This window comes from Oreochromis aureus, linkage group 7, assembly GCF_013358895.1.
Source record: "Oreochromis aureus strain Israel breed Guangdong linkage group 7, ZZ_aureus, whole genome shotgun sequence".
Taxonomy (NCBI): Eukaryota; Metazoa; Chordata; class Actinopteri; order Cichliformes; family Cichlidae; genus Oreochromis; species Oreochromis aureus.
The window spans coordinates 54,274,550-54,376,106 of record NC_052948.1 but is presented as its reverse complement, the minus strand read 5'-3'; the positions used below and the strand labels follow the sequence as shown (position 1 = coordinate 54,376,106).

Here is a 101,557-nt window from a genome sequence, read left to right as displayed (position 1 = left end):
CTAATAAGTTGCTTATTCCATTCTGTAATGTAACTGAAAGGAAATATAAGTGTTTCTTATTCTAGTGTCCTCTGGGCATAGTGGGCATGAAGAGGTACAAGAGCATAAAACAAAGTTTATTATGAAATATGTCTTCATACCAGCAGTTATAATATAATAACATTTACACATTAATTAACATTTACAATAATTATGTACCTTAATAGAACTACACTGCAATATTACGGGTCATTTATGAAATTAAGTATACTGCTTACACAGGGTGAAGTGTCAACACATACTTTCGATATTGTTCTATAATTCAACTTCCAGTTAATCTTGATACGTTTCACAGCCTCAAATATAGCTAAATAGCTCCCAAACCTTTAACCTGTACCACAGTATATGAACTAAAAATGTAAACACCGATACACATAACAAAATACATATTTTAAAATGTTAATGAATTAAATTAAACTTGATAATTAATGTCAGTAATGATTTTTAGTGGGCTCACTTGGCTTTAATGGCTTATAAGCACATGAAGGCAAAGCCAAAGATTAAATGGTAAAAGTTGAAGAAGGAAGAATGTTATACAGAGTTTGGGGAGGAGTTGAAGTATGTGAAGGAAGAGACTATTAAAGAAAAAGTGGAATAGTCAGGGAAATGAAGAACACAGACAGGAGTACTGGGAGGCTAGGTGTATGGCAAAAAGAGAGGTGTCAAAGCCAAAGGCTGAAAGCTCATTGTGTGTCATGTGTGAGGCTGGACACTAACAGCCTCACAATGAGCTAAGGATAAGGGAACTTGTGAGGATAAGGGAACTTGTGAGAGAGACTGAGCTGGAAAGGATGTGCAGCAGTGATTTGTCACATAGAAGGAAAGATGTGCTAACAAGTGATGAGAGTATGGTGAGAAGATAAATAAGATTAGTTTGAGGAGCTGATGAAAGAAGAAAATAATAGAGAAGGTGAAGGATGGGGGAATGATATCAGGAAGTCCAGAGGATTAGTAAGGAGGACATGAGGACAGCTATGGAGAGAATGAAGAGTGAAAAGGCAGTTTGTTCAGATCTAATGCAAAAAATCAGAAGTTTTAAACATCTTCACAATGGGCAGTGCACAAGAGAGGTGACAAAAAGAGTGGCGACATAATTGAAGATTCACCCTTGTTGGGTGTGATTAGGAGGGGCAGGATCAGAAATGAGAACATCGGAGGGACAGCTCAGGAGTTTGGAGACAAAGTTCAAGAGGAAAGCCTGGGATGGTTTGGAAGTGTGTAAATGAGGCATAATGGATATATTGGACAAAGAATGTTAAATATGGAGCCACCAGGCAGGAGTATTAGGGAAAGATCACACAGAGGTTTTTTTCAATGTAGTGAAAGAAGACATGCTGAGGCCTGGTGTGAGTGGAGAGGATGCCAGGGATAGGATGTGATAGAGGTAGGCAATACACTTTAATGACTTCTAAAATGAAAATAGAAGAATACTTGTTTTTGCTGTTAGTATTATTATTATTATAAAACTTAACAAACTGAAAAAAAAAGTTTGACAGTAAGTCTTTGTCCATTTCTTCAGGCCAAGCCCTTCTGCAGTTTTGAATTACAACTGCAGAGGGCCACATGGTTCTTTTCTAACAACCACCAACTTTGTCATTAATTATAGTTTTTCTTCAGTTGCTTTGGCACAATTCTCACACCAGAAACACCATTCTCACTTCTTAATGCAGTTCTAAAATCAGTAACACGTTTCCCCTGCCACACTAGCGTTTTTATCACCACACGTTTTTATCTCAGTGTTTTTATACACACTGCTATTGTTTCTACACATACTAGACTACATACACTTCTAGAGATATTTGTTATGGTGTTGATGCACTTCTCACAATGACATTTTAAAATTCATGAAAACAGTTTATATGTTTCTTAGTCAGAACCTTAGATCTGTCCCTTTCCTGAATACTGTCCAGCACTGCATTAGTGTTTTCAATCAAGTTACTTCAAACTGTTTTCAAATATGTTAAAATGAGCAAATCCAGTCACACACTCTTGGTGTTAGCAGTGAAAATGTATTTTGGGTGGAAGCGCATTCTCAGAAGTTTAGTTGAAAGAGATAGAAATACATACAGTCCTGTGTGAAGGCACTGCTAATTACATGCATGCATACTATACATATACGCCCAACGGCCACTTTGTAAGATGCAACATATAAAATCTCAGCTTGGACTGCCTTTTGCCTTGAGAACTGCTTTAATTTTGTGTGTTATAGACTCAACAAAGTGCTGGAAACATTCATCAGCAATTTGAGTTTCCTGTTCTTAGCTGACAGGAGTTGCACCTGGTGTGGTCTTCTGCTGTTGTAGCCCATCTGCATCAAGATCTGATGTGTTGTGCATTCATAGATGCTGTTCTGCATGTCTTGTTTGTAACACAAGTCCTCGAGTGAGTTATTTTTGCCTTCATTTCAAAATATCCAGGCCATTCTCCTCTTGCAATAAGGTATTTTCACCCAGAGAAATGTCGCTCACTGGATAGTTTCTCTTTCTCAGACCACTCTCTGTAAACCCCGGGTATGGTTATGTCAGTAGGTACCAGTAGGTAGTAGGTTCTCAAATACTTTCCAAAGTGTGTAAGGTTTTAATGAAGATAAAAGCCATTTAAATGTTACAAAAAGTGGTGAAAGTGTTTTATTCATTCATCACAGAGTTGAAGTGATTGTCTGACTTTGTGGGTTGTGACAAATGTGAACAACGTTTTGATTGTTTTAGTGTCTTTTGCACAGTTGAGCTTTGAACTGCATGAAAAGTGGTGAGGACAGTGGAGGAAGGTATTCACAATGACAACAAACAGCCGAAACTAAGAAGAAAGAGTCAAAATGACCCCAAAGAAATAAAGTGAGGACAAACAGTTTGAAAAACATGCAAAATGAGCACCAAGAGGCACTGAAGTGTCACACAATAAACAAAATAACAAGAAAGAAGCAAAAATTGGAGAAAAATTACCAGAAAAAACTTAAATAAAGATAACTGAAGGGAAACAAAGAAACAAGAAGTGAGGAAAAAAAATTTTAAATGACAATAAAATAACAAAAAGCGAACAAAAACTGAAAGTGAAAACAAAGAAAGACTGAATAAAAAGATTCAAAATTACGACAAAGGAGAGTCAAAAATTGTCAGAGTAAAAAATAAAAAATGTAAAGGCAGAAGGGGACACTGAAAAGTCAAAAAGGGGACATAATATGCACAAAAGACACAATAAAAGCAATACAATACACATTATATACATTATGAGGGCATACAAAACAAGGCCAAGGAGGCACTAAATAAGAAACACTAAATAAGAAACAGAAAAGTGACATCAAAGATATGCAAAACAAGTCCAAATAGACTCCACAGAGGCACAATACAACTATAAAGAGATTTAAAATCTGTGACAGAAAGAGATGAAACCAAGGACAGAACAGGAGACACAAAATGACAATATCAGGCAAGAAGAAAAGAACACAAAGCTCCTGAGACATGCTCAAAATGACTGACGGATGCAAGACAAGGCCAAAATACACATAATGACTAAAGACATGTCAGATGTTTGAAGGAGACGCAAAGTGACAAATAGAGACACGGGACAGAAGCTGCCAGAATGAAAGTGGTGTAATTTTGCTGTTGTTTTTCAGTCTTGTGTTAAGACGTGGGGGACATTTATACTCTTACTTGAGGCCAGTCTATTCAAAGTATCAAAAAACAATAATGAATCAAACAGAGTAAAAATATGAATCATCTTCTTCGTCTTTTCCTCGCACACTCTCTAGTTTTAGCGTTAAGTTTTCTGGCTGGACTGAAGTACAGAACATCAGGCAGCTTGCAGCCTCTTTGTTCTCCTCCTGGCTCAGCAGGGAGACGGCTCTTCTGAGTGCAGCTGCAGCCTTCCGCCCCCCCCTCCTCTCGCTGCTCTATCAACCCGCGCAGGCGCAATTGGCTCCTCTGTGCGCTCTACTGTTTGCATTGTGTCTGAGCTGCCGGCGAGCTTTAAAAATATTATACCCACCGCGGCAATGTCGGGCAGGTCGGTCCGAGCTGAAACCCGGAGCAGGGCGAAAGATGACATCAAGAGGGTTATGGCCGCTATTGAGAAAGTACGAAAATGGTAAGAGGAAAAGTAGAAAAAAGCAGGTTCGTTATCTAACACGAGAAAGGCTTGCTTGTTGGGGGAGGAGAGGGAAGGAGCGAGACAGAGCGAGGGATGAAATTGAAAGAAAAGGACATTTTCTGAAGTGGATTTCACGGCAGATGTACTTGCAGCTCAGGTGCACCGGGGCGCACTAGTGCGATGCACCACCCCGTCCATCGTCGGGCTAGCACGTTTAGACTACATGTAGCCGGCGTATTTTTCCACTGATTTTAACGGCAAGGGTTGAACCCAGAAGCCATATTTCGATGCAGTCACATGAAGCCATTGCTACCCGCTGTTGAGCTCGTAGCACAGGCGGCGGTTTTTAGGATCGAAACGTCTAATAAGTCCGGACTTGGAAACAATTTGACGACGGCGCTCTTGAGTCGGAGCAGTTTAGTCCGTCTGGAGTTTTAAATTAAGCGCTTTGAGTCGCCCTTTAGGTCTGATAGAGACTGAGGCACGGTGGGGGTTGGGAGAGGGAAGTAGGCTACTGTAGTGCATGGCTGAACACGTAGTGACTCAGTCTTAACGTTTAACACAAGAAAAAAGCCTTTTATACACATTTGAAGGCTCCGATACGCCGATGTTTGTTATGATAGTATACACAATTTAGGTGTGAAAGCTTACTCAGGGGCCGAATTTATTTATTTATTTATATACATACATTATATATAATTCCCTGGTCGGCGTAGAGTTTTCGTGGTTTAACAATGTCCCTGATGTAATTAATATTTGTGAAATTAAACTTAAATATGATTTAGGGCAGGAAAACTCATTTTACTTCATACAGACCGGTTTGATTTTATTGTATTTTACATTCCTACATGTTCATTTGTGAAAAACAAAAAAATCCAAATTGTGCCCCTCGCGTGTTTGGTAGCGCTTCACTTTAGCATAATCACTTTGGTATAATTTTACAACTTTTAAATTGACCAGAATTTAAGTTTCAGTACCTAAAATCACAAAAAGATGATAAAAATCAGAAGGTCGAAGTACTGAAGAATCAGAATTGAAGTATTTTTAAGTAATCGGCATTGAGTTATTTTTGAAAGAGTCAATAAAAACATCTTACTGGTTGGTAGTTTAGAGGAAAAGAAGAGACAGTAAGATGTTTACCCCTCTCACTTTATAATTACCCAATATTATTGGGTTACTGGACGGATTACAGAGTATGCTGACCTCTCCTTCGATTGATTAATCGGTAATGGATCCATAGAAAATGATTTAACATACCACATTCCTCCCATATTATCTTATTGCTAATATGAGTTCCCTGTTAAATTCATAATTGAATTGAACTGAAAATCGTTCTCCCCACACAGAAGATATTCAGGCTCGGTAATTTCTGATAGACCTCACTGAACCTTATTGTCCTACCAGAGCACTTCACTTCACTTGGCTGCTGGCTTATTTGTGGTTCCTAGAATTTTAGACAGTAGAATTCAGAGGCTTCAGTTTCCATCAGTCCTCTCTCCTTTTAAGATTTTAAAGTTCAAAACCTTTCTTTTTTCTTTAAAGTTTTTATTTAGGACTGGATCAGGTGACCCTGAACCATCCCTTAGTTATGCTGCAATTGGCTTAGGCTGCTGGGGGTTTCCCGTGATGCATTGAGTGTTTCTTCAACATTCGTCTCTTTTTGTGTTTATACAGCCGGACTGTATTCAGTCATTAGTAAATATTCAACTCTGGTTCTTTCTCCCATAGTATGTCTTTTGTCATGTCTCTCTCTCTCTCTATGCTCTTCACTTTCCTCTCAACCCCAACTGCTCAAGGCGGACTCCTGTCCCTCCCTGAGCCTGGCACTGCTGGAGGTTTCTTCCTATTAAGAGAGTTTTTCCTTCTACTGTAACCAAGTGTTTGTTCATAAGCGATTGTCTGATTGTTGGGCTTTCTAATATTGTAGCATCTTTACTATACAGTACAAAGTGCCTTAAGGTGACTGTTGTTGTGAATTGGTGTTACATCTCTTAGTAGAGATGGCACGATACCACTTTTTTATGTCCGATACCGATATCATAAATTTGGATATCTGCCGATACCGCTATGAATCCGATATAGTGTGTTTTTTAATCAATAAAACTGTTTTTTAATATATTGCTGCATTTTGTATAAGTTCATACTCAGGTTTAAATAAACAACAACACTAAAGCTATTCTGTTATACCTGTATGTAAAAAATACACTGCGCCCAAAATATTTCATAGTTCAGCAATACTGATCAATCTAATAAACTTAAACCTACTCTATCCCTCCTATTCTGGTATTTTAAAGAGTACTTAGCAGAAATATTAAGCAACCTAACTAATAGGGTTGCAAACTCCCAGCAAAAATAAATAGGGAACCACCCCCCACCTTCCACCTCACGATGCTTAATCGACGTAATGAACTTTAATTTGATGCAGTGTGAAAAAAATGCACAGAATTAAATTATTTTTCAAGAATAATTAAATAGATTCAACATCTTTCTTCAACAGAATTGCAGACTGCACAGATGGTACCTTCCCAAAGGAAAAAGTACTATAGCTTACTAGGGTATATTAGACTTAACAGTTACTATATACAGTAATGGACTTCTACACATTTTACATCAGATTAAAGCTTTGGGTGTAAGATTCGGATAATTATTTATTAAAAGCTAGACATTTTAAATGAGAATAAGAAAGAAAAGTATGTCTTTGTTTGCCCCCCTTTCCCTTTTAATGCCCTATCGGCCCCCCTGGCTAAACTTTGCTAGATCCGCCCCTGCACAGTTACCAGCCGTCAGCTGCATAGAAAAGGATCCTGGTGTAGAAAGTAATATTAAATAAATTCTAACAACAGCTTATCAAGCGTAAACGTGCTGCTGTTGTTCAGCCGCTGGTTTCCTCTTTCTGGGGCCAAAAAGTGGGCCAAAAACAAAGAAGAGTGACGGACTCGCGACAGAAAAGCCGATCAGCTGATCATTGATCAGTTTCATGATTGAAGTAGCAGCAGGAGGGGGAGAGAGAAGAGGCATCTGTTGTGTTAAGGTTAACGTGCGAATGCTTTACAAACATTCAGAGATGAACTTACACACTTGCTTTACTTCTCTCTGGGATAACTTCCTCGGAGATGAAATGCTGGTTTGCTAGCGAGGCTACAAATACACACAGCCACTCTATCACCTGATGCATAATGCTCTGACGTGCTACGGTTATGAGCCCAGTTACGCCTTGTCGCAAGTTTTGTGAGGTGCTTTTTTGATATTTAATGGATCGGATTACATTTTTTATTTCTCTCCGATATCCGATCCAGTAATTTACGTCAGTATCGGACCGATACCGATACGTAATATCGGATCGGTCCATCTCTATCTCTTAGTATCCTACTGAGAGTTTTTTCTTTCTTATCTTTTTTTTTTCTCAAAACTACAACTAAAATGTAAAATTTCTCTGCATTAATCAAAACAATAATGAACTAATTTACGGTTTCATTAATTTTCAAAGTCATTTTTAAAAGGCACCAATAATCGTGGTATCAACTTCACAACTCTTATTTATAGTACTTTTTTGTGCCTATTTTTGGTGCCCAATTACTTCATCGCTTGTTTTGTCAGATCAACAATCCCAAAGTATTAATTTCAATAGTATGAAGGGGAGAATACTGGCAAAGTATCTCATCTGAGAGGCTGAAAGTTACAGTGAGTAATGTGAGCAGATAAAAGGCATTAAAAAACAGAGATCGTGATTATTATTTATTTTTACCCTTCTGCATTTTAAAGACCAGAGAAATGAGTAACTGAGAATACGAGTGTTCAGTATATGAGTGACTAAGCAAACCAATCACAAGCTTTAACCTTTGGTGTTCAAAATGTCAGGTAACATAGGATTTCTTATTTTGTAGCTTCAGGTTACTATCAGAAATGTTCAAGACTTTCAAATATTCAATGGAGAAGGATCATTTTTACTTAATTGAAACAGTGGTACTCTACCAACAACAGCTGGTACACTCTGTACTTTAAGAACATAACTACTATACTACTATCCAATACTTTTTTTAAATTGTATTTTACATTCCTACAGCATCATTTATAGAGTGGCTACAGTTATATCTACACTGCTTTCACATTGGCCCCACATTGGCCCAGAGCCCTTGAGTCAGCTTGGTTTTTCTGTGCCTTACAGGGAGAAGAAATGGGTGACTGTTGGAGACACGTCCCTTCGTATCTACAAGTGGGTGCCAGTTACAGAGCCCAAATCAGATGATGTGAGTTCATTATCCTCATCACCACCATCATCATCATCACCAAAAGCTGTATACTAATTTATTCAAGCTCCATGCTGTGTTTGTCCATCTTCCTGTCACTTTATTGCATGTTGGAACCAGTTTTACTAACTAACATTGCGCGTATTCTTCTGCTTCAGAAGAACAAGAACAAGAAGAAGGGCAAAGATGAGAAATATGGCTCAGAGGTGACGACTCCAGAGAACAGCTCTTCTCCAGGGATGATGGACATGCATGGTGGGTGTTGAAAGCTATCATGTACTTTCATTTAATCAAACATTGCCAACATGCCAACCTTAGAGATTGTTTATATTAAATGAAACTCAGAACCAAACTCAGTTTGGTTGATTTCAGTGTATATATTTTTTGCCCTTGTCTTTTTGACTCTGTCAGTGTGTCCACATGACTTAAAAATCTTCAATCTTTAGCAAAACATTTGTTTATGCCATGCTCCAAAAGCCTATCATATTCTGTCATAAACTGTGCCACTACAATCCGAAATATAAAATGTATTTATAGTTGTATGATACAGCTTCACTTTACAGAAAATGGCAAAAAAAAAAAAGGAGAAAAGTAAGTGAAGCTGTAGGACTTCCAGACAAGCTCGGGAAAGTGAGATAATGTATTCCAGGCATTTTTGGAAGGAAGTAGTTCTTCCATTGCCTGAAACACTCCAGTAACTATACTTGCGTGAGTAACAACAGGCAAAACTTTGTCCAGTCTTTGGTCTGAACACGCCACCTATCATCTCAAGGCAAAAAAACAGAAAACAAAAAGAAAACCAGCCAGGCCCTGTGCTTTTTAATCAAAGGTTTCTAAACTGGAGGAAATGGTGGATTTGTTAGCGACTACTTTTGAGTAACAGATTAAGTTGATTTGTTTTTGCAGTGAGCATTCCCTGCAAAACCTACAGTGTGTGTGTGTTCATGCTGATGAAGAAGCATGTCACCCAGTGTGTCTGTGTGGCTCATTGATGCGTTTTTTTTTTTGTTTTTTTTTTTTTTTCAAAGACAGCAGTGGTGCTATGACACAATAATTTGCTATATTTTAACACAGAGATTACACCCTGATAATGATAAGCGGAAGAGAATGGATGGATGGATTTTTTTTTTCCTGTTTTTCCTTTGCATATTTTTTCTTTTATTGCATTATTATGGCGTGAAATTTGACTCTGTAGACCCTTTAAGTAGCCTATAATGCTCTTTGGAGTCATTCATTTGAATTTTTCATTATGAATCAAGTATTTATAAAAAAAATGAGCATGACACTTAATGCTGCAAAACAAAGTCTGTTTGCCTTTAAAGTGACTGTGCAATACTTTCAATCTGTGTCTTTGCTAGATGACAACAGCAACCAGAGCTCCATCGCTGACTCGTCCCCAGTGAAACAGGAAAACAGTTGTAGCACCAGCCCTGCCCCAGAGCCCACCTCCACATCACACCGTGACAATGGTGAAGCCAAGACTGACCAGAGCCCAGACAGCAAGAGGGGTTAGGCACTTGCAAACACACTTCCAAATAAACAGACAGACACACACACTTTAAATGACAGTCTTATCCAAAGCTCCTCTAGCAGGTGGTGGAGTTGCATTGTCAGATGGGTGAGGAGCCCCTTCCTGTTTTTGTTTTTATCCTCAGAACAAATAGCATCACACTGTGAGAAGATTAAAATGACTGCTTCTAAATAGTTACACACTCATATGGGGACCACAGACACAGTGCAGCTGTCGTGCTGTTCCCCCCGGGACTTTAACCATCAACCATCTTTTGCCCCTGCCCTCAATTCATCTTAATGCCAAAACCCCCTCTCACACATTCACATTCTAACTTACATATTATATTATATTTTTGCATATCTCAATATACTCCACAGCAGCAGTCTTGTGGGGATTGAAGCTAGAAATATTGCACCACAAATTTGAACTGAATGCACAATAAGCAAAGATTAAACATGTTGTACTTCTTTTTAAAGAATAGTGTAATACATTCATCATTCAATTATGGACCAGAGAAGTAAAAACATTACAATAAATAAATCCTAGAATGTGGTAAACAGGCCAATGAGTGTGTCAGTGTGTGTCTATAGTCTAGTTTTTTCACACTTTAGTGTAGCAATACCTCTTACAACCATAACATTAATCAAACCAATTGTTTCTGAATTGATCATAAATAGTTTTCAAGAAAAAATGCCAAACACACACTTATTCAGGCTACTTATTGCAAGGCTTTGCTGGTTTTTGTTGTCCTTTATGGTAGTTACTTAGATATTTTAAATTTAAAATTGTCTTTATTAAACAAGTTAAAAGCAGAATCTATTTACTCATGACAATAATTCAGAGCTTTGTTGTGCTTTTAAAGAAAACCCCAGCATTTTTTTTTAAATGCTTCCGGAATTCGTTGAACACCAGTATTTAGGATCGCAAATAATGATCAACTTTAAAAATCAGTAAGTATTGTATCTTGTCAGCAGAAGAACCTTTTTTCTTCCTGATACGATTGAACCAGTCTAAACCACTGTCCTGAAAGCAAAATGCCATCACTTTAACAGAACAAGAACATCTGAAAAGAATGGGTTTAACTCAGAATTATCAAAAGTGAAAACTGTAGATAAATTTGAGGGTGTTTTTTGCAGTTCCCATCCTGTGCAGTTCATCTCTGCGACCACACTGTCATTAAAGTATAAAGTATAAGACAACAGGTATGTGTGCTCTTGTGCTGATCTATCATTGTCTTAACAATCTCCAGGTAAGAGCATCCCTTCATCAGAGACCTCAGAGAGAGCACAAAGTGCCAAGAGAGACAGCTTGTCCTCAGGGGAGAAGGACTCTTCAGACAGCAAAGCCACTCAGGTATGAACACATCTGTCTATAAAATTCGAATCGGTCTTGTATGATCTGCTGTTGTAACCCCTAGAGGGAGCAGCTAAAAGAAGAAGAAAGTACATCCACGTTAGCTTCGCTTCTCAGGCCCAGAAGATATCCTTTATATACAGTATATCATATTACTATTTATTAGTCCAGAAAAATCCTCAATATTTTCTTTTCTTCTTGCCTGTAGGACCTAGAGGATGAAGCCCCGCCCAGCAAGAAAAGCAAACTGGAGTCCTCATCTCAGGACTTTGAGGAGAGTTAAATGTTTGGGGCTGAGTCATTACTCTTCTTCAGCCTCCTGTCTCTTTCCCTTTGTACCTTCCTCCATTAACTCTAGATAATTTAGGGCTAATGGACATACTGGCTCTCCTCTCACTCCTGTTTTTCTTCCCTCACCTTCCCCTCTCTACCTAAACTAAAAGGGATAATGGACGTCTCCCACCCTTCCTCTCTCACTTTCACCCTAATGGCTGCTTCCCCTCCAGTTTGTCACCTTTGCCCCTGACACTCCCCTGTCACAGAGGGAGAATGGATATTACCTCTGTTCACTGGTCCCCCTCCGTGCTTCCTTCCAGTCCTCCACACTTTTCACTAATGCCAAGAGACACGCCGAACCTGGGCTGCAACCCCCTCTGTGAACAGGGGCAGCGCTGTCAGCCAAGCCACCACCAGGCCAGATGACAAACACTGACCTGCTTCTGTGACTAAAAGAGTTAACACTGGGATTAGGATGAGGTCAATCGCAGACACTGCTCTGAGACCGTTTTTTTAAACGTTTCACTGCTAAGGGTTTAGCTCAGGATAACTGAAGAGGCTAACCTGGTCTCAGATCAGCGGCTGCGGGGGGGAACCTCCACCCTAGGACCACGTCACTTCAATCCTCCCGATGCGCCTCCTGTTAGACTAATGTTCTATATTTGTTTAGGAAGTGTTTAGGGTTTTTTTCTCAGGAGGGTCAATGCACTGTTATGGTATGTCACAATCGATCACAGATAGATTTGCTGCTGTAGTGGATGTCTTTTTTCTCTATCCATGAAAAGTTCACCATTGACATACGTTTTTGTTTTTTGTTTTTTCAAAGAGAGTTCGTTTATGGTTCATAGAGGAAGAATATGACAACGGTACTGGTTGAGATACACTCTTGGTTAAGTAGTAAAGACAGGCATAGCTAGCGTAGGTCCTGGAGGTGTGCCTTGAGTTGCTACGATTAAATACACGTTTTAGGTCAAGCAGGTTTTGAATTACAATTTTGGTGCCATGTTTTGTTTTTTGCCTTACAATTATCACTAAATAGTTTTAGCTGATATTTATTTTTTACCTACAACTGTTTTTCATTTAAAGGAAGAGATGAACATTTTGGGAAATATTTGCTTTCTTGCAGAGAGTCAAACAAAAATATGGCATTGTCACAGCCAGGCATTAGTTAGCTTAGCTTGGTATAAAAGCTGGAAAGAAAGGGAAATGGCTGGCCTGGGTTGGTCTAAAATCAGTCAAATAAGAACTAGGAACACCTGTAATGTTGCAGCAACACACAAATCCACCAGGTTAAATTTCCTTGATGGATGTCGCCCAGAGTAGGACGGGAGAGGAAGTGGCAGAGGGAGAAGCTAGCCTAGCAGAAATAGTATTTGATTTTGGTTATTTTACTTTTGTGAATTTTTCTCTAGGGGGTCACAGCTTCTGTCAAAGACAGTCTGGCCCATAACTCCCTGTGAATGACACGACTTAAGTTTTAGACTTGTTTTTTTTTTTTGTTTTTTTTTCGAAAAGCTTTGGAGATGAAACTAGCTTACATGTTAACATGCTATTTATTATTTATTTACAATTATTATTTTTTACTTTTATACTAGAATGACAAGAGACGACATCCCTCATTACTTCTTGGCACATAAGAAAGTGAGTTTTTAGCAGTGCTGTTAGTTGTAACCTGTTTTTACGCTAGGCTAACTGTCTCCTGCCATGTAATAGCGTTATATCGCATTATCATAAAACTCTGCAAGGAAGCAAATTGGCGTGTTATTCCTTTAAACAGTTGGAGACTGGAATTTGAACACTACCCAGAAGTTAATTTAGTTTTGTCTTGTGAAAATGTTACAATTTGTAAACTTCAGTCAGATCACCAGTTGTTGGTCTTTGTCTACTTCAGGTGTTTTTGTTTTTCTTTTAGCACCTTTAAGTAGAAATTGACCAATTTCCAGGACTGGTTTTCCCACCTGCTCCACCATTTAATCACTTCTCCTCCGTGTAAGTCTTCTGTGTATCACTACTTCTCTATGACCTACTAAAGTCTTTTAGCTCAAACATTGGTTCTAATCCTCCTTCAAGGTGCTGTCTGTTGGCTGAATCCATACACAGGTGGCATCAAGCTCTTGGTTTTGTGCAAATTTGTGCAATTTACTTGAACTTTGTTGTGTGGATTCAGGCCTGTGACCTCTAATGTACAACCTCACACATGTAAGATTTACTTTCATTAATTGAGATTTCCTTGTCAATTTGGATTGAAATGAATTGACTCACCACAAATCAATGATTTCATAACATAACAGGGGCTTTATGATGCAGAATTACTTGATCAGATTTCAGCAAATCAGCATTCACATGGATGGAGAGAAAAGAAATTAAAAAAAATGTCTTGGTATAGAGGACGGATTAGCATATACCTCATTCCCAGTCCAGCAGCGCTGGAACTTAAAATGCTATTGTATTGACATTAACAGTTATAAACAGCATTATGTACACTCAGTTTAAGAAAAAAAAAATCTCACTTATGTTGTAGCTTTCACCTGATTGAGCCAATTGCTTATAGTTTGCTCATAACTGTAAAAAAAGAAAAATGGAAAAAAAGAGCTGTGAGATATAAGATCTTGTATGTTTTGGGGTTGTTTTTTTTTTTTCTTTTCTTGGGACCATATTGTTTTTCTTTAGATCTTGTACAGATTTATGGTTTGGTTTGACTTATTTATTCCATCAGTAGTGCTTGGTTTTTATCATGTCCAATGGTTTTGTTTTCTTAATAAAAGTCACAAAATTTTCTGGGTGTTGATGTTCAGTGTTTGGTGAGAAGAAAAAGGGCACGAATAATGAGGACATCTGAAATAGCAGCCTTATCAAAGTATGCGTTTTGCTTTTGAGTGGCTTGTTTCAGCTTGCTTTCTAGCTGATTTTTGCCAGTATGTGAAAGCTACATATTCAGACACTCATACCTTTGTTACAGTGGAACAAAGACATGAAAAAATTAATAGTAGGACTGACTGCCCAAGGCCCCAATAGGGGCCCTTGGAAGCCTCAAATGAACAGTTGTCCATTCACAATTTTTACTTCTACTTAATGTCATCATTAAATTACCTGAATAATTAAAAAAAAAATAGTGGAAGCTTGGAGGCCACTTTGACAAATGACAAAATGCTTTAGTCCACTCAACTCTTACAGTACAATGCTCAACTCTTACAGTACAGCTAATGTATTTTATTAAGTTGACTGCTAATGAAGACTGAGTCATATCTATAATCAAGAAAGCAAAACTGGGTTATCAAACAAGAAAGACAAAACGCAAACTTGGGGGAATTCAGCTGTTAGCAAAACATTTTTGCAACCACAACTACCACCATCTGGTGGTCTTCAGATAGGTAGGTTTAACGCACGTACGCACTGCCTGAATTTCTTTTACCCAAAAGCTACATCCACGTTTTAGAGTGGTTTTAGCTATTCTCTTTCATGTGTGAATTACACTGCCAAGTTTCAAATTTCTCCTTTTTTCATGCACTCTCACAATATCTGAGGTACTGAAGACCTGGTTCGTTTTTATTTCGATTAATGTACCCAAGACAACAGGAAAATGAGTATATCAATTTCACAACAGAGATGTTTTTATGTATATACTTTCCTTATTTTTCTTGTCAGACAACTATTGAAATGTGAAGAAAATGCATCTGGGAAAGAAACGAGCAGTGCCACAGCTGTTCCATATCTTTGTGCATGTCTTAAAATCAGCTATAATGCAGGTTGAAAGGTATCTTGGAGAAATGCAAAAGTGGCTGACTGGTAAGAGGAAACAAAGGACAAGAGAGTAGCTTTTCTTTTCTTAGCATTTCTATTGGACTGTTCAGGAGTATACAGCACATAGAAAACAGTGACATTTTCCACCACATCAACATCTGTAAAACGGTTTGAAACCATTTATAGATGGTGCCTGAAATTGTTACATATAAAACATTACACTAATAATTAGACTCATCACTTATAACAATGTTTTAAAGTCTATACAAATATCTTTCCCCTTGAGTGAAAACCTTATAGAATGTCAGCCTTGTCAACAGGGCAAAAAAAAAAGATGTACACACAAAAGCTATCTTTTTGTTCCATGGCACTGTGTACACATTTAGCAAAAGGAAACTTCTCATTAGTATTTACAAAAACTAGGGTCAGTGGTTAGTCATGTATTATACACTGTTACACTGGAAGATTCAATATGATCCAAAATTGTGCTTTAGTATAAGATACATCAAATAAAAACTGCTATACAGGGTTAATTTAAAGAAATAGTTTGGCAATTTAGGTAATTCACTTAGTCGCTTTCTGCCAGCTTTAAAGGATACAGCTGGTTATGAAAGAATTTAACCAGCTAACATTCTTGTAGTAGCACCGCTAAAGCTCACAAGCAGTTATATGATCATGTTGCTTTAAATAGTACAAAATTATTTTATTTTTTTTAAAAAGGCAATTTGTTTTATTTTCAACAGATTATTTATAATGCTTCCCAATATTTCTTCAATATTCTTCAATATGTGCTAAGCTAAGGGAAGGGATAGCTCAGTAGGTAGAGTGGTGGCCCCATGATCGGAAGGTCGGGGGTTCGATTCCCCTGAACAGCTACCCTGAGGTACCCCTGAGTAAGGTACCATCCCTACTGCTCCCCGGGCGCCCAAAGGCTGACCACTGCTTCACTGTGTGAATTTCCCCACGGGGATCAATAAAGTACACTTTCTAAGCTAACCTGGTGTAGCTTTAAGCTGACCGCACTTTAGCAATACATTGAAATCCATACAGTACTACCATATCACTTTGTTTATTGTGCTTATAATTACAAAATCCACCAGATGTTAGGATTACTTTTAATTTCTATATATGTGCCAACATGTGCTTTAATTATGTATTTTGAGGTTATTATTATTTTGTAAGAAACCAGGTTATACAGGAGTTACACATGCTCTGTGATAACCATGTTCACAGTAAATGTTTTTAGTGTATAATAAGGTGGCATTCATAAGGTAACTTTAAATAATGATATATATTCATTTGACAAACTCCAGTTGTATTGTGACTTTTAACATGGAATAGACTTTAGTAGTCAGTGTCATTAAACTCTCGAAGCGAAAAAGCAAAATTACTAAAATGTCAAACTTTTGCTTTAAAGGTACTTGTTGCAAATTCCTTTTTAAAAATCATTCTCATCTTCAAGAGACAACTAAAGTTTAAGCAGGGCTGGACTACACTATGTGTAATACCAATTTCCACAACAAGGTGGTGTAGCAAGTCAGTGTAACCTACAACTCTATTTTGGGCATTTTCAGCCTATTAGATAGTACACTATAGAGAATAGACAGGAAAGCAGACTCAAACCCAGGCCTCAGTATATGGTCCCCTGCTCAAAAATGCTATTTGTAGGGGTACCCAGTGTAACCTACATTTAACCAAGCAAGTAACTAAGAGCACATTCTTATTTTCAACACACCTCCTGATCAAACGCTGCACCTTGGTGCTGTAAGTTTTCCTTAAATGGTGGAGAGGGAGATTGCAAAAAGTACCTTTAAAGAGGTCGGCATGAAAATTAGTGCTCAATGATCGGCACTGTCCTCCTTGAAAAAATAACTATTAAATACTTTGAGAAGAAAACGTACATTTACTGAATCTTTAAAGTGGATAGTGCAAAGCTATCAAAGTTAGTAGAGGCTTCTGGAGTTTCATTTGGGCAGTTTTCTGTAACATGAGGCAGATGCATTTCAAAAGCCCACCTATACTACAGTAGTCCTAGTACAGACTATACACCTTCAATCAGTGCTAGCTTATTTTCCCTTAAGGGTGTCACTGGCTAATAAAAGATCATACAATAAATAACAAAATGCAACTTCATTATTAACCCTCAGTAACCTTCTACTGGATTGTTTGAAACATATCAACCTGTGGGAGACTAAACAGGAAAATGTGTTTGTTCCTGATGTTGGAAAAAGCTGTTGAAACCTAACCATGAGATCTGGTTAGTTGGTGTTTAGTAACTTTTGATTAAGTTCCCCATTCGTCACAATATTGCAGGCAACTTTTAAATCGTAAACTTTTATGCATCTCAGGAAATGGTCCTTAAGAAGCTCTTAGAAATAAGAACAATGTGAGATCATAATGAAAAGCTCAGAAGCAGTTACTAAACAAACAGAATTGTGTTATTTAGTTAAGCAAAGAAACTTTATACTGAAAAAACGTAAGTGTGAAGGTAAACCCATGCTTTGAAAAAAGGACCTGAAATTATTATTTTTTGGAAAGTACCATTTCCAAGGTCAAGATTGAACTATATCCATATCAGAAAATATTTACATTTTCAGCATTTAGGTTATTACTAGAACTTAGGTTGCTAAATTTGTTTAAACAAATTAAGTCAAAAATATTTTAAATATTAAATTGAACTATTTTAATTGGAAATCTGTGACAAATTTAAGAAAAAATATGAAATATTACAAGAAATAAGTCATAACATTTTATGATAAAAGTGATCATGTTTTGAGAATAAGGGGTCGTGTGAGAATGAGAATAAAGTTAAGAAAAAATATCTTACTATTATAATATAATATTAATTTGATAAAATAAATGCAGCAGTCTAAGAAAAAAACGTGCCGTAACATTTGGAAAATACACGCAATATTATGAAAATAAATTATTTAAGAAAAAAGAAATCCCTTCATTAAAAATGTCTGTAGAACATTTTAAATAATAAAGCCAAATGTTTTATTGAAAAAGTTGTAATATTCTGAGAACAAACAAATTAGGTTTTACAGTGATGCAGTATTTTTAGAATACTAACTATGATAATTACCATTATAAGAATTTAGTAATAATATTCCAAATGTCTATTTTAATATGTGCAGTTGAAACAAAGTGTTGAGGAAAATTTGTCTGCTTTTCCTTGTCAAAGTAGGAATGTGGATTTCACTCATATGCAGCTTAACGGCAAAGTCTTAATATTGAAAAAAAATGAATCCAGCTCATACACACTTCAGAAATGGACATTCTTACTTTTTCACAATTCCTTGCATTACCATGTTCGATCATTTTGAACTATTTTTCAAGGATTCATGTGTTGTTGTGCTTTGAGCTTTGGGCCATTTAATAACAATTACATTTATTGCATCTAATTATGAAGAGAGCCACGTTAAAAGTTTGCTTATACTTGATGATGGCAAAGTAACCTGATGGCAGCATAATCACAGGTGATTTAAGATGGCACTGAACTGTTTCACTGTGTGATGAAGAGCATGTATGCTAAAAAGCACACACTATTAATATGCAATAAATAAATAAAACTGGAGTTCTGCAGTACGCCAGCTGTTAATCCTTTTTTGTATTTATGTATTTCTTCAGCTGGGCACCTGCCCCATATAGTGGTGAGGATGTGCATGGTTTTTTTTTTTTTCTTGTTTTACCTATATTTCCACCAAAATATTACAACTTCTTCAGTTTTATTATTATAATTACTTTTCCCAAAATATTTTTCCCTTTTTTATTAAAAGGGCTTTACAAAATATTGCATTAAAACATAAAAAAAATGTTATGGCAGCATCAGTCTGATTGGTTTCTAGCTTCACACTGAGCGATGTGAAACAGAGTGGAGAGGTGCTTCATCTTCCCTTCATTCAACTGTGCTTCCCTTTGCTGACCATCAACAAATTCAGTTATTTTAGAGAAACTGAAATGCAAAATAAACATTAAAAATGACAAGTGCAGAGGACAGATTCCTTTTGTTATAAACATCAATATTGCACCAAAGCAGCATACAGTATTTGGACGAGCATTCCTCATGACACAGAATGGAGCTGCAGAGTAAAGGATTCAGACCAGGACAGTGGCTACTTGTGATATGCATAAATACGGTATAAAAATACATTATGGAAAAATTTGCAGTGGCTATATTCAGACATGTTGGGTTGGACTGTGGGAAAAAGAACAGGAGAGGAAAAGGTGGTCACTGCAGTTTTTATGGGGAGGAAGCAAAAGGAAGGGGAAGGAGAATAAAACACCTGGAGCCTCTAGAAGGTCTGATCATCATTGCAGGACTCTGTGGCATGTCCGAAGGCCTCGCAGATATCACAGTAGGGCCTTTCAACGGCAGGGTTGCCATGGTAGGTGGTGTGAGGTACAGAGTCGGGGCTCTGAGCCTGAGTGGGGCAGTCCTCTGTGTCGTGGAGGTCAAAGCAGTCACAGATGTCACAGAAGAGACGCGGGGTCGCCTTCTTCTCTCGCTTTGATATGCCTTCATCAAACCTACGTTAAAGAGAAAAGCGAAAACACACAAGCTGTGGCCATGGGTTTTTATCTGAATATGTTGTATGTAAATCATTGTATACTACACTTGTGTTTTCCTAGTCTTTTTCCTTGAAAGTGTTAGACAACAATGTGATGAGTAAAGTGCACTGGTGGTCCAGGAGCGGTTTTAATTGTTATAACACAGAAACAGCACTAACACAGAGATATCTGATCGTCCACTTAACTCTGTGGTCTGCCATGAATGGAGTGAAGCCTGCAAGCTGATTCAGGGAGCCAAATACAAACTACATTCATTCTTCTCACCTCTTATGCCAAACACACCTTCATATTTAGTGGTTTATAAGAAGAAAAATTCCCATCTCCAGGGGATTTTTTTAAACACTCTCCAGTCTTCTTACATAAAACATTTGCAAGGAGTGATGAGCTTAGATGCCCAAATTCTAACTTTTTTATGCTGCACTAATGAATCATTTCAAATGTCAGTTGTCTGTCTGAACTAAAAGCTTTGCTCAATTATAATAAGAGAGAGCAGCAGAAAACTGACTACACAAGCAAGAGAGATTGACTGGCACCTTTGATTGAAAAACTAGTTAATTAGTCTAGCTAATCAATTCTAGACGATTTGTTTGTGCTCATTAGTTACATGTTTTTAACAGTATTTCTTACCCATCAGTCCCGTCGTTACCATTGAACTCAGACAAAGCAAGCTTCTTCAATTTGATCTTCAGCTCCTCGTTCTTCCGCTGCAGGTCCACAATCACACTATTCAAGAAGTTGATCTGATGGAGAAAATCACACATATCTCCTCTTAAAGGACGCTGGGGTCATGTGTGCAAACATTAACTGGAAACCGAGAATGAGATCAGTTCTGTTAGTGGCAAGTCTTACCTGTCCCTCTGCAAACTCCTTCTCTTCCCTCAGCTGCTCCAGAGCTGCATCACCTGCAAAAGTATGTCAAAGACAAGAAAATAAGTCAACAAACAATTTTTTGTATCTCTTGTCAGATACAAGACTGAAGTATTTTCTCACCAGAGGGTGGGAGTTCCTTGTCTCCTTCCTCCAAGGCTTGTGCTCCCATAAGCCTTTGCTCTAGACTGTGAACGCGGCTCTGCAGCTGAGCTTTGTCTCTCTCTAGCGTTTCCACGGCCGACTGCAGGGTCTTGGCCATGGCGTTTTCTCCTCGCAGCACCGCGATCTGCCGATAGAGACAGACAAATACCTTACATATTTGGCATTACACAGGACAAATGTAGAGTGTCCAAGATACTGTAAGCTGAGCGTGAGTACCTCATTCCTCAGAGTTTCTAATTCCCGGTCTTTGTCTGAGATTAAGGCTCCAGTGGATTTCTGGAAGTTTGTGTCCCCCTCTGATTCCACATTTGAGACAGTTTCTCTGCAGAAAAATGTGTACAAGGAGTAAACAGTGAGAGGACTTTTTATTTCCAGTTTCTTGCCAGTGGTATTTGCTAATTTATGAGTGTCCTTCCAAAAATACTGGACCTTAAGATGTTAAAGATGTCGATTTATTCATGAAAGTTACCTTTCTTTAAGTTTTCTGTCATTTTGACCAAGATTTGACCTCTTGAGCTACATATAAACTGTTGTCCCACTTTTTACAGGGTCACAGTTCAAAATAATCTACATCCTACACTAAAGCTTTGTGCGTCCACTCAGTTCACCCTTTGTCTGAAACGAGATGTATTTGCTCTCCATTGAGAGCCATAGCACTAAAAGTATCCTGAATAGAAATCTAAAGGAGAAATGGTGGAAACCCCTCCCCTCAAAGACTAAAATCAGGGAAATTGTTGTTGCATTTATTTGGTAGTTTCAGCAGCCATGTGGTTGCAGACATCTCCTTCTCCCCATTATTGTTTAAAGAATTTATGTAAGGTTACTAAAAAAAACTCCCTCTTTCCACATTGCCTTAATATTCTAAATTAAACTTTGCAGGTAATTCTTGGTTTCTACTATCTATGTTATTCCTCACATTTAGTCTTTCCTTGCGTATGACCTTTTGTATTTGTTTTAGATTTTTTTCCTGCCCCTTTGCTGGAATTGGTTATTATTGCTGATGTCCTCTTTCAGTTTTTCTGTGTCATTCATTGGATCCCTTCTCTGTGATAACTTATACATAACGTGCATTATCATGGGGTTTGTTCAGTGCTGTGTTGAGTAGGGGATGGGTCGACTGAGCCGATAACAAAACTATAATATTTTATTATCAATAATAACGTGAACGTGTGTAGTATAAGTTTTGGTTTATACTTTGGTTTAAAAACAACTTTGAAGCAAAATCAGATTGGTGCATAAAAATCCTACAGATGTATTTTTGGATGGATTTTTTATGTCCCACTGACCACCGACAGTTAGAGAGAGAAACACTGTGTTGTTGTAAGGATGCGTGAGCACAGCTGAGATCTGTGGCAGTTTCAACAGTATTTGAAGTCCTCTTCATGTCTGCTTATGTGTCTTCCAGAACAGAAATTTGTCTGTTTGATGAAACAGACAAAACCACCACTTAAGACCTTCACTACTTTACTTAAAAGTAAACCATTCATTCGACCCCAGAAAGTAGTAAAAGCATTCAAACAACCATGTGAAAAAAAACATTCACTGTGTAAAAAGACCCTGTGGCTCAGTGGCTTGTAGAAGCAGCTTTACCAGCAATAACTTCAAGTGATGGTTATGACTTTATTAGTCTCTCACATTATGGAGGAATCTGTTTCAACATCGCTTCACCTCATTGAGGTTTATGGACTTTCATTTATTTCATTTTCTTAAAGTCCCAACACAGTATTGAAAGAGTTGATAAAGCTAACAAATGAACTCTGGGTTTTTAAAACGTCTTGATTCTTTTTATTGTCGGTGATTCTGTTGTCATCATCATCATTGTCCTGTTGCATGACTCAGTCTTATCCGAGCTTTAGCTGTGGAACAGATGGCCTCATATCACTCCAGAATACTTGAATCATCCCAACAATTTCTCACAATGCCTCTTCCTGCCTAAAGACTAAAGGTGAGCAGGCCTTTGCAGTTACTGTCAATTGACAATCGGCAAATTTAAATCCTTAAAATTGCCAATTGTCGATTCAACCTATTTTTAGTTTCTTTTAATTAAGTCTGAGATCCCTATTGGTTTGGTCACACTTTCTACTGCTCTTTCATTTGATTATCATTGTTTTACCATTGAAATGAGTTATTATCCTTATCATGTTGCCCTGTGAGGTCTGTGTTTTGTAATGGTTTTTACCAATTTTAGAACTTAGTACTTGGAGACCTGGATTGCAAATAAGTGTTTCAGCAAAGCACTGGTTCAACTTCTCCATCCATTCGCTTCCGCTTATCCTTTTCAGGGTCGCGGGGGGCGCTGGAGCCTATCCCAGCTGTCATAGGGCGAGAGGCGGGGTACACCCTGGACAGGTCGCCAGTCTGTCACAGGGCCAACACACAAGGACAGACAACCATTCACACTAACATTCACTCGCACATTCACACCTAGTGACAATTTCGATTATCCAATTAACCTATCCCCACAAGCTGCATGTCTTTGGACGGTGGGAGGAAGCCGGAGTACCCGGAGGGAACCCACGCAAACACGGGGAGAACATGCAAACTCCACACAGAAAGACCCCGGCCTGATGGTGGAATTGAACTCAGGACCTTCTTGCTGTGCGGCAACAGTGCTAACCACCGTGCCACCGTGCTGCCTACTGTTCAACTTCTGTTGTTTGAAAAATGTGATATATAGGTAAAAATGACTTGACTTGGCTTGACTATGCTCACATCTGTCCAAAGGACATTGTTCCAGATGTTTTGCAGTTTGTTCATATGCAACTTTGCAAAGCTGTGCTGCCATATTCTTTATAGAGAGAAGCTTTCTTCTGGCAACCCCTCCAAACAAGTGCAGTAATCGTGCTGTCATGAACTTTAATATTTCCCATGTAAACTGAGGCCTTCAGATTCTGAAAGATGTAGCACCTGAATAATCATCTTAGCTGTATTTCAGCAGATTTTATCGCCGATTGCCAAAAACAATTACGACAGAATAGTGGCAACCAGCTGACACTCCGGCAACATATCCGTTCCAGCAGTCTTGACAAACCAAAGAGAAGGAGAGCAGTTTGTTTCACTGAATCATTTCTCATGTCTCTTAACGTTTACTTGAAAACAATCTCTCCCACCACATCTATTATTTCTGCTCTAATTGTATGCAACTTTGCCATTCCCCTCAAGCCAAAACTGCGGAGCTGCCAGTTCATCTTTACATCTTACATCTTTTTGACTTCACTTCACTCTGATCTTACACCACATATTTGTCTTTGATGTTAGACTGTCCCTTTCACTCAGAACTTAAGTCACTGCTCTACATAAGTGGTGAGATGTTTTAATATCCTGATCACTAAAAACACAGTGTTTCTGTTTATGACTGGCACAGGCCCACAGAAGTGATATTCACAGCTTCTTTTGTTTCAAGACTTAGAAAAGGCTTAAAATAAGACCAAACAACGTCACAGTGAATAGATGAAGGAACTAAAATTACATTTTAAAAAAATCAAATGTTATCCAACTTAGAGCAAATCTGGGAATACTAAAAGAAAAAACACAGCTCTAATGCAACGTGGCCTGGAACTAAATCCAATAGTGACATATTCATATTGCTTGGTTTACCTGACTATAAGTCTAATATCCAAAGATATTCAGTTGAGTTTCTTTTTTTTAATTTAAACGAGAGTGCCCTTATGTCTTATGATTTTAAAGATTCAGAGGTTGCTTTTCTGCTTTTGTAATACGTGAAGAGCTTTGAGGGTCATATCTTGGTCCATTTATTTATTTTTTATACTCTATGCTGTACAATCCATCCATTTTCTTAACGGTTTATCCACTTCAGGGTTGTGGGTTGGTTGGAGCCTATCCTAGTTTTCATGGGACAAAAGGGATGTTACACCCTGGACAGATCACCAGGTTCCTCACAGGACTAATGCAGATACATAGATATCCTTTCACACCTAGAGCCGTTTATGGTGAGTTCATGTGCATGTTTTTGTACTGAACACCTGGAGAGAACCCATGCAGTCACATGCAGATCGTGCATACTCCACTGGACAGCCAAACTGGGTGGTGATTTCAAACCCAGGGCATTTTTGCTGTGAGGCACAGTGCCAAGGATCCCAGCATTATGCTGCCCCTGGTCGTTTGACCAGAACATTAATATGAAAGATAATAACTGGAGGAGGACTTTGTTCATAGTGAGTCTCTCAAATAGATAGCAATGAAGTCTTTCTAGACGCAAGTCTGTCTCCTCAGGAGTCATCTTAAAACCTCTCCTCTCAGTTATGTGGGGAGTTGTTTGAAGCACTTTTTAAAACTAATCTCTAATAATCTCAATTTCAGTGGTGAACAGGACATAAAAACTGCAAGTATAAAATCACCAGTTGACTCTGATAAAAACTTCTTAAAGCTAGTTGTTTTCTGAAGAAAACATCCAGATGTGCAAAAATGACATTGGTTATATAGCCTCTTATATCCTGGTGATCAGAGATCAATCCTGCACTCATAGCTGTTGACCAAGTATGAAGCTGGAGCCAACAATCAGTTAGTCAGCAAGTTACTTGGTTACAATCTCTTATTATACTTCTTTTTTTCCAGTCTTTAATTAAACCTTCAGCAACAAACCAGCAAATTACAACCAGAGAGGTTTTGATTTTTATCTATGGACTTTCACACCAAGTTTCACACTTTAGCTCTTCATCAACTCTGTTACCAGTCCAGCAGTCAACAGAGGGATGTGTGTAAGTACAGCAGGGGGTCCCATTAGAGGAACCACGTCACATTAAGGCTACCCTCCAAATCTCCAAAAGAATGAATCTCCTAATGTCAATATTTGAATAATCAACCAGGAATTAAGGAATTAAAACATTATAATACTGTGGTATTATTTCTGGTCATTCCTGATAATGACTTCAGAAGCTGTTTAGTGTTGTTTTAATGGCTTTGTGTGTATCTTTGTTTAGCTGCTTTTAGTTGTTATAGCTACTGTGTTGTGCTAGTTTATAGTTGAAGAGTTAAAGGGGACCAAGTGTGTTCATTTTCAAATTGATATTTGTATTCTTGAACTCTACTAAAGTAGGGTTGCATGAGTCATACTTTCATACATATTCATACCAAATAATGATTGTTTATGTTATAGAGGAATTTGGTGCTGCCCAAACAACTAATTTTTCACTTTTTAAAAATGAGTTAAATGGTTATTTGCTAAAAAATGAAAGATATGATATCATTATTGTTGTTGGCTGTAGTCTTTTATAGTTTGTTACATCAGTTTTAGATGCATCAGCAGAGGAATTACTGAGAGATGCAGTGACGAACACTACAACATTCTATGTTCAATGTTTAAAAACTAAACAGGAAAATATATTAAAAAGTCAGAAAATCAACATTCAAAATTTGAAGCACATATTTCATAGTATCTAACCTGGTCTTCATGTCTGGCTGTTGACTGCTGCGATCCTCGTTGTGCTGAGGCGTAAACACACACAGACAATATATAGCAGAATTTAAATAGAAGCTAAACCCGTCTTAGCTTCAACAATTTAGTCACAGCAGGAGATAAAACCTCACTAGGCCAAAACCCTGAGCTCTAACAGGATAAGGGAAAAGCATTTACATAATAAGAAAGTTAAAAAGGCCAATACCTCATCAGGATGCTGAGACTTGTGGGATGCCAGCTTCAGCTCCTCACTAGGGAAGGAAAAGACAATTCACATGTTTGAGGGCTGCTCTAAAGGCAGTGTAGTGAGGTCCCAGTGATGTCTGTGTCACCAACACTGCTATATGCTTAAATCTGGTGATTCCCAGATATTCACATCTGTTAACATCTCACCTATACAAACCTAAGTAAGCATATCCAACACACATCTGGCTAAATATTCTAATGGTTAATGAATTTTGTACTGTTACAAGAATCATTACTGATATACACAGCAAATATATTAGAGGCTATTTTTTGTAAATGATGAATACATTTCAATGATGAAATGTTCATGTTGAGCACCCATTAGTTCTCTTCTACTCTCAAAAGACACAGATGTCCTTGCCAGCTGACACTCCCTAATCTAAAGACTATAATATGATCACACAATATGTAACGTAAATAAAAGCACACAGGGGTTATTAGGAGACATTGATATTGCTGTTTGTTTTATAAGCTGTACATGTTCTCCCATTAAAACGCATCTCTCTACAGGAGATGCACTGACCAAGCAGCCAACCCAAATGGTGATTGAGATCTACATATGGTATCAACCAGAGGCAACAGGCTTGATTCTGAGGCTAATGTGATAGTACATTAAAGTGCAAAGCCACTGATGGATCTTGACCTAAAAATAATAAAGCCAATGTGAAATTGCTAAAAGCTGATTTTATGCTAGCAGTCAAAAATCAACACCTTCCATCATAACAACTGTATGACTCACCAGTCAGGATTGTTAACAATTAACAACACAGGCAGTTGTAGCTGATTACCATTTGAAATTTCCAGATACTGAGTGAGCCAAAAGTTTGACAAGATAACCCAATTTTTTTAGAGAATAGTTTTCAACTTAGTCTAATTTGAATGTGCCTGACATTTACATTTGCACACGTCTCTGTGTGGTAAACCATAGAAGAGTTCAGGGCTGGAGTTAATGTGTAGAAACAGCTACATAGAGCTTAAGTATTACATCATATTCAGGCCATCCTCTTTTCTACAAACTTCAGTGCAGTCTTTCATACAGCGTTCTTTCATTGGTCTTGCTGAGAAACCAAAAAAGTATGTCCCTAAGAACACACTGGCCTCCACTACAGGAACTGCGGTCATATGCAGTTTGTGTAAACACCTCACTAACTTCTTTCTTCTATTCTTTACTGAATACAAAAATCTCTACAGCAGTGTCCAGCTGTTATTCAGACATGTCTGAGCCAACTATGAAAACTCCACTTGGTCATGGACTCAGCTTTTCTGCCCAGCTGTGATATTTGGGTTTAAAGTAATCAAAGGACAATTGTTATTTTCCTATTTCTGAATTAAAATTCCGAACTTTCAGTTCATGTCTATAACTGTCACTAAATAAGAGATATCTGTAAAAATGCTCAGTGCATCTTAAAAAAAAAGAAGTTAATCATTACTTCAAATGGATTGTTTCAAAACACGATGGATTTATATTTGGAAACTATTCTCAGACTTTAGAAAAGCTATTTCTATGTCTGTGATGTCTGAGCAGGGACAATCAGAGAGTGCTGTGTGCCCCTCCCACAAAAGCAGCACAGAAAATTTTCAGAAGCTGTTTCACGAGCCTAGCTCTCTGGGCCTGGGTGAGGCTTTAACATATTAATGGTCATGAAGTTAGCAATACAAATATAGGGAGGTAGAGGGCCACCACAGTTCAAGATGTCTTGATGTATGCTCAATCATCCAGACAAGTAAATCCCAAAAGGTGGATTCTGTTCATCTAGATGTACGATTTTCAGTGAGAGAAACGTTTCGTCACTCATCCAAGTGACTTCTTCAGTCTCTGAAATCTCTTTTGGGGGGCACAGTTCAAGATATTGACAGTATAAAGGATGAAACGCCACCGTGACGTCATTTTCTAAAATGTACATAATCTATGTTAAGATATTCTCTGAAATAAAGAGATCAGGTTTAGTTTAATTCAGTAGATTTAGCTTACATACAAAAGACAACTAAAATGAACAACCCTCTGTGCCAAGAGCAATGGTCACTGACCACTGACCTGACTTCAGTGTAAATTGAATGTGAGATTGTCAATGTACATTATATGCTGTATACACAGACAATTTTCATACAGCAATGATTGTGATGAAACTGATCTCTGACATTTATTAGTTTATTAGTTTCTGAAAAAATAACCAAAATGTCAAACATTTTGCACGACAATTGAAGATATGTTTAGCCTATTTTAGAGTTTAGAAATGTGTTAGATAGGATGTAGAATTATTGTAGAGACACTGACACTGCCCTCGATGTAATAAAGGCCTGAGTGTGTCATAAACTTAGGAGTAGATTTCTAGGAGACCTTCCCCCACTTGAGCTGTGAAAGTAAGACAAAGAGAAGTTAATGCTGAGTGGAAATTCCCCAGGGGATACCTAGTTGGGGGTCTCAACATTTGTAACTGGATAACTGTGGTCTGGAAGGGGGATTACTTTTATGACCCCCAGGAAGTCACATACACAGAGACGCACACAGTGCTTTGACTGTTACGACACACCCACATGCACACAGTCACTCGTGTGCACTCACATAGACATACGGGTATGCGCACACACAGGCACTCACATGCTCATGCATACACACAGACACAGAGTTTGCAGCACACCATGGGGGTTTTATGATGGGATCGCTTCTATAAAGCTGACTGTAACAAACAAAGGAGTGAAGATTTTGCAGAGGGACACCGGCCTTGCACGTCTTCCCTTCTAGAAGATGCATGCTTAACTGAAGATGAATGAAGATGAATAAAGGTTTGTGAAATGACTACTGAGTTCCGGTGCTGTCTCTGGATGCCTTGAGGAATGAAAAGAACTGGGGTGAAACTGATTTCGCAACACAATCCTAAATCTTAAAGTAGTGAAATGTGATGAGCTAATCTACATATTAGCTCTCATCACTTAGAAAGACACGTGTTGTTCTGTTTCTGCTGCCTACATTCACTCATGACACAGTCCTATTTTAAAGGAGTAGTTTATATACTGTACTGCTATACAACTGACCTACCTACACTACACTATTAGACTATATAAAAAAGACAGCAGCATAGACAGTGTTGTCAGGGAATTTATGAATCTGGATATTTTTGGATGCTGGAACTAAATGATTCGTTCAGGAAAATGAGTTTAGCCCCATGTGGGTCATTCTTAGGATTTGTGTCAAAGTTAAAACTCTGAAGCTATGTGTGACTCATAGCCCAATCACAGCACCATCTGGGTGAAATATTTAGCTGTCTGCTGTATAATTACATTGCCCATGCCTCTATAGCATCCTGCATTCTAACAACAGTGCGCTCCACTGTGCAGTTCTTTTTACATATTCTGTGTTCCGAGGACATCACAAACCTCTTGTCTCAGTTCCAGTTGCGCTTTGTGTTAGGTACTAATTATTCATTTTAACATGCTAAAATAATTAAATGAGATGAAGAAAATGTCAACATTTCACCTGCTAATTAACAGCAGGTTAGCACCGTCACTGTATGTTGGTATGCTCACGCTGGGATCTATCCTTAGCCACAACTGTGTTACCAGCTGCCCAACAAGGTGCAATGACTTGGATTTAACTTGCTACTCAGTGAGACCTGGGTTGTACACTTACGCGGGCAAAACTGTGGGCAAAAGTAATCGGTTGATTAACAGCAAACTAATTTTTTTTGCCAATGTTAACAATAGAATATCTATTCTAAATTATATTTCTAAATTCTACTTCAACAATACATTTTTTTACATAGTAAAAAACAGGGCATGATGTAAAATGAGTTTACCACTCCTGCTTTAGATAAAAGATGGACAGACCCTGCTTACAGATCTAAATATCTTTTGCTACCTTCACACTGCAGGAAATCAATGATTATTTCAATGCATGATCATTTTAATTCATATTCCACATAAAGCACAATTTGTCTATCTATTTACAAGAAAGAACAGCCTGAAAAATAAGTGCAATTTCAGCAACATGTCTCATGTAGTGTCTGCTGTCAAGAGTGTTATTTCAAATAAGACTATGACTGAATTCTTTCTTTGCAAAACTAATTTTGATTCTGATTTCAGACAATCATCTCTCGCTTTCATGAATCCCACAGCTGTGACAAATCAGCCATTTTATCAACACAAATATAAACATCATCTGAACTGTTTATTTATACCGCAAATCCAATTTCCTGCACTCTTCCATAACACAGGTGGCCTACAGCTGAGTTCTCTACCTTAACACCTCCCGTGTGACCGTTTTAACAGTAAAAGAAAAAGTGAAAGAAACTAAAGCATAAAAAAATATGTAAACCAAATGAAGTTAATGAACAATATTTTTGGCCTTCAAAGATAAAATTACAGCAGCACCAAAATAACACAATCATGACATATATGTGAGCTACAATGTTTACAGCTGTTCTCTCATAGCACAAAGCCACCTTGTTTCCGTACAAGCCTGAAAACCCTCTCTCTCGCTGTCTCTCTCTCTCCCACACACACAGAACACACGCACATGCTGATGTCACAACAAGAGAAATAGCCATGTCGGAGCCAGGCGGTCCTAGGAGGAGAGGAGGGATTACATAACAGGACCAGAGTGAGGAAGGACGTGCCTCAAAAAGGATGGCGAAAAACATTGTTGGGACAAGGCGGGTGGAGGTGGAGGGAAAGAAAATGTAAAACAACAATATAAGACTGTAACATGAATCATCCATTTAGAGAGCTTTTATTTTCAATTATTTAGGCAAAGGCAGAAAAAAAGACAAAATGCTGCTTGAGGAGACTGGAACCGTTACACTGTAACTGATGTCATTTGTTGACATTTTTCATCTCCATTTGCTGCCTCTACATGCTACATATTGATGACTGTAATCCAACCAGTTAAATCCATCTGGAGCTCTGACATTGCAATTTAAGGGTTCTGATGACTCAAGGGGATGTGTGGCAGGATGATGTAAAGGCTCCAAAAACACACGCATGGACACACTACATATTTACACATGTACACAGAGGCACATGACAGCTTGAGAGAAACGCAAGCTCTATAAATAGAGCTCGGCGGCAGACTGGAACTTCACCAGAAACAAACAAAAAAGAAAAAAAGAAGAAGAAAAGAAGAAAAAATATGCCATAAGAAGAGAGAATACTTTTAACCTGAATCAAAAGCACCATGTTTCAGCTTACAATCAAAGATATACTGCTGAGTCAGTGCAAGTTAAAGACTTTCCACATCTACATGTCAACACCGAAGACATAGAAGTAATTAATAATGTAGATAACATACTGTCAAAAAAAATGTCCAATTTTAATTCAGATAATGTTTTAAATGAACTTGAGCAGAGAAAAGTCAAGATATAAGGATCATGCGGCTAAGGTTCATGATGCTGCATGACAGTGCCATTTTCACTATTTTCACACACACAGCTTCTCTACTCTTTTTGGAAGAAGGGGATGATTATTATTTCCATGTTCAATCAGTTCAATCCCAGGAGACGATGTAAATCCCATCAGAAAAGGCAGCTGTCATAAAACATCTGCTGAATCAAACATGCGGAGCTACCTGCTGTGAAGACCCGATGTGAATGAGCAAGCAGCCAAAAGCGGCTTGAAACATGTGAGATTACTGTGTCGACAAAACTGCAGATTCAATCAAGATATTTCAGGATCACATTTTGTGACATTTTTAAGTATAGTTAAGGCCTTAATTTTGCATAAATGGCTCTCAGACTTTTTAAGCATCTGTGAAGACACACCGTCAAAAATATCGCAAACATATACATCCAGTAATGTAAAAACCATAACATGGATTGTACAGTTAAGGATCTCAAACCTGGATAATGAATGCACACTCAATCTAAATTTCCAGTCAGGTGTCATGATTCAGGAATGTTTATATAGAAGGAGTAATACCCAAATGGGCTTTCTTTGCTGTGCTCATAAACAGTATTGTACATTGTCCTCCACATGCATTATCACACAACAGCATGCTCTGACTAATTGTGCTTTGCACAACAATTTAGAGCATATTTACAAGTGGAAGCATCTCTCTAGAGAGTTACACATGTTGCCAATTCAACAGCACATTTGACATTTCAGCTATAAAAATAAAAGTACTTTTGACTCGTTAAGGTAACAACTAACAACTGTCAAGCCACATTCTCACACAGTCCTTACTGTGCTGGAATTAGAGCTTGAAAATGCAGACTGGATTTTTAATGAACATTTGGCCCCAAGGACAAATTTAGCAGCTCCAAACTAATGAACTGGCTGGCTGGGGGTCACCTTTACGGGAGGCAAGAGGCAGGAAAAAACACATTAGTTATCATGAGTACTCACATTTCCTTGCAGAGGATGCCAATACGCTGGTTTTCTGAGCTGCTCCGCTCTTTTGAGAGACTGAGCTCTTCCTGATATTTGGAGTTCTGCTGTTTCAAAGCCTCAAGCTGAAGAGGAGCAAGATGGAAGAAAGGAAAGAGGGTGAGAAAGACACAGGGACTACAGGTATACAAAATTACACCTAACCCTATTATTATTTCTCTAGAGGAAATGAACCAATATTGCAATTGTGTGCTGGTCAGTGATTTTTGGATCCCGTCTGGAGTATTTATGCTTATTTCATCTTGGCTGTAATTACAGCTGCAATTACTCAAAGACGTTCTTGTTCCAACAGCGATGCTCTGCAATTTTAAAGAGTTTGGTTTTGTTCTTCTACCTCATTACTTCAGTGTGGAATGTCTCATTTCAGGCTTTTTATCACTAGTGAGGGATATGAGTTATGTAGCCTACTGGTGTAAATGTTTTAGCTATTTATGCATAGCAAAGAAGTTAGCTTAAACAGGAAAAGGAAAGTCAGAATTCAACACCAAGAGAACGAAGCAAGAAAAAAACCCCTTAATTTTGGATAATTTTGGATTTCTTCATAACATTGCGTATGTAACATTCAGTTAACAATATAAAACTCCACTTCTCATTAATCCATATGTCAACAGAAATCCCTGTCCTACTAAGGACATGTTCATAATCTTTCTTTCACAAAAAAACTGAAAGCAAAGGTGAAAAACAGTCCATAAAGTACAGAAGCCGAAAGTAGTGACAGTCAATTTATCTGAATCCCCATCTAATCAATTATCAAGGTATTTACTGGCTGGGATAATCCCCAAAGCTGGGGTTAAGACAGTGACCACACACATGAGTGTCTATGGTTTGATTCTCTCCTTCTCTCCCTTATTTAAATTCCAGCAACATTTTTGAGCTCTACAAAACACACAGATATATTCAACATCTTGTTCTTGATTGTTGCATTCCTTGGTTTACATTCAAGAAAACTGCAGTAAGAAAAAAAGAATATCTGGGTCATTAAGAGTGAGACCAGAGGTAATACCTAAAATACACCAGCAGACCAAAGAGGCCAGCAGACAGCATCATGAGCTGGAACTAAAAATAAAAGCCCCAGAAAGATCTGTTCCTTCAACTTCACTGCAAGCAAACTTTTTTGTTTCCCATTTGAGTCACATGGCAGAGATTCCAAACACATCTGAAATCACTCCTGAAGCTTCAAAGCGCTTCTCGGACACATGCAGCGCTGTGATATCAGCTGCTTTAGAACAGCGCCAGTCAATAATTAATTAACGAGTACGACTTTGAAGTCTATGTTTTTGCTGAAACAAAAAAGAAAATAAATAGATTATAAAAACCTCATGCTAGCCTTTTAGAGTACGTTTCCATTCGCACATTTACACATTGTGATATTAACTGCAGCTGAGTTTCAGAGTTTTTTAATTCTATTATGATAATGTCCAAATTGAATGCATAAACACATGAAGACACACAAACAAGCACAAAATACAGAATTATCCAATAGGTCACAGGCACAGGCAAGGATCATTCACCTGCTTACAATAACCAAGAGATACTACTGTATTAGAAAATGACTGCAGCACTGACAAGGTTTTCCTATCGGTTTGATGTGCTAAAAAAAAAAAAAAAATCTAACAAATGATCCTACCTGGTAGTGAGGCGAATAGAGGTTGTTGGAGTAACCCTGATGCAGAGCAGCTATGTCCATACCTACACAGCTTACCACTGCTGGATTTCAGATACGTTCCCTTGCTAAACGACAGCAGTGTTGTGACAATCCCTCCCCTCTTGCTCTGTCTGTAAAATGCATGCACCAACACAAGCCGCTAGGCATCAATAAACCATCAGCTCTCATACCCTGCTGTGCACGACTGAGAGAGAGAAATGGAGAGCTTGTCGCCTGAACAACTCTCTCTCTCTCACACACAGAGTCAGGTTAGGTTAGCACTTCCCATTATGTAAGCCTAAATAAGCTCCTCCTCAGACTCGCCCCCCACCTTTCTGCAGCTCACAATCTGGTTTGTGCACACCACATGCACACACACTCATGAGAATGTTGACCATTCATTCATGGTGAATTTCAGCATCTCAGATTGAACCCTCAGTTGGAGACTGCAACAACATGTAATATACATTCTACCACACATGCCTTCATACTTTAGGCTCCTGCACTCGTTTAGTGATGTGTTATAGCATAGATACTCTGGAAATCTAACTAAGGCTGCAGGTAATCATTATCTACATGACCAATTAATGTCTATACAGCGATGCCTGATTCCATATCAATCAGTCCATAGTTTTAGTTCTTAGCTTTAGGAACCGGCTAACAGAAAAGAAATGCATCTACATGTAGAATTATTATTGTTAGAAATACTTATGTTAGGTTATTACACGTTACAGTTTAAATGGTGAAACAGCTTGGTTAATTTGAAATGAAGATGTTCTTTCCATGTACTAAGTTAGGAAATTATCGCACTTTACTTAAATGTGGTGTATTTGTCTTCATGGCCAGACCTAAATATTATTTGCCTACAATGGCACACGACAAAAATATCACAATTATTGTTTTATGTTGTCTATAATGTGCCAGTATGAATCTATATTTTACAGGACATAATGCAAACAGAGAGGCCAGGGTAATTTAGAAATGGAGTCATGCTGTTTAAAAAGCAGATCTACTCCAACTCTGTTGTTTACAGTACTCTTTAGTCTTTACAGGACCGTGTGCCACACCATTTTCCTTTCAAATGTAACAATTTATGCTATGTACAGTCATGTGGAAAAGAAAGTATGCCCTATTTCAAGTTTTTCAGGTTATAATAAAAAACAGCATCTGCTCCTTAGAAGATCTTAAAAGAAAGCTGAAGTAGATCCTTACTGTTTCCACAGGAATTAAAAGGGTAAGTAACAATCAGGTGCTGCTAATCAAATGAACTAACTGATCATCAGCAAGAGCGGGATGAGCGGGAGCTTTAGTAGTTTGCTGGACTGAAACATTTAGTCCATGTGTTAACACAATGGCAAGAAGGAAAGACATCACCCGTGATCTTGATCTTTCTAAGAATGGACATCCCAGAAAATGTATTCAAAGGTCAGACTGTAATATTCAGAGAAACTGCAACATCTCAGACTCTATAGGTCTCATAAAGTATGTTAAATGTTAAAACTGGTAACAAAAGGTTAGTATGTCTTTTTTTCCCGAAGTGTTCCCAGGAAAAAGGCTCTTCTCTCACACATGACAGCACAGATTAGGTTTTGAAAGTTGCAGCTGAACAAACCCCAAGACCTCTGCAACACAGACAAGTCTAAAATGAAGATGCCCATGAAGTTGGCCATAATGCACAGTAACATACTCAGTGAAGACCAAACACAGCATATCAGCACAAACGCAAAAACAGGTAATGCTACTCTTTCAGAATATTTGGGACTCTTTCCTAAGTATCCTGTAAATATTTATCCTGTAAATATCATACTTACTTTTGTTGAGTACTTACGTTTGTTTTATTGTACCTTTTATATTTTACATTTATATTTATTATTGCATTTTTGCACCAAGGGAGTGGCACTCCAATTTCGTTGTACCCTGTACAATGACAATAAAGGCTATTCTATTCTATTCTATTCTATTCTATTCTATTCTATTCTATTCTAAGTAATCTAAAGTGATGAGACCTCTGTGTTGTGTTCCTGAGGATCTGTCTATAAAAAGCCTCTTGTGATTTTAATTTGGTGCTTTTAAATTTGTAAGGCAGCTGCACGAAAAATAACATGCTTAATTAGAGAACTGCACATTAAGATGATCTGCAGTCAGCCCCTTTTTTCTTTTTCCTTACTTTTCATCTCTGTATACATATTAGAATGCTCAGAGTAGGAATTAATTCAATGAAGATATTAATGAAAAAAAAAACTATAATAACTCTGGACACCACAACACAAAACACAAAAGAGACTGATCTCAAGTCAGCTGTTTATACTGAAGTAATGTTGCCAGAACTCATCACACACACACACACACACACACACACACACACACACACACACACACACACACACACACACACACACACACACACACACACACACACACACACACACACACACACACACACACACACACACACACACACACGGCAGCTCACTATGACATGTGCAGGGTTACATCACTACCTACAGCATCATGGGTGAGTGGAGAAGGGAGCCAGACGCAAGAGCATCTCTGCTGAATAATTGCTTGATCACATGAGTGTTAGTTGTAGTGCACAAACTCAGATTTCTCCCTCCTGCAGCTACCAAAAAATTTGGAATTAAAATATACACAGACCAATTTGATACATGCTACTATTCAGCAGTGCTGGCAAACAGAAAGAAAGCATCCAAAATGTAACGTTTATACTGAATTAAAACGTCATCGATGAAAGCTTAAATAATTTACACAAAGAGGAGTTGAACTGTGCAGGAGGTGCTTATTTTGAGTGCTCAAGTTATAATTATGTAACTTCAAAATGACTAACATTTATTACATAAATAACCAACAAGGTAAAATTCTATTTTAACCTTTAAAATGACTAACAAAAAATATTTAACGAAAACTGCATAAAATATTATGTACAACATATTAAAATAGAAAATATCACGTAGTTAAATCTATGTAGAAATTTTATTTGTATATTTATTAAATTATTAAGGATTCTTCATCCTCTCAGAGACAACTGACACCAAATGCACCTTAGCTAAAAATATGTATCTATTTCCAAAGCTCAACATGTCTTAATGGTAGAATAACACACTGAATTGTCAATTTAAACTTGCTGATGAATGATTAGCAGAAACATTGTAGTTTTATGTTTAAGTCTTAGTTTTGGCTTTTCAATTATTATAATGTGGATGGTATTTTTGCAAGACTTAAGAAGTCTAGAATAGGTATTATAATACAAACATAACACTTCATGTAGTGCCAATATTTCAGTCACAATAATTATCTGCAACAACCTGCTGTCTTCACATTTAAGCACACTGACAAAGACTAAAACTACGGAAATTTCATAAGCACACAATATGTCGATTATTTTTGTCTTTTTCAATTGCCAGTTTTTAATTTTTATTTTAGTTAAAGTCTAGTGTTTCATATCTAGTGTTAGCTTAGCTTTAGTTAAATATAGCTAAGCGGAGAGCAAACATGCTACCTCTCCTGGACCATAAAACCCTCTTTAGAGAATCAGAGAGAAAGTGAGAGCAGACATCCCATAGAGAAAGAATGGGAGAGAGGACAGACACAAATGGAGATTAGGCAGGGGTCATAGATGACTTAAATCATGCCAAGCTGGTGTTATATTATATACTCAGTTTAAGTTGACTCAAGTATATAAACTTACCACTGGAGTAACAGGGGCTTAGAAACAAGCCATAACTTGCTTGTCATCAGTATGCACATACAACTTTGATTATATATGTAATCATGTTCTTATAATGTTAACTTAAGTGTCTCTTTTTCTGCTTACCCCAATATGATGGTATTTTAATTATCCATGAATTCATCAAGTAACAAATGGTATAGAAAGGAAGTTGTGTTCAAATTCATTCAGTATTTCTCTGTAAAACAGTGGGAGAGTACAGCTGCAGTGCTGATCAAAGTGTGTAGGAAAAATGCTGGGCCAATAAATTATATAGTTTATGTCAAACATAATGCATGTTTATGTTCATTTTTCATTTACTACTCTAATCTCCTATGTATTTCTTTTGTAGTGAGGAGATTCTCCATCTGGAGCCCACAGGCAAGCTGACAAATAGCGAAGATGAACGTACATTATTTGAGCAAGAGCCATGCAGTGAATGATCCTCTGCATGTGGAGTGCAAACAGAGGAGAGCCGAGTATAAGATAACAAAAATATAAAGTTACAGCTGAAAGTGCAAGTCGCAAACACGGGAAAGCAAAGAAGGATGAAATACAACAAGAGGGATGGACTGTAGTATTTCATGGGTGGCTGATTAAATACGATGACTGGCCCAATCACATGCGGTCGGTGTGGGAATGTTGATGTGAATATGTAACAAAAACCCTGTAGGCTACAGAAGCTGAACTGATGTGCATGTGCGAGTTCTTTCACGGGGTTGTGGCGACATGAAGTAGAACACAAGCATGTGACACTGAAACTGTACAATACCAACAGCAAAGGGTCAGAGATGGATTAAAGAGTGTTTGCTGCTCTAATGTATAATTCAATAATTAAAGGAATTCCTGTTTACAACTAACACATCCACTGTGTCATAGTTGATAGTTTTTGCTATTTTAATTTCATGCAACAAACAGCAGCCACAAAGAAGCAATGGTTAGATACTGGTGTAGCTTTGACTTTTCGTTACTGGTTATAAATGCCATCAACCTGCCAGAGACTACAGATTAAAATTAATTAAATTCTTAGAGTCATGAAGAATTACTGGTATTTCATTTCAATTTGGACATATAATTAATTATTATGAAAACTAAAATAAAGTGTAAATAATTTTTTTTAAAGTGCAAACAATTTTAAAAAATTTAAATTTAGATCTCGTGAGCACGCTGTTTAACACAGTTTTACAGTTTTTTCTCATGTTTACATGAACTACTCCTATGTTGAATTACAAAGTTGGGGTTGGTGAGGCTTCTCCCACTTTTTAAGTGAGACGTACAATTCAAGGGGGCATTCCAGTTGATTTCAACTTAAAAGGTAGGATTTCTGACTTCCCACTTCAAATGGAACACAGCACAAGATAAAGTTAAGCAGCTCTGACCTGCCCTACAAAATACTAGTTTATGCTCTAGCAATTGCAGTTGCTGGAGCATAAAGGCTAATGTGAGATATTGTTTCAACAGCCAAACAGTGTTAGTCTTCATTCCAAAAGTCTATTAATAGAGGAATCCGTTAAATGTTGAAGATGAAACAAATTACTTTAAAATATGTTTGGCAATACTTTTACAAGCTATTTTGGGAAACGTTGTTGTCGCCTCGATCTTGTCACCATCAAGCCTATATGCAACATTTTTGAATTTTCATAAAAAATTAAAAAAATTAAAAAATAACATAAAGACAGCTATAGAAAATATTTTCAACTGACTGATTAGCTACAGCCAAGAACATCTGTTAGAGACAGACATCATGTCGGGTGACACAATCAACGGCTCAAAATAAGAAACTGCTTTGGTTTGAAACAGCTTGAACTTATTGGAACTTCTATGGTAATTCTGCCACCATTCTGTAAACTGATGAGTGCACACAAAGTAGCATAGCAAGTGCAGTAACTGTCAGGGAGGCAGGGCTCAGCTAACAGCTAACACTGGTGAAAGAGAAGATAACAAGAACAAGGGATAGAATAGAACTTGTAAAACCATTGTGTTGACCTCAGTCACAGCAGTGTGTATCCACAGTATCCACAGGTGATAAACATCATCCCACATATTTCCAGTGAAAGTCCTCTGCTCACCTGTGTCTCCAGTGTTCTTTTGTCAAGGGTCAACTGCTCCAGCGAAAGGGCCAACCTCTCTGACTTTTCAGTGGCCTGGAATATATAATGCAGCCAGCATGAGATGTATGTTATAGTACAGAAAGAAATGCATATGTTTAACAACAAGCCTATTTTCCTTCTGGATGTATAAAAAAGTTAACATACAAATTTTTTCATTAATTACTAATGACTATTTACAATTACTTATTCACTAAGTGATACTTTGGGTTAAAAAAGCTACCAGGTAGAGTGCACCTCACACACTGTGGTAGATTTAGTCACTGTAGAGGTAATGCATACACCTTCCCTGAGTCTTGTTTCTGTTTTGGATAACTAAACAAACCACTTTAAAAAACTAAGGACAGAGTCAAACAGAATCATATTAGCACTCAAAAACAGTATTCTATTAATAGAACAGAGAGATTAGAACTCATTAAGGATGTTGGCTAAAAAAGGAAAGTCAGCCTCAAGATTCTCATGCTGTTTCACCCTTACATTAATCTCCAATGAGTTTCTTGAAGCATGAACAGAAGTATGAAAGCTATGGCTTTAGGGAAAAAAGAAGTGCAAACTGTCCTGTCTACTTTCAGAAACAAAAGCAGTAGAAAAAAAGATTACATGCATTCAGTAGATATTCATTAGCAGGAAAAAACAGTCTAGTTTTTCAATTTTTCATTGCTGCATTTATACATTTTCTCCCACCATGTTTGATTTGTAAAAAAAACAAAACAAAAAAGGAGACTACTGGGAATGTAAAAGTGGTAAAGGAACTGACCAAAAGTCTTCTATAGGAATTGTTGTAGCACTGTTTCATAATCTGGAGTGGGTGCCACGTTGCGGAAGCCGCCATGTTGCCCCACCATCTTGAATATTGTTGCCTATATGGGCTTTGTCATTCCACCTAATCGCGTTTTATACAGTATATGTGGCTAGAGACCGGCCACATACGTAGTGTGCCTTAATTTAAGGATAACAGATAGCTCTTTAAAGCTAACAGATAGCTCTTTAAAGCTACCTGTTATATTTGACCATTTAACATGTGTACAAGTACATTTTTAATGTCTTTTTCAATATGCCTTTCTTCTTAACTTCATCTCCCACGTCCACCATTGCATTGTCTTCTCATGTTACCTCACCCTTTATCTCCTGAACTGTAGTCAGTGTTGTAACATACACAAACAATAATGTCAGATTTATTATCAGCAGATTAAACATTCAACACTTCCGTCTCAGGACAGCTGACAACAAGCTGGCTAGACAAACAACAGCTGCTTATAAGCTAATATTAGCCTTGAGTGTCCTGAAAGCTACACTTTGGTTTGATTACATTCTCACATTGTAAGACAGTTTATTCACTGAGTGTCCAAGTCCAGCAATGTTAGATTCACTTCAAAGAAAGTTTCACAAACGCTGGCTAACAGCGGCAAAAGCTGTAATTCCTCTCAAAATTTCTGGAAATAATACTGTCAGTGGTCAATGGTCAATGGTAACTTTATTGTCCCCAATGGGAAATTGATTTGCAGGATGTCCATACAGAGAGACAAAAACAAACAAACACACCACACACACACACACACAAACTTTTCATGGCAATAAAATTATAAGAAATTACTAGATGTAAAATTTCACTCATTAATTCAATTAAAATGCCCAAATTACCAAGATAATATGTCAGTCACAATAAATTGCTAAATGAACCGTTTTACTTATCAGTAATTTGTATCGAATTAGGGTCAATATCTCGCCAGCTTTTCTTTCTAGAGAATTACTATGAAATTACTCTAAATATTTATTTTTTTGTATGGTGTTAGGACAAATGTTTGGATTGTGGGTATGGGCTTTTACAGTCAAATGAACAGATGGTTTAAAAATACAATATGCAATCTAAATCCTGGCAATGTATATACAATGGGTACTGTATGGAAGAGGAATAGGGCCAAAGAAAAAAAGGAAAAAGCGGCCCAGTGGCTCTAATCCTCTTGCGTAGTAGTGAGACGATACACAAAAAAGAAATAGAAAATGAAGACAAAAGAAAAGAAAAATTGTGAAACACAGTGCCATTTGTGGTGTGACACAAAACACAAAAAAACAAAAGTACGATGCTTTATTTAAACGCTGGTATACTGTAAATGTAACACAGTAAAAAAAACAAAAAACAAAAATAAAATATTAATGAAAATTAAACGTGAGTAACGTCAAACTGAACATCTTGAATAAGTGTATTTCTTACACTTACATTGGACTAGGACAGGGGTCGGCAACCCGCGGCTCCGGAGCCGCATGCGGCTCTTTAGTCCTTATAGTGCGGCTCCGCGTGGTTTGGGAAAATAAATTAGAAGTATTTAGCTGAAGTGTATTTTATTTATGTTAGTTCTTTTAAACTTGTAGTTCTAAATTGGAAGATTATTGTGATATTGAAATATAAATAGGTGACCGAGCGTTTGCCCTGGCTGCACCAGAGTTGTGGAACAACCTTCCGATTGGCATCCGGGCGTCTGATTCTATTCAATCTTTTAAATCACGGCTTAAAACGTATTTGTTTAATCTTGCTTTTTCTACCGGTTAATGCTGGCCTTGTTTGCATAGATTTATTCTATTAATTTTCCTTTTATGCTTTTATTTGCGCTGTGTATGTCATATCGCCATTGTGTATTGGTGGCATTTTCCTGTGAACATAATTTTAAATTTTTACATTTTTATGACCCTGATTATACTTGTGTTATTTCCTTGTTTTATGTTAAGCACTTTGGCATACCGTTGGTTTTTAAATGTGCTCTATAAATAAAGATTGTTGTTGTTGTTGTTGTTGTTTCCTCGCTCAATATAAGCGTCACACTCGCGGAAGCCGGTATTCCCGCCGAAACGCCGTGCATTTATCGAGACTTTCAACCCCAGGTAGGCCAATTATGGATCTTCGGATCCACATTATGTCAGCAGCTCCACCGTGAACTATGTTAAAGACAAACACTGCTCACGCCTCACAGACGACAGATGACAGCTTACAGTCCTGCGTAAACTGACTTCGCACAGCACCGATTAGCAGACGCTGTGAGCAGAGGTTCAGGATCAGAAGTCCCATTGTAAACACATCACGGCAGACCCGACGATGTTTGCATGAACGCTTTTCAGCATCTCTTTATTGACCACTTTTCACACACGGTTGCTGTGCGCACACAGCCGGCTGTAGCCGCAGCTCACAGCCCGACACACACCACCAACAACAACAGCAGAGAGAGCACAGACTTTAAGGCGGCGAGGCGTGATTGCGGGTGCCGCTCAGGTGCGTCCGCCTCCCCTGCAGCGGCGCTGCAGACCACGCCCGCCGGCGTGCATTAACCAGGTAAAATACATATTTAGGCAGAATTTTGCAAATATCTATTTTCATTTTCAGCAGCATAGAGCTTTTTACCAGTTATTTTTTAAAAGTCAGGTCAAGGCTCCAAAAGCCCAAAGGAGATATAAGGGAGGCGGCTCACAACAGTTTTTGTTTGCTACATGGATCATTTTAGTTCAACTTGTTGCTTTTGTTATATTTCTTTAAGAGTTCAAAATGTGTTGATTACATATATAAAATGTAATTTTCTCTGTAGCACTTCATGGATTTCATAAGCAGCACACCTTAGTTGTTCACACAAAGGTAGAAAACAATATATACAGTGTTATCTTCATTTTAGATGTCAAAAAGTATTTGCGGCTCCCAGTGTTTTCTTTTGCGTGGAAACCGGGTCCAAGTGGCTCTTTGGGTGTAAAAGGTTGCAGACCCCTGCACTAGGAGCTGCATGCGCACACTTACCTGTGTCAGCTGGGCTCTTAGCTCTTTCTCCCTGGACTGATTCTCCTCTGTCAGTGTCTGGTAGTCTTTCGTCGAATGCTCCACAATCTGCTCCAATCCTAACAGAAAAGAGATAGCAGCTTTAACAAATCACACACTGAAATGAGAATAAAGGTAGCAGATATACAGCAGATATGTTTACCTTGCATCGTCTTTGCTGCCTTCCTGTTCTCCTCCTCAGCTGTCTCAAGCTTTTCTCTCTGAAATGGAGAGGCATCAGCTTGACCACGAGCTAATCACTCAAACAGCAGCATTCTTGAACCTTGAGCTAACCAGGGAATAATGACTGGCTCCAGAAAGCATGCAAGGTTTTTGGATGAAATTCTGCTCTCAACGATCCTCACAAACAAAAACACAGAGTGATTAAATAAGACAAAGCTACAGCTCCACGAACCACCCGCACGAACATGCACTTCATTTGGAAGATGTGCTGAAGAGTTTAAGCACAACTCATGTTCTTGCTTTTCTGCCAGTGATAATAAAAATATGACTGACTCTGTAACATTATTGTGACAATTGAGACCAAAAAATTACTATAATTTTAACTTTTATTTTTGTGATTGATTCATGTTTCTTGATTTTTGGCACAATTGCCAAAATATTCACTTGCATATTTACTTAGACTTAATTCTCAAAGTAAATAGCCCTGTACATCAATACAGCAACAGTTACTGAGGATTTCTTTCTTTTATTATACAGCACAATTATTTCCATGTGTTCTTCATGCTTGCGCCATATGGAACATATTAATTTTTTGGTCTTTGAATCTTTAGAGATGTTTCCCAATAGGTCTGGCATTTTCATTTAGTATATATGCACACTTGTGAGCGATGACAATATAATATTCATTTACTAAACAGTCGCAATCTATTCATCCTGTGTACCAGCTAGATGATCACCTTTTAAATGTCTACACCAAACTTCCTCCAGCTATTTTGATGAGACAGGCCTTATGTCAAAGTAGTAATTGCCGTTCAAAGTTAAAAGATCAAATTTAGGAGTTAAATGTGCTCTATATCCTGACACCACCGTTTTCTATTTAAATGCCGTTGAATTGAATGGGGTTAACAGGATGAGGGAGCTGTATCGTTTGTTTTAGCCAAACATCTGTGGTCTTTTTATAGATGCCTCATCACTCAGGCCACTCACGCACACACTCAGACCTTTTGCACTGCTTCCAAGCACTTTCTTCTCCAATGTCTGCCTCTCTATTGTCTTGTATACATTCCTCTTGTATAGTGTATATATTTTATTGTATATATTTCTCCTGTCTGTTATTTATTCCTGCTGTCTTACTCTTTATATTTTACTCCTGTACAGTTGGTGTGGAGCACCCATAATTTCATTGTACATGTACAATGACAATAAAGGGCTATTCTATTCTATTTTTTTCTATTGTCAGTAAGCAAACTGAATAAGCTGTCAGTAAGTAGTGTTTGTTGAGTTCATACAGTAAACCAAAGGTAGCTGAAGAAGTAGTTTTTTAATAATGAACAACTAAAAGCAGTTCATTTGTCAGAAGATTTAATAAACAGTCCATTTAAAAAAATCAATAAAATTAATAAAATTATTTTATGGGCCAGGCTTTGAAGGGTTAAAATAATCACAATAATTGCATTAAGAAAAAAATAATATACAATCAAGATTTTAAAATTAATTTTAATCCTGATCCTAATATATAAGTGTTAAGTGTAATTACTGTAGTCAGTAGTTCAAAATAAAAATAAATACCTAAATAGATTTCTAAAATCAGAATGTATATATATATATCTATATATATAAAATAGGAAACAGAGCAGTTATAACTGTTATTTTTCCCAATTAGTTTTTAATTTGTAGTTCATTTTGACCTTTTTTTGTACAGATTTTTTTAAAATAATGCTTACACATTATAAAAAATACTGGCACATATGAAGTTAAAAATTCTGTATAAATGTATAAAAATAACATGCTTGTCATCATCAGTACTATCAGTTTGTCTCAAAGGCCAAATAACTAATCATTTCTCCCACTTTTTTTCTCCCAGTTCTTTTTGGAGCGGTATAGAAGTCATTTCTTCCATCTTATGTATATGTTTGAAAATATTAACAGACAGTGTGGCAGTAGGACAATTTCTCTGAAGCCAGTGTTTTGTAATGGCTTGTTTGCATGCTGCTTCCAGAAGCTATTTTTGTCAGCACTGCTTAGTCCATTAGGGTTATAACCAAGATCTAAGATCTAACCAAGTTCTACAAACATTAAAGCCCAAGACTTTAGAAATAATGGTTGTTACTTCCTTCCAAAAAGGTAGGATAAAGGTGCCAGTCAAAATTTATGGGCATGATCAACATTCCTTCCAGCAAGCCTAGATGGGTGACAGTTTACTTCAACCTTTGTTTAGGAGTGACAAAAAATCAAAACAATTTTTCCAACAGTAGCGCCTCCAAGTCCAAGAATTGGTGGAGGACAATTGTGTCTCCCAGGCAGTTTGCAAATATCTTCAGAAATTTTAATGCCCAGTTCTTTCTCCCATAATTACTTCACATAGTTTGCAGTGTCCTTGTACAATGCGCTTAGATTTGTCAAGCCGATATGTCTGGCACAAGTTTCTAAAATGAATGAGCTTGCACTTTTTAACAATCTTACACACAGGGGCAATGGAATAATATGCACACTGCCCAAATCTAGGATCTTGCATCACTTATTCAAACTCAGGATCATTTGCTGCTCGTCCAAGCAAACTTCATATTGAAGCTGGAAATGTTTAATAACATCCCACCATATGATTAGAGAAAAGTTGACCCACTAGCTATATGTCTTGACCAATTTATTCAAATATTATCTTATTGATACAAGTGTAATTAATGTCATATGCTTTTTACAGGTCGTTACAGGTCACAGGTCATTTTTACAGGTTAGTTAAAGATCTTTAATGTAGGATGAGTATCGACTGAAAATGCATTTAGCATTCATTTCCTGTGTGTGGGTAAAATTGGATGTCAAGACCTGGATTTATATATATTAAAGACATACCTTGAATACATCCCATATATTTCCTGCCTTTCATCAGGAGAGGCAGGCCTGAGCCTGGGTCCATTATCCCAACCTGTACATCATCCATGCACAAGCTTGATTTGTACTCCTCACCTACTATAGAAATATGGGCTAGCTGAGCAAGCAGTCTCATTGTAATGTTATGGAGTTAGACAGACTGCCATTAACCTTTGTCCATGCTGTAAGTGAAGAATACACAGAATGGATGCAAATGTTTCACTAAAACTAAATATGTTCATTACAAGATTAAGAAAATCACAGCCAATCCAATCAAAAGCACCCAAACTGAGTAGATTAGCTTTTTCCTTTTTTAAATTTGTTCAATAATACACTTTCCTTATATTGTCTTGAGTTTGCATCTGTTTTTTATTAATCTTGTTTAATCCTCACCAATTTTTAATTTTCATTTTTACCAAGTGAGGGAGGGTCTAAAGATTTTCAATCAATAATTGTACTGAGAAAACAAGAATTTATAAGATTATTCAAATTATTTTTGTATTCAATCCAGACTACAAGTAGTGTTATGCGTGACTGCTTCTCTTATAGATGGTTTTGTTTCCTCAATCTCCAAGCCTGCAGTTTTGTTGTTTTGTGGCTGATCTCATAATTTCTTTACTTCATAAATCCTATGTCTTTCTCCACCTACTCACTCATTTTGTGTACTTCTTGTTTATTGTTTCTGACTTGTAATGCCTTATGACAGCTATTTTATTGGCAATAATGCTCTCTGATTTTTTTCATTTTTGTTTAAATTTTATGGTTTTTACTTTTTATTGTGAATTCAGTTTAGTGTTTAAAATTATTTCCTTTTATTTTAGTTTTATTCATTTTAAGTTTCTTAAATTATTATAATATGTGAGGTATGTGTCAGAATAGAAGAATATAAGCGCTCATAAACGCAACACTCTGCTTTTATGTCAGGCAACCGGTACATTTTAAATAATTTTCTATTATTGTTTTTAGGCCTTTTATATTTATATACTTGCTTGAAAAGTTCACAATAAGTTAGATATTAATAATTGAGACCAATGTAAAAAATAATGTAAATGTGAGTTATCATAACAAAAAGCTATGTTCGTCTACGTTCTCTTAGATGTATCACTTTAAAAGCCATTATTATTGACAGACAGGTAAAGTACACAAGTTCAAAGATGGGCTACAGTACATTGTCATTTCTCTGAACATGTGTATTGTATTTATTTATGTCCAGAGTCTCTTTCCTTCTTACCAGACTGGTTAGCTGTTCTTCCAAAGACGTCTTATCCTGCTGTACAGACTGAAGCTCTTTCTGTTTGCTCTCCAGGTCAACACTCAGCTCACTGATCTGTTCGGAGCACACAGTATAGACCATAAAACATACACATGTATATCTGAATAGAGCCATAAATTATGCATCATCACAGTAACTTCAACAGACCACACACAGAGTATCACATTTTACTAGATGGTGGGTTGAATGAAGAGTGTTATACCAGTTCTTCTGATTTTACCATCATGTGATCATTTCAATAATAATGATAAATGATGACTAACACATTCAACAAGCAATTATGTTTCTTATAAAGCTGTGGCACAGGAATCGCTGAACAAAACACCATAGTCAAGAATTCTCTGGTGCTTTCTACAAACCTTCTTCTCCTGAGACTGAACCTGTGCCTTGAGGCTGCTGATTTGTTGCTGTGACAGAGACACAGCATCCTCCTTCTGCTGGGACGCCCGGAGCCTGAGCTGGAGATCTGCCACCTCCCTCTCTAGCTCCATTATCCTGGAGCGCTCAGACACTGTGGCCACCTACAGCAGAAAGCAGAGTCATGAGGAGGTTATGGGGCAAAGAGGAGACATGGGGCCTGAGAGAGGAGATTAGTAGTGCCTGCTCATATGTAATCATTTGCTTGTTTTGTCCAAAATGCAAAGACATTTACTTTACAGTCACATACGTAAGGGAAACACATTAATTCAGAAGCTGGAAACAGACAAAGTGCCAGTTTGAGGTTTTTGCTTGAAAATTACTGTCAGTAAAAGATTAATTTATTCATTATCAAAATCACTGCAGATTATTTTGCTGTCAATCAAACATCTACAAATTAAAACATTCACAATAAAATTATCAGTTTTATAACCTCATTTCCCTCTTTCATCCTTAATTAGGGAGCCTACAGTTATCTACTTCTGTCAGAAATCAATTAGACAGAATCTGTGAGATATGTCACCATGACATGACATGAACCTTAAAACAAGCAGCTAGCTTAGCTTAGCATAAAGACTGAAAAAAAGTGATGGAGCAGCCACAGTCAAACAGCTAAAAGCTGTTGACTGTGGTTGTGGTTTCTGCATAGAAACCATCATAAACACAATAACTGGACTTATGGATATCTTGTTAAATACCCCTGTAAATGTTTTTTCTTTTGGCAAATGTATTTATTTTCAAGAGTGAATAAATGTTAAGTATATTATGGACATTATCTTGGGGGTAATGGAAAATATAGTCATGTGGCCTTAAGATGTAAAGGTTTACTGAATATCAGTTTATTTGTACTTTTAAAATAATGTATTTTTAAATGTGACATATAATTGAGTAAAACATATCACAATGTTTCTCCCTTACATTAATGTGTTAGACATAAGCCCTATAATGAATGACATTTACTGTTATGAACACTATAGCCTGTAACAATCTGCACTTTTGCTATTTAATTGGGGCTGACCCAAGTAGGTATTAAATAGCCTGTTGCAGTACAAAGATATATCAAAATGCACAAACCAGTAGAAATGAATACATATTCAGTTATTTGAATCTTTGTGTCATCTGACAGCTTACATTCTTTATGTTAAGCTAAACTAAGTAGCCTCTATACAGTTCATTATACAGTACAGGTACAAAAATCTTGAGCCAACCGTCATTTCCAAACCTTCCAAATCTTAGATTTTAGCTTAGATCTTTTTAAGGTGGTCTTAAGCAATATTTCTTCAGGCTTTCTGGAGGTCTTTCAAAGTTCTTCTTTGAACTCTGCCTACTTTTGCCCACATTTTTAGTCAACTCTTTGTACCTCGCCATTTTCAAAGGAAATTACTAGCAATCTTTCACAAAAACACAATTTATTCAATTTCTTTAGCTGAACCCATAAAAAATGCCAACAATAACAGTTTGATAGGAATAAAATTGTATTACTGAAACAACGTTTTTCAAAGTGTCTCAATGGAAGGGTGGCTGTCAAGAAGCCATTCTTAAAGAAGGTTTAAGTATGGTAAATTACACAGTAACTGGACTTATGGATGGTGATCAATCCAAATTTTAAAACCTTGATATTACATACAGAAGAGGTCAGGAGAAAGCAACACTCACTGTTGTACCTTTCTGTTAAACATGGTGGAGGTTCTGTCATGGTGTGGGGTGCATTTCAGCCAGTGATGTTGGAGATCTTGTCAAAGTTAATGGAATTATAAATGGAAAAAAGTACCCTCAGATTTTGATCCACCACATAATACTACTTGGAAAACATCTGATTGGCAATGCAACATTTTTCAGCGTGGAAAACACACTGTCAATGCAATAAAAAGCATTCGTGGATAGAAGAACACACACTGGAGTCATGGATTGGCCTCCCCATAGCTCAGAACTCAACATTACAATATTGAAGCAGTGTGTGATCATCTTAAAATGTAAAAAAAAAAAAAAAAAAAAGGTAGGCAACATCCAAATTTAGAGCTTTACAATGTCCTTCAAGAAACCTAGAGAAATATTCCTGAAGACTTCAGTTCAGGTTGTGTTGAAGAATAAAGGTGGTCATACCAAATATAGGCTTTAGAGCTTGTAAGAATGGTCTAAGCTCTGTTTTTGCCTTATATACTGTATTTCCATGTGTGTTTGCACTTGTTTTAATAATAAAGAGATGAGGGATGGCTTAAGACCTTTGCACAGAGAGAGAGGGATTACATCAAGGACTTTGGCTATACAACTGGCTAAACCAAACCAAACATTCATTCATAAGAAAAAAATTCCACTCCCACTGGACAGAGAGGTGGCAGATCTGCAGCAAAGTTCCAACAACCAGCAGAAGACCTGGTCCAAATGGGAATTTATTGCTTTACTACAGAAGCATTTGACTCATCAAAAATATGTCAAAGCTTCAGGTTAAAAGACATAGGATGGGAGTCTTCTACATTTATCTTAAGGTCAGCAAGTCCCATGAAAAGGTCAGGTAGTGAAATAACCAACGAAGGCTCAAACGCATACTATTTGTTTTCTCTCCAGGGCTCTGATGGTTTCAGACACCAGATATCTGAAATATGATCATCTCAGGGCCTTCAGGTACAGACCCCCAGTCTAAAACAGAAGGTTTGTGAGGAGCACAAAAGCTGGGTTTAAAGAGAAGGACACTAAAACAGTTGATAACATTGTTTCAAACAGTCACCAGTTGCAACAGGACCCAGCATAAGATAAATATAAATTATTTTCAACTTTGAATAAAGCAAAACTACTCTAGTAGAGTCCTGGAATAATTACATGACATTGACAATAAGCATAATAGGTATACTTTTATCTGTCAGCTCCCTACATTGATAATGTCTGTTTACACCTCCTGCATACTCTATCACATAGTCCAAACATAATAGTTCATGTCATAAGAGCACATCTGAAGTGGACTATCTCCTGTTGTGTGCTACATATGGGAAAGGACGTCACCGATGTAATGGGCTAATTGTCCTGAAATTGTTGCAAAATCATGCCCACACACCTTTATTTACAGGAAAAATGATAGGGCACGGAACTGGTTTCAATATTCAGAATTAAAATGTATATGAAGCAAAGCAACATATTTTTGACATCACTATATTGTTAGTTTGTAAAGACCGATCCTTTGTTTCTTTGATACTATGCATCAGTGAGTTATTGTGAAGGATGACATCTACAGCAGTAATAATGTTACTGGTAAAGACAAGGCAGTATTCTCAGACAGACTGCATTTTACACCACTTTTCTAGCTACCAAGGACTCACACAGCTGTGACACACTGTTTTGTGACTCAGTACTTTGCTCAAGGACACTCCGAGATATAGAGTGGAGGAGGATGTTGATGGCTTATTTTCTGAGACAAAATCATGCAAAAATGCTTGATTTTGCTCTTTTCATGGGATTTGTTGATAGGAGTGAAATGTTGAAGGATTCCACCCTTATTCTTTAAAGCCAACTAAGTCTAAAGAACCATAATCTCCAAAAAATATCCTTTAATAAAGCTTTATGCACATATGTATATTGTTTAGTATAAACAATAAACATGGGTTATCTGGAAAGCTCAAAGCAGATGAAATGTTAATGTCCCTATTGCAGGGCTGTGGACGATTTGCATGGTGTTTGCATGCTGCAGTTCCTTCAGTATATGCCAGTTGTGATTATTAAGTCTAGCGGGGGAAAAAGGCTGTCGCACTGCAACTGCCAGAATTACCCTAGTGTCCTCTAAATCCCTCTGGAGTTTTTCAGCTTTGGTCTTTTCAAAGAGCAGGCTCTGCTCAAGCTCCTTTATGTGGGCATGCTCCAGCCTGGTCTGCGTCTGTTAGTAAAAGAGAGCAGGAAGAGAGGAAAAACAAACACCAATGCGAACACTGAGCTGCCAGCTTTGTGCCACAGACAGAAAGAAGGCAAGACTTTAAAGAGAAGACCAGGAAGTACAAAAACACTGATGGTTTGCAGCATTTCAGCTTTTTTGTTTGGAGTATCCAGAGTTAGTTACTGTGATCATCTCTTTCTCTCAGATACTTTTGTTTCCCTTTCATGAAGCAATTGAACAATTCTAATCCAGGAGTGAGAAAGATGCAGAAAAGACATGCAAGATGAAGGCACAAAAAAGTGAAGACAAAAGCGGCATTCAAACACAGACATGTGGACAAACAGATGATGAGAGCAATGGTAATTTAAGTGCTGCAGATGGGTATAAAAATCTGAGATGAATAAATGAAAAGAGCAGGAATAGAACACAAGTCTGAACAAAAAAAAGTAAATGATGGATAGAGTGCAGGAAAGGCAAAAACATTTGGCAGCAAGTCTGATTTAATCAACTTCTCATTTTTTGGAAGAAAATGATAATCAGCTTTACAGTGTCATCCTATGGTGTGAATTAAAAAGAGTCAGGAATCACAGTGAAAATCAAACTAACATGTGACTCAGTGGGACGCCGAATTGACAGTGATGATAAACTATTCATCTTGGTTGGAGTCAATAAATCATACCAGACTTCCATTAAAGAAGTATCAGCCTGATCAGTGAGAGGCAGACAGCTCGGGTAAATAGGACGAGTGAGAGAAGATGTTTAATTGAGAATCGGATTATGTAACCACATTTACCTCGAGGTCTCCCTTGGTGATGCATGCCTCTTCTACTCGAAACTGTAGGTCCTCCACTTTCCTGTCAAACAGGGACAATAATAAAATCTTGTAAAATCACAACACACAGGTAGCTCAGTCATTAAAACCCTACAGATTTACTGAAGAGCTGGAACAGCTGATAATGCCAGTCATTTTGGCAGCCTTCTTATTTCAAAGAGAGAACCTTCTCTGTGAAAACAGGATGCTGCTCTTTTTCTCCCTCTTGTATTAAATGAGGCATTTCCAAAGTATGCATTTCAGGTCAGATGGTATCGTTGTCATGTGAATGACAATCAGAATGATCTACCTGCTACAACTCACAGTGCTCATCCAATGGAAAAACTTACTATTTAGAAGACAGCAAATCCCGAATGCCAAAAAATTTCTCTTAACTAAATGACACAGCAAAATTAAAGTTATTTTGCTAATATCTTTGCTCTGTTAAAAGCTTAATGGGTGCTTGATTCTCTGTTGACATATGCACAAACTACAGCTAAAAAGTTTTTACTATGTAAAAGCAACTGCTAAATTAAAGCAAGTTTAATTTCCTAAGGACTTAGAAAAAGATTCCCATGCTTGTCTCACCTCTCAGCTGGACTAAGATGTAACTCTCTCTGTATAGGTTTGTACAGGTTTAGGCTGTGGCTCAGGTGAGGTCGCAGGTCACCAACCAGGTGATAGATCAGTCTTTGATTCCTGCTGTCTTGGGCAAGATACTGCACCCAAAGCTGCCCCCAATGGATCAAACTGAAGTCTGCTTATGTGAATGGGAGAAAGCGCTTAGGTGTAGATAAAAGCGCTATAAAAATGAATTTGTGTGTGACTGGGTGAATGAGACTTGTAGTAGAAACAGCTTTGAGTGTTTAAAAAGGTACTATATAGGTATTAGTCCGTTTATTATACCTTTTCCTGATTAAAATTTATTCAAAACAAAGCTGCTAGAAGTTAAAAGGGTACAATGAAGAGGTAACACATCACTACTGTTTTTGCCCAGCTGCCCTGGGTACCAGTGTACTATAAAACAAATCTTTTTATAGATCTAGTAATTCCATATTTTGTCCCCAGTCATCCTTGAAAGAACTCTTTCCCACTCTTGCCTAAATGCTGCTTATCGTGCAAAGCTATTCTAGTTAAGTCCCAGAATATAGATATGGAGCTGGTTATAGGTAAAGTCAAGTCAGCCACCTCTTCTCCTCCTCTAGCTGGTTGAGCAGCTCCACTTTGTCTCTATCTGCTGCTTCTACCATCGACCGCAGCTGATCCATCTTGGCCTCCATCTCCAGTGCGTACTGCGGCATACAGAATTAATATGAGTGCACAAATCACAAGTAAGTTACACTGAGCTGTTAGATGTTGGTGACGGTTAGACCACACTTTGTTTGACCTATGGATGCCATTTTCAAAATGTGATAATGTTTTATTTTCTTATTTATTTATTTTGAAATTCTGAACTGTTCATGTGTCTTACCTGATCCCGGCATTTCCTCAGCAGAGTCAGCTCCTGCTGCACCTCTCCTGCATGGCTGGTTGCTTTTGCCATCTCGCACCTCTCCAGGTCCCTCTCTGCCAGCAGCTGCTCGATGTGCTGCTGCTTCTCCTTCAGAGCCTCCTGCAGGGCTGTGGTGCCTGAAATCTTACGAGCGTACCGAGCTGACGTCTCTGTCAGCTGTAAAATGACACAAGCACTAGTGAATCACACTGCAGATGTTAAATGATGCACCATGCAGATTAACCAGATATCTCACCAGTCCTGCTCGGCTGGGTTTCCCACTGATTGAGGAGGTGGCGGAGCTGATGGAGCTGATGGAGGAAGCGCTGGGGCTTCTTTTGAGAGTGGACCTCCTCCGTGAGCTCTTTGCCTTGGTAGGGGTGGTACAGGGGAAGCCAATTCGGGTCACCTTGTGAACTGGAGCAAACAGGCCATACCTGGGCATGCACTGGAAGTACCTGAGGAGGAGACAGGTTGTACTATGCAATTATCCTCTGTCATATGTGCTACAGACAGAGCTGAGAGTATTGTAAATGTGCTATGCAAATAAAAACGCCCTAAAAATAGTCTGTGCTCTTTACCTGGTTCCAGCTACAGCGCCATCATTCTTGCCTAGAGGTTCATCTAGTTCGACTCCACACCAGTCTCCCTTAGCAAAGTCTGTCTCTCCAAGAAACCTTACCACTCCTGCCTTGGTACCACCAACCTACACACAAAACAATTCATGCAAATTCATTTTTATCTAAAAATTTTATCTTTTTTCTATTTACAATAAGGGCTTCAATCTGGTGGAATTATTCAAGGTGAAGCAAGCAATTTATTGAACCTGAAACATTTATACAAGCAGCCCTAGGAAAAAAGCACTGAGTAGTGTAGCAATAAACTTTTCTGTGAGGCTCCATGTCTACATCACTGATATTCTGCCCTAAAGCCAACCGTCACAGTGGATTCAGTCACTCTTACCAACACTCGGTCTCCCAGCCTTAGTTCCCTTCTGTTCTTCTTCGTGGAATCTGGGTCGGAGAGGTTGGACACTGACTCGCTGGATGTCAGGATCCGGTTAAGTGCTCCGCCTGTCTTAATGCCGGTGCCTGGAGCTGAAGGAAGAAGAAAAAAAACAAATACAAGAACAATCACAGGTTCCACATTTGTCAGTCACTTTGTAAGAACATCTTAACTGAAGCTAAACTGTGAGATGTCCCAAATACATTTTTTTTTCTTCCAGTCTCTGGCTGTGATCAACAGCCTTTATTTAAAGCTGTTAAAGCTGGAGGTGGGGTGATGTGACCAAAATCTGATTTTAAAACTGCAAATTTGTTTGACAAATTCATTGTAAACATAAGGACCAAGATACTTGTTGCAGAGCACTAGTCTACTATCTATAGCAGTGGTCCCCAATCCCAGTCCACGAGGGCCGGTGTCCCTGCAGGTTTTAGATCTCACCCTGGGTCAACACACCTGAATCACATGATTAGTTCATTACCAGGCCTCTGGAGAACTTCAAGACATGTTGAGAAGGTAATTTATCCATTTAAATCAGCTGTGATGGATCAAGGACACATCTAAATCCTGCAGGGACACCGGCCCTCGTGGACTGGGATTGGGGACCCCTGATCTATAGACTTTTAGCTGGGTGCTTAAAAAAATTTTATGGCAAAGTTTCTAAGTTAGCAACAGTGAGTTGAATTGAAGCAGGACAATGACGGTGAGAAAGGTACTCAAGGTACCAAGAGACACTTGGCATTAAAAAGTTTATCTTCTCTTCTACTATCTAACTAATTTTTATTTTATTTTAGTTATTTATTTTCCAAAATGTATCTTTGTACATTTAGCTTTTATTGTTGAACAGGACAGAAAGGAAAGAAAGAGAGAGAGAAAGCAGGGAGAACAACACACAGGAAATGGCCTGGGGTGGAATCTAGCCTCTGCGGTGGCCTTGAGGCATGTGTGTCAACCCTGAGTGATCAAACTGACATTCAAATTTTAAACTACATCCAAAGGTAACCCTTACAACATGGAAAAAAATCTCTTAAATATAGCACCACTATAAGGGAATTTTAAGAATAAGCAAATGGCTAAAGTTGATGTTAACCATCTGCTGTTAAACCCATTAGTCAGAAACAAACACACACATGCACACACACACACACACATTATTTTCTCTTTATGCTGCAAGTAGGAAATAAAGTCCCTGGTGCCTCTCTCAGTCTCTTTCCCTGTGTCTTCCTGTGTCCTCTGCCTGAGCTAGATACACAATTAGCAATCAGTGTTAAAGGACAGTGGATAGTGCAGCATTGTGCAACATTAAGGATAAGATACAAGTCTTTCTCTAAGTTTAACAAAGCTGATAAGAGCATCTTTGAAAATATTTGGTCTGTAAAGCACAGTTATCCACCCTGTCATGTTTTTACAAATAAACTTACTAGCTGAAGTAGTGCCAGCAGGTGCTGTCTCGCTTGTTGCAGAGACTCCTTGTGCTGGACTGGCATGGCCCCCATTCGTCTCCTTCTCTGGCAGTGCTGTTCTTGAGAGCTTTGAAGGCCGCGTGAATATCCCCCGTCCGTCCTCACACTGGAAGTACCGGACCCCTGCCACAGAGCCATCGTTTTTCCCTATCGACTCGTCCAGCACAATGCCTGCCCACTGGCCGGGAGCAAACTGCGTCCCTCCAACAAAGTGCACATAGCCAGGCTTGTTGCCGTTGACCCAGACTCTCTCTCCAATTTTAAAGTCTGTGTTTCCATCTTGGACTGGTGAGGTCACACTGCCAGGGGACTTTTCAGGAGGAACTGGCTTTGAGGTACCTGCAGTTGGAATCATGTTTTAATAAACCATAGTTAGTAATCTTAAATATTACTTTTTTATAGTTAGATTTAAAAGGTGCATTTTTGCCAAAAAGAATTAGGTTAATTTAGTAATGTTAAAACCTTTTAGTACTTTATTTGATTTTTCTTGGTTTTGTTATTATTTATTAAGTAATTAATAAACACCAAGTCAGAATCCAAGGAATCATATTGTAATTAGTTGGAAAAGTTGTTGGACTGGTGCACCCATAGTAGTACGAGGAACAGATTAAGTTCTAGGGAGATTTAACCCCCAAAAATGCTTCTGTTTGGGGATTAGTACCCGGTGAGAAATGTCAGTATGATCTGTTTAATACAGTCTGTATTCTAAAAAATCTGCAGCTGTAAATTTGTTGTGTTTCTGATAGTCTTTCTCTATTTTCACTTCATAAATAATGCTGAATCCATATAACAATCATCCAAAGACTAATTTAAGGATGTACATGATTAAAAAGAAAAGCACCTTTAGTGATACTATATATAGAAATACACATGGAGGTCCATGTTTTGCTAAAGCACACTTTGAGAAAACTCACTGATAAGTTCTGTAGTTATGAATGGCCCAAACAGATACAAACGATAGCATGACACTTCTTGTTGACAGAATTAGACACTTTAATAAACAGACACAATCTTGAGGGTTTTTTTTTTTTCTTCAGCAGCTTCTTACCAGATGACGGTGATGTCCGTGATGGAACGCCAGAGGGACGGACTATTTTACTGGGGGGTTTTAGCCCACTGGCTTTGCCTGATGTACTCATGGCTCCTTGTTTGTCCGTGGCTGGGGGGGGGGGCCTATTGAAGATGAGGGATTAGGCCTTCCCCACCACCTGACACAGTCACAATATGATAGATAGGAGCTGGCAAAAAAAAAGGAAGAATGTATCCTCAACAAAAACAAATATAAAAAGATGACAGTGACAGTGAAGATGACACTGAAAACGCTATGTCCAGATGAACAGAATCAACTTTTGGTTATTGACTTACCTGGATGATTGAGCATACACTAAGACATAAAAATATGACATGTCAATATCAGGGCAATTTCATGTGTTTTACCTACAAGTCATGTATTGCTGGTTCAGTCATATAAATAATATATTTTTTCAAATTAATTATAAAAGTCTAAACTGATTATTATATAAAAAGATAGATTTTGAATTTAAATTCTAAACAGTTCTGGGCATTTTGAAGGTGTTTTTTGTTAATCAACATCAAAAATGCCTTATTAAATATTTTGTGTTCTTTCTTGTTGTAGGACTTTTCATATGTAACTGTAGCCCATTCACAGAGGCCTACAACCCCCACAATTACATCAGTGTCTCAGTGAGAGCTGTCGCTCTGCTCAGTGAAGCCTCAGTTTGTCTCACACACCTCCTACTGTATGTCACTAAGCCACAGCCCAGTGTTTATTACAGAGCTGTTCATTATCATCTGTGAAATCACTGTCATATTCAGCTGACCACATGGTATGTCTCCAGTTTCAGCTCACATGCCCATTAGTAGAAACATCTCTGCATTTGTCAGACATATCAAATAAATTGGGGGGGTTTTCACATACTTTGACATAATTCAAGAAAATAAAATCTTTTTTTCCTCTGTAAATATCTGTCTGTATCTCTAAATATCTCTGTAGATGTTGGACCTTATTTGACCAAGCTACCATTTAATTCATAAGATATATGGTCTTGATGCATTCTCAATCATCCAGGAAAGTAAATCTCCAAAAGTTGAATCTGTTCATCTGGACGTAGCGTTTTGTGGGAGAAACGTTTCGTCAACTCATCCAAGTGACTTCTTCAGTCTCAGTTGACTGCAGGTTTCCCAAACCTTATAAACAGTATATTTGCATAATGACTGAAACCAGCCCACTGAAGGAACAATGGGCTGTGAGGTCAGTTCACATAAGGTATATGATTCACACTGACTACAACAAGAAAGTCTTTGGACATTAAGGCTAAGAGACTAAAGCCACCAAGCACTAGATGTTCATGGATGGAAGGTAAAGGTAAAAACTCATTTCAGGATGTTGGAAGACAAAATGTGTTGATTTATTTGGTTGTGAAATGGTTTATTTCAGACAGCCATACATCTACGCCAGGTTTACCGACTAGTGTTTCTGGACAACAACGTTTTAAATATTGAAAAACATGTTTTACACCATTTATTTATATGTCAAATTCAGATGTGTGTTTCCACATGCTATAAGGGCCCAACCTGAAAAGACAGATTTTCACCTGTCACTAACCAAAACTCAACATTTTTCCAAAATATTGAGATTTTGTAAAAGGTTTCAACAAACCGTTCACAAAATCTTCTTATCAAAGAGACGGGCTGGGTGAGATGAGTTGTATTAGCTTAGACGCCAGTCACTAAATAACAAAATTTGCATTTGACATCGAACATAGACTATATTGTGCTTCCAATGAGCCAGACTTTGTTGTAAGTTTTGAAGTGCTCTTGGGCAATAGTTGTCTAGGCTTTCTGCAGGTCTTTCGATGCTTTTAATGACATTGGCTGCTTTTTCACTCATTTCCAGTTCAGTCTTCGTACCTGACCATTTTCAGAGGAGTGTTTTTTATTTGGTTCCATCAGCTACTTAACACTGACCTATGAGTAATTCATGTATGTAAAAGATACCTGAGTCAAGGGATGAACCAACTTAGCAAAAGGGCTATTTTAAATTGTATGTCATGGCACTTTCTTACTAACACCCAGTTGCAAAAACACAGAATTTTTTCACATTTCTTTAGCTAAATTTATGAAAAATACCAAAGATAACACAGTCTGACAGGCATAAAATAGTATTTTTTCAATAACAAGGTTATTCCCAAAGAGCTATAGCCAAAAACATGGCATATCTCAGCATGCTGTGCAGTGTCCTTAAAAAAATAGGCCTTAAAAAACAACAACAAAAAAACAGCTCCTAACATAGGACCTGGGAGACACATTTGGGCCTTCCATTGATCCATGTATTGTTTGCTGAAGCTTCAAGGAAAGGAAAACGTTGGTATAAAAAAATTACACAAGAACTCGACTGAAAAATCAATGGTAACAGGTCTAATGTAGTGATGAATCCAAAAAGGTACAGCCATCTGTAAAACAGGAAGTCTTTCACAGTGTTCAATTGCCTCACCTTAAGGCAGGATTATGAATCAAGAAACCTCCTTTAAATAAATATAATTAAATTAAGTGCAGAACAGAACAGGCAGAAAACAGAGGTCAGTGGGAGATGTTCTCTAAACTTTACAGTCAAATACCAGCACTATCTGCATAGACATGAAAATACAGGTGAAAAGTTTTTATGAATAATCTTAGCTGAAAAATACAGACAGCTTTTTGATTATGTGTTAATTTCATCCAGTATCTTAAAAACTTCCAAAGATGATGTTTGGGTTATAAAGAAAAATCTAATTCAAGTAGATGTGTCTTTACATCTTTCATGAAAGACACATTTACTTTATTCTTTGTAAGATGCTGGAGAGTATGTTCTTTTTATATGAAATGACAACATCACAATGGACATATTTACATACAGAAATATAACTGATAAGAAATCTTTGAGTCTTTAAGAACTCGGAAAATAGCTTCATAATGGAGGCAAATGTTGTTAAATTATTCTCAAAAACAGATGGTTAACTCTAACTCAAATGTAATGGGACTCAGGGGCACCAGTTTTCCTCCTGGGCCACCAAAGACTTAACGCAGCCTTGTCTCCGTAGCAACCAGCACAGTGATGTACCTGCTCTGTCCATGGTAATAAAAGTACATCATAGGTGCACTTATTTAGGTTGTCCTTTTTTTGTTTTGTTTTTTTGTTGGGGCACTAAATCGTTTCTCACAACACTGAAGAGAGAAGACTCAGAGGTCTTCCCCCGCCCAGCAGATGTTGCCAGACCAAAACAACAAGCACACCTACAGCTGTCAGACGTCATCCTGCTGTATTCTCTGCTGTCAGCTCACTAACGACGATTCAATTATCTCCGGTTTTGCATGATCACACAAAAGCAATTAATGAAGGCAGAAATCGTTAGTGTACATGACACACATAAGAAGACTGGTGTGTGTTGTTTGTGTGGGCTAGGCTCTCTGTATCTATCGAGCTAGTGAGATAACTTAGATTTTTACCCGCCACACTTTCCAACTAAGCATCGTGCACATTTAACCAACACCGGCTGACTGACTGGCATGTCATTCAGCAGCAGATCATAGTGATTTACGTGAGGTAACGGGCACTTGTTTTTTATCATATTTTGCATCCTGTTAGCTAGAGCCACGGTGGTTGCTGTTTGCCAAAGCTAGCTAGCTTCAAAATAGCAATAACGCACAAACTGTGGTTAATATAAGACAACTAACACTCTACTGATGCGATATTAAAGCAGAATAAACACAGACAGTAGTGGGAAAAAAGGTGCTTTGAGAGCTTACTTTGTCTCGTTAGGTGAACTGGGTCTCAGTAAGGAATGTCGTGAGAAGGTGCAGCGTACCTTGCACCGTTACATGTTTTTTCCAACAGCTACTGTTTCCCAGCCCAGCCCCGACTCACACAATCTGACGTCACTCTTGGAAATGATGCTGCCTTCACAGCCCCAACATAAGCTCGTGAACTGTGAAGCCCAGTTGTAAATTTTGGGATCCAGGGTTACTATCGTTGCCAAAAAGCTAATTCTGGAAATGATCTTAATATTTTTATTAGCGTAAAATAAAACTAGAGTTCAGGAAAACACAAAATGTAAATTAAATTCTAATAGTTACTAGTTACTAGTTAATATAACATTTCAAATATCAGGAAAATATTTTTTATTCATTTTAACAAGTTTTTCACAACCAAAAGCAGTGTACAATGTTGCGTGAGTTAATATGGGTTGTGATATCTACATTACTGTCAAAGTGTCGGGGGTTTTTTTTTTGTTTTTTTTTTTTTTTTGGCTTCTTTGTTTTTAATGATATTCTGAACTTCAGTCTAGCCCAGGGGTCTGCAACCTTTTACACCCAAAGAGCCACTTGGACCCGGTTTCCACGCAAAAGAAAACACTGGGAGCCGCAAATACTTTTTGACATCTAAAATGAAGATAACACTGTATATATTGTTTTCTACCTTTGTGTGAACAACTAAGGTGTGCTGCTTATGAAATCCATGAAGTGCTACAGAGAAAATTACATTTTATTTATGTAATCAACACATTTTGAACTCTTAAAGAAATATAACAAAAGCAAAGACACCCAGCTGAACTAAAATGATCCACGTAGCAAACAAAAACTGTTGTGAGCCGCCTCCCTTATATCTCCTTTGGGCTTTTGGAGCCTTGACCTGACTTTTAAAAAATAATTGGTAAAAAAGCTCTATGCTGCTGAAAAATGAAAAATAGATATTTGCAAAATTCTGCCTAAATATGTATTTTACCTGGTTAATGCACGCGGCGGGGGCGTGGTCTGCAGCACCGCTGCAGGGGAGGCGGACGCACCTGAGCGGCACCCGCAATCACGCCTCGCCGCCTTAAAGTCTGTGCTCTCTCTGCTGTTGTTGTTGGCGGTGTGTGTCGGGCTGTGAGCTGCGAAGCTACAGCCGGCTGTATGCGTACAGCAACCGTGTGTGAAAAGTGGTCAATAAAGAGATACTGAAAAGCGCGTTCATGCAAACATCGTCGGGTCTGCCGTGATGTGTTTACAATGGGACTTCTGATCCTGAACCTCTGCTCACAGCGTCTGCTAATCGGTGCTGTGCGAAGTCAGTTTACGCAGGACTGTAAGCTGTCATCTGTCGTCTGTGAGGCGTGAGCAGTGTTTGTCTTTAACATAGTTCACGGTGGAGCTGCTGACATAATGTGGATCCGAAGATCCATAATTGGCCTACCTGGGGTTGAAAGTCTCGATAAATGCACGGCGTTTCGGCGGGAATACCGGCTTCCGCGAGTGTGACGCTTATATTGGGCGAGGAAAAAATAATAGAATATAATTTTATATTTATATTTCAATATCACAATAATCTTCCAATTTAGAACTACAAGTTTAAAAGAACTAACATAAATAAAATACACTTCAGCGAAATACTTCTAATTTATTTTCCCAAACCACGCGGAGCCGCACTATAAGGACTAAAGAGCCGCGGGTTGCCGACCCCTGGTCTAGCCCCTTACAAATATCACATATCAAGGAGTAATAAAACAAAAACTGAAAGTAAATAGGGAAACTCACAATGGTACGGAATGGAAATTACCTGAATCTACATTAACTAAAAAATGCTAACTAAAAATAAATAAAATACTACTAATAAAATGACATCAGCAGTTATTGTTATTTCTTAAACTGGGAAGAGAAAAAAGAAATACAATTCTTAACACCTTTATGCTTTATTGAAAACAAAATGTGACAGGGTACACAGACTGAAATGTTATACAAGCAGAAATACACTTGCACAGGCATTTACATACACACTGCTTTATTTAAACTAGCTGAAGTTATCTGCAAACCGTAATAGACTAACTCAAAAACCTCCCTTTGCATGTGGGTTTTGCCCTGATAGTTTAATGTTAGCACTAACGTAAGCTAAACTTCCTTGTGGCTGTACAAACATTTTATTCAATAAATAATATTTCAGTGGGCAGCCGAAAGATCAGTGTTACATTTGAAATAACTGCCTAATAAAAACATTAAAACTAACCTTATCAAGTATCGTGAATACATGAGCTGATGGCGTCTATGTGAGATATTGCCTTGACAAGCTTTTAAGTTCATTCTTTACTCACCTGCCCAGCTACTAGGAAAATGTAATTGTAAGCTACTGACGACAGGTAAGTGGCTTATAATCACAAAGTACATCCAAAGTCACAACAGGTGCATTATTGCAATAAAAGCACTACACCACTAAGATGTATATTAAGTGAGTCATTTTGTTCATAATTACAGCAAAAACTATTTGACATTTAATTTCAACTACAATAATAGAAATGTTTTCAATAGCCAGGAGTTTACCATGCATTCGTGTATTAAGGTGGATCTTAGTTTCCCTGCAGTATTAGAACAGGGACAAGCAGCTGGCTTTACAGCCTTCTACCATCTATGGTGGAAATGTCATTCTCTGATAACTTTGTCTCATCTTTGTCGCTGCTTCTTCTCAACAGTTTGTTAAGGACCTTGTTGAAGGCTCCACTGAAGGCAGGGCTCGAGAAATAATACAAAACAGGGTTGAGGACACTGTTGAAGTAAGTGAAACACACCGATGTGTAGAATGCCAGGTTGGCTTCTTCAAAGTATTTACATTCATTGTACCATACCTTGAGGACCCACACTGCGATACGCGATATGGTGCTGGGGAAAAAGCAGATGATAAAGATTAAAGCCACAGCCAGGATGAACTGAACGGCCCGTTTGATTTTCCCCTTTTTGTCCACAGTCCGGATTCTCAGCTGCCATGTAATTCTGATGGTGCAGAAGGCCACGATGGCAGTGGGCAGGAAAAACTGGACAACATAAAAAGTGTTATGCCAGGTGGAAAGGGGACTAAAGCCCATGCAGATGTTGAAACTCTCACACTGCGTACGGTTGTTGTTGTAGAAAAAGTGCTGATCAGCAAGAAGGTACCCCGTAGCAAGGAAAATCAAGCACCAGAGGCCAAACGAGACCCAGAAAGCATAGCCCAGCCCCATTTGGTTGATCCGATTCGACGGGTGGACGATCTTGAAGTAACGATCCACAGCCACGGCCGTGAGGAAAAAGATTCCAGCTGCGCGGTTGGCTGCCAGCAGAAAGAGCAAGATGCGACACGGGATGTCACCGTAGAGCCAGTTTTTCCCACGCCTGTAGTAATCTGCTCGGAAAGGCAGGCAGAAGAGCACGATGGAGTCTGCAACTGCCAGGTGAGTGAGGTACACAGCGTTGGGCTTCCACGTGTCCATGTGAAAGATGAACATCCACAGGGCGACAAAGTTCCCCGTTAGTCCAAACATGAACTCCAGGATGAGAACTGGAGGCAAAACTTGGTCCAGGATGGGAGATTCGAAGGCACAACAGAGATCTGCGACTGTGAGATTCATCTTCTGACCCATCAGAGGAAACGACTGCTGCAACATATAGTGTCAGTAAAGAAAGGCTCCACCAGGTGATTTCTTTGGAAACTGAATCATGTTTGCGCATATGCAAAAGGTGCTCAGCCAAACATGCTAATCTTTATGTGGAGTGAACATCTGTGCACTCCGTTATCTATGGGGAAGTGGTATTGACCCAAAGGAGCATGGAAACAACTGTAAATGTTATCTGTCTGGGGAGTGCACCTTCATTATAAAACTATTATGCAGGGGAATAGGTTTACTCACGAGTATTGAGTGGGATGCATGAAAAACAAGTAACCTGCGGCCATTTAAGTAACTCAGATAAAGCAGCATATCAGAGCCCTGAAAAAGAACTAGTTTTTAATGCTTTAAAAATAACAGACACACAACCATGGGCGAAAAAAGAAATCAAATGTGGCAAGAGTGTAAGGGTGAAGGAGACTGAAATTTATTAGCCTACAGTTTTGCTTGAGTGAAGAACATTTGGGAAGGATTCATGTCATACCACACCTTTGGCAAACAAGAGAAAGCAGCTATTAACTAAAAAAAAATGCCAAGTGAGTGGCTGAGTCCACAGCTTTTTATGTACAGTAAATAAAATAGGTATAAAATGACTTAATGTGTACATTTGGCCAGGTCATCGCTGTTACAGGTCACATCCTTTCAGCAAAAGTGCATATTTGGTCTTCACTTCTTGACTTCACCCAGATCATCGATGCTGTCATCATCCACCTACAACGCACAGAGAGACACGGAAACTGAGCTGTGTGTCATGTTTGAGATTATAGAGGACATTTTCAAAAGCAGCTCGGAAAATCCGCTATTCACACCGCCCACAGACACACGACACTGACCTGTGCTATTATTTTGGATAATATGAGTTCTATCAACTTTATATTGACACTCTCATATACTGCTGTTGAGAACAAGTTAGTTATTATGGCATTTATCATTTTACTGCCCAGCCCTAGATGGCACCATAAGATGTGCATAAACAAATGACTCAATAAAACTGAGTGAATGTTGTAAATGAGAGTGCCAAAATTCCTCCACAACAAAGAAACATACTAAGGGGGGTGGGGGCACTTATTTTATTTTTTATTTTTTATTGAATTTTTTAAAAACACACATTACTGTAGGGACACAGTATAGACACCAGTCCCTCACATACATACTGTACAATGTATAGCACTCTTATGCATGTCTCCCCCCTTCTTGCAAATGTTTGCTCGAGCATGCCGTGTTGCACACGCAAGCAACAGGAAGCTAGCTGCAGTTCACTTAAAGGCAGTGGGTGCCACTAATAACAATGGTCAACATGACGTGAATTTTTACAAATCACCAGAGAGAGCATAAGTTAAGAATCAACATTTTCAGCACACCCTGGTTTTCTCCAGAAACGGACAGCTTACCTCAGGCCACTTCTCTTGAATGACGTCAATTATGTCGTCTGTAAAATCTCCCTGAATGATTATTTCATCCTCTGCTGTAACCGAGGCACCACAAGAGAATTTCTGGGCAAAGAATCTCTGAGCCTCTTTAAGGTCGATGTCTGCAAGAGTCAAACCCAAGATCCATGTTGAGAATAAAACATGAAGGGAATAAGATTTTGGCAGCCTAGAGGATAAGGACAGCACAAGAGCTCTCACCAAATGTCGCCAGGCCACACACCCGTGTGACGTACTTCTTCTTGGCTCTTGGGATCTTTGCTATTGTAACTTTCTGAGGCACAGTCTTCTTTTTCTGTTTGATCTGGCCTCTTCCACCTTAAAAGGTCAATTAAAATGAACCCGATTTAAACTCATGTAGTGTTAAGTCGCACACAATTAAAGCGCTGATAAAAAGTTAAATGCAGACAACATGAAGCAATCATTCCTTGGCAATCATTTGTATCCTAAAGACTTAATAGAATCAGTAGACTCAAGTTTATCAGACCCATGTCTTAAAATGGACCTATGAGGTCTCAGAATGTAAAGAAGTCTTAAAGAAGGCAGGTCTCATACTTATTCCATTACTTTATATGTAGCATATTTGATGCACTATAGCAGTGCATCCCGAACCAGTAGATTCTGATTCCTTTTCCCTCTGACATTTGTCAGCATACCTCTCTTCTGTTTCTTCTTTTCCTCCTCTTCGCCTGCAGGAGGAGCATCTCCAGTGCCCGGTTCCTGCTTGGGCGCATTCGCTGCTGGACCAGTGGGACAAATGGAAAATGGAACAATATTAAACCCAGTGCCTCAACAACATGTTTAGCTTTCAAGGGATTATTATGCTCCTTGACAGCCTGGAATCATTACAGATCTTTACAGCAAATCGTTTCACCTTTCAGGCCTTGAAAGTCTGTTTTAAACAATTAAAAGCCATTTCTGTTCACACTGTGGTGAACCTTGCACAGACAGGACCTCTAGAACTCTAAAACTCTATTTTCAAAGTACACATGACAATCCAAAGCATGTCATGTAGCATGGAGGTGTCCCACAATTCATCACACTAAAGGTTATCAATCCAAACAGCAGCGTGAGAAAAACTTTAATGTCAGCATGACCTAAATGAGAGATCAGTTTATTCACAACAGCTGGCTAAGTACCAATTTGCTATTAGAACATACATAATTTAGCTTCCTCGGAACAAAGTCAGCCTGAACAACGTCAGAGCATGCTCAGAGCATAGGGTCTATAAGGCTCTGATTTTGAAATTAATTCCCTTACACTGAACTCTGAGCTGACTCTGAGCTTTTTCAAATAAAGCATTGCTGTTAGAGAAAAAATAATCCTTACTGACTGTGAGGGACCCAGCAACTGCAGCTGAAATTAGAAAATTGTGGCTTTTGTTGGAGTCAAAATGTTAAGTCTATAATTATCACCTCATCTAATCTTTTTAAAGGGAGGCTATTCTCGCCAATTTCCACATCCGTATTTTTATTCTGTGAATGACCCACAATTTCAAAATAATGTTCATGGCTGCTTTAGTGCAGTCCCTCAGACCATCTGTCCCAAACAAGCCATTTTAGCCCCTCCATTCACCCACTCTTTAAGACAACTTTTTTCTGACATACCTGAGATGGCCATATTAGAGATAGTCCCTCTCTATGACATCATACACATCCAAGAGTAGAATAACCTGCCTGAAACATGAGTTTTTAGAGCAGTCTGAAGCCTGATGTTTTGGCTCATTACTTGCACCTACATTGACATTTAAAACTATGACCATGATCAATAAGAGCATCCAACTTTGCACCTGTATGTTCGTATAAGAAAACATGAAAAAGCAGAATGGGTACACTTTCTTTCCCTAACAAAGACAACATGTGATGACCTCCTCAGTGCCATTAATGATGAGCTTTCACACCTTAGTATAGATCAATAAACTGTGAAAACAGTTGAAAACCTCTAGAACAGGCACTAGGTTTTTCCAAGAATAGTAAGCTAGATAGGCAGAGGCCACCATCAGTAAATTCTGATTCACATCCAGTCATTTTCTTCTGAAAGCAGGCCTGAAATATGACAGAAACCAATAATTTGAGAAAGGAGAACCAAAGGCTATCTCTAAAAGGTGTCCAAGGGGTGAAGAACTAAAGCAGGGCTCGCAAAATCGCTAGCCCGACGTCCCGGGGCTAGCGATTTTTCCAGTCGGGCTACCAAAATCTATCTCAGCCCTGCCCGTCGGGCTATCATAGGAAGGAACAATATGTGTCAATGCTTTTGCATTTTCTTTCGCAAATGTAGCTGAGTAATATGTCATTGGCATCGATGAGCCTCTGTCAATATGTGACATATTGAAATCGCGTTTGAATTTGTGCTTGTTTTTTGCTTTCACTTTCACCTTGCGATCGCGCGAACGGTGTATAGAGAGCGGCAGGACTGATTGGTGAGTGACGATTAATTGCGCACCAATTCCTCTGACATCGTCTTATCACTCATTAGCTTACTATTCAAACGTGACAAGTGAAATCTCCCACAGCAAGCTTAAACATGTGAGAGGTTGATTGCGCAGAGAATCGCTGACCGTTATGTAAGTACGTGTGTAAAAGCAGCAGGATTTACGCCGGTATTTTAGTTCTGCTGAGCCAAATAAGACAGGTCAGGGTGAAGAAGGGGCAGCCAATGAAAAGCCTACCACAAAACGGAAAAGTTATGACAAATCACACTGAGGCAAAAAGAAAGCTCAGCTTTTTTGGTTTCATGGACAAAAGAATTTATGTGGCTGGAATATGACGAGATAAATAACATGATGTTCTGCCAGGTGTGTCGTGAGTTTCCCTCGATATCTGAGTCGCCAAGCGCCTTTGTTACTGGGACCAGTAATTTTAAGAAAGACCCCATCAGAACCCATGAGAAATGCAAGAAATGCATTATTGCCCAGTCTGCAATATCTTTCCCAGAACAAACAGCAATTGCAAAAAAACATACTAAAAATAAACCAAGCACAAGAAGAAGTCCTGAAAAATCTTTCAAAAGCATACTATGTTGCAAAGAGTGAACTACCATTGTCAAAATTTAGCAGTCTTTGCAAACTTCAAAAAGCAAATGGCCTAGATCTTGGTTCCACTTGCCTCTTACCCTTGACTTCAGTGGAAATGTCAGATTCAGGATCTGACACAGACTGATTCATGTTCTACACAGTTCTTACAAGTTCATAGAAATTTCTGTTCAATTAGAAACAAGTATTCGAGTTGATGATTGTAATTTTTATACAGTTGTGATTTGTATTTTAACAATTTTCTGATTAATTTTTGTTTCCGTTACAATATTATACTTTAATGTATAATATTGTAAAGGAAACAAAACTTTAAAAAATTAATTGCTCTCTTTTTTTATTCGGGCTACTTAAATTTATTTTGGGCTACCAAAAACTGAAGAGTGCCTGCCCGAAGGGCTACCAGAGATTTTGAAATTTTGCGAGCCCTGTAAAGTACAAAGTGGACTCTGAAGTTTTACAAAACAGACTTTCAGATCTCTGAGTCATATTCATCATGACGAACTTAACCTGTTAAACAGCACTGATCTGCTGCCAAACGTCATTCAAACCTAAACGGTTTTATTGATTTCTATTTTCAGTTTCCCCATCATTTCACTGACTGCAAGCATGACAACTTTTCAAAGAAGAGCTGTAACAAAACGACACATAGAATATACAGAATACAATGCAGTCAGAATAGAAAAATTAAAATAACATTTTCAGTCAAATATATTTACTGCGCAAACAAATCGCACAGGTTTATTTAAAACTCGCAAAAATGGTTACATTCTATCTAAAATCTATCTAAAATCTGAAACGCCACTTACCTACAGTCATCCTGGCAAACACATCTGGAAAGTTCTTCTCCAGCCACTGCCTACATTTAGCTGGCTCAGGCATGTACTCACAGTACTGCAGACACAACAGTGCAGTTATTTAAGTTGCAGCAGAAAAAATACCCCCCAACTGAATATTTATAGAAAAGTGGGTCACACAACTAAATATGCAAACTGATAGTCAAACTCACCTCTGTAGGCAGAGAGCACACTGCAGAGAGAGAGAAAAAAAACAAATCAAAAATTCATGTCACATTTTGAAAAGGGGCCACCACAAACCTATTGAAGATGAAGTGAGTGGTTTTATATACCGGACCTCCACAATAAAGAACTTTCATTGGGTACTTTGAATCAGGGTCAGCTGTCCCTTGCTCTGATCTGCTTTCTGAGGACCCAGAATCCATCTCAGTAGTAGCCATCACAAATTAACTAGAAAAAGAAAGACAATGAACACAGGGCACACACAACATTTACCCAACTCATGTTAAATACCAGTAGTTTGTGAGTTGTGTCTTAGGATCACAATTAAAAGATACCACAGAAAGATTTGACTTCCCCCCCCCCCTTCTTTAAAAAAAAAAAAAAATGGGTGCAGAGTTTTTTGTTCTTTAAACTGACAGTAAATGGCAAAAAAATGCCTTTTAGAATTTACAATATCATAACATTCCCAAAGGTATTCAGTTTACCAACATGTCACAAAGTAAATGTACATATTAAAAAAACAAACAAAAACAAACAAACAAACACACACACACACACACAGACACTTTGATGAGATGCCAAGCATATTAAGGCAACGCAAAAATATTCAGCAAGTTTTTTTGTTTGTTTGTTCTTCTAGGTTAGAGAACAACACCATCCACATCAATTCATGTGTGAAAAATACTTATTTCTCCTATACTGAAAGTTCAATCAGTGCCCTGGTCCATATAAAAGATGGACAGAGCTACAGTGATGTCACCTATTGATTCCTGAAGTCCCATTTTGAAGTCTCCAACGCTGCCATTTTGGTTTTAAAAGGAAAAAAAACAAAAAAAACCCGGATGTGGTAAGGAGTAATGGACATCAACAACAAGCCAATGCAGACGCCACAGATAATCCTCCATTTTGAAACATGTTATGCCCAAGATTTACGGAACAGATTAAATTTGTTTAATGAAGTATGATCCATAACAAGTGACGGAGGTTATAAACGCAACAGGAAAGTGTTTATAATAGTCAATCCAGAAATCCATCTTCCCATAGTCTTCTGTAGGACCCGAAATCTTGTTGCAACCCCAGCTATCACCATCTGGCGGCTTTTTGATAGAATGCATGTTTAAGGCACTTCCACATTCTGGGCCACTTTTCAGACCCAAAAGCTACATCCATATTTTATACTATGGTCACTGCTAATTGCCTAACGCTAGCACTTCTCATCTCTGTTTGAACTTAAATCACTAAGTTATTTGGCAAATAAAAAGGAAGAAACTTGCAAATAGTATTTTTTAATAATTCATTTACAGAGGAATCCATGCTTTCCTTTGCTGGCACCAAATGTCAACATATAGAAGCTAAATCAGTTTGAAACACTGCATATGCATTTGCATTGCTTGGAGATATATATGAAATATCAGCCGGCAGATATTTTTTGACTGATACTGGCCCATTGCCGATATATTAGCGTTTACATTTTCCAAAAGTGTGAACATGCAAAAACATGCAAACCGTTTATTCTCTACACGAATTATTGAAGAAAAGATACATTGGGTGACTTTTCTGAAAGGGTTTGAACACAGTTTGTCCACCAGAGTGAATCCGACTCTAGGTACTGTGTGTATTAAATGTAGCAGAGTAGCATTATAACTGGGTGGAGTTCTTAACTTTTCACTTTAAGTTTGTGAGAAAAAAAATGCTTCAACCTCAACATATTTTATGTATATATGTACATAAAGGCTAAGAATCAATATCAGAGGTTTTATCCCATAAAAAATGGTAGCGGCTCCAAAAATCCAGGATGGATTGGGTTCGTAATGAAGTAGAGGTCCGAATGGGGAGGAAATATTTGAATGGGAGAGAATTTACTTACAAGTTGTGAAAACTGCGCTTACATAGACTACATTGCAACATGAAAAGGTTTAAATACTAGTCATGATTAACGTTTACATTACAACTTATAAACCGAAGATTTATTATCAGACAATAATACATGGATGAGCACGGCTCCTGGCAGTATTTCATCATGCTTAGCCTACCTTGCCAACACTCTTCCCTTAATTTCACGACATATCGGGAACAAGGGTACCAGCTAGATAACAGCATCAAACAAATGTGGCTGAACTGAAATTGATCACCAGCCAGACTGTAATTTAGCGCCTGGCTCCAAAACATAAGTGGAAAGAACCACAGAAAAAATAAAACATATAAGGCAGTATGAATTTGATATTGTATGATATTGCAAGGCTTTAGCTTGCTAACACATGCGGCTGCTTTGCAGTAGCTGAGCTATTAAATAGAATAGTTAGCTACAATGCTGGTAGTAAAGTCTACAATTAAACCGTCGTAATTATTCCGCAAAGACCCATCCCGTGGACACGATGTATCGAGCTGATATCTTTAAAAAAATCTCGAGTTTAGTTTTACTCCTTCATTCATCAGGTAACATTCATTCGCCCAGCTGTCACCGTCAGCATCTAGGAATTAGCTTAGCCGGCTAACTGAGCTAACGCACGGCTAAAGTGGACACGCTCTACTGCTGAATAAAGACAGAATAAATGTCGAATTACGTACCCCGCACAATATACTCTAAAACTGTTGTCTTTCCAATGACGCCGATCGCATTATTCAAGCTCGTAAGACTTTTAGAAAAGCATTCTTATGAAATATGGCTCACTTGGCGTACTTGGAGCACGCCATGTAACGCTTCTTGTTTTAGTTATAGAAGTGGATTATGTGTTTCAGCGCCCCCTGTGCTTCGGAGTAAAAACACACATCACAGATTTATTTTACATCTAGTTTTGTTTTCATTACCGCCTAAGAACCTTCATAGACGTCTAAGGAAGAAAGCTCAAAACAAGAGTGAATACTAGAGCAAGATGTTTGGCACTGGCAGAGAAAATCTGTCAAGTTTCAGGGGCATAACCCATTTAGGGGAAATAAATTTAATAAATTACTGCTACTCCTCCTCCTACTACTACTACTAATAATAATAATAATAATGATAACAATAATAATTATTATTATTATTTAAAAAATAATTTCCCAAATATGGGATTAATGAGGTGTTTGCTATTCTTGTTATTCTTGTTCTTTTATTTTGGAGTTATATTACATTATTTTGAAAAGTTCTGCAGGAGTTCCGCCACTGACGTCACAACATTCAAAAGTTGGTTGAAGTTTCTACGAGCTAACGTGTAAGCTTTTGGGGTAACATTTGTAGCATGTTTATAAATCAGAGCAGATTTGAAGCTTTTGGGTAGTTAATCTCAGCTATCTTAATAAGCTAGCTAGCTACCGACTTCCCCTCGAGAGATGCCACAGAAGAAGCTCGGCACAACAATAACAACAATGATTGATGATACAGATTGAACAGATTTTAGTTAAAAGCTGTAATGATGTGATGGAGAAAGGGAAAAGACTGTCCACAAATGAAAGTGCTCCTGGAAAAGCCTCAGCCTGTTCCCTCTGGTCAAATGGTAAACAGATGTTTTCAACTACATTTCCACCATCCTTCTTTTAAAAAGATTTTTTAAAAAGAGGTGTAGTTTCATCCACCCAACATCCACTGCTGTGTTGTTTCAGATGCTTCAGGTGAGCGGTGGCATAGCACTCCAGTTAAAACGGTGAGTAATATCCACATGTCGAAGTAGTATTGTAGCAGAGTGATTGTAATTTGTTTTGTATAACATGACACTTTTCAGAAAAATGAAGGTGTTTCACTTGATGTACACCAAATACCTGGTCGAAACAGCTTTAAGAAGGACAGCAGACCAAAACAGGGCACCATAGGCACCCCTCCCATCTTAGCAGATACCTTCTGTACTCCCAGCATGCAGGAAACTAAGGTAAGAGAAGATGGATTGCTAGGTGGACCAGCAGGATGCTGCTGGTAAATCTTTCAAATTTGTGTTTATGTTTCTTGCGTCCAAAACCCAGTTATTGAAATAATTTAAAAAGTTTTATAACCAACACAATAACTGATTGATTCCTTCAGTTGTTATTTGAGGTTTTCTCTCATTTGTGTGTTTGGCAAAAGTTTACTGCAACTGATCTGAGCAGCACCATCATCCAGAGGCAAAGAAGGGAGCTGCACCTGCTGATGGCTGAGTTAAAGGACCGGGAAACAGAGTTAAATGCCATGGCTGCTTCCCATCTTAAGCAGCATCATGCCTGGGAACAGTACCGCCAGAGGGTGCTGACCTTGGAGCAGAACTGTGCCCGTTTAGATGGTGAGGAGAGTGAAGGATATGTTGGTCAGTTCAATACAGCTGTAACTCACAGGGGAAAGCTGGGTTGCAAAGCAGCTTGCAGATGTACAGCAACTGTAGGCAGGATACAGCAGTTTCAATAGCACACTGTATGTAAGATTTACCAATCCAATGTAGAAGTAATTTAAGCATAATCAGTTATGGTATTCTGAGCTTGGAAAGAAAAGTGACTGGACTTCTTTTTTAAGCCTTCCCAATAAGGCTGAAAAATCTGAGACTCTCCACCAATTGCTCTTAGAACTGAAGAAGCTTGTTGGATGACAGGTGAAAAGTCTTCAAGAAACTTAATAAGGTCAGGATGCTTTTCTTTCCAAGCTCCTTGGATTCAAAAGTGAAATATCAATATGTTTATGATAAACCATGATAATACTGTAAATAGCTTTGTGATTTTATTTTCTTTTGTTGTTGACAGTGTAATTAATTTGTATAGATATGGTAATAACATGCTTGTTATGAAGCCATAATAAAAGTAGGAACCCGGGCTGAGTTGTAAAGAGAACAAGAATACATTATATTAATAAGTAATAATGTTTTCTTTGTCAGCACATTGTTTCTATAGTTTGCACATCATCTGCAGACTGAGTCCGTTGATGAAGGTGCGTACACGTGCCATTTTGTTAAACGGCCATATGGCGGGACTTTGTTCTTTTTTGTGTGTGCAGAGGAAGTGCAGATGCGTAACGAGGTGATCAGAGTCTTGACTAAACATGTGCGGGTGGTGGAAACCAGGGAGAAGGAGGCCCAGAAGGAACTCGACGAAGCCCGACAGCAGATCTGTGAGCTTGAAAAGGAGCAGCAGCACATCAGTGAAAAATCCCAAGACTTTCAGGTACCGCCATAACATCAGCACACAATTGGATACACTTAGTACTGCTGGGTGTGGTCGTTCATGTGATTTGTCAACATAGAGGAAAAACTTAAAGATAAACGTTAAAAATGATTCAGAAATGAATTGGGTTTCTTTTTTTTATTAGTTTTTTAAAATTCCCTTATACACAATTACTTCTTTCAGCTAATCCCTTTTGGGATCGCCAGAGTAGATCATCTGCCTCCATTTCACCCTGTCCCTGTCATCCTTCTCTGTCACACCAAATCTCTGCATGTCCTTCTTCAGTACCCTCAATACTGCAGTTCAATATTCAGGAAGCTTCTATGTGATCTTCCCCTTTTCCTCTTCCATTTCCATCTTGAACATCCTTTGTCTAATATGGGGCTGGGCAATATGGGGAAAACAAAAAATTTATAACGATAATTTTTTTTTAGTATTGTTTCATTAAATCTATTATTTTTAACTGTCCTCAAGACATCATGCATTCATGATATCACTTTGTCTCTTTGTTTTTTTCTGTCTTCAAGTATGGTACAGGATAAAGTGTGTTAAGTCGTGTGTGCATTGCATTGTGCAGGTAAAATATCAACAGTGCACTATGCAAGAATGTCACTGCTTCAAGTGGTAAAAAGTATTTGTGGTATTACCCGTCTTTGTAATACATGTTTAGCCAAAATGTCTTCACACTACCAAATTCCTCGGATCCTTATTTCAAGCATTTCCTCATCGTTTGAGCCTTTTTTTTGGAGCATCACTTTTGGTAATGCTGCGACTCGAGTCTTCTTTTTCCATTCTCATTTTGCCTTTTATATCATTTACACTCCTGATGTACTGGTGTGTACAGCTACAGTACCTCAAACATTAGCACATGTGCTGCTACCAGCTGCTCCTTCTGCACTGTGTATCAGTCTAACCTGATGTTGTTCTAATCCTATAGTGCTCTAATCACTTGCACTCTGCTCTCTGATATTTTTTCATGGATTTCAAACAGGTCCATGATAAACACATCAACTTTGCTTTCAAATTTCATTTGAAGGATCATTGCTAGTGATGAGAACAATCTCTGTGGTTATAACTGAGTATTTGTCAGTGGAAGTCTCCACTGGTGTATTTTTAAGAGGCATCCAATTAACAGAAAGTGTTTTCTAAATGAAGAGGTAATAAAACAGCTTGTTATAACACAAACAAGGAATATTTTGAACTGGAAGTCATGCAAAGCTATTTTAGTACATTAATACAACTAGAGAACTAGAGATGAGCATAATTCATCTTCTCTAAGAGTCCATGCTGTTTTTCAGGAGAAGAACCAGAGTCTCAACTCCACAGTCATGGCTCTGTCCACACAAGTCGGCTCTCTGCAGGTCAGGGAGGAGGAGCTCAGTTCCATGCTCAAACTCAAGGTACACATGTCAATCTTTGCTCTCTATATAATCTGCTGGTCTTGCATCAATTTATGATTTCCCATCATTTTATCTAATTATTGTAACCCTTTAGGACCAAGATGTGGCAAAAGCCTCGAGTTATATACTCGATCTCTCAGGGCGCCTGCAAGACCTTGAGACATCTCTGAAGGAGAGTCGCTCACAGGAAAGCAAGCTCCTGAAAGACCTGCAGGAGAATAAAGTGTCTTACAAGGAAGCCAGACATGAAGTCACACAGCTCAAAAGTACATTATTAAAACTTTGTGTCATTTTGTTGCCTATTTACTCTCATTCTTTAGAGGGTAGATGATCAGAGTTCACTGATATTGTTAAAAAAAATAAGGATAATAGAACAGTAGTCTGCAACTCTGCTCATAAAAAAGAATTGAAAGCCTTTTCAGAATCAGATTTAGAAGATCTGCCCTTATACTTTGTCTCCATGTGCTCCATGTGACATTTTTAGTCTGGATGTATAGCTGTATTTTTTTTTTTCCAGCATTTACAGAGTTGTGCACAATAAATGCTGTTAACACAGACTACTGTAACAAGACACATACCATTTAGTGCTGACACATAAAGCATTGAAAGCACGGGAGCTTTTTATGAAGGATCATTGTTATATAAACTCTAATGGTATTTGAACTTCCAAGATGCAGATTGGACAGATTCCTGAGCCTTGAGGGCATTAGTATTTTTCAAACAGAGAACTTGTCCAACCATCAAATGGCACACTCCAAAAAACAAAGATCTTCAGCAGAAAATCTGGAAGAAAAAAAAGTTTGGCCTTCTGTTAAAAAATGACTTGAAAATTAGTTATCTGTTTATTTGCATGATCAGTCGTTTATTGTGTTCTTCTTCTATGTCGTGCGGTGCTCCTAGAGGAGCTACAGCAGCAGGTAACACAGAGCAGCACCCAGAGAGAGGAGATCATCCGCCTCAAGCAAGAACTCCAGCTGCTTCACAGGGATGCCCTGACAGGTACATCACAAACACACTGTCTCTCTGTTTTTTCAGCTATTTCATTGGTGGAAACTTGATGATGTATTTCTTGATATGTTTTTGACGTATAAGTCTCTTTGAACCCTGAAGGCTCGCTGGATAGATTTAGGACTTGCTGGTGTTACGTAGAGTTCTGTGTGCTTTCAAAGAGATTTATCCTGGTATATGGTCCTCATCTTTGATATTATATAATGAGTGAATATCTATATGAGAGCTGTTTTAAATAACCGTTTTCACTTTCATTTTATCTGATGAACCTCTTCATCATTTTTTCTAATGTAAAAAAGACCAAACATATTGATGTGACAGTTATATCAACAGAGAAAAATGAAAAGTGGTTCTAGAAACGGAGAATAATTGGCATTTCATTCTCAGTGAATGACTCACAGTAGATGGCGTCAGTGAACAGTGACAGTGTTAGATTCAGTAGCAGGAGTATGTTGAGATAATGAGGTATGCAGTCCTGTCTTATCTCAGCAGTCTGCTTTTCTCGATAGAGATCTGTAGGGTAGATTGTTTCAGATACCTCTCAGCCTGAGAAAGACACTCTCCTGCAGAGATAAGCACAGCATTTGATCTCTTTGACCAGGGGAGGGAAACAGCTGGAAAGATGAGCTGCTGGAACTGTCCCACTCCAAACAGGAACGCCTCATGTCTGAGCTCCGCTGCCTACGACAGGTATAGTTTCTAACATGTAGTATTTCCCTGAGAGTACTAAACAAAACGTCATAAGCATGAACCCACAAAATATACTGTGGTAACTGGAGCCCAACTCTGGAAGTACAGCTTTCCTCATTCCTCCAGCCTAAGGTGACTTACCGGTTGGACAACATACCTCAGTGTTTCTGCAGTTTCACAAGGTAGATGTTTGACTCTGGGATACTGTCATTGTCCAGTGCTTCTTGAAGTAGTAACAGGTTATAAAGGGTAAATAAAGAGAGAAAGTGGAACCTCAGGCACAGGCACATGAAGGTCTCCTGCTTCTCCTGTAGATTAGTAAAACCCCTGAACTGAATTTGGCTGATGTTTCTTTTCAGCCATTCCCATGATTTTCTCCAGCTCTTCTGAAACTTTTTTGTGTCTGAATGTGCTTCATGTTTTCATGTCATTGCAGTCATTTTGTGTCTGTAATTCAGGGGGAGCGCAGTAATTTGAAATCTATTTCAAAGTCTCCAGAGTCTCTTTTTTTGTTACATCTCTGTCTCATTGTCATCTAGGTATTTGATATAGTCTGCCTCTAAATGATCATTAAACAATATTTATATTAAGTTACAATTTTTAGGTAGTTTTCATCTGTTTGTAGATGAGAATCTTTAAATCCACTTTTACTACTAGAATTTTTCTTTCAGCATCTCTCTCTTTTCAATATAAATGCAGACAATTTACTCTGGTTTGAGCTGAGGAACCGCACCTATCATGTGGGGTCATGTTTTTAATAATTGAAAGTTTAAAAAAAAAAATGCATTCAAGTGATCATGTTTGTGTGTGTGCAGGTTTGTGAGAATCAGCAGAATGACCTGCAGCTGATGCAGCTGAATTGTGAAACCCTGAAGGGGAAGACCAGTCAGGGATTACTGGGCAGGTGAATAATGTCCTAGGATAACAAACAAAGCAGCAAAAAAGTGCAAACCATGTAACAAAAATATGTGAAGGAGCTATTTTCTGGTAGTCCTGACCCCAGTATAGTAGCTTTTCCACATATTGTTGTTTAATGGTTTGCACTAATTTTGCTGCTTTTGGAGTGCTTCTGTTAGGGGTGGCCACAACAGATCATCTGCCTCCATGTCACCCTCCTCTCCATAGAGTCTTCTTCTGTCACACGTACCCTCCTTCACTATATCCATCCATACTTTAAACTCCTCTGGATTTGCCTCCTCTCTTTTTGGCAGTGCCACTGTTTTGTGCAGCCAGAAATACATTTCAAAGCCCACAGTTATTAAAACCACAGAGGCTGCACAGCTGGCAGCAGGTGGTTTAAACCAACATTGTTACAGATGTTTTGCAGGCATATCATGTCACAAACCCATTCCAGCAAACTAAGCTTTCACTGAGTAAATATGTGTGGATTATACTGTTGGCAATAGTTATACTGTGGGGTTTTTAGAGACCCTGGACACTGATAGCAGCACACATACCCACAGCTGACTTGTTGACTGGACAACATACTAAAAAAACCTATAAACATTCTGTGTGTGTGTGTGTGCGTACAGTATATTGCAGGAATGTATTCATTGTTTCGTAAGACTCAGATAAATGTGTAATTCTTAAATCTTTGGGGTGGCTGTAGCTCAGGAGGTAGAGCAGGTCACCTACTGATCGGAAGGTTGGAGGTTCGATCCCAGGCTCCTCCAGTCTGCATGCCAAGTGTCCTTGGGCAAGATACTAACCCCAAGTTGCTCTCCGATGCATCTATCAGAGTATGAATGTGTGTGAGTGTAGTTAGAAAGCACTCAGTATAGAGGTAGTGCTTGTGAGAATGGGTGTGACTGGGTGAATGTGGCGTGTTGTATAGAGCGCTTTGAGTACTCCGGGAGAGTAGAAAAGCGCTATATAAGAATCAGTCCATTTCAGTCCAAATCTCAAATTTAGTAAGTGTCTGTGTTTTGTATATTAAATTGAATGTGGTAAAGTTGTGAAAAATCCTTCTAGATTTTTAACAGGAACAAAAGATTAATGAATGCGTCTCTCTCTGTGTTTCAGCCAGGATGAGTTAACATGTAACTATCCGAAGGATGAGTCACCTTCTTCACTCAGAGGGAAGAACTTAAAATCTATGTATGATGATCTGCCTGCAGATGCTCTTCAAAGCTCAAACAACTGTGACCAGGGAGTCTTCTCAGCTTACTTGATGGATGTAAGACAACTTTATAAAGTCCCTCAACAAACCTCTTGTTTGTCAGGGACAGCATATAAGAAGAAAGTTTGTTTAAAGGGAGGGTGGGAGTGGGGCTAAAATAGGTTGTTTAAGACAAGATAAACTGTGTGGGTACACCAAGGACCTGTATATGTTAATTCAACTGTCAGTCACCCAAAGCTACTCTGATAGAGTCCAAAAACAAAAATATTGTGCAAGAAGTTTCCCAAGTTAGTCTAGTTTTTTGGTATGGAAACCCGGAACGAAATAGTTTTGACCACACAATTTAGGCTGTTGACAGTTCTGAAACATGCGTTGGCAAAGAATGATGACACAGTGGAGTTGTCTTTTTTTAATGCTGCTCAGGTTGGAAAAATTAAGATATTTCTGTTGTTTTAAGCTTATTTTTTATTGCAAAACAAATTTGTCACCATATTGAAGTATTCCATTAACTGCTGAAGACAAAGACCAAGAGATCTTTCCTTCTCTCATCAGGATGGCCCTCTTTCCAGATGCTCTCTGCAGCAGCTGTTAGATGAGTCCAGGCTGGTTGTTGCTGGTTCAGGGAACAGCATCCTGAGACTCCACAGTTCTTTACAGAATAGCAGCCAAACGGTGAGTTGTAGCCCACTGACTCTTTTTATTTCCAGGAGTCCCAGACACCCCAACATCACCCAAGTACCTCCATCCTCAAGTAGCTTCATGACATTCGGCCTCTTTTCATCTCTCTCTCCTTATTTGTGTTTATGGGGTGTGGCATGAAGAGGATAAAAATATTCAGTTCCTCCTGTTTGGGTGTGTTAATCATACCAGCTTTATCGTATTTCTTTTTCTCTAACAGACCAGTCCAGCTCCACCCAAAGTTTGTCCTCAACATAGCACCAACCAGCCAGTAAATCACGTGGACTTGATGACTCAGCTGAAGAATTGATTTTCCTCATGTATGTTTCAGTATTTACCAAAATGACACACAACTGTTGAGCACTAAGATCGAACTGAAAAATCAGTGTTACTATATTAAGTAGTGCATGCACCACTTGTTGAACCGTAAGGCCTCCCAGGAAAAGGTGAAATATAAATACAGACTGTGAAATGTTTTTATATCACTGATATTGTTTTAAATTGTGAGATGTGAATATGTCCTATGTAAGTATTTAAACATATAAAGACACAAAAATGTCATTGATTAACAAAGTTAAAGAGTGTATTTTTAAAATCTTGTTCATGGGTTTTAAAGGCTGAAACGTGTGGAGTGAGTGAGATGGGAAACCAGTCCTACAGGGCTGATGAGTGGTGTGTCCTTGTACCGTTTTTCCAGTTTCACTGCCTACAGATCAGCCTGGTGACTCAGCCGAAATGTCTGCATATTTTAATAGCTTTTACGTTTTTTTGTTTATTTGTTTTTTAAATAAAAATATTTGTATATAACCTACATGTATGGTACTTTATTACCTGACAGTCTACACTTCTTTTTTTTTTTCATTTCTGGTGTGTGGATGGAAGCTGCTTTGTTCGGACAGCTTTGTTTTTAAAGCATCCTGTGTTAATTTTAAGGAGCTAGCCCAACCAGCAGGATTGTGGTGACGTGCGCGCGCCGCACCTGACTGACTTTTGTGGTTTAACGAGGCGCGAGAGCACGGACGAGGAGCCTGAACCTGTGTGTGGGACCACTTTGGATTTATGTTTCTGTATTTTTCGGTGAAAACATGAGTAAAACGAAGAATAAAAGTGACAATAAGACGGAAAAAGCTTTGGCTGCGGAGAAAGAACAGTTCGGAAAACAACAGGTTTGTCACTTTGTTCCTGTGACAGATAACTTTTTGATGTCTTTCCCCCCAATCTCAGTAGATTTAAACGGTCTTCCTTATTGTTCACACCGTGTGCTTGATAACTAGTTTTAACTGTCAAATGGGTACTACCACACAGTATCGAAATGTCAAATTCTTCACTCCTTCTGACTTATTAGTGGAAAATATTGTTAAATATATCACGTGTCAAGGAAATTCACTGGTGTTATTTCTGTCATGTTTTAATCTTGAAGTTCAATCCGATGTGGCTATGTTAACTAGTTAGTCGTGTCCTGATTGCTCTTCTTTCATTTCTTTTAGCTCCACAGCATCAGCAAAGCTGTCACCACAGCTGAAACACCACCAAAAGACAAACATGTACGCAGTATCCTTTTAACTTTTAACAGCAGGTTTCCTGCTAACCGGGCTTACTTTGATACAAAACAAATACAGTTTCATATATACATATATATTTTTTTTATAAATAGCTCATACTGACTGGCTTATTGGGACAATGCTAACATTTGCTAAGGAAATAAAACCGAAGTCCCTCTAAGGTATTTGGGTAGGCTTCACAGGTATCAAATTAGAGAAAAGCAACTGAGATTCGTCTTTTGGGGATCCTCAGTGTCTGTGCTAAATGTCACGACATTCTGGAGAGCATGTTGAGACATTTAGACATTTGAATGCATGAGTGAAAAGTTGTTGGCAAAACCGGAGGGGGGAAAAATCAGGACCTCTCCTTAAAAAAGGATTTTTAATTGATCAACTTTGCTGAAAGTCTTTGTAAAGTTGTCAATTAACATATTTTAAAGTTAACATAACATTTTCTTTAAAAAAATTATCTGATGGAGTCCCTCGACACCTTTTTTAGTTATCAACTTTAGTTATCACCCACCCCTGGCAAATAACTCCCTCAGAAATGTATCAGTCAATCACTTTAGCTACATGATTTCTTGAGTTTTCAACTGTCCAACACCCTTCAACTTTTACTATACATGCAGTAATGTTTGGAATATTTCAGTGTGGGGCAAAGTGGTGAACTGACCAGCAGTTGTCCATAGATCAAAGCCATAGCGTGTGTAAAATATCTTGACTGTATATAAACCATTGCTTTCTCTCCCCTTTTGTCTTAAGCTGATCCACTATCATCATCTTTGTTTTTTTTAAATACATAATTGTGATGTTGATCTAATTGAGGAACTGAGGGATTCTATCTCTTCATATGATCCGAGCAGTGTCAGTCTTTCCTTTTATGATGAAACTGCTCAGTTATGGCAATCAATATTATGCTTGTGTTTATTGTCACTTAAAAAACCTCATGCAGTTATTGAATTGTATTAAACTCTGTTACGGGGATTTATTAAGCTGTCAGTATAATTTAAACAGAAAACAAAAAGAGGTGAGAGGACCAAGTGGTCGTCATGGATCCAAGAGAGTTAAGTCCTGATTGTGGTGGTGTTTTTGAACCAATTTCACATGGGCACCACCGGGCATCAACAGTGAGCAAAGGGAGCCCCAGGGCCAGTGGACTCTGAGAAGACCTGCACAGTAGCCAGAGTGAGTGAAACTGATAGCCACAGAGGGGTGGAAGCACACCAGTCTGATGTGCAGGGGGTTTGTTTGAATTACAATCAAGCTTTCATTCTGGAATTACAATCCAGAATGAAAGCTTAATAGAAAAAATGAATGAAAAGGACTAACCCCCCCCCAAATCATAAATGACATTAAAATGCTATAAATCACCCAGTAAATGGGGCCTTAATTTACAAAATGAACATATTGTATTTAGTACAATTTCAGACTAGAGACTGTGTAAATGAATGTATCGGGAAAGCATTTACTGAAGTCATGATTTAAATCTTCTCAGATCAACCAGATCTTATCAGACTTTTTTTTTTTTTTTTTTCAACCAGAGCAGTCACCAACCTGCCAACCAGTAAAAAGGTTGCCAGTTTAAGGTTTTGCCAGACTGCCTTCATTTTTCAGACAGTTGGGCAGTTCACTCCGATAGCGTGTCCATACCTTCTTTGGACTGTGCATTGGTACTTGGGAGTCTCCTTGACAGTTGTACATATATCATCATGGGAACTCATAAAGAGGGTGGAGCTACGACCTTCTGGTCGTATGTCTTGAACCTACCTCTATCCAGCAACTCCATTGTGAGCTGGAAGTTTTGCTATCTGGTTCACAAAATCCTCAGGGATGGACACAGAAATGTAAGTTAAGTTTTTGCATTTCCTTAATCTTATACTCTTCCTCTCCTTCCCTCCGGTTGGTGATATGTAATCTCTTGTCTCTGTCTGATCTACAGGTGGTGACGGACTCTTACAGATACTGTCGTAATGTGAAAGATATGGGCACCCTCTGGGTGAGTAGCTGCCATATTGAAGCTGCAGCTTATATTTGAACTAGAGAATACAGTTTGAAGGTTTATCCATTAAGATGCTTTATATTTATATTGAGAGTTTGTTAAAAGATCTGCAGTTACATGCATCTTTGTTTCACCCTTATAAGATGTTGATTTCTAAAATGATGACTTTTTGGTTTGTTGTTGTTTATTTTTTTTAAATTGGTGGTGTTGTTTGTCCATATTTGGACAAACAAAACCACCATATTTGGAAACATCAGTATGACTTGCATTAATATTCATTCATTTGTTGGTGCATTAATAAGGTAATTCAGTTTAAATATGATTGTTTTCTAAGCAACAAACTCTGTTTTGTTCTGTTTTGTTTTGTTTTTTTCTTTCCTGTCTAGGGAAACTTGCATGATCGATATGGGCACATTGTTGCCTTGTCTTCCAAATACCTAGGCCAAAAAATGGAATTTCATAAAAAGGTAATATTACTCATAATTTTAGTGTTAAGTTGGAACAAAGGTACATTTTTACAGCATAATCAGTGTTTTGCTGCTTTCTTGTTTCATTGAGAACTAGAAACAAAATGCTCTGTATTCCTGTTCCTAACCAAAGGGAAGACTTACACCATCTCCTGTGTACTTAAACTGTACTTACTACTGTAAGTACAGTTTGTACTTAAATTGAACTGCTCATATACTTTACCATATACAGACCATATATGGATCATATATATACCATATACCTTTAACATTTCAAAAAAGATAAAAAGCGGCTAATCCAAATGGCAGTCAGTTAAGCATGAAAAAAGGAGGAAAACACAAGCATGAACTGTATCAGGCAAAACACTTTGCCTTCACTGCTTCGATTAGCCTTAGTTAAAGCCCTCAGATCCTAACCAAACAGAGCTTTTTTTGTGTGCCCATCATAATCCTGGAAACACTTCCAAAAGAAGTGTATTAACAGTTTCACTCTCTCATAAATAAAGGTTAAACATTTCTGGTGATTAAAGACAATTGTACAGAATTTTTAGAAAACCTTTAATTAGCATAATACAGGCTTTCTTTTCTGTAGGCAGCTTTTTCTTCTTGTAAGCTAACATCCATGTGCTAAAGAAAAGGGTTCCTTAATCAGTTGTTTTATTTAAGTAGCAGACCATAATATGACCTTTTTTTTTTTTTTTTTACAGCACAAGGTTATCCCAGGTAACCTGGAGGCCAGTGATGAGACTTTGGAGAAGGAAGCAGGAAGTGACATGAACAAAGTGTAAGTTGTCCACTTTTTTTAACCACAGTTAATGTGCTTCAGTTCTGCCTGAATATTTCTTGTTAAATGTTTTATATTGTAGGCTGGATATGACACAGGAGCTGTTGGATTACCTGGATGCTGGACTCAAGATGGCTGACACAGGTTAGTCCGTTAGGAGGGTCATTATATATATGCTATGATGACCCTATAATTTATATGATACAATACTAGTAACTAGTTTAGAATAAGTTGCTTCTTAAACCAGCAATATTTTTGATCAGTTTCTCAATACTTTCTGACATTACTGTAGCGTGTCGTGTTTTCTGCACCACACCTGCTGAACATTCCTTGAAATAATACGCCGTAGTTTACTTAAAAAAATAAATAGTCTGAACCAACACATTAGTGTTCATTCTGTTCTTCAGCAAGTTAAAAACCCCTAATCAAATTCCCTAATTTGGCTTTAATGCCAAATAGTATTTCGCCAGGTGGAGGCCAACCAGGCCAAATCTACAACTCCAGCTGGGCAGTGCAGACTGATGCCACTCATACCTCTCATACAGGACTGCAGCTTTCTCTATCACTTCTCTGTGCGATTGTTGTTTAAGCTTCACAGCCGTGAGTGAAAAACAAATATTTATTTATTAAAATAAATCATGAGATGGTCAGCATTATTTAAAAAATGTCTTAAATCAACCATATCCTTTTCGTCGCAGGCATTTCTCCGGACGTTCTTCTTGGACACAGAGAGCGGTTCCGTGATCTGTTTATGAGGTGAATTATTTATTAGAGAAACTCACTAATCTATTTAACAGGAACAAAGCAAAATACATTTGCTGTTTAAGTGGTAGGTAAAACCTAATTTCCATTACAATGAAAAACATGTAAATAAAAATCTGAAAACGACAAAGAACAACAGTGACCTTAAAGTAAGAGGTCTGACACTGATGGTTATTTTTTTCTGTAGCCTCACACAGTTCTTTGACAAAGCCAGAGAAATGGAGTTCTTTAAAACTTTCATCCAGATCCCAGATCTCCCAGATGTAAGTGCCACAGATTTCTTTTTTTTTCTTTTTTCTTTTTTTTTTAACATTGCCATGTTTGCAACTTTGCTCCTTCTGTTTTTGTGCCTTTTGTGTATGTTAATTGTATCATTACCCCTCAGGCTCCTCCAAACTTCCTCCGAGCCGCTGCCTTGGCTGAGTACAAAAAACCAGTAGTAGTGATGCCAAACGAGGAGCATCATGAGGAGGAGGAGGATGTGGAGCCACAACCAGAGTTTAGAGAAGCTTCTCAAATACCACAGGTAAGGTACATAGTTGTCAGAGGATATGTCACTTTGAAATTCCACCAGCTTTGTGTGGTGTCAGTGCTGATATGTAGCTTTTTATCAAACCAGTACTATTTGCTCAACCAAATGGGAACACCTGATTCTTCAGTGGATCAAAGAGAAATGGAAAATGACAGTCTGAAGAGAGAGCTAGACGTTCTGAAACCAGAATTGCAGATCATCAAGAATGAGGTAAATGGGACAAGATGGCAGTGTTGGAGTGGCTGGTAATATAAAAATCTAAAACCATTCCTCTATGCACTCAACCATGGTCCTTCCATATGATGGTTAAGAGGATGCTAACTGTAGCATCCTCTGCTTTCTGGTTGGTGATATTGGTACATTGTAATCATTGTGGATTCATTAGGACTTGTATATTGAAAGTCATATTGAAACATTACCAAGTTTATGTTCAAGTGTCTCATTTACAGTTTGTAATTGTGAAATGTGTTTGTGTTTGTCTTGTTCACAAATTAACCAAAACAGCAAGACAAGTAGTCCTTGTCAATAATTGTTTCTTCTTCCTTCCCCAGGCTCAGAGGTGTGTAACAGAGTTAAAGACTCAAGTGAACCGATTGGAGGCTGAGGTCGAGGAGCAGCGCACCCACAAGCAGATGGCAATAGTTGAAAATGAACACCTGCGCATGGAAGTGGAGGCTTTAAGAAGCGCTAATGTGGCTAACATTGGGGCACAGATTGGATTCAAAGAGGCAGATGGTGAGAGTTCAGATGTGAGCATGCAGCTGAATAAGCAATACAAAAAGAGCTAAGTGAAAAGGTGCATCTTCTTCCTAACTACACAGGCAGAGCTCAAGCAGCAGAACTTCGTTTCACTCAACTTAAAGAAAGACATGCAGAGCTGGTTAGCAGCCATGCTGACCTTATGAAGAAGGTAAATTGCAGTTTCTTTGATGTTTATTTGTAACTTCCTTAGCTGCTGCCTTCTAAAAAGTTAAATTAGAAGGTTGAAACACATTGTTCAGCTCAATTAATGATAGAGATAATTGGAGATTGTGATAGGTGAATTTTGTTACCTTCTTATAGACTCCATCCCGCTGTTTTCCTGTGTTTCTCATTTTTGTAGCAAGCTGAGGTACCTTTACCTTCTTAGTAATTATGGAATGTATTTTAATCATGTGCAGAATACAGAAACGGTGAAGATTCTGTCAAGCACCAAACAAGAGCACGATGATTTGCAGAGGGCCAAATATCAGCTAGAAACTGAGCTGGAAAATCTACGACGGGAGAAAACCAATGTGGTAAGACCCACATCAAACATAGTTTTGTGTTGATGAACAAAAGCTGTTGTCACTATTGATCTTTTCTTTCTTTCTTTTTGTTTTTGTCCTGATCAGATGAATCAGCAGCAGATGGAGGTTGACCGCCTGAACCAAGAACTGCTGGAGCAAAGAGCAGAGCTCGCCACCTTGCGCAGTACTTTGGAGAGTAAAGAGAAGGTAGGACTGTAATATGACCACAGATTTACATGGCATCTATTTTTAGACTTTCGGGAAAACCCTTGTTTTTCTTTCAGCTGCTCCTTTCAGGGGTTGCTAGAGCTGGTCATCTGCCAACTTCTACCATCTCAACTTGTTCCAAGCATCCTTCTCTGACACACCAAGCATCCTTCTCTGACACACCAAGCATCCTTCTCTGACACACCAAGCATCCTTCTCTGACACACCAAGCATCCTTCTCTGACACGCCAACCCTCTGCATGCCCTCCTTCACTACATCCACGAATCCTTTGCAGTGGTCCTTTCTCTTTTCCTCTTGCCTGGCAGCTCCAAATTTAAAAACCTTTCTCCAATATAGCTTCTAGCCCTGCTTTGCATACATCCAAACAATCTCAGCGTTGCCTCCCTAATGTTGTCTTCATAATGGTCAAACTGAATGTACTCACTTCTCTCTGATATACTAAATCTAATCCTCTGTCCTCTTTACCCCTCATGAAAATCGTAACATCTTTAACTTTTCTACTTCTAGCTTGTCTTCCTGACTTTTTGTCAGTGCCCTATCTCCGAATCGTTCATCAAAGCAGGTCTCACTAGCATCTTGTAAATCTGTCCTTACACTTTTGCTGCTATCCTGCTGTCACTAATTGTCCCTGATATTGTGTCTCCACCCTGCCTGCAGTCTCTTCTTCCCCTCTCTTGTGCTTGTCTGTTTATTTGAATTGTTGACCCCAGTTATAAAAAATTCATCTACCATCACTATTGCTCCTTGCAGCTTTTACTCCTGCTTGACCTCATCTGTTAACCTGTCCATCACCACTGCAAACAAGAAGGGGCTCAGAGCCAATCCCTCATGTAATCTTGCCTCCATCTTGAACCCATCTTTAACATCTACCGCACACCTTACTACTGTCTGTCTTCGCACATGTCCCATCCTCACATACTTCTCAGACTCACCCTATAGTACCTAGGATAGGCTCTAGAGTTTTGCAAGCATCTTGGTGCCTGATAACGAAGGCCAAAAACACATTGGGTATTGAGTTCTTATATGAGTATGAGTTCTCAAGATGTTTGTGTTTCTTTAGGAGGGATCTCAGGTGAGCAGCAGCTTGACAGCTCTGCAGGCTGAGCGGGAAGTGCTGCTACGCTCTGCAAGAGAAAAAGATGCAGAGCTTACCACTCTGAGACAACAGGCACAACTACAGCAGAGCTCCCTGGACCTGGAGAGAGACAGGACCAACCGAGAGCTGGAGGATCTGAGAGCTCAGCTACAGCGGCAGGTCTGAAACACGCATCACTACAAGGTCCAATACAAGTGCAATACAACATTGCCTTTCACAGGGGCTAAAGATATTAATATATCAATAATGTATTAGCTCAGGAATAGACTGCCAACCTATCCACGGTTTATCCCTCCTCTTGCCCTGTGACAGCTAGGTTAGGTACCCAACCACAACACTGAATTGAATAAGTAGCAGAGGATGAATGGAAAGAGTTTGTCTTCAAACATTACAAAAAATGTCCACACTTTGGTATTGTGATATCTGTAACGCTTTGCTTATGTGTTTTCTCTGTATTATTGTAGGGTCTTTACATTACAGTACAATGCACTTTAGGCACATTTTATTGTGATGTTGTGCTACATAAATACAATAAAATTTAATTGGCTCAGTAGCTCTGTTTAAGACATTTTCAAATATAACTCCAGTTTTAACCTCTTTATGTTAAACTACATTATAAAATCATACTTACTCCTTAGAGCTATAAATATCCAGGTATCAAGCCTTGTTAGTGATCTTTAAATGAACTGTCCAAACTGTTAACTTGGCATGACAGTCCTGTAACACTGTCAGACTTTTAAAGCAAAGATCAAAAGCCTTAGAACCAGATTTCTATTCGACATATTGTCTCCCTCCTAAAGCCTCTGTACAATGTCTGTAACACTGCGTGTAAAAGGACTGCCTGACCTCAGTCATGATATTGGTTGTTCAACCTTGAACCACTTAGGCCCATCTTTCACAGCTCTGTCTTGTGTTTACTTTTACTTTATTTACCTGATTAATGATTGTGTTTTTCTTTGCTGTACTGGAAGCATTGACAATTGCCAAAAAAGTGCCCCTAAACTTGTTGTATAATATAATTCTGTCTGCTTTTGTGTCTCTTCTGTGTTTCCTGTAGCTTGCCATAAATGCAGAGCAGAAGCTGGAGATTGACAGGCTCAAGCGAGATTTGGAATCCACACGAGCAGAACTGGCAAAAGCAAACAACATCCTGCAAAGCAAAGAAATGGTCAGAACATTTAGAGCAAAACTGCTGATGCTGGAAACTTATTTTCTAGCATCTACAAGCCTTGAAGATTATAAGACTTATTTGTGAAGAAAAACTTTTTAAAAATCTGTTTCTCAGAGTGGTACCCAGCTAAACAACACATTGGCAGGGCTGCAGGTGGAAAAGGAGGGGTTGCTGCGTATGATACGGGAACAGGAAGCTGAGCTGAAAACCCTCAGACAACAAACTCATCTTCAACAGTCCTCCCTAGAGCAGGAGAGGCAGAGGAGCAGCATGGAGCTGGGAGGCTTACATGCCCAGTTACAGCAACAGGTCCAGTTTTCTGTTTGTCACTCTATTTTAAGACTTTATAATGACTGATTATTAACCTTGTGTGTGTGATAAATCAGGCTTCTCGTGAAAGTCAGCTAGCCCAGAAGCTGCAGGAGGAGCAGTTTTGTCTGCTACAGTGTGCAGTGGTGGAAGCTGAGGGCATCATACTGGATGCTGTGGCCAAACTGGATGACCCTATACACGTCCGCTGCATCAGCTCTCCTGGTAAAATCACTATTATTTTCCCTCCTCAAAGAAAATCCCTTTAAACTGACTTTTTAAAAAATATTTTAAGGACGGAAGATTTTATTTATTTGCATTCAGTTGCCCATGTGTTTGAAAAGTGTACAGTACTTTATGTAACCAAAGAAAAGCCATAGAATAGGCATTTTAATACAAAAACAAAACAAAAAAACTGAATAAAATCAGCAAAGCTCTATTCTAAGACGTTAATAAATATTGACATTGGTTCATCTGTTTCATATTCTAATGAGGACACACACAAAGAAAGTAAAGACATGGCTGATGCCTTTTAAATTTCAGAGATGACTGAACTTCATATAACTCACAGTGCAATAATAGCAACAGCAATCTTCAACACAGATTTTAATGGAGGCAAAAGCAGATATGCACATTATGATATGGAAAGACATGGCAAAAAAACCCTCCACTGAAAAAAAAAAAAAAAAAAAGATTCAGTCTACACACACATTTAAGGTTGTTACTTCAGCACTGCTACACAAACCTTTATACAATAAATTAACATGGTAACCAAAAATCTCTAATCCTCAGACCTGAATTTGCCATTTTGCTTTTCCATACTGCTTGTTTTTGATCAGTTCTTTGTGTTTGACAGATTATTTGGTGAACCGAGCGGAAATCACTCTGAATTCTATTGACAAAATGCAACAGAGCCACTTGGCCTATCTGGGAAACAGTAATGGTACGTTGGGAATTGTGGGTGTGTTCAGTTCAAGTCACGTACATCAACTGATTAGTTTGTTTAATCCTTCCCTGTTCTGTCTAGATGCCAGTGGTTTGCTAAGAGCAGTCACACAGTTTTCCCACCTTGCTGCTGACACAATTGTTAACGGATCGGCAACATCTCACTCAGCCCCTGTCGACCAGGCGAACTGTAAGAAACGCACATAGTTGTTGTAACTGTCATAACACTTGCTAAATATTTTCTACACAGAAAGTTAAGTGCTGTGTGTTGGACTCATGCAGATCTGACTGACAGCTGTCGGGACTGTGCCAATAACTGCCTTCAGTTCTTGAAGGATTTGAAGATTCAGGCGAGTTTACAGCGAGCAGACCCGTCTGCAATACGCTATACTGTTCAACGCATCCTCGCTGTAGGACAGGTGGGACTGAATTTATATTTAAACAATTAACAAGACAGTATTGTGTGTATGTATGAGTGTGAGAGAAAGAAATTGTCAAGTGTGTATGTGTAAAATTGAAAATGAGGGTAGGAAGCCGCAATAACTTCCCCCCAGGAGCCAAAGGCAGATAGAGGCAGATGTGGATGTGGGACAAACGGGGCATTCACAACCCAGCAATATCTGCGCACACATCCCAGCAGGAGAAGGAGGGAGGCCTTAGATGGGGCTCCCACAGCCCAGGGGTGAACCGCTCCCTCCGTGACCATGTTTCTATGTTATTGAGATAATGGCAAGAAAAGTGCCAACTTTTTTGCAGGTTTCCAAAGATTCTGAACTTGACCTCTCTCTACTGAGACTCTCATGTTTGCTGTAACTGTGTGACTCTTGTTTAGGATTTGCGTCCGAAAGGGCATGATGTGCTAAAAGAAGAACTAGGAAGCATGGTGGACAAAGAGATGCTCGCCACATCTACTGCCATTGAAGAGGCTGTCTTGCGAATGGATGTAAGGACAACCATCAGATAATTTATAAAATATATATAAGATGATCTTTTTGATATATCAAAAATAAGCATTCTCTACTATGACCTGTCTACACAAAGCTACTATTCTCTGAATTATATTTCTATCATTTATCTCACATAGACATCTGTTCTTTTTTTCACAGGAAATACTGAGTCAGGCAAAGAAAGACAATACTGGTGTCAAACTGGAGGTCAATCAGAAGTAAGAAAAACTAAGAAAAATCCTAAAGAATCATCATAAAATTATTTATTTCTGTGGTGGTTATTTTCCTCCTCTCTTACTTACAATCTGTGTGTTTGCTTCATCACAGTATCCTGGGATCCTGCTCAGACCTGATGAAGGTAAGAAAGTGGGCAGTATTCAAATAATTTTGAACTTTAGTTAACTCTTGTTTCCTGTATTTACTGTGGTGCCCTCTCTTCTCTCCAGGCTGTTCACATGCTGGTGACTGCTGCTACTGACCTACAGAAAGACATTGTGGAAGGAGGAAGGGTGAGTTGGTGTCACCCTAAAAATGAAATTGCAGGACAAGCTCAGATATTCTCAGTCTTTTTATTCATCAAACACCATGCAGAATGAAAAAATGTGGGAAAAGTCATGATTATCAAGAAGCTTATTCCTCTTCACATTAACATGTAAAAGTGGCCTTTTTAGAGCTAAAAGCTCTAGAGCAAAAGTGTGTGTGTGTGTGTGTGTGTGTGTGTGTGTGTGTGTGTGTGTGTGTGTGTGTGTGTGTGTGTGTGTGTGTGTGTGTGTGTGTGTGTGTGTGTGTGTGTGTGTGTGTGTGTGTGTGTGTGTCAGTCAGTCAGTCAGTCAGTCAGTCAGTCAGTCAGTCAGTCAGTCAGTCAGTCAGTCAGTCAGTCAGTCAGTCAGTCAGTCCAGTCACTGAGTGTTCAAGAGTCTGATGGCTTGGGGGAAGAAACTGTTTCGCAGTCTGGCAGTGAGACCCTGAATGCTCTGGTACCTCTTGCCAAAAGGCAGCAGAGTGTGTGTGAGGGGTGCGTGGGGTCTTCCACAATGCTGATGGCTTTGTGGATGCTGCGGGTCCACATGCTGCGAATAGTGTCTGTGATGGAGGGAACAGAGGCTCCAATTATCTTCTTCAGTATGATACCATTTGAACAAATCTTTGAACCACTAACAGTCTTACCTTTAAATTTCAATATATCCAGTGTTTTAGCATTTTGTTAAATTTTGGCAATGAGCAAGAAGCAGAATCTGCAGTTGGTGTTTTATCAAGTGACCCATTTGTTCCATTTGTGCTGGCAGGGTGCAGCAACTGTTACTGAATTCTATGCCAAAAACTCTCGCTGGACCGAAGGACTCATCTCTGCTTCCAAAGCTGTGGGCTGGGGGGCCACACAGCTGCTGTAAGCTCAGAATTTTATCAAAACCCACTTACTGATTGATATTCTGAACAAGAAATTTGTAAATAATAAATAAAACTGTATAATGATGGTTTACTTTCATGTTTAGGGATTCAGCTGACCGCGTTGTGGGTGAAAAGGGCACATATGAGGAGCTCATCGCCTGTTCACATGAGATTGCTGCAAGCACTGCTCAGCTAGTTGCTGCTTCCAAGGTACAAACTCATGTCAAACAAATTCCTGTTGGTTTGTTAGGTATCAACATACAAAGTCATGTTCAGGCTCTCGAATCTTGAAGCATATACTCCAGGAGGAGTATATGCTGTAGAACTTATAAGGCTGGTATCAGAGGCATTCCCTAACACTGGTGAGCCAGCAATGTAACTCCTTGTTGCTGGTTTTTATCTACTGCTTCAAGCTTTGGAAGTTGCATGTAAGTGGGGATGTGCACAGGAAGCTTTAACACTTACTCCCTCACCTGCAACCACATCTTATGCTCGTATTCCTACCACAGAAATTAAACATTCTCAGGTATGGTGTCTATCAAACATGAACAGTCTCACTCATATTCATGTGTTGGACCAATTTATGCTATAAAGCATCTAGTCACCTAGTCACCTAAACCCAAGTGTCTGCTAACACCAGGTCATCGTACTCTAAGGAGCTTGGAAAGAAAAACGTCTGGACTTCTTAAAGTTTCCTTGAAGACGTTTCACCTCCTGTCCGAGAAGCTTCGTAAGTTCTAAGAACAATTGGTGGAGTCCCTGATTTTAAGCCCTATGGGAGTGTCCCCAAGAGGGTCAGAGACCCCCTGTTGATCCTCTACCTAATCACATGAGCCAATGAGTGAAAATGGGTGTGGGTCGCAATCAGCCAAGGTTTTGGGTGAACCCAGTGTGAAACCTAGTCCCACCCTATTGTGTGATTTACTGAGGTCAAATGGGTCAAAGGAGCTGGTTCCACAGAAGAGGGGCCTGAAAGCTGAAGGCCTTTCCTTCCCCGTCTACTTTTAAATATCCAAGGAACCACAGGAATACCAGCAGTCTGAGAGTGAAGCTCTCAAATCTGGATTTAACAGGGAGCCAATGAAGAGAAGCCAAAATGGCAGAAATATGTTCCCTCTTTCTAGTCCCTGTCAGTTTTCTCTTTTCTGGGTCAACTGAAGGCTTTTCAGTGAGTTTTTAGAACAACCTGATAATAATGAATTACAGTAGTCCAACCTAGAAGTAATAAATGCATGAACTGCTTCTACATATTTAATATGCATTTTGAAGGATATATCCAGGTCAAAAATGACTCCAAGATTTAGTCACTGAAGGCCACAGTAATGCCATCCAGAATAAGAATCTAGATAGACATCATGTTTCTAAGATGTTTTGTTTTTTTGTTTTTGTTTTTTTTTTTGAGAGCAGAGTACAGTTACTTCAGTTATATATGAATTAGCCTCCTCAATATTAGAAAAACATCGTAGCATTTTCAACTTGAATTGTTGCATACATGTCATGTCAAAGTAGGTGTGGCAAACATGGTCGTGGATAAAATAATGAATTTATTGATACTGATATAGCCCACAAATATGTTACTATGAGTTACTAGCTGTTACTATCAAACTTAATATAATTAATTAAGGATTTTTTTTCTTTTGTCTGGATTTTGGCACCACCTGCAGCACAGTTAAAGTACTGATAACCTTTATTTGGTCTGTACCTGGACAAGAGTGAGGCTATCCAGTTTTGTTTTTTGTTTTTTAACAAACAACGAAAGTGAGCTGGATTATATGATCCACTGAAGGAGAAACATGGATTATCAGAATTTAAATGTAACAGAGTTCCTTTGGCATGATTGTAAACATGATGTTCATGCACAAAAACTCTCCAGTGTGGCTAAAACAAGAGGAGTGGGCTAAAATGCCTCCACGGAAATGTGGGTTAAATTACCAGGTGAACAAACACTTGACAACAAACAAACAATTGTAGTTCCTGCTTCCAAGGGTGGGACAACCAGTTAAAAGGTTTAGGAGGCAATTACTTTTCACATAGATGGGCGAGATGGGTTTTAGTAACTTTTTCATTTAATAAGCTAAATCACCATTTAAAAACTCCTTTTTGTATCTACGTGGATTATTGTTGTCTAATATTAAAATGGATTTGATCTGAAACCTGGGAAATAATCAGAAAATAGGAAATTGGGACGGGGCAAATACTTATCACAGCCCTGTACTTCACTATATTTATCAAAGGGCAAAAAAGAATTGGACACCTATCAGCAATAAACTGTTGTCAGTGCAAGTTAAAGCAGCTGATAGTGGCATACATATATGTCAAATGGGCTCCAAATGCCAATCGACAACACAGTGTCATTAAGCACAATGTTAGAAACATAGAACATAAAGGTGATAAAAGAATGTGTGCAATGCTCTACATTCAAGTGAAAGAACGTCATACAAAGCATGAAAAGAAAGGGGGGAAAAAAGTATCTGCTTATCCACAGCATTACTTGGTGTTCCACCCTGATTCATATATCTGTCTGGTTCTTAGGAAATTTCTTAACAAAAGAGATCTATTAAAGGCTATTTTACGTTACTAGGTTAAATATGCCAATGTTCAATAACAGTTCTTTTTACACCTTCAGATGGATGTTTGGGGGTCAATAGGTCACTCTCCACTACATCTTTAACTCTGTCCAAACCATCCTCAAGTAGCTACAGGTTTTCTCTGAAATTATTCTACACACAGATGTGGTCCTCAAAATTGTCATTACTGAGTGTTCTTCTCAATCTTTATAGCTGAATGAAGAGAAGGCTGTTTTTGCATTATGGTGAAGCTACTAAAATGTAGAATTGCCTTCCTGTCTGTTTTCTATAAATACAAATATGAATTGGTTTGTTTGATGTTTTGTTTTTTTCAAGCAAGTACACCAAGGAATAAAACAGATTCACTACTGTCCCGTGAAAAATGCACAGTTGCGCATTGATGATAGTTGCTTTGCTACATTTTGGCTGGAATTGGATTCTTCTTAGTCTTTTTGCGTTTATGTGACAGTGGAAGTTACTAGTTACTTTCCAAATTTGATTTCTCAATAAAACCAAAAAGACATGTTTTTTATGAAGTGAAGTTTCCCTTTTAAGCCTTTCAGGTTTAAAGGGAAACTGCACTTCAGTGACTGAGTCTCAAAGAGGTAGTAATAGCCATTATTACATTAAAACCTAGAACAAAGACAAAACATGCATACAGCTCTGTGACTGTGTAAGTACTTAGAACCACCTCAGCCAGCATGGTCACTGAGTTGCATCCTTTGAAATGTGCCTGCTCTGTGCCCATACATGCACCACATTGCGAAAAACTGTCCTTATGGAAGACAAACTTAAGTACTGCTACTCATTCCAGGTGAAAGCTGACCGCAACAACAAGAAGCTGAATACGCTGCAGCAGGCCTCAAGGCATGTAAATGACATGGCTGCTGTGGTTGTCACCTCCACCAAACATGGGCAGCAGCAGATCTCTGACCACGGTGAGAGGAGAAGCTCATATTGCAAGCAAATAGTTGATGCTTCATATTTTTAGTAAAACTTTATGATAACAGCATAGTTTTGTCTAAAAATGGCAGCATGCATGTAAGCAAACAATAAATCTATACAATTTGGTGAGTGCAAGTTTAACACTTACTTTAGCCCTTTTTTTGATCTCTTATTTCTGACACTTTCTGCTGCTTAATACTTAACTGTGTTTAACAGCGAGCCAACCTGTCTACCAATGAGCATAGCATAGCTGAGCTAGCATACAGCTTTAAGGCTTGTGAGGGGTTTTTGTTCATCTATCTCATTAGTCAGTTTGATCAGCAGCAGTTGACCATAAAATCAAACAGACTAATCAAAATGTTTAAATGCTTAAAGTAACCATGAAATTGGCTGATCATTCTGTGATTCACCTCTTGCATGATACAGCTTTGACACTCCAACTGATATTGTTGCCTTTACAGGGTTGATGGACTTCTCCGGCATGTCTCTGATCAAGCTTAAAAAAGAAGAAATGGAAGCTCAGGTCAGAACAACATGTCTCTGAATGGATTGTTTAATTGTTTGTCCTTATGTGTAACTTGCTTGTTGTCCTGGATCATGTGTAAGACAAGTATAAGACAAGTTGAGCCACCTTTAAAGAAACAGTATTGTGACTATGTGAAATCAATGTAGTTTAAAAAAAAAAAAAAAAGTTTTGGATCTTAGACTGGATCTTAACTGACTGGGTCATTGGGTTTTTAGACGTCTGGAAGCCATTGCCAGATCTTGTGCTCTTTGAATCTTTCAGGTTAAGGTGCTGCAGCTGGAGAGCCAGCTGGAACAGGAGCGAGTACGTTTGGGGGAACTGAGGAAGAGGCACTATGAGCTTGGTGTGTCAGAGGATGGAGGGGATGGAATTGATAGCTTCCCACCACCGCCACCACCTACTCTGCTTGACTCCACGGCAGTGCCTCAGTCCTTTGCACAGACACAACCTTATTCAAACACCCCAGGTTTTTCACAGTCAAATCCCTTTGCACCGAATCAAACACAGTCCTCCTCTCTGCCACAGTCTTACACACCTTCTCAAACCTACACACCTTCTCAAACCTACACGCCTTCTCAAACCTACACGCCTTCTCAATCATACACGCCTTCTCAATCATACACGCCTTACCAGCCCTATATCCCGCCTCAGCCTTTCACACCATCTCAGCCCTACACTCCAAACCAAAGTAACTTAAATCCTCAATCTTATTCATTGTCACAACCCTCACAACCCACATCCAGTCCTGCTCAGCCTAAACAGACCCAGGCTGCCTCACATAACAGCACAGAGCAACACCACAAACTAAGCCTAAAAAAACCAAATATCTTTACCAAATCTGGGAACTTGCTGAAGAATGCGGTGAGTGCTTCTCTTGCTAAAGTTTTATAATCATCTCATCCCAAAGCTAATTGGAGTAGGTGGTGTTTACATGAGTCCTGTTTTTCTTCTATTGGCAGTTCAAACGGGGTGAACATGGAACAGGAGAATCTTGAAGCTGACTGAAGAAGAATCTGACTTAAAGATTTAAGCTAATCACTCACTAGAGGAAAAAAAAATATGCTTTCATATTTTGGAAACACTGACTTTTACTACATGTATCACTTGTTAAGGCTCCTGAAAATGTTGTGTAAGAGGAATTTCAAATCAACATTTCTTTGTGCTTTAAATTTGGAAATTAAATGGTAATATTTGAATTATAACACTGATAGCTATATTATCTGTGATTGATTAAAGATTAAAAAATTGTCTGAAATAAAGTTGTATTGTTCAGTTTTCTTTAGGTTTTCTATTCACAATATTTTAACCATTTTAACATTAACGATAACAGCACTGGATGAGTGTCAGACATTAACAATCTTCAAAAATGTTTGGTGGCACAACAGCTTCCACCATGAAGGCTACGTTATCCAGGCATATCCAATCAGGAGGAGTATATGCTGCAGAACTTATAAGGCTGGTATCAGAGGGATTCCCTAACACTGGTGAGCCAGCAATGTAACTCCTTGTTGCTGGTTTTTATCTACTGCTTCAAGCTTTGGAAGTTGCATGTAAGTGGGGATGTGCACAGGAAGCTTTAACACTTATTCCCTCACCTGCAACCACATCTTATGCTCGTATTCCTACCACAGAA

General features: G+C 38.5%; 6 protein-coding genes across 11 annotated transcripts; 3 read left to right on the top strand and 3 right to left on the bottom strand.

The window, feature by feature from the left end:
* Positions 1-3,951: 3,951 nt before the first annotated feature.
* On the top strand, positions 3,952-14,290 carry bcl7a (BAF chromatin remodeling complex subunit BCL7A). 2 transcript variants are annotated; one of them, XM_031730770.2, is made up of 6 exons: positions 3,952-4,122; positions 8,291-8,372; positions 8,534-8,627; positions 9,731-9,880; positions 11,135-11,238; positions 11,447-14,290. In XM_031730770.2, the coding sequence occupies exons 1-6, from the start codon at positions 4,031-4,033 to the stop codon at positions 11,519-11,521; spliced, it is 597 nt and encodes a 198-aa protein (XP_031586630.1). In that variant the 5' UTR covers positions 3,952-4,030; the 3' UTR covers positions 11,522-14,290. The 2 variants fall into 2 exon arrangements, with proteins under 2 accessions (XP_031586630.1, XP_031586629.1); XM_031730769.2 differs by having other exon boundaries at positions 3,954-4,122; positions 8,531-8,627.
* On the bottom strand, positions 13,001-62,475 carry clip1b (CAP-GLY domain containing linker protein 1b). 4 transcript variants are annotated; one of them, XM_039614271.1, is made up of 23 exons: positions 62,403-62,475; positions 58,586-58,775; positions 57,496-57,876; positions 56,036-56,169; positions 55,654-55,778; positions 55,329-55,530; positions 55,052-55,249; positions 54,769-54,872; positions 53,563-53,623; positions 52,668-52,772; positions 48,853-49,014; positions 48,452-48,547; positions 44,333-44,390; positions 44,152-44,249; positions 40,338-40,412; positions 32,858-32,964; positions 26,481-26,526; positions 26,261-26,304; positions 21,076-21,181; positions 20,818-20,983; positions 20,677-20,729; positions 20,455-20,567; positions 13,001-19,785 (listed from the first exon to the last, which is right to left on the bottom strand). In XM_039614271.1, exons 2-23 carry the CDS (start codon positions 58,674-58,676, stop codon positions 19,551-19,553), a joined length of 2,760 nt encoding a protein of 919 aa, XP_039470205.1. In that variant the 5' UTR covers positions 58,677-58,775; positions 62,403-62,475; the 3' UTR covers positions 13,001-19,550. The 4 variants fall into 4 exon arrangements, with proteins under 4 accessions (XP_039470205.1, XP_031586632.1, XP_031586634.1 ...); XM_031730772.2 differs by having other exon boundaries at positions 62,344-62,474; XM_031730774.2 differs by lacking the exon at positions 52,668-52,772 and having other exon boundaries at positions 62,344-62,474.
* A 1,771-nt stretch (positions 62,476-64,246) lies between these two features.
* On the bottom strand, positions 64,247-66,252 carry LOC116313173 (hydroxycarboxylic acid receptor 2-like). Its single transcript, XM_031730775.2, has one exon. The coding sequence runs from the start codon at positions 65,982-65,984 to the stop codon at positions 64,956-64,958; it is 1,029 nt and encodes a 342-aa protein (XP_031586635.1). The 5' UTR covers positions 65,985-66,252; the 3' UTR covers positions 64,247-64,955.
* Positions 66,253-66,389: 137 nt separating this feature from the next.
* denr (density-regulated protein) lies at positions 66,390-74,187 on the bottom strand. 2 transcript variants are annotated; one of them, XM_031730776.2, is made up of 8 exons: positions 74,027-74,187; positions 71,574-71,686; positions 71,449-71,468; positions 71,249-71,333; positions 68,068-68,157; positions 67,613-67,729; positions 67,376-67,515; positions 66,390-66,695 (listed from the first exon to the last, which is right to left on the bottom strand). In XM_031730776.2, the coding sequence occupies exons 2-8, from the start codon at positions 71,674-71,676 to the stop codon at positions 66,651-66,653; spliced, it is 600 nt and encodes a 199-aa protein (XP_031586636.1). In that variant the 5' UTR covers positions 71,677-71,686; positions 74,027-74,187; the 3' UTR covers positions 66,390-66,650. The 2 variants fall into 2 exon arrangements, with proteins under 2 accessions (XP_031586636.1, XP_031586637.1); XM_031730777.2 differs by having other exon boundaries at positions 68,068-68,151.
* A 414-nt stretch (positions 74,188-74,601) lies between these two features.
* Positions 74,602-83,258, top strand: ccdc62 (coiled-coil domain containing 62). Its single transcript, XM_031730820.2, has 13 exons — positions 74,602-74,931; positions 75,038-75,078; positions 75,157-75,300; positions 75,492-75,684; positions 76,386-76,552; positions 77,851-77,952; positions 78,047-78,218; positions 78,853-78,951; positions 79,562-79,650; positions 80,466-80,554; positions 81,673-81,826; positions 82,322-82,441; positions 82,668-83,258. The coding sequence occupies exons 1-13, from the start codon at positions 74,811-74,813 to the stop codon at positions 82,755-82,757; spliced, it is 1,581 nt and encodes a 526-aa protein (XP_031586680.1). The 5' UTR covers positions 74,602-74,810; the 3' UTR covers positions 82,758-83,258.
* A 119-nt stretch (positions 83,259-83,377) lies between these two features.
* Positions 83,378-101,196, top strand: LOC116313175 (huntingtin-interacting protein 1-related protein-like). The gene is made up of 33 exons (XM_031730778.2): positions 83,378-83,613; positions 83,935-83,998; positions 85,690-85,832; positions 85,928-85,984; positions 86,374-86,454; positions 87,162-87,238; positions 87,321-87,382; positions 87,698-87,838; positions 87,937-87,994; positions 88,188-88,263; positions 88,386-88,526; positions 88,620-88,742; positions 89,084-89,267; positions 89,354-89,442; positions 89,693-89,809; positions 89,906-90,007; positions 91,090-91,284; positions 92,183-92,293; positions 92,411-92,605; positions 92,683-92,830; positions 93,462-93,548; positions 93,633-93,740; positions 93,833-93,969; positions 94,383-94,493; positions 94,657-94,715; positions 94,825-94,855; positions 94,944-95,006; positions 95,784-95,884; positions 95,991-96,096; positions 99,268-99,391; positions 99,860-99,921; positions 100,186-100,785; positions 100,884-101,196. The coding sequence occupies exons 1-33, from the start codon at positions 83,533-83,535 to the stop codon at positions 100,917-100,919; spliced, it is 3,870 nt and encodes a 1,289-aa protein (XP_031586638.2). The 5' UTR covers positions 83,378-83,532; the 3' UTR covers positions 100,920-101,196.
* The last annotated feature ends 361 nt before the right edge of the window (positions 101,197-101,557 follow it).

Excerpts from the sequence above, each read along its gene's own strand:
- LOC116313173 (XM_031730775.2), bottom strand. The coding sequence starts at position 65,984 with ATGTTGCAGCAGTCGTTTCCTCTGATGGGTCAGAAGATGAATCTCACA.
- LOC116313175 (XM_031730778.2), top strand. The coding sequence starts at position 83,533 with ATGAGTAAAACGAAGAATAAAAGTGACAATAAGACGGAAAAAGCTTTG. Across the intron at positions 92,294-92,410 it reads TCCTGCAAAGCAAAGAAATG|AGTGGTACCCAGCTAAACAA; the intron begins GTCAGAACATTT and ends TCTGTTTCTCAG. Across the intron at positions 96,097-99,267 it reads AGCTAGTTGCTGCTTCCAAG|GTGAAAGCTGACCGCAACAA; the intron begins GTACAAACTCAT and ends TACTCATTCCAG.
- denr (XM_031730776.2), bottom strand. The coding sequence starts at position 71,676 with ATGGCTACTACTGAGATGGATTCTGGGTCCTCAGAAAGCAGATCAGAG. Across the intron at positions 71,334-71,448 it reads TGTGCTCTCTGCCTACAGAG|TACTGTGAGTACATGCCTGA; the intron begins GTGAGTTTGACT and ends TTGTGTCTGCAG. Across the intron at positions 66,696-67,375 it reads TTCAAGAGAAGTGGCCTGAG|GTGGATGATGACAGCATCGA; the intron begins GTAAGCTGTCCG and ends TGTGCGTTGTAG.
- bcl7a (XM_031730769.2), top strand. The coding sequence starts at position 4,031 with ATGTCGGGCAGGTCGGTCCGAGCTGAAACCCGGAGCAGGGCGAAAGAT. Across the intron at positions 8,373-8,530 it reads CAGAGCCCAAATCAGATGAT|AAGAACAAGAACAAGAAGAA; the intron begins GTGAGTTCATTA and ends CTTCTGCTTCAG. Across the intron at positions 9,881-11,134 it reads GAGCCCAGACAGCAAGAGGG|GTAAGAGCATCCCTTCATCA; the intron begins GTTAGGCACTTG and ends AACAATCTCCAG.
- ccdc62 (XM_031730820.2), top strand. The coding sequence starts at position 74,811 with ATGATACAGATTGAACAGATTTTAGTTAAAAGCTGTAATGATGTGATG. Across the intron at positions 75,079-75,156 it reads ATAGCACTCCAGTTAAAACG|AAAAATGAAGGTGTTTCACT; the intron begins GTGAGTAATATC and ends GACACTTTTCAG. Across the intron at positions 80,555-81,672 it reads AGTCAGGGATTACTGGGCAG|CCAGGATGAGTTAACATGTA; the intron begins GTGAATAATGTC and ends TCTGTGTTTCAG.
- clip1b (XM_039614271.1), bottom strand. The coding sequence starts at position 58,676 with ATGAGTACATCAGGCAAAGCCAGTGGGCTAAAACCCCCCAGTAAAATA. Across the intron at positions 56,170-57,495 it reads TGCTGGCACTACTTCAGCTA|CTCCAGGCACCGGCATTAAG; the intron begins GTAAGTTTATTT and ends TTCTTCCTTCAG. Across the intron at positions 55,250-55,328 it reads AACCCAGCCGAGCAGGACTG|CTGACAGAGACGTCAGCTCG; the intron begins GTGAGATATCTG and ends GTCATTTTACAG.